General features: G+C 41.4%; 6 protein-coding genes across 10 annotated transcripts; 4 read left to right on the top strand and 2 right to left on the bottom strand.

The window, feature by feature from the left end:
* Positions 1 to 78,869: 78,869 nt before the first annotated feature.
* On the bottom strand, positions 78,870 to 96,559 carry LOC310947819 (uncharacterized protein). 4 transcript variants are annotated; one of them, XM_083914776.1, is made up of 8 exons: positions 96,231 to 96,559; positions 94,359 to 94,516; positions 92,362 to 92,618; positions 89,923 to 90,010; positions 86,871 to 86,983; positions 86,597 to 86,749; positions 86,299 to 86,392; positions 78,870 to 79,121 (listed from the first exon to the last, which is right to left on the bottom strand). In XM_083914776.1, the coding sequence occupies exons 1-8, from the start codon at positions 96,325 to 96,327 to the stop codon at positions 79,083 to 79,085; spliced, it is 999 nt and encodes a 332-aa protein (XP_083770902.1). In that variant the 5' UTR covers positions 96,328 to 96,559; the 3' UTR covers positions 78,870 to 79,082. The 4 variants fall into 4 exon arrangements, with proteins under 4 accessions (XP_083770902.1, XP_083770900.1, XP_083770903.1 ...); XM_083914774.1 differs by having other exon boundaries at positions 78,870 to 79,117; XM_083914777.1 differs by having other exon boundaries at positions 86,299 to 86,389.
* Positions 96,560 to 99,373: 2,814 nt separating this feature from the next.
* Positions 99,374 to 107,648, bottom strand: LOC310948527 (leptin receptor overlapping transcript-like 1). Of its 2 annotated transcripts, none has more exons than XM_083915687.1 (4): positions 107,593 to 107,648; positions 106,073 to 106,148; positions 103,819 to 104,005; positions 99,374 to 102,800 (listed from the first exon to the last, which is right to left on the bottom strand). In XM_083915687.1, the coding sequence occupies exons 1-4, from the start codon at positions 107,606 to 107,608 to the stop codon at positions 102,684 to 102,686; spliced, it is 396 nt and encodes a 131-aa protein (XP_083771813.1). In that variant the 5' UTR covers positions 107,609 to 107,648; the 3' UTR covers positions 99,374 to 102,683. The 2 variants fall into 2 exon arrangements, with proteins under 2 accessions (XP_083771813.1, XP_083771814.1); XM_083915688.1 differs by having other exon boundaries at positions 103,819 to 104,002; positions 107,593 to 107,619.
* Positions 107,649 to 109,498: 1,850 nt separating this feature from the next.
* srp72 (signal recognition particle 72) lies at positions 109,499 to 120,787 on the top strand. The gene is made up of 19 exons (XM_083915719.1): positions 109,499 to 109,608; positions 111,363 to 111,483; positions 112,137 to 112,257; positions 112,558 to 112,701; positions 114,085 to 114,196; positions 114,283 to 114,314; positions 115,259 to 115,383; positions 115,554 to 115,611; positions 115,711 to 115,842; positions 115,953 to 116,081; positions 116,612 to 116,684; positions 117,078 to 117,142; positions 117,255 to 117,350; positions 117,486 to 117,589; positions 117,928 to 118,005; positions 118,470 to 118,607; positions 118,730 to 118,767; positions 119,043 to 119,202; positions 119,658 to 120,787. The coding sequence occupies exons 1-19, from the start codon at positions 109,509 to 109,511 to the stop codon at positions 119,836 to 119,838; spliced, it is 2,007 nt and encodes a 668-aa protein (XP_083771845.1). The 5' UTR covers positions 109,499 to 109,508; the 3' UTR covers positions 119,839 to 120,787.
* A 1,455-nt stretch (positions 120,788 to 122,242) lies between these two features.
* Positions 122,243 to 123,325, top strand: LOC310947934 (snRNA-activating protein complex subunit 1-like; the record flags this gene model as incomplete). The annotated part of the gene is made up of 1 exon (XM_083914918.1): positions 122,243 to 123,325. One exon carries the CDS (start codon positions 122,243 to 122,245, stop codon positions 123,323 to 123,325), a length of 1,083 nt encoding a protein of 360 aa, XP_083771044.1.
* A 1,407-nt stretch (positions 123,326 to 124,732) lies between these two features.
* On the top strand, positions 124,733 to 129,964 carry arl9 (ADP-ribosylation factor-like 9). Its single transcript, XM_083915490.1, has 4 exons — positions 124,733 to 125,127; positions 126,939 to 127,116; positions 127,209 to 127,384; positions 128,458 to 129,964. Exons 1-4 carry the CDS (start codon positions 124,870 to 124,872, stop codon positions 128,632 to 128,634), a joined length of 789 nt encoding a protein of 262 aa, XP_083771616.1. The 5' UTR covers positions 124,733 to 124,869; the 3' UTR covers positions 128,635 to 129,964.
* Positions 129,965 to 134,181: 4,217 nt separating this feature from the next.
* Positions 134,182 to 143,828, top strand: spmap2l (sperm microtubule associated protein 2 like; the record flags this gene model as incomplete). Its single annotated transcript, XM_083914917.1, has 7 exons — positions 134,182 to 134,283; positions 134,374 to 134,483; positions 136,802 to 136,939; positions 140,251 to 140,386; positions 141,313 to 141,447; positions 142,844 to 142,998; positions 143,134 to 143,828. The coding sequence occupies 7 exons, from the start codon at positions 134,182 to 134,184 to the stop codon at positions 143,165 to 143,167; spliced, it is 810 nt and encodes a 269-aa protein (XP_083771043.1). The 3' UTR covers positions 143,168 to 143,828.
* Positions 143,829 to 144,179: the final 351 nt, after the last annotated feature.

Below are 144,179 nucleotides of genomic sequence, written 5' to 3'. Positions count from 1 at the left end.
GCCTACCTTGTTTTCATTAAATGGCCATTGGTGAAAGTGCGATAATGAGCTTTCCTCATGTGCGTTAATAACAGATAATAAGGGCTTTTTTTCCATGACTTGTACTCTGGCTTAGTTTCCAACACTTGGTGAAAGCTATGATTGAGGTCAGCAGGGGTAAACATGTACGCACTAGCGTCACAAGTAATGTTTTCCCAGATCAAGTGATCGCATGAATTACGTTAGAGGGGGGATCGATTCCTCGTGCTGTGAAATCTATTTTTAGATGTCCTAACAGCAGGAGAACCTCTGACTGCCGCGTTGCTTCAACGTTCTCTGAAACCATTGAATATGAACAGAATGTGTGACACAAGCTGTAAAATATGCTTCAGAATATTAATTTTCTCAGTACCGTCACTTCACGTACTGTCTCCCCAACGCGCCACTCTGCCACACATAAACACACGGGAATAAGTTGCCCTGCAGTGCGCCAGACACTTGTTTCCTCCGAGACTCTTGGTTTTACCTTTTAAAGCCTTGGTTAGCTTCAGCAACACATTTATTTTGTTGTTTTTTTGTAATGAAATAAGAAGATGTAGGTCCTCCGTTCAACTTCACAACACTTTCAATGCGAGCGGAGAGAAAAATATAGAAACGGGGCGTCCGACAAAAGTCATCTCAAAATGGCGCACTGCGTCATTCTGCATTGTAAAAATATTTTTATTAAGATTAGCCTCTAGAGTTCCCTCGTAATGGCAACCACTAATGCACTAGTCCAATTTGTGACCAAGAAAAAAACATTTTAAACATCATTTCAGCATTAATAGTCTCATGTGAAAATAACGACGCCTCCATCAGCCCTGAAACTGTCACTGTGCTCACCTCATTTATCTGGAGTGTATCCAGTTTAGAGACATGCTAATCTCAGCAATGAGGCAAGAATCCAACCAGACAACATAAATCAGAGGGTTCGGATTAATATATAGTCATGTAAGGTGAAAGTGACGGGGTGTTTTGGGAAGAACCCCTGTTAAAACAGAGAGGGGCACCACAACTCAACACCTCATTTATTTGGACGTGTCAGCAGGAAATGCCATCCTGAAAACTCTGCTCTAAACATGATCGCTACAGGGAGGCGCTGTGTCGGGAAATCTCCTCCACCCAATCTGGGAGACATAATGAGCCAAAATAATGCCGAGATTTATGACCAAGTGTGAATCTGACTACATTTCAAGTACTGTGTTTTATTCGTTTTCTTTGTCTTTAACATTAGGCATTAGTAATAGCTTGTTTGGAGCACACTGATGGACTGCAGAGAAGTCTATTATGATGCATAAAGGTTTGAGTTTCTATGGATACTCTTCTCCTCCTATAAAAACCCCCTATGTAATCCAAGAAATATCATGAAGATGTCATCTTTCTTATTATAGGGTGAGTGCTTCTTACTCAACGGTAGGACTTTCTGTGGAGTGCTGCCTTAACTACTTTGGTGTGGTTATCAAAGCTTTCCAGAAGTCATTACATCTCCCACTGTGACGAACCCTCATCCACCAGACATACGAGCAGACCCGAACAAACCGTAGGAAGGATTTACCTTCACAGATGACACAGATGAAGTCCATTATCAATAATATGTTTATTATCCTTCCATCACTAGTAATTTCACATGACTTATCATCCCAAACATCACATGTAGGTGTTGTTAAGTCCATCTGCCTCATCGTGACACGACGTGGTGAAAAACTATTTGTCAGTAACGCAGTGTGGTCAGAAAGAGCAGTTTTGTGCAGCGCCTCAGTTCAGCTGGTTCACTTAGGGCTCGCTCTTTCAGCTGTGTCATCACGAGGGACACAGTCAAAACGCTTCCAAGAGTTCGGAGCCACTCACACGACACTATTATTGTTTTTCTTTCATGCAACCAAGAGCATCATTTGTCATTTAAGGCCTATTGGAGCCGATCACGCACATCGCTTTTACAGATTACTCACATTTGCATATAATTCGAACAAGAAGTGTCTTCCTCCCACCCGTGGTGGTTCTTTCTGGATGTCTGGGAAATTTGTCAAGAATATTGATCATTATTTTCCTTTGCTTAGTCATTGTTTGCCTGATATCAGACAGAAGTGTCAACCTATTACAAACTGTTTCCATCTTCAGTCTGTCATTGCCTCCACTCTAATTGATTCCCGTGGGGGTTGGGGGATTTGATTTTCCCTGACCAGTCACTACAGTGAAACTTATCCGCCTGAATCCAACGGAATTTTAAGTCTGCACTAATGCATAGCCATGCCAATATTTTGAAGGTTATAAAGGGAAACTTTGATACATTTTCAACATGCTTTGTGTCATTGCAGTGTGTGCAGCTGAACAGTTGTGTCCCGCCATGTTGCCAGCACACCAGCAACAATGCTAACTTTCCACCGGGGTCCACCAGGTGACGTGACGGAGACTTTTCCACCTGCATGTACCACAAACTAATGACACAGAGCTGGCTGAGGAACAGCAAAGTTTCCCATTAGTGGAGCGGAGCAAATAAAAATAAATCATACAGTAGGGTGAAGACATGCCGCCTATGTAAACAAAGCTTGACAACGGTGGTAGTCCCGCCGATGGGGCTGAGTGGCTAATCTTTACTCCCCTTGTGGTGATCTTTGGATTGATGCTTTTTTCAATTGAGAAAGCACTGTGTTATGATATGAGTCAGTCAACTTAGGGGAATGGATCAAAGGTCACAACCATAGATTGGACATCTGGGAACTCTGGTTAGGAGATCTTTGGGGAAGGGGCGAAAAAACTGGTTGCTGATTGGGTAAACCATCTGTCTATCACCAACATTCGGGCCAAATCAACCAATCAGATCAAGGAAGTGTATGACGTACTAACAGAGTGTTGATGCAAAGCTCAGAAAGTAAACAACATGTTGGTAAAGGATATTTGCCGTTTGTGTAACGCAAATTTATGGATAAAAGGCACAATTTTAGGTGCCCGGTCCATATTCAACAGAAGGATCCCAGAGAAAAAACCATTAGCTAGATGATGCTTAGTAGCTGCGCTCATCTCATCCGCGGAAGCCGCCATGTTTTTTACACTGAACAGCAGCTTCCTGTTCCGTCACACTTAAATCCGCCTCAAAACCAACGCTGATTGGTTCGGTCGCTTGGAAAACTTCTCCAAATTTTCTCCGCTGCACGTCACCAGACTGATCTGCGAGTAAAATACAATGGAGAGATCAGAGATCAGGATTGTCTCATGAGGCTAGTGTGCCAATTCATACGGAGGACAATACAGAAGTTGGTCTGTTGCTCGGCAATGGTACACCTAAAAATGACCACCGCACTGACCATTTTGTAATGTTTGATTTGGTTTGGATGACCTTTATATTTATTTTATTTCTATGGTCTGAACCCAGACAATGTAACTATGAGATAAGAACAGATACATATTTTAAAAGGGGTTTTAAATATATATATATATATTTTATATATACATTTTTTTTTTCTTTTAAACATTAATTTTTTAAGGTTTTTTTTGGTGTATGGCAGATTTCTGGGACCCAGTGGTGATGTTCACTTAAATCATAAAAAGTACCAAAACTGCTGTTACTGTGGAAAAAGTTTGTAAAGAGAGCCCAGCATGAAGTCAAATCTATCATCTTGTCTACACTCGATGTGAGGTCCAGTTACCTTTTGTCCTCTACCTGCAGTGCTCTGTCAGCCCTGCACTGTGTAACTGTCTGTAAGGTGTCAGCAGTTGACTACCAAAGTCAGAATTCCTCACGCTCCGGGTTGCACTCGCCAATTAGAAGCGATTATGATTCCGATATTACAGCCAACAGTCTTCTTGGGAGCTGCAGGCTCTGGAATCAGTTTCTTAAAAAAAAGTGGAAATTCTAGAGACGGGCCATGGTGAGTCTCAGCTCGCACCGCTGTCAGCGAGCAGACGAAAGCATCTCAACTTTTTACTGCGAGTCAAATATTTAAGACGTAATGCTTCCCAGATTGTGCGTCTGCAAATAAGTTTCTCTCATTTTTTGAAATCCAGATAGCTGTGTTTGATCATTGGGACAATTTTAGATCATGCTGCAGACTGCGTGTTGTCGTGGAGTTGAGTAAACATGTCAGATGGTAAGCAAATACAGGTTGTGTGACATGACGGCATATTGTGAGATAACACAGGAGTCAGAAGCTTCTCCTTCAGCGTCTCTGGGGCTTTTGTGAGCAATGTTGAAGAGCGGCAACAATGAATCCATGAGTCAATCAAATGAAAATGTATCTGCAACTATTTTCATAGGGCAGCACGGTGGTGTGGTGGTTAGCACTGCCGCCTCTCAGCGAGAAGGTTCCGGGTTTGCATCCCGGCTGGGGCCTTTCTGTGTGGAGTTGCACTTTGGTGTGAATGGTTGTCTGTCTCTGTTCGTCTCTATGTGTCCTGTGATAGACTGGCGTCCTGTCCAGGGTGGACCCTGCCTCACGCCCGATGTCAGCTGGGCGTGAGGCAGCATAGCATTTAATGTTTTCTGACCAAACACATAATCACTCAATCAAGAGAATAACCAGCAAATGCATTAATAATACAAATGATTGTTGTTGTTCCAGAAAATCTGCTATAATATAACTATTGGGACATAATATTCTACATATCATGACCAAAGATTGAATCTATATTACTCAACCCTAATAAACACACATATTCTGTCAAATATATCTATATATTTATATTTTGGGGGGACAACAACCACCAATACAATGTAAACTTTGACACATTTTTTCTAAAAATACCTTTTTCCTCATGTTTCACCTTCATTATTATTATTTGTGTATTATGATAGATGATGCAAGATGATTTTGTTACACTTAAAAACACAAATTTTGATGTACCAGCTTATGCAAAGCCTTGCTTCCCATTTTACATAAATATGCTTCTTGTACCCATGTTAGTAATTTAGATCCATGTGTAAATCCTCACTACTAGGCTCCATACTTTGGCATACTTTGCTAAAAAATGTCTACATTCAATTATTGTATTATTGCTGTTTATCACATGCATACCTCTGTTATTGTCTGAAAGCGCTGAACAAACAAAATGCCTATAAACAAATTTGTTCAACACAAATCTGAGACACAAACTGCTCCAAAACTGAACTAATTTCCTTCCTTCTGCACAATGATAAATAATCTAATGATGGACGTTATTATTTTCATTTTTCCAAAACCGTGTAAGCAGACCCAGAGCAAATATGGGGATTCATATGATTACACAGAGCTTGATAAATATTTGGACTGTACTGTAGTGTGATGTTTTGGCTCAGTGGTCTTATTACTTTGGATGTGAAATGACAGTTTGATTAATGACAGGAATTCTCAGCTGTATGAAATGAAAGGTTAAGAGAATTAAACCTCCTGGATGCTGTCCCTTACTTTCTGGGAGTCCTGACTGGGATTCAGGATTCCTGCACTAACCCTTCACCTAAAATATTGCCGAGGAAATTGCAAAGCAGTGGACCCTGGATCTGCATCCAAAGGCAATTTGACCCTATTAGTTTGAGGGAGATGCAATAGGTTCTTTCAAGGGAATATTGTAGCCTAGGTTTCAGTCCTAAAATGGGACGCGTGGCTCAAACTCCCAAATCACACAACAGCTCCGAACTCAGATGTCGTCATTTCTCATAAAGAAGTCGTTTTTTACTCTATAAATACTATTTATGTCACAAATGTTATTGTTTTATATTCATCACTTCTGAATTATTGAACTCTTGAAAGTTGTTCCTTTTGAAAGTTTAATCATGAGTTACGTAAATTCAGTATATAAATAGGATTTTTATGGTTATGATATAAGATTGATAACGGGTAATGGAGGGTTTATATTCTGTGCATTTGCCTCCAAAACAACCCACAGAAAGAAGCACAAAACGAGAAGAACTTTGCAGTCACCCCTCATGGTTGTTTTGCATCTCTTTGTGTCTCTGTGGTTTCTTTGTAGTTGTTTTGTGGTTATTTTGTGTCTCTGTGCTTGTTTTGGGCTTTCTTTGTGGCTATTTTAAGTCTCTTTGCAGTTATTTTGGTCTCTGTGCTTGTTTTGCGTACACTTCTGGTCACTATACATTTCTTTGCAGTTGTTTTGTGTCTCTGCAGTTGTTTTTTGGTTTCTTTGTGGGTTTTTTTGCGTCTTTTTGCGGTTATTTTGTGTCTCTTATGGGCTGTTTTGTGTATTGTTGTGTCTCTTTGCATCTGTTTGTAGCACTTTTGCATCCCTTTCTGGTTGTTGTGTGTCATTTGTGCTCATTTGGCATCTCATTGTGGTTGTTTTGCGTCTCTTTGCGGTTCTTTTTTGTCTCTTATGGGCTGTTATGTGTATTTTTGTGTCTCTTTGCAGCTGTATGCATCTGTTTGTAGCACTTTTGCATCCCTTTATGGTTGTTGTGTGTCCTTTGTGCTGATTTTGCATCTCATTGTGGTTGTTTTGCATCTCTTTGCGGTTATTTTGTGTCTCTTATGGACTGTTTTGTGTATTTTTGTGTCTCTTTGCAGCTGTATACATCTGTTTGTAGCACTTTGCATCCCTTTCTGGTTGTTGTGTGCCCTTTGTGCTCATTTTGCATCTCATTGTGGTTGTTTTCTGTCTCTTTTTTTGCATCTCTTTGTGTTCATTGTGCATCTCTGGTGATTTTGTCATCTCTTTGTAAGGACTCTCCCTCATGGGCCTCTGACCACTTGGCTCCCTGGTGAATTCATTCAGGACTCCTCCATCATCATACAGAAAGTGCGTTTAGACATTAAACCTTTTTAAGAAAACATATAAATGAAAGAGCAGACACAAACACTTTTCAATGTCGACCGAGTGACAGGTTGCGGTTGCATCGAAGCTCAGATGAAACGTGTACATGAGCAGAGCCAGTGCAAACGGATCTAATGCCCCTCTCTATTGGCGTGTCAAAAAGAAATCACAGAAATAGCAAAGAGTCTGGAGGGAAAAGCCAAACACTCGGAGCGCTCTGCTCTGTGTCTGACGTATGGAATTTGAACCCACAGCTACGCCCGTCATTGCGAGAGGAAAGTGGTTTTGGACTGTGAAGGATTATGTGATGCATATGGATCCCATCTCATTGTTTTCTGGTGACTCCTCGTTGCAGGTCACGCCACTTCCAGAGCTCACCACTTCCTCAGAAATGGCCTGTCGTGACCCCTGTGACCCCGACAACCAGACTGCATCCACAAGACCTCAGAGGAGACGGTTTAATGTTTGAACCCAGTCTGAAGCATTCACACAAAACCTTAAAGACCTCCAGATTAAAGGCATCACAGGGACTTTTTCTGGGGTCGGAAGTTGTTCCAATAGAACTCTGTGGATTATTAAAAATAATGAGTACACTGTTTCTGGAAAAACACATTACTGTTAAACTTTTTAAATATGATTTTGATGTTTCGAGCACCACAAACACAATTCAACTTATTTGTTCTGGGTTTGACAGTAGAAAACATACTGAGGGAAATCTCAAAACGTCTGCAAATAAAACCCAAACTATCCGCGTGACTTTAAACGGCTTTACTCAGTGGAAGTTTGTCTCTGGTTCAAAACGGTTTAAACCCATCTAAAAACTACTTAAACATGTATTTTATATCTGGGAAAACTCTGTGTGCTTTGGAGCACCTCCAGTTAAAAGTGTTTTTTTCTGCTGTGTAGGGTCAAGAAGTGGGTTTAAACTATCAAACTCAGGTTTAACCCCATTTTAAACTGTTTAAACAAGTTTATTTCAAGTTCGAACCAGTTTTTTCTCTGGTTTAAAATAATCAAATCCACCCGTTTAAAAACAGCCTGAATTGGTTCTAGACATTTTAAAGCCAGTATTTAAAATTCAAACAGGTTTAAACCGTAAAAGATTTAGATACATTTTAACACTTTTAACCATCTTTTGAGCACAAACATTTTTTTTAAATCTTTGTATTGGGGCAATATAACATTACAGAAATACATGGGACAATTGGTGGGATACCGCATTACAAGCAGACATAGGACAGTTGGATGGTTTTAAAGCATACAGACATTTGGACATAAAGACAAGTATAGTAAAGTACAGTACAATGATTTGTTCCTGCAACAGTTTGCCATGTTGATTTTTGAGCAGATACACATAATATGTTCCACTCTCAACAGTTGTGATGATACAAATCCCCTCAGTGAAGTAAGTGAAGGTCTGAACACAACCTTCCGTCACACTCACACACTTCAACACATTCACACACACTTTCTTGACCCAGATTTTGACAGCTCGTCTGGAACTCAAACCCACATATTTCATCCTGTTCCTGAACGCAGCACTGACCGTATCCTTGGAGCGCCTGTCTCCCCGAGGCTCACTCCACGGTGGATTGGGTTTGGGTTGCACTCTCGAAAATCAGGTGCAGTGTTTTCATTGTGCAGCCCAGCTGTACGCTTCTAACATGTCATTTATGCTTTTTTTTTTTTTTTTTAAATAACCAATTAATGGGCTCAAACGGTGCTTGGGTTTTATGCTAACTCAGGAATCTTGAAAAATGTCACTCAATATTTCCTGTCCATGCATAATTTCCAGTTTTAAAGTTGTGGCGGTATTTGGTTTAGCTCAAATATCTGCTTGGAAAATGTTTTTGCAGAAGTTAACAGTGAAACACAGAGCATGCACACACTGTAGTGATATTTGTAATGTTTTTTCAGAACTAGACAGAGCCCACCTTCTGTACAGTCCTGCTTCTATGTGCTAATAAACTGCAGACCATCTGTAACGTAGAGCTGAATGAGCTCCCACCTACAGAGCAACCATCAACGTATTTCGACATATGTAAAGAAACTGTATATGTCACTTTGTGAAATGTAAATAGAAAGTGGATGAATTCATCCCAGCTGGAGAAATCCTAACTGTCCATTAGCAGTCGTGTAACCATCACTTATTGGAAATTATCTGTTTGGTTAGCTCTCAGTGTGATCACAACAAAACTGATGTTTTCTCTTCCCCTAACATGGAAATGTGGGTGTACTGCAGAGTTGTAGGGTGCACCACAGAGGAAGAAGGCTGACTTGGCTCAGGGAGACGCTCGTTGAGGAAAGAAAGAAACCTGAGAAAGTTCTTTCGGCATCTGTTTTGTTTATAGGAAAATATATTGTCCTCAAACATCTCATTTGTCATATTTGACTTTTTCTTCAACATGGCCAACCTCAGTGATCAGCCTGTGGGTCAGTCGTTACAAGCTCATGCTGTGCAGCCAAACAAGGTTCAGACCCACAAAACCCTGTTGGAAATTCTCGTTGACATCCCAAACTTGTCTACATTTTGGGGTAATGTGTTTAAAATGACCCTGACAACTTCAATATTTTCAGATACAAGCAGTTTCAACTACTTGCCAGACTTTAAATGTACTTATTGCATGTGTCCAGTGTTGGATTTTAACTAACCGTGTTTCGGATGTTGCTGTCCATTCACTTTAGCTTACTTTTATTGTGGAATAACATCTTGGTCATTCTGTTTATAGGCCAATGCACATTAACTGGCATGATTTTAATGTAATTGTTCCAAGCAAATACCTAGTTTTTATCAGTGGTAGAGAAAGTATTGAGGTCTTTCACTGGTGTAAATGGAGCAAAAGCATTTCTGTAAACCCCAGATACGTTGAATATCAGCGTTTCTGAACCGCTGCAACCCCTTCTTATTCTCCATCGTCACATACCGACACTCTTTGTCGCTCCGCCGTCACAATTTGAAACTCATGATTAATGTTTTGAATTTAAACAAAAACTAGGAACGTTACTGAGGTTTATACATCAACACTACTTGGTTAGGTTTAAAAAAATGTGGTTTGGGTTCAAATGAATGCATGGTGTGATTAAGTTTCTCTCCGACATGGGTTGGGACACAAATAGGACACGAAGCGAAGTCTCCCAGGTGAAAGTCAAGTGTGTGTTTGATCCAACCATCGACCCTGACCTCCTCCCTAAGTGGAGTGTGAGGCTTGTTAGACTACGTCACCTGCTCTTCCTGAGCATTTGCTCTTAACCTGTAATATTAAAATGTATAATTATACATCGGATTAAGATGAAAGCCTGGTACGTTGCATAAATATGTGACAGGGTAACAAAATCGTTGAATGTCAACGTTTCTGTGGTTTGTAGAAACGTAAAAATGCCGATATCTTTTCTAGAGACCAGGCTAAGCAAATGTCAGTGTCAGTGTCAAGTTTTGCCTTTATAATTCTAGAAATATGAATGACGAAATGTACTGAAATCAGGATTACATAGTAACAGTTGCCAGGTTGTGATTGAGAAATTAGCAACCAATTCTTGGTCTTTGGCCACTTTTTAACAGAACAAAACACATAACACAGGCACACAGAAAATGAACCATCCAAAAACATATATTTCTAATATTTTCTACATCAGTGATATTTAAATATGAGTCAGAACTGGAACCACAACTGCATGTGATGCTGCGCATGCTTTGATATGTTTACTCAAGTGCGTACGGGCGTCTGTTTCAAAGACGACGGTGAAACAAATCAAGTTGTTGGACTGTAGGGCGAAAAGCTTGGCAACCCCGTCAATATGACAAATGAATGTGCAAATTGATTTTGAAAACTAAAGGATATTTGTAATTGTTATCATCTTTTATGTCATTTTCATTGCTCAGTTACACTTGCGGTTAAATAAAATCACTGCCAAAAGCTGCAAAAGCATTTTAATATTGTAGCTTATCAAATAAATCTAATATTAAATGTGACCTGTGGAGTATTTGTAAACAAATATATATTTAAATGCAGTTTCTCCCCAAAATACATTGTGTTTAATGCATTTCTTCCCTAATCAAATATTTGAAAAGTTGAATTTTTGTAGAATTTGAGAAGTTCATTAGTAACATCCATGTTTTCCTTAGAACAGTCTTCTTCTTCATTGCCTTTTTTTATGGCACATTGCTACATTTCTCGGCACATTTACTGCCACAAACAACAGCAAACCTTGCTACATACAGTGCTACTAGTGGTAAACAAATTCACAGGGAACCTTTAACTAAATAACCCAAAAGTATCTAACGACAACTGGTAACAACTGGCTGAAAAAAAGTGCGCCCTGCAGGTCGAGGCCTTATTATCCCTTGTAAGAAACACGCAATCAGGGAGTCATCTGTACAAACAAGCTCTTTGCAAACTGCACAGGAGGGTGAAACACAGCAATGGCCTCTGGGAAACGTAACAGAGCAGGCAGTCGATGGTTTGTTGCAGGAGATGCGTGCTGACAGTTACGCTGTCAAGACTGATACCCCTGATGGTCACCAGATGTTCTTCTCTGCATCCTACACGTCGTGTGATGGTTCACGCATGATTATGGCCAAACGCAGGTTTCGGTAATAGAGGTGGAAATTAGGAAACTTCCTGTCTGTGTACAAGGCCTGAGATACCTTCTGTTCAATACTTCCCTGTGCTGAGAAAAAGAGAACCATTGGGGAAACACATGAAGGAAGTGAATGGAGTGTGATTTTACAAAAGTGACGTGTAGTTTTTGTGAGCTCTCTGGAGCTGACATATGATGTGGAAATGGGTTCCAAGCCTCAACAAACTCCCTTTCCTTAAGAAAAATACATTATGTGCCATTCAACCCCCATTCACCACCACTTCCCCTCCTGCGAACGTCCACAGATGCACTTACAGAGGGCTGCAGCTGAGGCTCTGGTTTAGTCATTCCCAAGGTCCCCGACGCACAGCCAATTTAATTTATATGTGATATTTCTGATTTTCATCATCATTAATCATCATATCAGTAATTCTTCATTCTTAAAACTAAATCTTATGTTTACATGACAACTAAACACATTTTTTATTTATTCATTTAACCTTGATTGATAGGAATTATGTTGCTAGGCAACAGTCTGCATCCTTGTAGACGTCCTGTCAGCGGATGTCAAACACTGCAACAGGAAAGAAACTAGGACACATTTATTCAATTCAATTGTATTCATAGTGCCAATTTACAGAGACACAACAATCACCCCCATGAGCAGCAATAAGTCGCACTATCTTTAACGATAATAATAAAAAGTATTATCCCTTCCCTTTAACAGGCAGGGACATCGAGCAGACCCAGCACCTATGGAGGACGGACATCTGTCGGTTGGGGAGTTATGTCTACAACTGTGTAATATTTCTATACAGGTAATCTGTTTGAGACACGGGAGACCTGTGGTCAAGACACCAGAGCAATAAGACACAAAGATACAGACAAACAGGACGTTCATACAAATACAAAATAGAACACAAAGTCATACAGTGATGAGTGCCAAAGTGGTAGTTTAAGAACTATCAGTAAGAGCAAGAGCAGACCTCCACAGACGCTCTCCAGATTTCTGAAAAATAAGTTTAAAATCCTCTCGGGGAATCATGCTGGACAGCCTCAGTTCCCGCTGTAGCTTGTTTCTGGTCTTTTTTACCAAATTCTGTGCGGACCGAGGGGATAGAGAGAGTAATGAAGCCCAGCCTCAGCCGCTGATGAGGGTCATGACATGTGCCCGAAAGCTCTGGGAAAACAAAACTGACCCTTTATAATAAGATTTTATATTTTTCGATTTAAGTGGTAAATTCTCTGCACATTGGAGACGCTCAAGAAGATCAACAGTATATAACTTGTAATCTTCTGTCTTCACTCTAAACTTGTATAGTTTAGCACAGGGTGGTGTGAAGTGTGGCTAATTAAATTCATCACAGTAATTAACTGTTACTTTTGCTGTAATGATGTTTTATCTTTCAATGTTTGGACAAAAGCTCTCTACATAGCAAACTAAATAATGACATTTATTGGAGCCTCAAGGTGGGGACAATTATCTTTCACCTCTGGAATGAGGCCTCGCTATAATCAACTGTAAGGCTATTACCAAAGTGACTCGGGTTTAAAAAATATTCCCTAAGAGTCCCAAAGAGACAGCTGGAAGCTATTGTAAGTGTTTGGGAGGTCACGGAGGAACGACAACCTGTGTGTGCGCTCTGTGTATAATTGTTTTATTCTGAAACAACCTTGGAGTGAGTGTGAGAGCACCTTTGAGATGAACGGAGGGGGGGGTCACAGAAAGCATTTAAAAGGCACTTGTTTTTACTGGCAAGTGCAGGAGACCTTGGAGGCAGCATATATGACTGTTGTAATACCGCCCCATGAAGGAAACCACGGACTTTACTGGCACCTTGAAAAAAAACACACAAAAAAACACAGGTGACCTCGGAGAACGCCTGGTTTTCACTTGAAACACGCCCTCAATTTCATTTCACACTACATTTGTAATCTAATTACATGGTGAAATGTTACACTGGCCTGGGTCCTCGGGTGTTGAGACAGAGCTGTAAAAAAAAGACCCGGTGAGCTCACAGCATGGTCACTCCGTGTCTCTGCTACCGTTGGAGGATTCGGTGAACCTTGACGCTCCACCCCGGCCGCCCTGCCAGCCTCCGCTCCGTAAGCCGAGACCTCCCTTCATAAACGCCAGCTGCTGAGCCGCAGCCATGAGCTGTCAGGCAGCATTAACACTGAGAGTTCTGCGCTCAACGCACATGCAGGTTCCCCTGGAGGCCGCCGGGGCCAACATCACGTCCCGTGAGTGGCCTAAAGATCAGGCCCACACACTCGCCCACATACCCAGCTCAGAAACAGGCCCCTCCATTCACTCAGCCAGCCCGAGGGAGAGAAATTAGAAAGACCCTTTAACCCTAATATGAACCATGGGAACGCTGTCTGCCCTCAACCCCAGCTGCCCTCCCCTTGAAATTAATTAAGTGTAATTTCACCTCAATAATGGGATGCTATACATTCAACAGGTTGACTGTAATAGTGAACCATTTTTGCTGCTTATTGCAAGTCATCAGATTGTGTTTTGCAAAGCAGAACTCTATTTGACCCACAGGACAGGGTTGTGACCTCATGAAACCAACCCCCGCCTCCCTCATAATGTTGTTTACTGCCACATGATTGGTGCTGTTTTCTCACATACTTCATAAAGTGATGACGTTCGGGGAGGAAAGCCGCCTTTGTGTCCGCAAACTGTGTGGAATTCAGAAAGTCAGGACATTACCTACCAAGGCGAGCTATTGTCTGGGAGCGATGTTTGTGTTGGACTCACTCCACATCACCTCATGTTTGAGATTACGGCACAAGCCACCCAGAAAGCACAATCCAAAAGGAATTTTTTAATAAATTTGTTCAGCATTATACAAAAGAAACGTCTTCTTTGTTTAACCTTCCTTGCCTGTTTGGTGGATATGAAGGGAAAAGGATGTTGCCCTCTTTACTGTTTCAAAGTCACTAATTTTTCTTTCTTTTTTTAAGTTTGTTGGCAAGTTTAAACTCCCACTGAAGGAGTTTTCAAATCGAATTTATTGATTTTATTTAAAACATTTCTGCTGGTGAAGATCATGTGTAAGCAGTGTGGCAACATATGCTCATCAACAGGTCTGTATGATAGCTTACAAAATATTTTGATTCAATTTTATTTATAAATGGACTTGGACAGCACCTTTCTAGTCTTCTGACTACTCAAGGCGCTTTCACAGTGTTTTGTCACATTCACCCGTTCACACAGACATTCACACTGATGGTAGTGGACATCTACCATCTAATCTAACCATTCACACCACATTTACACAGCAATTCGGGGTTCAGTGTCTTGCCCAAGGACACTTCGACATGTGGACCGGGGGAGGTGGGGATCGAACTGGAAATCTCTCAAATGGAGGTTGACCCACTCTCCCACTGAGCCACAGTCGCCAGTTTTAGTGTCAAATCATAACAAAGGTTATCTCAGGACACTTTTCTCTGTAGGTCTTGACCACATTCTTTGATTTACAGGGACCTAACTATTCCCCCACGAGCAAACAGCAAGATGTAACTGCAACATCAGAGACAGTGACTTCGAAACAGTGGCGACAAAAACCTGAAATACGACGTCCTATTTAAGGCCCTAAAAAAAGAGTATGGATGTTTGTAGTCTCATCTGACATTGAATTTATTCTAGCTGGACATCGCCAGACCAAAAAAAATTTAGTTTGTCTGGAATCCCTGGATTTCCAAGGGACGTTATCAAAAGCCGCTGCCCAAATAGTCTCTGGAGGCACTTGGATAAACCTACAACCAAATAGTGCTGAGTGACGAACGGATAAACTGCAGCCACAGAGATGAGTTGTGATGGTGTGGCATAAATCAACCTGTCTGTGAACCAGTGATTTTGCCAGATTTGGAAAAATGTACTTCAACAAGAAAGTTCCAGGTCTTTCCTGAGCTGGTTTTATGTTCGCGATGGTGTCCCCGACATAAGCCAAAACTGATGTAATCGCATATTTTACGTAAAGCGTGAAAGGCTCTGCAAATAGTTTGTCATCGTATCAAATACAACAACATTGGAGTTGGTGTTTTGTCCTGTTCTTGGTTCTGAGTGAGACCACACCACTGCTCCTCAATTCCAAGGCATCTACAAATTGTTTTTGCATGTTCTTATCAAGGATTCAATCAGAGTTGACCTTTTAAATGTGAGCTCCAGGCCGGCTAATCTGCCTCGGCTGAACGCATCAGTCTCTGTCAACCCAGGAAAACACAGTGGACCTGGTGTTTGTAGTGAGCTCACTGTGTGAGTGCTTTCACTCTCTAACCTGGCCAGTTTAAACTCTTGGACTACTTTTCTGTTCATGGTTGCCAATTGAACCGTGTGGAAAGTGAATATTGTAAAATAATCCAGTTTCCATAATAGCAAAAGAAACAGCAAACACCTGTTATCATTTAAAAAATAAACAGTGCCCTTTTTATTTCTGCTTTCCTCCCTTTTACTCCTCTCTGTCTCTCTCTCTGTCTCGCTCTCTCTGTCTCTCTCTCTGAGTGGATAAAAACATGATTAAGGATTTTGCCGTATGTGTGTGGCCTGCAGAGCTCAACTGCTGCATACCTGCAGGCTGCACGCAGGTACTCTTAAATCTTTCCTCTAACATCGACCTTCTGTCAAAACAACTCTGGATACGTGTGTCACGTGAATCACACTGACTCAGTTAAGAGGTTGTGTGAGTTTCTGGATGGGTTTACATGTCCTTTCTTAGCAGATCTGATCCCATCAAATTCTTTTCTTCAAGTTGGTTGGTGTGTAGGCGGACACAAGTTTTTGAAGATGTTTTCCGTGCGAGCAGCCGGGGGGGAAATTCAAAAGGCTTTCCCTCTTTATTGTCACCAAACGTGTTGCATTACTGCTCGCCGCAGAATGCTCTTCTGAAGGATCCACATGCACGCATGAGACAGTCAGCAGCCGGAAATGAACACTGTGTCACACCACAAAAAAAAAACATTCCTAGTGGGTATCCCTTCAGTGTCATAGCTACACGATATGAGTAGCGCCTGAAAGTGAAACCCACAACTTCTGATGATTCGTTTCACATAACTCTGCCAGTATGTCACCACGGAGAGTTGAGGACGTGGAGGTAAATCAGAAAAAGTCCTACAGGCGTACAGGGAATCAAGTGCTCACATGGTAATGCTCCCGGTGAGCTGTCAACAAGATATGAAACTGTACGCCTCGTGAACTCGCTGTTGCTCCAAAGAGGTCCATTTGGTGCCCCTGCTACCGTATCCCGTTGCAACCGCTGGGAATTCACCTCCACATAATTCAGTGAGCCCTTACCTTGACGCAGTAGGCGAGCTGGAGGTGCAGAACAGACAGTGAGAATAAGGTTTCCATCAGCTGCAAGCCACCTGTCTGGACTGTGAGATCACACAGGCAGGCTGTGCACCCATGCTGGAAAATACCTGTTTGTCAGAACTTTTAGGGATTAGTGACATATTGCTGTTGTCAAGGGGAGATAAAATAACATGCAATTAAAAAGTCGTGGTGCTTGGACTGACAATTGGTCCTTTATACTTAAATTTCACCAGTTTTATGACTGAAAGACCTCTGAAAAGCATTGCATAGTTTGTAAAAACCCCAGTTGTGCAGCTTGTACCAGTGCACAACGTAGACCATCTTGCATCTTTATAGCTCCATTAATTAATATGTTTTAATAACAGTTGCTGTGACTGTATGCAATAACATCTAGAGGCAGATGTTTTTCTCGATGGAGCCCTTAGTGGTATCTAATGTCACATTGCCAGACCAGAATCCAGCGCTGGAGTATACTGGCTTTTCACTCTAGGAAAAGAGGGGGGGGGGGGGGCTCTGGCCTGTTTGTATTTCTTTAAACCAATCACAATCAACTAGCAACTGTTACGTTACTATGCTTATAAAAAACAGCTTAATCTCAGCCAGGAGTAGTTCACAATCTGTTTCTGTCTACATCTGGGATCTTCTGGGGACAGGTTGTAGTTACCTGGATGTAACTCCAGTTCTATGAGTACGTGCAGAGCCCTTTATTTACGTATAAAGTGTCATGCCGCGGTGAGGTCTGTCCTGTCTTTGGGTTTTGGAAGAAGGGCAAGTGACCTGGAACGAGAGGAGAGTTACTTTTCAAAATAAAACAGGAAATTCACAAGACAAAAACCCAAAGACAGGACAGACCTCACTGCGGCGTGACATAAAGTAGGCTGACATGTTTTCTGTGCAGGACCAAAATAATGCTTATGTGCCTGTCTCCTTCCATAGTGTTGAATAATAAACTACCTGATTAATAATAATAAATAACGTGGTATTTCCTTTTTCAATAATTGTGATATCAAAATCTCATATCACGACATCCCCTTTTCAGCCTATAACCAACTCCACAGTCGTCCCCAAACATTAACCCAAGTGCTGTTAATAATAATGTTTACTAATCTTGATTAAAACTTTAAATCGGGGCAGTACAGTGATTGCACTTAAAGTGTGTGAGCTGTCTTTCAGCAAAATCCGTAACCCATAAACCCATTTAAATCCCATGATGACACACTGTATATTGTTGCTCATTCAACAAGACGTCTTATCTGAATTCCTCAAAAGCGAACTCTCTGAGGAAACGTCCAAAATCCACTGTAAACCCAACACACCAGTGTGTACAGCTGCTGTTGTTATTGTAACTGGTATCTGAAATGTATTTTAACACAACAATTGTAACAGTTTCTTAGCACCTCCACACTTTTAGAGTGAATGACAAGCCTTTAAGGTCAAAATATGACCTCACATTTTAAGGTGTCTGTTAATGCAATCAGTTGTAAGCAAATGCAGAGGAAGTTAGAGGTCTGACAGATGTAGAGAGAACCAATAGTTAAAACTCTGAGACGTATCACTCAAAGAGACCACTGGACTAAAAAGCCAACTGGAAAAGGCTTTGTTTTTATTTTTGCTGCTAATCAGTGCAGTGGGATAAGCCCTATCTTTGAATTCCAAGGGCAACAGGAAGACCTGATTAGGTTTCAAAGGAAGTTAGTGGAAATTTGTGGTCACCAAAACCAATCTGGAGCGGCCAGCTTCGACAATCAAGTGAACCTTTTGAGACCAGCTCGATAAACCACATCTCGTGCATTAAAATAGTGACATTTATTTTATCGCTCTTGCTGCGGTTGGGTTAAGTCAGTATTTTCTTGAAAGGCAAAACAATATGTTCCTGCCTTCGCCAGATACATTTCCGTTTTGACCAGAAAAAAAGAAAAAGGCAGAAAACACATCATAATTTCAGGTCGCACACGTAGTGCTGTTGCTCTGCGCAATTGCAGTTGGAAGGAGCTTGAACTGTGCACTACATGCGGGTCCATCCAATGCACACACTGTAACACCAACCACTTCACTTAGGAAGCAGCATGCCACAGGAAAAGTGTTTGGATGTATTTAAAGCAAAGTTCCCTCATCTTAGCTGAGAGTTCAGCACACTGCATCAGATTAATACAAAAAGTCATATTAGTGTACAAATGCAGAAGATAACAATTACACATTTGACTCACATTTGTATACAGAATGTCTTTCAACATTTACAGTTTTATCATTAATCAAAGTAGAAAAGCAAAAGAGAATTTCCTGGCTAAGAGTGTCACGTGTATTTAAAAAAAGGATTATTGTGGTGATATTTACGGGCAGCTTCATTAGATACATAAAATTGAATGTTCCAAGTTTCTTGATGTTGGTTGCGGTGAACTGTCTTTTACCCGAGTCTCACTGTTGGACTAGACTGTATGTCGCTGCCCTGATCAATAAGGGGCCGTTTCGGTTCTTGATCGAGTACACAACAGGAGGAGCCAGGGGTCAAACCACCAATTAATTTAATGCTTTGACCCAGTCATCCAGATTGCGTAGTGCTCCAATACAGCCTGGTATGCGTGCTCTGGTACATGCTGGTGTCATTTTATAAAACCAAATGTGCAGAGAGGTGATGAGGTGACTCTCTTACAGAAATACCCAAGGCTGTGAGGGTGGGTGGACACACCTTTTCCATCCCAACCTTTAACACTGGAGCATCATGAGGCTACATTTGGAGCCCCCTGCTGTACTCCATGTACACAAGTTTGCTGATGACAAAATCCTACTACTGAATGTTAGCAATACTGAAATGATGGTGGACTTTTGGAAGAAGCAGGGAAGGAACTACACCTGTCTTAATATAAATGGGTTCTCGGTGGAGAGGCTGGACAGCTTCAAGTACCCTGATGTCCACATTAGGAAGGGACTGACCTGGCCGCTGTGTGGTGAGAAAACCCAGGCAGAGACTGTTTCACCCCCTGAACTTGATACTGAAGAATGTTCTCTCCTGCACCATCAAGAGCGTCCTGACATCACTGCCTGGTACGTTAACAGCACCGAATAGGAACGCAAGGCCCTGCAAAGAGTGGTTTGTTCGGCTGAATTTACAATCTGCAGTGGCTTTAAGGATATTTACAACAGGCACTGCAAGAATAAGGCTCTGAGAATCATTAAAGATCCCAGCCTCCTGTATAACGGACTTTTCTCCCTGTTGAGTTTAAGAAGAAGGTACGGACAAACCAGGCCAGCACTGACAGGCTCAGGCCAGTTGGATCCTAAATGACGACGCCTTAAACATGTTTTTTTCTTTTATTTAAAATGTCCATTTCAGTACATGTTCTATAAAAAACATTTATCATGAACTCGTGTTGATTACAGCCCTCACTTTGGTCATGCCAATCAAAAATGTAATAATAATCTAAAAACCTACCTTATCTGATGGGCAAATACTGAAAATATACCCACATTAACACAAACACAATGGGGAAAAGGATTTACCTGCACTGAGAGGAAATTAAACTGAAGGGTTTAGTGGCCATGGTGGTTAAAGGAAATGAAGAAACAGACAAGCTGCTGACAGCTCTGACAACGGGACACATTCGAGCACAAACACTTTTACAAGACTTTTATTGCCTTCAGTCTTTCATGGCGTCTTCATTGAAGCTTAATTACAGAGTCCAGGGCTGAAGCTGCAGACAGCAGGGTGGACAACATCCCAACTCTGAGTCTTTGCGGCTTGGGATACGTTTCAAGAGAACGCACTTATCTGATTTACAGTCAGCGTGTCTGCGTCCGTAGTACCTGTGTGTGCGGTTGCCAGCCCGCTGAGATGAGAGGAAATCTCGTAGATGTGAGTGTGATGGTTCAACACCTTTCTTGCCAACTGAACAAAACACTTCTTTCTCATTTTACTCTCCGAAGACGTGACTCCTGAGCGGTTTGCAGAGGTAATTTCAGGCTGCTCTTTAAGCTTTGTCGGCAGGGTATAAAATGCTGATGCACAAAACGTCTTTCAAAGTCTTCATTGTCGAAACAGAGGAAGAGGACTCTATTTTCCAGCCAGTGCGGCTTGTGTGGAACCCAACATGTCTGAGTCTAATTGCTGAGATTGAAATACAGTAGATCTTTTGATTCTCTCTATGTGAAAGTGGTGTTTCCATGCCCGAATCCACACCCCATGACACGAGCACTCAGCACAAACATTTATTTCAGATGTTGGCGTTGTTTACAAACTACCAGTGACTGATGGGAAGTGAACAACCATTCTACCCAACGCCCCTCTCATTATGCTGGGTTTTGGCAACGCTTTCACATGCGGACATGTTTGGACTTGCCAAAAAGACTTTGGATTTGTCATCATGTCATATTGAAGCCTATCAACGTCTCACCAGAACCAATAGCTGACGTCAGCTGCTGACCAAAGTCGATACATTCCAAGTAATGTAATTACAGACAAAAAACAAATCATGCTCTGCCATAAGTCTGGAACAATCTGCTTTTATTTTTTTAGAGTGAAGACGTCAAGGCAACAAGCATTTATTTACAGCGAGGGATGAAGTGGAACCAAGACATGTGATGTGACACAATGAACCAAAGAAAGAAAGACTCATTGAACAGACGTTGAGTATTCTGGTCTGTATTGACCTTAATGAGCACTTTTCTTATTTGTTTTTTACATATTTGCACTTGAATACATTATTACATAGCGGTAGAGTCCTTTGCTAGGATTGAAAGGACATCAGTTACAGTTTACAATCGTAATCTGCTTTCAGTAAGCTTCACTTTGGAGACATCATAGTGAACAAAGCCGATAAATCAGCCTTATTTCATTCCATCATATTCTCTGGGGAATAGTCATGCACTGCAATTCATATGTAATCCACATATTGATTACTGCAGAAGTTACGACTAGAGCAAAGAAAGAAAATCAGGTGATGTAGTAGTTTGTATAAGATCACTAAACTCTGCGTAGTGAGGGGGGCCGTGGTGGTGGTGGAGGGGTCCCAAATCCCAGAACATTCATCACTTGACATTGACACACTCGGCAACAAACCTGGTAACCAGACTGCTAGAATAATTTTTTGTTGTTGCGACTATGATCTTCAGACACTAGAGGGCGCTGATCTGCTCATTCTCCATATCAACCTTTAAGTTAGAGCTAGCATCCTGCGGATTAAAAGTTTATGTGATAAAGGGTTAAAACAACCCAAGTAGCAAAGTGAACATAATTTCTAAAAATCTGTGCCATGATGATAGAAATTGTTTGCTTGATTGAGTAGGGATCTCTTTGGGATTCATATAACTTAATATTTAACAAATTATACAGCAATTCTTATATTTACTGTGTAACTGATGAAGAGCACAAGTCATAGGTTTCTTTCACATTTTGCACCACCATATGGTTTAAATTGAACACTTCAACTACCCATTGTTTGATAATCTACTGTAGCAGCAGATAAGGAGCCTCAGGTTGTACAGTCATATTTAGCCAGATGGTGACTTTTATACAAATGTCAAAAATTGTGATATATGTTGTGATACCTCATAGTTGTCTTTGCCTCAGTAGCAAGTCATTGTTGAAAAAAACTAACAAGGGATTCAGATAAGGTTGATAATCTAATAATTAATTTTATTGACTGTGAATCATTTTCATGATCACAGAAAAATGGGATTTGAGTAAGGGATTGCTGAGTAAGACCTGGAAAAAGTCTGAGTCTGACTCACCTGCTCCTTGAAACAGACCCCTGATCTGCTTGCATAACTGCCACTTACAGCGTACACTGCTTGTTGTGTGATCAGTTAAAGAATTCAGTTTTCCAGCCAAGACTGAAACAGGATCCTCACGACCCACTGACTACTGGATTCTCATATTACCACAATCTGGTGCGTGCCGACTGCGACTCTAGTCACGATGGGAAAACCAAATATTTCAAAGAGAGTTTCAGGAGTTTACAGCCCTGATGCCATGTTAGTTTAAGTTGCTGTCTTTGGCTCGGTTGAAGTAAATATTTCTATTCCTCAATTGTGTTAGAAAATGATGTGTATTCAAGCCCTGGAGATGGTTCTCAGACTAAATACACTCTTTTTGATAGTTTTTTTCCCCTTCTTTACAGCAAGTCATTTGTGTGGGCTTTGCTCGTTCTTTGTAAGTGTGGGTGAAATGCAACACTTACATCACTTTTTTTTGTTTTTTGGCTGCCATCATATATTTGCCACCACTAGGAAATTGCTTGGCTATAAACAGCATCACTCTGAATCTCTGTTACATATGAGACTTGTGGCCGTTCAGGGCGAAGGTCTGCTTCACAACGAACCAATGCACCTTTGAGATCAAACACCAGTGCAACGGTTTGATCTTTCTCGACTGTGTTTCTACACCATTTATCGGCTTCACACAGGCTTTCCTTGTTCAGTCACATTTGAGGCTTTCCAGTTGAGTTCAAGACATTAAAGGGTCCGTTTGCTCCACGTCATTAGTGGCTGATTTGGACCGAAGTGTTATCTATTGGGAGTCACTGGTGTGCATCTGATAAAGTTTGCCTCCTTTTAAGTGTGGTGCCGGGAGAAAACGGGTGGTCTGCAGTGGCAGCAGGGCCAAGTGATTTGTGGCCCAAGTGGAGACACAGAAATCAGAAGGGAATAGAAAACATTTTAAAGGTTGAGTCTGTTTTTCTCCTTCGCAAAATGCTTATCACACAGCGAGTTGTGCAAGTCAACCGAAAAATGGTTGAGGATTCCTTGCGCGAGCCAAGGGGGTCTGCTAGCCGCAGAAATGCTAACATGACAATTGTAGGATAACTCGATTAGCCATGAAGAGAATTAGGGTGAGTAGGTTGAGGATAATAGCAGAGCAGCAGGGAACATATCAATATATTCGTGCAAGGCTCATTAAACAGTCTCAAGGTCAGTGTAATACAATCTGCGTGTATACGAGTATATTCACAGCGCTCGGCCTCTACTTGATCTGTTTTTCATCAGTTTCAGAGGGATTGTTTGGTCAACAGGACGCCTCGAAAACACGAAGAATCAGGGCGAAACCGTCATTTCAGGCGACAGCATCTGGCCCGCGGGAAAGTTGTAACGCTGCCACGAGGAGACGTCCCTGCTCAGATCTTTACAGCCCACTCCGAGGACGTGCGATGCGCTGGAATCGTAAACACTTATATAGACCGTCAGGAACTGAAATCTGCAGTCAATCAGACTCCAGCTGCCAACGATGGAGTCAGATCCTCGACTTCTTCCAGAAAGGACAAACTTTAAGGGCTTTCCACTTCCTTTTAGGCTCTTTTTTTTCCTTCGCTTTCTGCCCTGGCAAGACGGTGTCAGATCCTGTCTGCAGCTGTGCGTCCTCAGCCTCTGCTCTAGCTCCTACCTCATATAATTTAGTAACCACTGAGGCTGCCTCTGGTTTTTGACATTTCAGGCTCGCAGGGCCACGACCACCAGACTAATCACTTACTCTGCTCCAAAGACTGCAGGCATTGTCTGAAAGAGTGATTGCAATACAAGTCTTTTGAGTAATACTGTCAAACATATCTCAACTTTTACGGAACTATGGCGCCATGATGTTTTAACATCATCTTTACCAAATTCTGTCTTTAAAGCAGTCCAACACCAAGCACAAACAAGAAACGACTTAAGCATCCAGAATTCATATTATGTTTTAAACAAAAGAGGGATTATTTCACATCAAATAAAAGGTTGTTCTCAAACATTAGATGGGTCAGTTGCCTGCTACCACTCAGCCCCTTGTCTCTCAGTGATTTGGCACCAGATGAGCCGTCTGTTTCTGCAACTCTAGGTTTCCCTTGGCTCGGCTGCATCGTGGCTCAAACTCCAAATCTGCTCTGGAGGTTGTGGCCTCGTTGGAATGCATCCACAAATTATCTCTCTCTCTCTCTCTCTCTCTCTCCCCCTCTCTCTCTCTCTCTCTCTCTCTCGCTCTCTCTCGCTCTCTCTCGCTCTCTCTCGCTCTCTCTCTCTCCCTCAGACATGAACACATCCTCCCTCCTTGTTTGGCTGGGACCTCACTTGCTGCAGGCTCTGTGCAAATTGCAGCTGAAAATTGAAAAATAGATCTGATGTGTCTGTCCAGTTTCACCAACAATAAGCTTGTTGTGTGTGAGGCCCATTATTTTTTTTTATTTTTACAGAACCACTATCGCCTTTATCTCAAGATCCGAAAAGAAATAATTTTGAGTACTTTCTAAAGGGAAGTTTGTGGTCCCCTGCTAAAGCTGCTGCCCCCGCGACCCGACCCCGGATAAGAGGCTGATGATGAGATGAGACTTCCTAATTTTCACGAGAAAACAAAATATTTTTTTCGTGTTATTACTTGTTTGCTTGGCTTGTCGGAAATAATAAATAATACCTGTCAGTGACTGATATATTTCAGTTGGGGACATCTCTTATGCATTTTGACCGCATTAATTTAAAGATATTCCAAAGTTAAAGTCTGATATTTGTAAGTCTGTCACTGTCAGCTCAATCTGGGCTGTCTGAATGCATTTGATATAATTGTCAGGTTTTTTTTTTGATAAGTCAATTAACAACAAGTTTGTTTTCTCCAAATAACCTACTGAATAATTAACTTGTGATCTTGAGACAGTTGTTTTTTTTTATATAATTGCAATGGAGCTGTTTCTAGCTCACCTGGTAGAGTGGACGCCCCACATAGTCTTTGGCAGCAGCCCGGGTTCAAAGCCTACCTGGGGCCCTTTGCTGCGTGTCATCCCCTCTCTCTTCTCCTTTTACCTTTCATTATTCAGCTGCTCTAAGAAAAAGAAAATAAAAGCCCTTAAAAATAATCTAAAAGAATAATTCACATTCAAAATGGGTGCCCACTGATTTTTATTTTTGATTGATTTTTTTGTATTAAGATAAAATAAAATATCACCCTGTTAATGTCATTTAAAAATTGAAAGGGCTTTTTCTGGGAACAACAGTCATCCTTCTGGATCAACCTTCCCCTCCAGTTAATGAGGGTTGCCAGGTAAGGTTTGTGAGCACAGATGTCTGGTGTCTGTACAGTTTCAGTGATTCCTCGCCATGACAGCAAGACTTGAAGAAGTCACTGCCTCTTGCTTGCCAAGAAATTGTTACAGCGTAGTCTCTCAACAGTGGAGAGAAATAAAAATACCTCAATTTCTCCGGTTCAGTCAAAACTAAAAGATCATTTTAAACTTAACCGCTTTGTCTTTGTTGAAATGATTGGATCCGAGTCGAACAGCTTTAAGGCTGTAAATACAAACAGGGACACATTAGGACGGTGATTTAAATCTCATGTGTGCAGCAGCCTCAGGGGAGCACTCTAAGAGGCACTGGGGCCACAAATTGGTCAAGTGTAAATCGATGCTTCTACATAAGCCACATATGTCATCGCTACGCTCTGACCGAAACATTACGTCTCCAACCACAACGGCAGCAATCCCCGAACAACGTAACCACACGTTTTTTCAAACGTCGAAAAACAAGCAAGAAAAACAAAAGGTCTGAAAACTTGACATCTTGTTACTGTTACGCGTTGTGTTCTCAGCAGCACTGTCTGTTAATGCTGGCGCACGATATGGGTAACATCCGAGAAGAGAAACAGAGAAATGAGCGTAATGTCCCAACAATGTGAGCGTAGCCTCAGTCTTCAGACCCTTGCGCAACGTCTCCACCTTTTGTCACTATAATTTATCTGCTGCTTAAATGGCTCACAGTGCAGCACCTCTGTGGCTTATGCATTCTGGTTCATATACCTTATGTTGGACCCTCCCCATCATTGCTCCCTCGTGCTCGTCTGGAGGACGTCTACGGCGAAAGGTCACTCGTGCACATGTTCATATTTCAGCGTCCTCATGAGGTGAAAACAGATGGTTACCCCTCACAGTGAAACCAGGCGTTGTTACATCATGACTAAACAGCCCGAAGCAAAGATTTTGATGAATGCAGAGAGGCGTTGGGGGGAGTTAGCCCCCCACAGAGGCTCTCCTCATTATGAAGTTAAATGTCAGACATTACCGAGGGAATTTTAATTAAAAATTTCCAAAATACTGTCCATCTATTTTGGAAACACTTGCAGTCACTTGTGATTGAATTTCCAAGATGAGAAATTCAGTGTTCTTGTTTTGTCAAGCGAGGGCTTAAGTTGCTGATTATCCTTAAAAAGTACCTAAATGTTTTGATATGTGCTCTTAATTATTAAGTAAGGTGTCATTTTTAAGGCTGGATATTAACTGCTGTTGGAAATAAAGTATTTAGATACTTCTACAGTAAAAGCACCAGTACAACCATTTTAAATGTTGGCAAAATGAAGTCAAAAGCATCAAAAACAAAACAACTTATTCTGCATTTGACGGATATATTATATATGAATTATTATTGACTGTTAATATTGCTGCCGGATTTTACTGTTTAAAATGATAAATGGACTGCATTTATATAGTGCTTCTCTAGTCTACAGACCACTCAAGGCACTTTACAACACATGCCAACATTCATTCATTCACACACACATTCTGCCACAGCCTGCTCATCAGGAGTGGTGGGGTCCAGCATCTTACTCAAGGACACTTCAACACTCTCCGGAGAAGCCGCAGAGTGGTATATACAAGCAATTTTGTCTTTTCTTGTGAAATATTGGATAATTTTACTGCTTTGGGCCTCAAGCAGTTGTTTAAATGAAACCATCTGAGGGGTTTTGTGGGGAAATGTCTCTATGGTGGAGCTGCTAACAACTCATAGAAACCTATTCTCATCAACAACTTCATATGGTATCTGACGAAAACTTCTGCACAGCAATTTGTTTATCTTAAGAAATATGAAGGAAACAGACTTTATACGAAATATGACATTCTATTTAACGCTGTAAAACTGCGACCAGTGGGTGACTCTGACAATTACGCTTAAGATTAAAGAAAGTATTTAAGAATATCTTACTAACGTCATACATTACAGCTTAGATCAGTTCTACAGAGTGTAGCGCCAATTTCTGGACTACATCGGATCGGACCTGTACTCCATTCTGTTGAAAGGACTGCTGTGCACTTGGGTATTCGGGTACTGTAAGACTGAACCATCACCTCTTGTATTATGCCATATGTTCATCACTCATGTAAGAGCTGCTGTGTATGTTCTTTTGTTGTGTGTCTAGTTTTTGTGGCCACTTTTTCGTTGAATGGAAACAAAAACTGCATTAAAAACGGGCTGTGGTTAGGCTTAGTACTTCTGGGATACAAACACCCGTCCCGCAGGCAAAAGTCCTGTGTTTTGGGACCCAACCACCGACCCGACCATCCTCCTTATGTGATATATAGATAGATAACTTTATTTATCCCCGAGGGGAAATTAGGTCATTGTAGCAGCGGTACAGAGCAATCAGAAGAACTAAAAATAAGATAAAATACAAAATATGAACTACAATAAAATAGAATAAAAGTACAGGATCGCAGATAAAAACACTATATTACAATGTGCTATGTGGATTTTAATGTGCAAGAGAGAGAAAGGTGCATTTCAGTGATGGGTCACTTTGAGTAGTGTGAGTTTTTTCCCTGAGCGTCGCTCAGCGGTGTAGTGCAGCGTTGTAGAGTCTGATGGCAGCAGGTAGGAATGATTTCCTGTGGCGTTCTTTAAGGCAGCGAGGTTGAATGAGTCTGCTGCTGAAGCTGCTCTGAAGCGGATTATTTATGTGGATAATTTTTGCTATTAAAGCAACAAATGGGGGTTTCCTATTGATTGATGATTTAGTACAATCAACTCATTCTGAGGATTTGATGTTCGCTGATCAGATGACTGGATTGGATTGAATGGACTGGGCGCCTTTATTGGCAATTTCTTCTTCTGCTTGTTAGATGAAATCATAAAACCACTTTAAAATGATTGCCTGTGAAACAGAAGAGTTTCCTCATGCTCAAAATCATATTCATAAAGAATCACTGTTGTGTTTCTTAATCAGGACATGCATTTGGCTAAATAAAAATGCGTTTAAATGAAAATGTCTAAAACCATCTCTTTGAAATATGGAAGTTTAGCTTTAACCATCTGAAATTTAACGACACTACATCAGTCAGCAGTATAAAAGTGTGTCAGAATTAGCATGTGGCATCATCCCTGTCGAAGCGGCTCAGTGTGTTCAGGAAAATGTCAGGACTTTAAAACCCTTGCGGTGAAGTCCTCGAGTCCAACATGTCTGCAGGCGATGCAACGCGATCCAAGAGCAGCGGTGCGCGACTCGGTGTGAGGATGATTAAACAAAGCGCAGCGGGCGAGGAGGAGTGACGGAGCACTCAGTGATGAAAGCCAGACAGTAAAACGGTTCCTGAACGGTTTTGTGAGGTGAAGCAGACCCACAGACTAAAACATATTACATGATTACACCGAAGGGAAGAAAGAAAAAAGGGGAAGTTTTACAGCTCAAACTGAAACTGACTTCACTTTTCAAATGCAACGATGCCTGAAACCAAAATGTTACAGCATCGCTCTCGTTTATACATCCTGTTTTTTTTTCTTGTAACTGTCGGATGCCTTTCTTTGTGTTCTTTGTGAACCTGCTGTTAATTTTAGTGTGAAAAGTTTTCGTCCATTAAAACAGTTTATAACAATGGTTTCATGGGGGGGGCAGAGTTTCCGCAGAGGACAAGCAATCACAGACTCAAAAAGTAGCACCACAGAGATTAGACCAGACAGTAAAGCTCCAACCTGACTGAAGTCCCAAATGCGGTGATGTCATTTCGCAGAGGAGCATGTAGTCATCACATGTAAATATTATCAGCCGTAAATAAAAAATATTCTGGACGGTTGTGATTGGTTCAGACAGATTTACAGCCAACCAGATCCTGTCTGAACCAATCACAACCGTCCAAAATATTTTTTATTTATGGCTGATAATATTTACATGTGATGACTACATGCTCCTCTGCGAAATGACATCACCGCATTTGGGACTTCAGTCAGGTTGGAGCTTTACTGTCTGGTCTAATCAGGAGGGGGACCAGACTAGGCTTGGACCATAACATGATGGGGGTCGGCACTTGTCCATGATAACAGAACAAACAATATTGAATTGTGCAACGCCTTTCATGAATTTTGTGTTATTCAGTCTCTGTCTCCAGTGTTTCCCTTCACATGACTGCAGGACAGTCGAGTGTCTGTTATCTAAACTAAAGGTCAGTTGAACAGGTCAAGTGAAGATAAGGTTGATAGCCAACCTCAGCTGAGCTAAACCAGAGAATATTTGGTTCAAACAGAACGGTGAGGCTGTTTTGCCCTCACTGTTCTTCGTGAAGTTTGCTGGAAGTGATGTACGGGTGTGAGGTTGAGCACTGCTCCGGACTACTTTAGCCAGCTGCTCCATGAGTTAAAGTTATCCTTCATCCACACTCTCCGGCCACTATTGTCGCTGTTCTAGGATAATTGACAACTGTGTTCACTGTGCTTTCATGCCACACTGGTTAAGTTGTAGTGGCAGCGGGTTGCGTTCGCCAGTTGTGGTCTGATAAACAGTAAAATTACCAACTCACCAAACTTCTTGATTGTGGACAAAATGCAGTTCTGTTGATTGATCTGATTGACTTGCCCTCTTAATGCCTATACATTGTGGACACTTATGGGTATTGCCACATGCATCTCAAGTCCATATATATATATTTATATCTATATCTATTTGCGACTCTCTTTTAAGCTTTCAATGTCTCTCAACCCTAGACCAAAGCAAATACAACAGGAGCTGGCAGATTCATCTGGTTCCCAGGCTAGGTCTAAAGAGTAACTTGGCTAAAAAGCATCGGTTCTCCACCCTTTATGGTTGAAAGTTGTTGATGACTTCAACGTTTTCACTTTGAACACACAGCAGCTTTCTGCAACTTGAGTTCATGCTCGTTGCTTTATAGTATTCCAGGGATTTTTCATCTTTGTATACTGCAAAAGGGAGATTTTCCACCTGTGTTTAATCCCAACACTGGAATTTCAGTCCAGCAAACACAGTCAATCTTTTGGTTCTCATGTGAGGATGTCCTTTGGTGGAGTTTCTAAAAGTTTGAAATACTGTTCGAGTCAGGACCAAAGAGGGTTCAAGGCCTTTTTCACTTGATGAGCTCCAAATATCCAGACTGAGACTAAATCAACTCAGTTTGGGTCCCTTGATGGAAACAAAAAAATAAAAGAAATCGCAATGTCCGCAAGCTACCACTTTACTGTCGTGAAAAAAAAGTGCCTTCTGAGCCTTTGGCATCATGACATTAAAGCAGTGTTCAGGGCAGCGACACAGATTGTTGTGATCAATACATCACCTCACAGCGTGTTGCCTTCTGGACAGAAATCAATGAAAGTAGAACTCAAACTGTTAGCAGTAAAGGTAAATCATCAGTAGAGTCATCCATGCGTGTGGTTCCATTTCAGATGTCCTAACAGCCTGTGTGACTCTATAGCAAAAGTCTAAATGTCCTTGCGGAGATTGGATCCAGAGAGTCTGTTGATGTCATTCAGCATCGACGCCAGCTTCATCCGACCCCATCGTGGTGGAGGATATAAGAGGAACAGTGGACTCAGAAGTGTGGAAGTGATGCTTTTCAGTTCTTGGAACGTTAAGAAGTGACTCATTTTTTCACACCGAAACACATCTTAAAAAGAAGAAACAACACTTGCTACTATTTTTGCATTTAATCAACATATTTCCATTTGGGCTTGGTGTCTTTTACCCGAGGGGAAAACACTGTGATGGAGAAAATGATTGGTTTTCCAGCACTTAGTCTTCGCTAATTAACACTGAATGGGCTTATTGGGATACTGAAAGCAGACTAAAGCTTTTAACTCTCTTAAAAATCACTCAAATATAATCAACATATTGCCTCCCACTGTAAATGAATGTGCACACTTAATCTTCCCTGATAAATAGCTTTTGTATTTGAAGAAGTTAATTACTTGTTGTTCAGTTGTTTAATCCACTCTAGAAATGTCATGTTCATAAAGCAAAAAAGTCTTATTGTGTTTTGTTTTTATTTCTATAAGGGTACAAATGTTGCTCTACATTCTGTAAAGTAAAGGTGAAAAGGCAATCAGAAATCATAACGTTTTTATTTTCATTTTAAGACAAACACCAGTATGCAGACTGCTGTGAAATCTGTAGGTGCCGTTAAACACAGTGCGTCAACGTCTTTCACAATGGCAGCTCTCACAACCACAGATACGCTCAATTCACCATTCACCGAAACCATGAGCATGTCTATGCACAACACTGATTCCCAGGTTTGTATATTGTTAAGGACCAAGCTTGTAAACTGTAATTTACAAAGCATGCTAGCCCGATCACAAGCGGCACAAGAAGTTTACTTACAGTTTATTAAAAAGAGATATTTGTATGTACTCCTGTCTCAAAACTGTCTGCAAACCATTGCTCTTTAATGGAGCAGTTTGTACTCAGCCTGAAAGATTTGCAGAGATTTACTTTGCCTCTGCAAGCATATCTGGGAAGTGTGAATTGTAATTCAATTGAATTGAAATGATTAAGTAACATTTACCGGTTTAAATGCTGGTGTGATCTGGCTGGACACCCATCTACTTTTTTTTTTTTTGAAACACGTTGAAGTTCTTACCCTGGCCGCCTGTTTTAAAGTCATAATCCAGGTAGGACGTTTCATTGCAACATACTGTAGCGTTAGTATTGTGATGGATTAAAGGAGGTCCTGCTGCAGTGCAGGGGGGGAACGGCTGGAGAACCTGCAGAACAGAACAGAACATGTGTTTGGCTCACACAGATGAGGTCAGTGTTGCTGCCGCAGACTCACTAGACCCCTCCAGCGTGGAGCTGAAACAGAGAGAGCTCTCTGGTCAGGAGCTAGCTGAAAGCAATAAATTGAACGAAAACGGAACCAACTCAAAGGGGAAACTATTCATCCCAGCCCTATAACTCTTCCTGCTCCTTTCCCCCTATTATATTTTATGTTGGAGCTTTTTCGCACTGATTGCATTAGCAGGCCCCAAAGAGGCCTTGGAAGAACAAAGCCGTCATAGCTGGAAGCAGACCCAGCTCAGAGGAGGAGGAGTCCCGGGGTCTGGACGGCGAAACACAGCTACACAATGAGAAAATGCTCAAGTGTCATCCTGTAAATGACTTCTCAACACACACTTCATGTGATGATGTTTTGTTTAGTGTTTCTGGCTTTCCATTGCAGTTGTCTGTGCCTGTTTGTTTGACCATGTTTTTAATTAAGGTCATTTTAATGTTTTTTTTTATGGCCCTTCTGTTTTATTGTCCATAAATCTCTTTGTAACTTTTTTAAGAGTTAAAAAAATAGTGTTATTCTTATTGTTCTGTTGTTTGAGTTTGTAGATTCAGTGGCAAAAGTAGTGTAAACAGAGAACTTACTTCTAGTATAATGGCTGCAGTGACAGTTGTTGTACCTGGAGCAGTGATGGTCAGCCCGGATCATTTTAAGGATTACGATTATTCTGAGTCACTCACTAATATGATCCGGGTTGTGCAAGTCACTTGAGTCAAATTCATCCGACCGCTAATGAAACTTGTTCCTATGATGTAATCTACAGTTAATGCATCCACTCACTCACCAACGTAAAATCATACCAGGGTCTTTTTCAGCAAATCTACTCATCAAATAATCCATCGAGACAATTTTTTTCCTGTAACAACTATTAACGGAGAAATCCCAGAGAGTCGCTAACCGTCGCTAACAGCCGAATGCAGCTAACACTGATTTGCTCGGCGCAGCACAGTGAACGCATTAAAACACCTAATCTAACCACTTCTACTGCTCAGAATAACACCACACCATGCTACTGCAGTTATGGATTGCACTTGGTAATCAACTCCAATGGACTTTACTAGGAGAGGAGCTGGTACAGGGGCCAGCAGTCTTTCTAAACACTCTTTTGTTTAACTCCGGGCTCACTAACTACGTTGTTGGTGCTTCGTTTCGTTTGAGGATTTAAGGAATGGATTTTAAACATTTGTAGTAGTCAGTCCCATAAAAGGTGGGCTAATAACCTTTCTCTGGTTGCAGCAGCGACTCAGGCTGTCTGTCACTCAGCTGATTCACCGCCTCGCGCATGATCCTCCATTTACCCGGATGTATCCTGATCTGCGATCTGACTGAGGCTTACTCAGTCCCCCAGTTCACATTTGATGGTACAAATAAACTCAAGTTATATAACATTTGGCAGCATATATAGATTTCTATGTTGTTTCATTTCAAGACGTTTGTGTTTGATTCAATTTCTCATTTTATAGCGGAAAATTTTGGAGGACTCAACTGACTCGAGTGAATGGTCACTGAAGATCCATGATTCTTGGGTTATTTTAGGGAACCAGGTGATAGAGCCGAGTGGCGAGTTAACCGATCATTACCAACCTGGAGTAGTAGAAGTAGTGACAGAAGTAGTGGCTGTAGCATAGATTGTAAAAAGTAATGGACGTAGACACCGTGACATCACGCATTGGTTTGTCGACTAACTTATTGAAACCAGGATATTTACATACACACTGTAGTAAGTAAGGCTGTTCATAGTAGAAGTACTAGTGTCCGTGAAGTATTTGTCAGTGTTTTGTCGTCTCGCAGGTCTCTGCTGATTGTGGTGGTGCCTGCTGCCGTGGTCCTGCATGACGCTTTCTGCTGCTGATCATATTTACCACCATAATTATTATCATTGTCATATTCTATAACGTTAGCTGTGCTTGTTTCTACTATTTTACTGTATTAACTGCCATAACATATAAGTCATATTCACATTACTATAGATATCATTATAGTTACTGATACTTTTGTGATTGCTTGCATCTCTGGAAGTGTCTCTGTCTGTCTTTGTCTCTCTCTGTCCATCTGTCCGTCTTTTCTCTCTTTTTCTGTCCTTTTCTTCCTCCCTAACCGGTCAAGACAGATCGCCATCCTCCATAGAGCTGGGTCTGTCATACATTCCTGTCTGTTATAGTGAAGGTTTTCATTGCTACTGTGTACTCATGGGGGAATTGTTGGGTCTATGTAAATCATAAATAAGTCATAGAGCGTGGTCTATACCTACTCTGTAAAGTGTCCTGAGATATCTGTTGTTATGATTTGGCACTGTAAATAAAATTGAATTGAATTAAAGGCTGTAGGATCCGCAGCAGTAGTAGCAGTAGCACCACACAAGTGAGGAATGGCAGATCTTATTAAAAGTTGACAGACTGCGGTCTGCTCTGAGGAGATCATCAGTGCGCTGAGACTCAGCTTCATTAAAAAGTTTGTAGCTCAGGCAGCATCACAGAAACTGTTTGTACTCACCTGAACTGCGGCAGTAGCTTGTGACCGAACGGGTCTCTGGAGATTAGATCTTCAAATATCTGTGGGGATGAAGAAGTGAGGTCATGGATCCTGCTTTAGAGGGCCACTGCTGGAACTTTACGGGTTCACTCTTGTTTACTTCTCACTGTAGTGACTGTACTGCATGTGTTTCATTAAACCTCAGCCTTTCCTTCACATCCCTCGGTGTCGTCATTATGTTGCAGAGTTCATGGACGTTATCGGCATGCTTTGCTATGAGTGAATCATGGAAATTGCTGTAATTATCGCTCAACCAGATCCTCTTCATGTTTACAACCTTTAAGCCCATGTTTTTCCTCATTGCATTCATCCAGAGGAGAGGAGAGGGAGAGGAAATATCAATATGGCTTGCATCAAGTCATAGTAATTGCTTACAGAGAGCAGTGACGCTTGGGGGGTATTGTGAGGAGTCAGCAGGGGCTGCTAACCGATGGTGACTCTTAACAGTCTATAGCAGGTCATGTATTATGTAAAGGTGGAAGGTAAAATTATTAAAATGACTATCTGAATAAGTATGGAAACTTTTTGAGTACCTTTCCCAATTTAATATATACAGTTTATATCTATGTTCTAATACTTTTCCTTGCCTTCAGTACTGTGACTAATATATTGTAACTGTGGACAATGTGGGATGCACCGATCCAATCTGATATCAGGCTGATTCTGAGTCAGTTTTAGAGCGAGACAGATATCTTGCAGATATTATATTATTTAGTCTTTATTTGTCTGTTTGTTTCTAGAGTTGGTTGAATATGTTAAAAAAAAGGTGTCCTTTCCTAACCTGACTCCGCCAGATGGATTGATTCGCATAATTCCCATTTGCTCAGCATATTTATCTGGGAGCTCTTGGTTGGATATCTTTTGGGAAGAGGCAGAAATACTGGTTGCTGATTGGATACATCATCTGTCTATCACCACCTATGTTGGTGATAGACAGGCCAAATCAACCAATCAGATCAACGAAGCGTATGACGTACTAACAGAGCATCCGTAAAGGATATTTGCCATTTGTGCAACATGAATTTTTTGGAATAAAAGGTACAATTTCAGGTGCCCGGCCCATATTCCAACAGAAGGATCCAAGAGAAAAAGGTGTTAGCAAGTGGTTTGCTCAATAGCTGCGCTCATCTCATTTGCGGAAGCCGCCATGTTGTTTACACTGAACAGTCGCTTCTCGTTGCATCACACTTCGACGCATTGGTTCAGTCGCTTGGTAACTAGACTGATCTGTGAGTAAAACACAATGGAGCTCGCGAGATCAGGATGGTCTCACGAGGCTAGGCTTTTCCTTCTAGCTTGAAAATTCACTTTAACACCCGCCATATTGGTCAAACTGTGAAATTTTCAAATGAATGAATGAAAACAATTCATTAATTGTATATTGATGTTCAGTATTTATTAGTTGCATTTTGTTTTACACAGTTAGGATAGCAGTATTCAATTCAAGCGTGATGTTGCCTGATGCATACAACTTCCCAATCTCTTCAACACAGTGAGGCATACAACTTATTAATCAAACACTGGGATGGGGTCGTACTTGTATCGGCCAAAACCAAGGTATCAGACCTGAAAAAGTTGTATCAGTGCAGCCCTAGTGAAACATAAAGTAACAACCACCCAATGTCAGTCAGAGTGTGGTGTTGTCCTTTGTGTGTTTTCATTCACATCAGAGAAAATCGAGTTTTAATCGGCTTTGGTGTTATTCATCTGAGCAGTTTCATGTGATTAATGAACGTCTCAAATGTTGGGGGACTCATGGATGCAGATGTATGCAAACTAAGGCTTCAGTCAAGTCAATGCAGCACACGATAAAACTAAAAGTAAATACCTTAGGATACAGGTATATTTATTTTACCTTAGAAATTAGTCATCTAATGCTGATGTCGCTTTACTTGAGCCAAAATGCATTTCATCACAGTTTTTCCATCTCTACAGGGCTTTCGTACAAAAATGGTGCAGATACTAAAGAAAATAAAAGATTAAATACTGTGTAGGTATAGATCTTAACATACACTTTAACTACCAGAAATAAATGTTTGGCTTGGAACAAAAGTGTCCAGTAAAAACACCATGTGTTCTCTGTCCAGACGGCTAAAGGAGGAAAATTTAGAGGCGTACTTAAATCTAACAATTGGATTGTAATTCTGCCGGAGGAGAGAATTTCACTCTGCTTCAACTGAGTGACGGATGCAGTGAATATTCAATTCACTGACTGAAAGGATGTATGATTTAAAAATATGTAATAGTCCCCAAATTATTATTCCTTTGAAACAAAGACATCCTTCAACAATAACAAATTCGTCAACTTTGACAAGCCAACAGTGGTTTTGTTTATTCATTATCATCTCTCGGTTACAAACCATACACATATTTCAAATGAGACCACATGAAACTGCATTCTAGTGAACCACAAGATGAAATCTATAATTTCAGTTATGTGTTCGCATAATTGGATATGGAATACCATGCTTTCCATCCAAATGGTAACTGGAGCCGAGTCTCTGAAAGAGAAGGTCCTCCCAATGCAGAGCTGGACTGTTTCACTCCACTGCTGTGCAGCAACATAGGTGTGGGACCTTAATTGAATTTTCATTGCCCACTTGTCTTATAATGGCAAAGTTTCCTTTTTGGAATCAAAACTTGCCAATGCTTCAAAAACATGGAGCTCTGAGTCCACAGAGCTTGGTGCTGCTCCAGGTCTTATGTTTATGTACTCTGAGGCCTTTGGCCCCTGAAAGCTGAACCCATTCTACCTGCAGCTGGGAAGCCATGTCAATGTGAATCTCACAATTTGTTTTTCCACTTCTCTGAGCATATACAGTTGTATTTTTGTATGCACTGTGACTGGCCTCAGCAGGTCCAGGACATAAATGAGAATATACAGTAGTAGCCCACAGAAGTCTGTATATATTTTAGCTTATTTTGACGCTGTGGTCTGAACTGCAAGCTCAGGAATGTTCTCTAGTGTTTGTTATTGTCTCTACTTACATCCAAACTCCAATTAAATAAGCTTTTCTTTGATTGACATCTCCGCTGGCGCTGTTTCAGTTGTCTTGATACAGTAACCTTCACACATCTGCTGCTTTAAGAAGAACGTTATTTAGAAATGTATAATTTGATCCAGATCAGATATGTACTGAAAGTTGGCGATTTGGGATTTTCAGCTTTATGTACAGTGAGACCAAATTATTTTCAAATTAAGAGGTTGAAACTGGTCATCGGGCGGAGAAAACAGCAAAGCCCCTCTGTGCCTGTAAAATTAGCGCCTGTATGCGACTTTTACAAGGAAATTTCACACTGGCACTCCCAGCCAGTCCAAGCATTCACAAGATACAGCAGGTGGCTTGATTCACAGTGATGTCATGTTTAAGCTGCATCCCAAGTAACAGGATAATTGTAGAAATTAATGTGGCAGTTGAGGGACTGTGCCTGTACTGTAGACCAGGCTCTTTGAATTACTGAATCGTGGATGATATGTCCTGGCTGTGGACTCCACGGTAAATAAATGCCAGAGCACACCCTGCTGAATCTGGCTGGATGTGTGATTAGCCCTGGCGGCTAAATAAAGGGCATATTGGCTCGTAGAAGTGCCGGAAAGCTGTTCTTTCCAAGGACAGCATATCCCCACGCATGCCTCACATGTGGATCCGAGACGTCTAATACTCATGAGCTGATTTGTACTACTGTTTCTTTTGCGCACAGCGTTTTGGATGAGTGATGATCCGTTTCTCCTGTCTGTGAGTTTGCAGATGAAAACTGCAAGTGCTGGAGAAATGTGGGGAAAAGTCTGCTGATGCGCAGTAATATGAAAATGCATGTGGACACTAAGGGTCTAGAATTTATCTGTGTAGGTTTTTAAATTCCTGAATTTCCTCATGATCTAATGATGGAAATGTTTGTCTTCAGGGTGTGAGCCATTGCAACAGTAACAGTCCATCACGATACTAACATTGCGCCCAACTGTCCCTATATCAAGGTCAGAATCACTGCTGGATGAAAGAAATAAACAGCTTGCACACTGCAGGGCTCCAATTATCTACTTGTGGATTTCACCGAGGTGGTGACGTTTTGAGCACAACTGCACAACGCCATTTCAGGTTCACTGCTCCACATTTTTAGATTTTCATCAGCTGCATCAGCTTAAATTCATGAGTTAGTCAAACTACAAAAAGCTGGTGTTTGTACGCTTGGCCAAGATGCTCTGTTAGGCCCCTTTCCCACTGGACAAAAAAACACTCACACCCACTAACATCTGGCTTTTGTCTTTAGTGGGAAAGCTTACAATTGGCATTTATTCTCCAGACAAATGACTCTGCAGTAGTCACGGGTATGTATCGGCTCCAGCTCCGATCGGCAATGATGGAGTTTTTGACCCCTTTTCCAACGAGACGCTATGTTCTGTCAGTAACTTATGTGACTCTTTATCATCTCAGCAACAAATTTCGTTCATCTCCATCCAAGCTGTGCACGGGCATCGTTCAAAATTATTTGGCACCGAGTTTGACGGAGAGATTAAATTACTAACAGATATAAAAAAGAAGTAACCAAAAAACATTTTAACCTTCATGCTTCCTTCCACTGTTTAAGCCAGAGGTGTTGTTTTTGTGGCGTTGAATGTGATGCACCAGAAAAAACGAAAGGCACACTCGTCATGGATTATTGACTAGGCCAGTGGGGCCAGTGCCCCGTGGCAGCAGTGTGCCAGGGGGACTCCAGGACTAAGGTCACACACGATGCATGATCCATGGCTTCCAAAGGAAATTGCCTGCCAGGGCCCTCAGTGTGCACAGCGCAAGTTGACCACTAGGCCCCTTGGTGTTTAAAGAATAAACTGACCATTCGGCCCCGAGTGTTAAGTGCAGCAAAAAGTGGACAGAGAGAGAGATTAGAGAGAAAAACACCTGTTCATACTGCTTAAAAAGTTATTGGATATTTTTGCGGTTGAAAAACAAAAATGACACATTAATTGCAGGTCTTTGCATGCAGCACCATATACATCAAAGAACTGTGACAAGCTAAAGCCAATGTTAAATCTTTTATTGTGTAAGTACTCAGGCAGGTAAACCAAAATCGTTTGGAGGCCATACTCGCTTCCAAAAACCGGATAAAATGCGGCCTGTCAATTTTGCAATTTACTAGAGTCCTCGGGGCTATTGACAAAAAAAGTTTCCGTTCCTGATCTCAAGGATTCTGGAGTTGTATCTGCTGGCTTGAATTGTTGCTCTGGGGCTGCTCGTGATTGCAGCCACAAAGGGCTTACAACAATCAGTGTGCAGGATTCAGTCTACTTTAAAGATATGTCTGCTCCCAGAAGTTTTTTTTATTTATGTTAACAGAAGGTCTACTCTCAATGTTGATACCATAAAACATCCTTTTGCTTGTGTGTGTTCGTGTTGGCTGTAAAGTCAGGTTCACCTGTAGGTAACACAGGGATGACTGAAAACAGACTTCTTCCTTTTTTTGTTTTGATGCGTGGCAGCAGCGACTTTCCTCTGCAGGCAAATTTACATTCCATCTCATATCAGTTTTCACATCGAAAATCAATTGTGTATCAAACCATGGTGCATTCAGATTGGACATTACATCTTAACCAGAGTTAAGACTTTTTCATTTTCAACCATGAGTCCTTACACTTTTCATACCCATTTTTATGGCTTTAGAAAAATAAAGCAAAATACTGTATATTCACTGAGTAAACTCCTTCCAGCTCTATTTGTCAGTGTCTAGCACTTAAACCCCACATGGTTTTATAGCCCCGACTATGACTGTGACCGGGGATTGAAATATCAAAGGCAGAGAGGGAACGTGAGCTGAACTAACATACAAAAAGCAAACGGGACGCAGTGGAAAGCTAAGGCTGGAGAGATGCTTAAGGCTGCTTAAGGCTGTCCAAATCAAACAGACACATTGCCAGTGCTCCAACCTCAGTTAGCCATCCATCATTGGACCGGCACATTATTGCAAACATGTTTTCAGTGTAATATGCCATAGGTGCAATGTAAAGGTTTATTATCAGGGTGTAATTGCCGAGTGAGGCCCACTTTCCTACAAAATAACATTTTCATACAAGTAAAATTGCATTCTGCGGATCTCCTGGAGTCCCGAAAAAGATAATATTTTTTTAGGTTGTGCGCGCAAGTTATTGTTGTGTGACCTTGCAAGATAGTAATTTGTAAAAAATGTTACCTTTAGGGACTTTCCATAGAATTCTCAATAACATTTTGCGGGGAATTCTTTTCCTCAAAGATTACAGTCACTACTTGGTTAGATTTAGGAAAAGAATGTGGTAAAAATAATATTGATAATGATTAGAAACTTCTTTGTAATACATCAAAAACAAGCGTAATCTGGGAGAGAAAACGTTGCGTTATAAAGTTATAGGAACGTATTTTTTGGGAGAGCAGGCTGGCCCAGTCTGTGCTGAGGTTTACCTATTCAAAAGAGATTTGTTGAATGCATTAGTCGAGGCTGAGTCGGATTGTGTTTGTCTTTAGGAAATCAGGGGTTTCTCCTTCTCTCTCAAAGACGCATTCGAGGTTCTTTGGGAATATGAAATATCTCACGATGGCTGCTAAGTGTTCCCTCTTCCATTTCGAGCTTGGTTTAATGTATCCTTTTACAAAAACAAATAGTCTTTTTCCATTAAAAGCAAATGGACAAACATAATCCATGTTTTAAAAGGTTAACCTGCCCATAGTCTTTACCCACTAAATCCAATCACACCGATATGTTTTACAATGAGGATTTGCTGACAGTTTTCTGAAATTGAATTAAAGTGTAATTCAGTTAAGATTGAGAGAATTTTGACACAGGAATTTGTATCTTCAGCCAGCTCAGTGTCTGGATATAGGCCTGTGAGATGGCAGTCCAACTGTAAGTTTTCCTTTTAGGTTTATTCCCAACCCCCTACTGGTCAGTCGGGATGCCATCCTATCATGAACCTGAATCTTGTGCCTTTGAGCTTATCGAACAATTCTATAAATGCTGGCATGTTTTTCTCACGTCAAACATTACCCTGTAAAACTACTTCATTTGCTTTGCCATTGTCTCTTAAACAAATACTTATGCAAAAGGGAGTAAACGCAACAATGCATGTGCAGCGTTGTAATGTGCAGTTGTCTAGTTCCTGTTTTGACTTTAAAGAATATTTATTTTGGTTTGCATGTTTTTAACCTGATGTAAGTGGTAGCAGAAAAGTTGAGGGATCCAATGTTCTGTCGTATCTGAACCAAATTTTGGGACAATCCATCTAGTTTCCACAATGTCCACCATAATAGTTAACCTCATGGTGGTGCTGAATGAAGCATCAAGATCTCCAGAGTCATTAAGGTTTCATGACAATCCATCTAGTAGTTGCTGAGATAATTCAGTCTGGCCCAAAGTGGTGGACCGATCAACGTACAGACTGACACTGAGCGCTAGCATGGTTAAAATAGCTGAATTTGTACACTTAAAAATGAGCAGTTACAGCTAATGTAGTCCAAGGATTTCTTTTATGGTCGTCACTTGACACAAGAGAGCCTTCTATTACTCTAAATATCTATTTTCTGTAGCATCACTTGCTGTCCATCCAGACACCCAACAACCAAACTCAAATGTGTCTCCGATAGGGATTTGACCCTCGTTAACTGATCATTAACCATTAATTGACAAGCGGCCGACTGAGTTCACAGGACCAGATGGCTCAGAAGTTCTTTCCGCAATCAGCGTCCGCAGACAGCTGCAGACACACCCAAGATGTTGCATGCACGTGTTGTCGTGGACATAGAGACACTTTCCCACTGAGGATGGAACCACTTGCGCATCCGTGCGGTGGACGATCATATAGCATAAATTCATTTTCTATTCTGGTCCCTTGATGTGATCTTAGACCAACTTGACTTGATGGTGTGCCAAATTTCTTTTTACTATTAAATATCTGGAGTGCTTTAAACACAGGCACAGATACAGAGGCAGACACACACACACACACACGGTATGTATTGTTGAGTATTCATTAGCAAGTGTTTGGGTTCAAAGGCACTGAGTCATATTTTCACTAAATGCATCGCAACCGCACACTCATACACATCCACAGACAGTCACTGTTTTTTTTCAAAACGTTATGGTGTCCATGTGTGAATGAGGTAATTACACAGTGTTATTCACAATGATAATGCTATATGGCTCATTTGACTCTCATTACAAACTGTTTCCAGTCAACTCAGCTGTTGGAGGAGACCCCTCCAACACCTTCAAACACGCATACCACCAAAGGATAGAAATTGATAGTTTTCCGTGCAGCAAAAGGATTATCCCAGCTGCAACATATCAACCTCTCTCCCTGCAGCAGTGGCTTATTCTTTTTATTTTAGGAGTTAGATGATATGGGTGTCTGCTGGGACTTGTATCAGGGCCTCAATCATAGAGCAAATACAGGCAGGAGAACATCCTGTAGGCTTCCTGTAGTCTGAAAGGCCAGTATCTTACCAGAAGGAAATGTCATCCTGTAAAGTTTACTGTACATTCATTTCTCAGCCTTCTTAGTTTACATTTCATAAATGCGTTTAAGGCATTTGGTACGTGTTCCTGTGAAGACGTCAGCAGGGAGGGCTTCATTGTCTCACTAAAAGCCTAGCACTTCAACATGCTATCTGATGGATTTGCTGTTGTGGAGATTGAAACTACAGGCTACTGCCTGGGCCAATAGTATTACAGCAGTATTCCCCAGTTTCCCACAAGGATTATTAAAGTACTCTGTCTGTCTTTCAATCTTATTTTCAGATATTTTCAGCATGTACCTTTTTGTCTTGACTTTCTGATTGTGGAAGCATATTCTCAGCTGTTTTTGTCATGAGAAGACCCAGTTTACTGCGCTCAACATTGTCCTCTGGCTACAGCGACCATACATTTGTGTGCATGGGGAAAATAAATCTAGTTAAAAATCTGTAGAAACCCATCGTGGACACAAACTCCATTCTCAAATTTAACATTTTAAAGTTCATGTAAATTACAGGTTACTTTTCCAATGGCCTCTCTTCACAACGGCATAAATTAGATCCACCGCACAGCACTTATTTAAAAAACAAAATCCATCAGTTACTCCCTTTATTCCCTTCTTTTAAAACAGTGGTGAAGAACACCAGGAGCAAATGCCAGGAGTTGAGTTTTCATTAAATCAAAATTATACACAGGTCAAATTGCAGCCCAGTCACAGGAAAAAAATGTTGGCATTGTATGTTTCTGGCATCTTTTTTCATCCATATGCATTGTACTATAACACGTAGTATAACAAGCCCCAAACTCCGCATAGGAAGGAGGTGGATGGTTGGGTCAAACAAACACAAAACCCCCAAACCCTCGTCAAACCCTCACACGGGGAAACCGCGGTTCATGCCCCCTCCTGCGTGAAAGTGAAACTTAATTACATTACAGATGTTCTTAAATAACCAAAACTACAATATTTTCCTAAAGGTAACCATGTTGTTTTGATGCCTAAACCTAAGTAACTTTAGTATTTCTTCTTTCAGATCTTGATCCGTCGTTAAGCTGCTTTCCGCCCCTGTGATTTACGTGTTGTTTGTAACACTGTTGTTTTAATAACTCATTTAACATCTGACCAAGGGACAACAGTTTGAAATTGCATAAATTATAATATATATATATATTTATATATATATATAAGAGTGAGTGACAGAATATGTCATCTCTTATAATAAATGCATTCAACCATGTAGGGACAACCAAGTCCCTAGAAAGATGGGCTTGGTCCAATAACATTTGGAAAGTCTAAAAGAGCAGCATAATTAAATAATGTTACCTCCGTTCAAGTTAGCGGAGTACTAGTCTCAGGTGCACTTGCTCTATGGGCCACACAGGAAAATCTTTGATACATTTTATACAAGGAAGTCAAACTTTTTTGGCCACATGTGCATCTGACCAACTTTAATAGAGATGAACATGACCTCACCTCAAACTCATTACAGATGTTTTTAAATAACTAAAACTACAATATTTTCCTAAAGGTAACCATGTTGTTTTGATGCCTAAACCTAAGTAACTCTAGTAAGTTTAATGGTATGTTTAAAACTCTGACGGTGGAGCGTCAAAAAGTGTCGTATGTAACAATTAGGGAATGAGAACGGGCGACAGCAGAAGGGTTTAGAATAGCAAAGTAACCGTATGGGCGGTTTGCTGATAAGCAATGTAAACGTCTGTTTTCTAAATGATGCCCTTTGCAGTGCTCACTCCAAATCCATCAGCACTTTTCCGAGCTTGTTTTTTAGGCAACCGACAGCCTTGCCTCACTTCAGATGATCAACTGACTTTTGCAGTTTAGATAACAGACACTCGACTGTCCTGCTGTTATTACGGACATGTGAACTCACCACAGACACTTGCCTCATTTATGGACTCACAGCGGTACGTCACTGCAGTTCACAGTGGTGCACCATTACAGAGTGAAACACTAGAATGGACATTTAGGGATATTTTTGGCCTGACGGGGGTTCCCGTACAATTATAGGGGGAACACTGAAGTTAAATTAAACCAGATAAACCTCATCTGAGCTTGGTCTATCACACTACAGTCCCCCTCACTGTAGCATGACTGAGCTGCCACAGTCCTGTCCCTGTCTGGGGAGACACATTCACACAAACAGATCCCTCACTCTGCTCATCCCTCGAGCTTCATCTCTTCCCCATATGGGACAGATTGAGTTGTGACCACAGCTCCTCTCTCTCATCCTGAATCAAGGCTGCAGAAATCAGCCCCCTTTCACGCTTTCCCGAGGCCACACAACAAGACGGGAGAACACAGATTCAGCAACAGAGTCTCTGTACGCACTACTGAGGTCGGATGTAAATCCCCCTGAGGTCGGAGGTCAAGTGTTTTCATCATCTGCAGGGCTATTATTTTACGATTCATTATCAGATGCATAATATCCCTGCTCAGACAGGAAACGGGCGTAGATGCGAGCAAGGAAGTAAAGAGACGCAGGTCTTGTATCGTGGCTTGTTGCCCCGCAGCTGTGGTTTGGGCCCCCCCCCCCCCCCCCCCAAGACCTCACACAAGCCAGTTCAAGTCCATTCAGTAAGTCTTCAAAACCATCGAAAACTGTAAAGGAAGCAGCTGCGTTTCATCCTCATAACCACCGTTGGCAAGATTGAGTGACCATCAATGGGCCCAAAGCGCAGCTTCCCTGTCCTCTGACCACAGCTGCTCTCATTTTTGATAAGCTTAGAAGTTTTGGGGCTATTTATTATATCCCAGCCTTCGCTTCCCACCAAAATCCCTCCCATTCTTGTATCATATCCTACAAGAAGAGCCAAAAGACATTAGCCTCATTGTAATCCAATCCAAGTGTTGCATGTTAAAGCAGATAGAGAGCAGTAAAGCAGGGACTCAACCAATATGTAATAGGGCGTCCTCGTTTATATTTATTAGCTGACACTTAAGTATCACTGCGGTTTGGAAATGTTTATTATGAATTGAATAGGCTAACGCGTTTCCATAAACTTGGCTACTGCTCTCACACACACATCAACAGTGTTCCTCCATAACACGGAGGAGGTGCGCAGATAACAGATAAAGTCTGATTAAATTGATATAATGTTAATGCTATATTCCCTCCCTGGATATAAACATGCAGCAAGAAATATTTTTCACTGTTGCCTAGCAGTTAATGACTTTGTAATACCTGCCAGGGCTATCAGTACTGGTGACTTGGCAAAGTGCTCATATTTGAAAACTCCCTTTATGGCCTGTGTGCAAGAAAATGAAATGACAAGCAGTATTTTACAGTCTTTAACATCAACTCTTCTTATAGTAAAAATGGGACTTTTATCATTCAAGTCAAATGCAAGATGTACCAAAGCTGCCCCGAGGTTCTGTCTTGTGTTTTTTGCATTGAACAAAACATTTCTTCTTTCAGATTTTGGTCCGTCGTTAAACTGCTTCCTGTGATTTACATGTTGTTTGTAACACTGTTGCTTTAATAGCTCATTTAACATCTGATCAAGGGACAACAGTTTGAAATTGCATAAATGATAAATATATATATATATATATATATATATATATATATATATATATATATATATATAATAAAAGAGTGACTCCCAGAATATCTCATCTCTTACAATAAATGCATTCAACCATGTAGGGACAACCAAGTCCCTAGGAAGAGTGCTGGGCTTTGACACCGTGGAATTACAACTTACGGGTCTGTAACGTGATACCATGTGGCCCAAAAAGACTTTCCCCCATAGACTTACATTGGGAAAGAGATCTCTGTAAATATAATAATGGATATTTCTTTTAGCGTCACATCCTCCACAAAATGACATGTTGCACGATCAGAATTTGATCCATTTGGTCCAATAACATTTGGAAAAGAGCAGCATAATTAAATAATGTTACCCCCATTCAAGTTAGCGGAGTACTAGTCTCAGGTTCACTTACTCTATGGGCCACACAGGAACGTCTTTGAAGATCTCGGTCATTTTATACAAGGAAGTCAAACTTTTTTGGTCACACGTGTGCATCTGACCAACTTTAATAGAGATGAACGGGACCTCGCCTCAAACTTTGTTTCCAGTTCTCTTTATACATCTATGGGTACATAAAAAAGTGCAAGAATCATGCAGGTACACAAACATCAGCATGTGTGTTGAACTGAGGCAAGAGGAGATAAAAGAGAGAGATTTTATGACACGACTGTGATAGCCTGATGATCACACTGGACTTCATCCATTCAGTCTGACACTGTGTTCATGATAGCTGATTTCTTGTTGGGAGGGATGTCGCTTTGTTTTGTTTTTCCCCCTAACTATTGAGTAATGTGAATCTCTCCCGTCAACGTCATTTTCAGTTGATAAGGAAGCTGCTGGCACCGTATATGGTGTGTAACCCTTTAGAGATTTTCCTTTGCACATGCCAAGTAGGAAGTGAGGTTCCCAGCTTGTGATTTGTTCCAGCCAGGCCCTGCCCTTCCAACTTCCTGCTTGGACTGACGATAATGACTAAAGCTGCACCCAGTCCAGTCATCTGATCTAGGAAGAGCAATCAAGCACACCTGCTTTAAATACTGGGTCTGCACCATTAATACGTTGGCGTACAGTGGTGGTGCACTGGGTAGGTGGAGTCTGCACACCATTTAAAAGGTGTCTCAGCCGGAGCATATGCTGGATGACCCACTCAATTCAAGCACAAATAGCGGCGTGTACACTTACCTTGACCATATAATACACAGCAGAGCAGCTATATGTGGCATATTTCGCTCTGAAATGCTGTGTTTAAGACGACGCCTCCTCCCACCTGCAAATGTTTTCCCCTTACTTTAGGAGCTATGCTCGGCCCTCGCCGCTTGGCATCGCTTCTCGCCGGATTGAGCTCTGACTGTAGAAAAAGCAGCACACCCACCATTTTCCTTAATCAGCTCGCTAATGTGCCTCTCATTGTTTGTTGTAGATAACTAGTGGAAAGTAAATTGTTGAAACAACTCTTTACACTTTGAACTTATTCAAGATACTTGTGAAAAAACTGAATATGCCTTAAACACACACCAATATTTCTGTAGGTGCAGGGGTGCTTTTTTTTTTGGTTTTGAGTCTAACTGAGGCTTGACTTCTCTTTTTTTAATAGGCCTCTTTTGGTTGGTTGATTTAAACAGCATCTACAGGCCCTGTTTTCCTTTGTAGAAGTCCTCATCAGTTTGTGACTTTGCTAAACAAAATAATTTTATTTACCTAAAGCATCTGGTTTTATGTTGCTTCCCTTTCCCTTTAATCATAACAGGCATATGTCAATTTAGGAAATAATCAGACAGCTGCATCTAGCACATCCACGCTTGTCGCCATATTTCTCTAATAACATTAACATTATAGAGACGTAGCAGTAAACTGTTTCCCCAAGCAGAAGAAAAAGACGTCAATGGGAACAACATCAGGCCTTTTTGAATTTCTAAACAAATTTATGATTCAGAGGTCTGTAACCAGCTCACAGCTGTAAAAGATGAGGAGCAACATTTGTACCAAAAAAAAAGAGCCGTCCCCTGTGTATCACATCATCTGACACGGTCATGGAAAGCTAGTCAACTGGAAATCCTGTAACAGCTGGGTCTGCCAGGTCAAAATTATGAATGTACTGATGATTGGTTTGAAACACCAAAGAGGACTACTAATATTTGGTTTAAACACATAAAACATCCACTGTTTCAAATAACGGACACCTTTTCCAGTGGAGTCATTTTTGGCGCAAAATTAAAACCAATTAGGATGTTTGTATCATGTCAAGAGACAGTCTGTAACTCAAGTTCTTGCTTCGAAAACGGCTAACTTTTCATTCGCAGGATATTTAATAACACACACGAGGAAATATTTTCCAAAGTGGATGAACTGAATTCTGGAACTAGTGCCTTCATTTGTAGACTCAAGTATTAAAGTAGCCAATAAAAATTATAAATGACATTGGGAAAGCGAGGCCGCGGAGCAGACGGTGCAGGTACGCTGTCTTCACAAGTCATCTGCACATTCATGGCTCTTGTGAGGATATCTCCTGCCAGGAACTCCAAATTACCTTTCAGCATATGCAACATATGGAGACTCTTTAGATTGGCAACACTGACAATAGTTCAAAATCATCATCATTTACCATAAAACAAAGTCCTGCGGATTGATGTTCATTGACGGTGACATGTCCAAGAGTTATGAGACGTATCACAGCTGCCCCATGACTCCCATTCACTCAACAGTTGTGATGGCTAGATTCAGATAGGTTTCAAAAAATCCAGACCATGACCTTTAGTTTGACTCAATTCTCACACCAGGTCTCCGGCCAAAGAGCTATTCGAGTATCCTTTTTATTAAGTGTGTGTAACCATTACGTTCTCAGCGAGGGAAATTACACTCTTGTTACAGCTGAAGGTTTCATGTGGTCGACTGAATTGACCCCGTGTGACCGCAGTGGCAGAGGGCTCGATAAAAATGACAAAGTATGAAACTATAGATCACTCTCCAAAGCAGGAGTGGTGTTAACCTTGGAAATCTGGGGAGCTGTGAGGTTCAAAGAATACAGGCTTTGAGTTATTTGTTTAGGGTTGAACTGCGCTGAAATGGACCTACTAAGTTACTCGAGCCATAGCTCAACTGTGCCCCTCTTCCTGGAGGGGTCAAAGGTCACTGGTGCTGTAGAGACCGCACAACAGTAGAGAGGGAAAGCAGTGGCTGGAAAAATCAGTTTCTTTTTGTCGGCATCAGGAGACCGGGAGAACAGAGAGGAATAGAAAGAGAGAGAAAATTAGAGTCTGTGGTACAAAACAGCACAAATTTCCTCATATTATGACCTCATTTTTGGGCTGGTTTGCGCAAATGTCATGGTAACATTTGGTGTAATGATCTACTGCTCTACTGTATGTCTTACAAAACCACAGAGCATGATTTCTTTACAACGCACAGAAGCCCTTGACTCGCTCATGTTTGCTGTTTATTACATAGGTTATCTTCGGTGGCCTCCTGCACCATAAAGATCCTGAGACCACATTCATGAAAAACTATTTACAGAGCTGAAAGGCACATCCGAAAAGGGTTTCCGAGTCTAAATCCTCTGGCCATCTTTTTTTACTCTGACAAAATTACACACTAAGGATGGATGAGCGCCTCTATTTTTACCATTGACTCACAAGTGCCATTTAAAGCAAGATATTTAAAGAAGGGATTGCGTTTGCACTGTTTCAATGACCTGATAATTGCACATAAAATCAATTTGATGAAAGTTAGAAAAGTGGCTCTCAACCTGTGGTTCAGGACTCCCCAAAGGGTCTCAAGATTAATCAAAGGGCTTGTGAAATGCTTAAATACTAAAGACCGTCTTGCAGTGTGGTCCAAAACCTCAACTATCAACCTCATGGATCACCAATGTCATTTAGATGCATCATCTAGGAACTTTGGATGCCTGTACCAAATTGTGTGCCAATCAAATTAGTAGATAATGTGATATTTTAATGGATAGAAGAAGAAATCCCAAGAGTGCCAGAGAGAGCCAGATTAATCTTCTTGGGACCATACATGTTTGTACAAAATTTCCAGACAATCCATCCAATAGTTGTTGATGTATTTCAGTCAGGACCCAAGTGGTGGACCAACATTTTCATCCCTACGGTCATGCTGCAAACATGGCTAAAAGCATTACTGCTATACAAAATAATATTTGTTTTTTTTCACTTTTTTTTATGCTGATCAGGACTTTAAAAAGCATTGAAATGATAACAGACATACAGCGTGTGACAAGGTGTTGCAAGTCATGTCTTGGCTATAAAGTGTCACAACGCAAACATATTGGGAACCAGGGGTCTAAGAGATTGGCTCCTTTGTAAGTCTCCTGTTCGCCAAAGACAAGAATCTTGTGTTGTTGTCTCTTGCCTGTGGGGCCAACATATGAAGTATCTCGTTTCATAGTAATAAGCAAAAACATACTGATCTAATTATTATAATGTCGGCTTATAGCCACTTCTTAGATAAACTATCACCCAAATGCGTCACCCACTGTGGACCTGTTTTTCTTAGCCAATCAATTTCCGAGGCGGCAGCCCGGGATTACCTCCAAGGCTGATCCAACCCTCCTGCAACAGGCTGCGAGTGCCGTCCGTGTCGTGCTTATTTTGCCTTCCTCCTGCATATTTAGGTCTGTTTGTTGATCTTGGTCGTGCGTCTCCTTTGGAGGCTGAACCAGTTTTGTCTGCTTTTGTCTGGCCAAGCCTTGACACCGGCTGGACTGGGTAGTGCGCTGCGGCCCAGAATACACAAACGTCACTGGTCAGAGGGCCAGAGAGAGGCGCGAGGAAACGCTCGGCTGTAGACCACACAGCCGTCAGACCTGTCTCGCTGTGCAATTTGAGAGAATTCTGTGAATGCATTCAGGTCAATGCTGCGGTGACTCCGGCTTCTTTGTGTTTAAGTGAAGAGGAAATACGGGAAGACCCTCCGTGCTGTGTATTTTTGCAGGAAGTTCAGATAGAAATAGAGGGATCACAGAACCTTGATTCACAACCGCAGGGGTCAGTTTAACCAAATAAATGCAAAAAAAGGGCCCAATTTTTAAGAGAGAGAAGAAAGACTGGTGGTGAATAATTTCCTCAACAGAAAAAAAATTGCTCAATTATGTTGGTCTGGAGGTCTCCACTCCCAGAGAGGGAGAGTAAAAATAGTCCACTAGACCTTGGACGTTTCACTATAAATTGGTATATATTGGCAAGCATGAATCAAACCTCAGAACACGAGAATCGTAGCATTCTTAAACTAATGGGCGGTATTACGGCTTTTATGAATGTTTTGCCTCATTTGAAGTGACTTTTTGGACACGGAAGTTAATTTTGGTGCTCAAAAGCCTCAGAGTAACAGCTCATATTTTCCTTTCTTTCTTCTTTCCATGATGCATTCACTGTCTTGTTATGAACTATTGACCATTGTGATTTGATGATGAATAGACAAAGGGTACAGGGAGTGAAGTTTGAAAGTCGATGGAAATGTTATCTAAGCTTTTGTCACAAAATAACTTTAATAAGGAAAAGAAAAACTGTATCTAATCGGGTGTCTACTAAAACTTCAGGGCTCCTTTCTTACAAAAACACTCACTGGCTCTGGCTTTCAGCACTGCAAGGACAAAACCCATTGTTTACACGTTATCAGGGGGTTTGAACAGTAAATAATTACAACACATGACATGTATTTAAGCTTCATGCTTGTTTTCTTCTATTCATTGCTTCCATACTCTTGGCTGTCCTGCTTAATAGTAACCTGCACAGTTTATTACATGCTTTGGAGGCAACAGAGGATAGAATTTATGATTTGGTAAGGGAAGTAGCAGCTGTTGGTCTGCATTCACAGTCTTTTTTTCCATTAGGGAAATACAGGTTGTAGCTTGGACAATATTTGCTCACTGTGCCACACTGTGTTGCTTTTTTGTCTTTTCATCACATTATGTTTGCATTAACCCCAACCAATCATGGTTGCTCAAACATATTGGTCCCCTAAAATTACATTAAATGTTTGTCTGGCGTTCCATGCATGTGCATTTCCCTATCCACACTCCATTCCAGTTGGTGACAGTTTTATTCCTTTAAAGACTAATTATATAAATGTAGATAACGGTGGGTTTACACACAATCTCCTTTCAAAGCATAGACTGTAAAAACAAAAAGCCTCAAAAGTAAGTAAGTAAGTCAATGTGTAAGTGGCTCTAACCTGCATTATTTCTAAAAGAAAATAAGGCTTCTTCTCACTTGATTTACTACGAAAGTAAACATTTTTTCTAATGCTCTTACGGTCTTAATTGCTAGTTTCAAGTCTTTTCAATAAAGCATGAAAAAACTGTGTGCGTTCACAAAACAGCTTTGTGTAAATCAGGGTCCAATTTTAGTAAAATAGATGATAATGCTTGCTTTAAGGTGGAGCTATACAGCGGCCTGTCAATCAGGATAGAGGCTTAGGATACACATCCGTGGAACTGTGTCCATTAAAATAGCTGTGAACTTGTTCTTGAGTGTCGTCAGTGTTATCGTTTTAGGACTTTGACCCTCTCACAGTGTGTTTTCACTTCATCACAGTTGATTGTAGAGTTTTGGTCGCCTAAAATGTCTTGATCTGCATTCGGTGTTTGCACCTTGCTAACCAAACCAGCTAGCATTAGCTTCTAACTTAATGGCAAACTGCCCATTTTCAACCAGCTTCCTGTAACTGAAGTACGTGCAGATTAACAGTGTCAGTCCACTGGATCATTTGTATCAGCTGGTTGAAAATTGGTAAAAGTTTTGCGTTTAGCTTAGTTCACCTAAAACTACATCCATTACACAGCTGTTAAACATGTTAGGGAATGGGGTCACCAATTTATTTATGACAGTTTTAGTTCAGCCGTCAAATTGCCTCTGTTTTACTTGTAGCCTACTGGTGTTTTAATCTTCTTTTATTTGGATTTCAGGACTTTATTTTGTTTTATGTTTGTCCTTAAACATCAATACAAATAAGTATTATCATGTTAACATTTTGGATTGTTTTATGTAATAAATTATATCATATAGACAAGCTAGAACATCATTGGTTTTGGTCTTGGAAAATAAAGTCATCACAGATAGATCATCAACTTTATTCTTTGATCTGTCCTCTTGGAGGAGCCAAAGGGAATCAGTAGCTCGGCAAATATACAGTTAAGTTAAATTTATACAGTGTCTACATGAGAATGTTAAGCTCAGCCAATAGTTTTTGTTCTCACTTCGAGGGTCACTCCACATTGCCCTTTCCGGGTGTTACAAAGACATCACACATGTTTCAGTGTGCAAGAAACCCCAAGAACCAAAATATGATTTGCAACATCCATCAAGTGCTTTCATGAAGTAAAGTTTTTTTTTGCATTCAAGGGGGGAAAGTTGGGAAATCCATAAGCTGTCATCTGATCCATTTAAAAGTTTCTGTTTCTATTTTTCATATCGAACCCGCTGAAAGATGGGGTATTGTTTGACTCCTTTTTTTTCGTTACGGAGCGCACCACATGAGATCTTTATATTTAGAACCTTCCAGACTGCAATTTATCCGATAATAACGGTGAAATTCATCTGTTCTCCAGCTCTGTTCCAAGAGTTACAGAAGATTTGGAAAGTTTTCTATTGGTTTCACACATTGTCTCTGATGGAAAAAGTTTAAGAGGGAAAGAAAAGGCCACCCTGGATGAATTCTCACTACCTCTTTCCCCCTTTTCTCCCATTCTCTCCCTCCTTCTCTTAAATGCACACCTCCACTCGCTTTATCCGGCACGTGTGTGAAGACTTTCTGCCCAGAAATCAGAGGAGGCATGTTCACCATCGCAGCAATTATACTCACTAGCAGGTTTACAACACAGCTGAATTAGTTTTTTGGATTAGGTAAAGCATTGCTTTTCTCATTATGGCCTGGTGGCTCTGTTCATTTCATTGTTTCCGGACTCCTGCTTTTGTCCAGAGAGACTTCTATATAACTGGTTTTGCAATTAAGTCACTGGAATGAATAACACAGTTAGTCAGAAATGTCTGGCGTATGAAATGTGTACATGAAAGAATTGTTGCCATTCTGTTGGTGACTTAAGCGTGTGTTATAGAGACTTGGAGCAACTCAAGGGGCTTCAGGGAGTTTACAGTGTCACCCTGGCAGGGCTCACAAAGTTACTGTTCACCTTTTGAAGAGTTGTGAGCTGACTTTCAAATCCCTGATTTGTTGTCCAGTTCAGACCAAAGGTTTGCAACAAGATGAGTAACAACTTGAAATATGTAGGTCTGCAAGGTGTCATCTCTGTTGCATTGACTCTTTACTTCCTGTCTAACTTTGGATTTTTCCAGCCTTTTTTGTAATTGGATATAATCTTAACCGTCTTAATATATGAATGAGGACAATGATGGTGAGAAACTAGATACAGTTGCATTTCAAGTCGTTATTAAACGGCAAAATAACTTTTCGATACACTGCTGTGTTCTTGATAATGGCGCTCTCTCTCCTTATTTACTCTGTAGCTCGCATGACCCTCTCTTCCTTTCCTGTTGCCCTGTTGAGCCTCTGTTCAAGACTGTGCCATTTCAATCAGCTGAAAGTTTGTAACTGACCTGACCAGCTGACTTTGGTAGGCTACATGTTAATTGGCTGCTGAAACAGGTGATGTGTCTTAAGGTGTAATCATCCCATGGTCTTTTTCGACACTTGCACAAATCAAATAAGCCATCAAGTTTTTGTATGAACTATTAACGGAGAAATCCTGTGGAGTCGCTAAAAGCCGGATGTGGCTAAGTCTGATTAGTTCGGGGCATTATGGTAAAGGCATTAAAACGGCTTTTTTAAACTCTAATACTGCTCAAAATAACACCAAACCTCTGCAGCAGCATGAGAAGAGTCCTAACACAGAAAACGAAGCACTAATGGGCTCCTTCCTTTTGGATTGACTTTGGTAATCCACTTGAATGAACTTTACTATGAGAGGAGCTGGTACAGGGGCCAGTAGGCAAGTCTTTCAAAACACTCTTTTAATAAACTCCAAGTTTGCTAACTACGATGTTGGTGCCATGCAGACGGGAACAGATGGAATCATTCAAATTTTGAGCACAGATGCTACTTATAATCTGAAAACTCAATTCTGTTTTCCATCTTGCTCGGCACTTATTGCTGTGAAGTTACTGCACTGCACTTCCCAGATATCGCCTGTCAATCAAGCTGTAGGGGTAGTACAAAGTCTTCTAATGCATTTTCTGTTGGTGGAGAGTTTCAATAGGCTGCGCTCTTTTCTTTTCCTCCTCAGCCACAGAGACTATCGCCGCTCATTTTTCACTCTTCAGTACGAACAAACTGGAACAGTTCTGTATATAACATCACTGTCTGTCAGCCAATACATATTTCCTGAGAGACACCAATCAAACATTGTGTGTTTGGAACAGTGACTGTAACAGCTTCCATGAACTGGCTGTGTTTTGAATCACAATTGTGTTACAGTAATCAGGGATGGAAAGTAGCAAAATGCAGATCTGTTTATTTGAAAATGTCACATTATATAACGTTCAGCTGCAATCATTCCCTCATTTCTCCTGTAACTTGACCTGGTGTTGCACCGGCATTCATATATTCTCACACACATACATCACTGTCTCTAAGAGTTTGTATTGTACTTCTTTTTTGTGAAAATTGCCTTTTTTCTTTTACCTCCGCCAAGGAGGTCATGTTTTAGGTCTGTCTGTCCGAGGATAACGGGGAAAATACTGGTCTGATTTTGATTAAACTTGGTGGAATGGTGTAGCATTGGCCAATGAAGAGTCCATTGAATTTTGGAGCTGATCCGAATCCCGGGGTGGACATGTATTATATTTCACTTCCATTAACATTGCGAAATAGGGCATAGGGGACTACATCGGGATCCTGTGGGACAACATTCCACACGAAAATACATAATGCATGCAATGCAATGATTTTTGTGAGTGAAGAGCAAAAGTAAGCCAGCCAATCTGTGTCCTGTGAGGGGCTACTGGCAGCTAAGGGGGGCAGCAGGGCGAGACGACGACACGAGAGGCAACTGTTGGTTCAAAACAACAATGGCGGCTGCTAAAGAGGTTAGCTTAGATGCTGCAATAGCATCGGTTTTATCAGAACTGATGAGTGTTCCTTCATTTAGAGAGGAGAACAGCATTAAAGGCTTCGATTAATGGTAAAGATTTTTTCTCTCTGCTCCTGATTGACTTTGGTTAGAGTTTGATAGATGGATGGTTCATTCAGTCAACTGCCAGGCAAAGCCAACTCGATAATGGAGTCAACAAATGAAGTTGAAAATAAGATTAAAGCTAGTCACAACTGAACTGTTCTCTGGCTCTCTGGCTGCACCCCCCTCCGAGGTGGTGTCTGTATCAGCAGAACTCTATTAAAAAAAGACAAGGAAATAACAGCACAGCTCAAATTACCAACCAAATGTACCAATAAAGTTACTCACCATCTTTTCTGAATCCTTCCAAGCATTTCCTGTAATTTTGCAAACACAACCAACCAGAGAGCATGTGTTAAAGTATTATTTAAATTCTACACCACCGTGTTTCTTATTAATGTGAAATGGACATAAAAAAAAGCGGTGAGTGACATTTTCTTCAAAAACACCCTTTGAACCAAACTCAGCAGTTTCTACAGTTACTGTGATATGTTCTTGATTTTAGCAGTTTTCCCCTCATCAACTTCTCACAGAACTTCATCTGAATTTATTATCTTTTTGTGTGTTTTGGAAGCTAAGTCCTGTCGTCTCCTGTGCTGCAGTACCACTCTCTGCCTGTATTGTTACTAATTTGCCAAACCACAAATATCACTGCAACCAATGAGGGAGAAAAATATAAGAATATTTCTTTTTACGGGTGTTGGCAGTAGCTGCAGAGCTGTAGTCGTTTGCAGCCAATGGAACAATATAACCAATATATCATTTTACCTTACCCATATATTCCATTATAACCTAACCTGTTTCTGATGGAACAAGCAAGCCAGACTTTTTAATTAAAAATATATGTTGATCTTGCCCTGTTAGCTACAAACGGTCCTCATTCCCACTTGTCAAATACTGCTGTTGTCAAGATACTTTGGCGTCACTTGTCAATGCTGTGGGTAGCCCTGCGTGCCAAACAAACCATGCTCCTCTCTGGTTTACATGGCGAACACATGGTAAATGTTGTGAATTCAAAGAAAACGATGTGATTAAGTTTAGGCAACAAAACCCCTTGGTTGGAGTCAGATAAATATTCTGTTTCTGGTTAAAACTGCGTTGATGCACGGCACATGAATGGGACCGTGGCCTCCTGGGTGAAAATCTGGTGTTTGTTTGACTCATCTACCAAACTTCTTATGCATAGTTTGGCGCTCTTTGTCCTTGAGCTCTTGCTGTGAGTGTTTAATATCACCACCTACGGGTTTGCAGTTAGCCTACTGTGTTTGGCTCTACGCACAAGGCACCCTTGTGAGACGTGATAAATGTCGATGGCTGTGAAAAAACGACACCCTGGGAATGAGAATGGGCTGAAAACAATAATCAGCTGGAAACTGGAATGACTGCTGGCCTGTTTCCAGAACTCTGAATTGCAGCCCAAATCTCAGATCCGTGCAGATTCTAATTGGTCTGGTGGTGTGCCCATTGGAGCCTGTTTCTGCTGGTTGGTGAAGCAGTCAGTCAAATAAATCAAACTTTATTTGTATAGCACCTATCATACAGATTAGTGCAGTCCAAGGTGCTTCACAGATGACTAAAAATGATAAACTTTACTTGTTACTGCAGAGCAGGAAGAAGATTCTTACTCTCTGCCATGTCTACGAGAGACTTGGTGTTGGTCATGAGTTACTCCGAAGGGGCCACAGGTTGAGAGTAGGTGACTGAGTTCTCCAGCTGGCCTTTAGATTTGACCCTGTGACCTTCCAGCTACATGCCGACATATGTAACCATCATTAGCTCCATGTCTTAACTGAAGGACAGTGTCTTTGGACTTTGAAGCCCCACCTCCGCTCTACAGAAAAACCTGTTAGAAATTCTGGATCTAAGATTGTTTTTTGGTTTCTGTAGCCAAAATCAGCATCGTGTTGGTTTGTGACCCTTGGGCTGGTCCCAGAGCAGATTGAAGACAGTTCTCAACATGCTCTTTACATAGGTCACATTGTATTTTGGGAACGCAGCCACCGTTCAGTCCTCTCCAATCCATGTTACATCAAAGCGGCATGCCCTCTGCCCCTCACCACTGTACAATATGCTACAGTATACACTGGCCTTTATTCAAACCCACACTAATTAGCGCCAAAGCGTAGTGGAAATGGTCTGTTGTTTGAAAACACTTGTTTCTTTGGTAACTGTGCAAACCATGTATGGTGTGCTACAATAAACAATGCAGAACTTCCCAAAAGATGCTCGACTGTAGATTACAGATTGTAGATAAGATTGTGGAAATTGCATACTATGCTCATGGATTTGTAATCAGATTTTAGTGTTTTCTCTGCAAAAATGTTGCTTCAAGAGTTTTGGAAAGAGTCCAAGTACAGTACAATTGAAGTTCATTACTGAAAGAGAAAACATTAACAGTATAAGTGAGTGTGTACAGTTCTCTCAGGAAGAATGCAGCTTATGCAGACTTTGAATCCAGAGACAATCAAAGTGGAACCCATCGTGGCGGAAACAATCTAACTACAATTTTAAAGTTTTTTTTAGCCAGTATAAACGTTAACATTTATTTCTTTTAGGCCTCCAAGAAAAACATGAGAACCAAAGCAGTCTTTTTATATTTTTGCTTTACAGATGCTGTGAAAACCAGCACTATGGATAGTTCACATATATGAATACCCCCAGACTCCAAAACCCACGACTGCCAGCTCCACACCCAGACGCCTCTTCCTCTCTTTTACAGCCAGACATTCTCCAACCTGTCTGGGGTCCAGGAGTCAACCACCACCCCTTGACACCAATCCATACGGGTTAATTGACAATGAAAATACCTGGAGGGAAAACAGACGTTTATAAAAATCAAGATTTAAACCTGGCCATATAGGATTATTAAAAAAAAAGTCACGAGCACACCGCAAAGAAAATACCTTGGCCTTCAGATGAATAGGTATTCTTTCTTCTTCTCGAATGCGTTGTTTTTCTTTGGGGAGCTTGCGGTCTTGAAGTGCTTTGGACCTCAGCTCTGAGGCAGTTTAATGGATGTACAGAAGCCACACTGTGCAGAGAATAGTATTAAAATGTGGTCCTTATGTTTTGATACCAAATTCGGGCATCGGGGGCGTACAGTAAAATGTGCCCGCTGCAGTGACACACGGACTGGCCTTCTTGGCAACAGCAATTAGAAACAGCGTCCAAACACTTGCCTCAGCAGCGCTCTTACAATCACTGAGGAACAGTTTGTAGCCAGGGAACATTGGAGCTGATTTATGACCCTGTAGCTCAGCTTGTTGCCTGACGCTGAAAAAGTTGTTTCTCTGTTTTGACTGAGATGTCGTCTTGTGCGTTACCACCCTCGAGATTTGGCTTATGGATTGAATTAACTATCCAAATACACATTTGAGACACAGAGATAGGAATGTCATGTACACGGAGAAAGACAGAAAAAGCTCATTCAACAGTTGTAGATCCTCATCCAAACCACTTATTTTTTGGAGGGTGGGTAAACAAATGTAATCACTATTAAACACCACCAAAGGGGTTAAACACGATAAAAGAACGGCAGGCGGCAGCGTTCATGTATCCATAACAATACAGCAGATACACATCTCTCTCTGTAATCAACGGTTTACTCACAGCTGCTTGTTTTGACAGTGCTGTGTCAACAGTTTTGACAGTGGCTCGGCTGAACTAAACTTGTCCACCATTCGGCTCTTTTTCCATATTCGAATGTCTGCGAGAGAATCATCTGCTCATCAATCCGCAATGGAGCCAATTTATTTATTATTATTTTATTCTGAGCACTACATTGATCAGCTTTGCACATGTTGGGCAGCTCCAGTAATAAAAGCATGTTAATATTTTCCAGTTTGGTCTGTGATGGTTTATCCTAAACTCAAGGCAGTCTGAGGATGGCGAATTCAGCCGTCTGAGGACACAGTGGTTTGTCACTTAAAGGCGCCATGTGGAGAAAACAAAAGTTTTGTTGACATGCATTGTTTCTCACCAAAATATGTTGAAGTAATAATGCAGTTCCTTCCTTGAGGCTTGTGCCCACAAAGGGTTTTTTTTATGAGCACCGTGATCTTTCAGTTTTCCCAGTCTTGCCAACTTGTTTACTTTCTCCCTCAATTTTGTAACTTTATTTATAAAATAAAGAGACAAGTGATACATTTAGAGACTTATTGAGACCATCAGGGAAAAGGGAGAAACATATTAAAATATATTACTTTGTATTGAGTCTCTCTCCTCAGTAGGGCGTGGGGCGGGAGACAGACAAGTCTGATAGATGCCACTGAGCATCCTTTATGACTGAACCAAGTCAGCCTTTTAGAGAATGGTACGTTTTCCATGTTCTTTGAATTAAGCATACTGTTTCTGTCAGAGGAGTCATGTGACTTTGACTATACAGTGTGATTATTTGGCAAAAGATTTCTTTATCTACCTGTTTATATGACTTTGATCTCTTTATCTCTCCCTCGCTGCATCCGACATAACCACTAAGCTTGATGAGAATCATAGGTGTCAAACTGATCCAGTAAAAGGCTGCAGGTTTTCATTCAAACCAAGCAAGAACACACCTGACTCGACTTATTCAATCACCTGAATTGTCTTCACACAGTTGTTTTCTGGATCAGGTGTGTTCTTGCTTGGTTGGAATGAAAACCTGCAGACACAGCGGCCCTTTACTGGATCAGTCTGACACCTAATGCATATGACATCTTCTGGCGTCTTTAAGCAACGTCTAGAGCGGGTGCTAGCTACTTTCATTAGAAAAGAGTTGGCAACACTGATTGTTCCCAATGAGAAGAGAGTGCATGCAGCCACATGCAGCCGCCAGGAGAAAAGGCGCTGCACCCAGTGCTTTTACAGAGTGCACCACCTTCTTTGTTTAGCCTCTTAGAGCACTTCTTATTGAGAATCTCAGAACTTTGCAGAAAAGCGCTGGTGTCATCACTATCACTCCTGTTCTGGAAACAAAGATGGACAAAAACATTTATGGGACACTGATGTTTCCTGTTGAGTGAGTGTTGTGCTTTTATCACTGTACGCATTGTTAGCTTGAGGTTAGCTTGTTGTCAGCTGTGTAGTCAACCCTCTGTTAGCATAGCATCAAGCTTAAAGCCTAACTAATGTTAATGTTGTCATAAAAACAAAACCCATGGACAGCGCTTCAAAGATTTTTTTATATTTTACATCCTACATTGTTTGCTTATATGCTTGCTAGCTTTTTGTATTCATTTTCTATGACTGTGTCGCTGCAACATTTCTTCACACGTTAGAGTGGCAAACTAACTTTCATGTATGCCACAACAAAGTGGGTACCCCACTCGTTAAAGCATTGTTCTGTGGGGTGGCCTTAGCTCACCAGGTCGTCGGCGCGCCCCATCAGTCCTTGGCAGCAACCTGGGTTTGAATCCGACCTGTGATCCTTTGCTGCGTATCATTCCCCCTCTCTCCCCTATTTCCTAAAACAATGTTTTTAAATTTCCTAATCATTGTTGAGTGCAAAGTTAGGAAGCTAAGCATTAAAGTGGTATGAAATACAGCTGCTCTGATACTGACACATGTATCTTCAATTTTACGGCCTTTAGCTCATCCTACTCTTCAGGTTTCCCAGCTATTGTGAGCCTGCTGTGTTTCTGACAGTCCTGACATGAGTCATCATAAGAACACGGGTCAAACCTGCCGTTCTGTCTTGTCTGTGTTTTGAAGAGGCCTCTGGAGGTTTTCTTCGGTCAGCACAGTCACTGAAAAGAAGTTAAGACGGGGAGCTTAAAGAAAGTACCATCTTACATCTGCCTCGTCTCACGTCGCTCTCGTTTTTTCTTCCATCCTTCATTCTTCTGCATTGCGGTTGCCATTCGTTTGGAACGTCTCAGGATCGTCTTTTCCATTCATTCCCAGACAGCTGGAGTGAGTTACTGGCTGTTTGGCGATCAGGGCAGCGGGGGGAGACGCAGATGGTTCAATTCTCATGTCACCCTGTCTGCTTGGCAGAGACGTCAGGGAGCAAGTGGAGAGGGATTTACTCACAGTCACTGAACATACCGTGTATATACATACACATACAGATGCACACACAAATAGGATCCAGTGCATACACAGTCACGCATGTATGTGTGGGGAGCTCTCACACACATTTTTCTCATTTACATTTTAGGCTTTTACTCGACACTTTCGTTCAGAGACACTTGGAGTGCAGCGGTTGTTACGCTTCAGTTCAAGCCATTAAAAAGCAACAACATATACAAGGGATCTTACAGGGCTCCTTTAGGGTATCCCACACATACAAAGGTATAGATGCAAATAAGTGCGTACACGTGTTTCCACACACAAATATATTGGAAAAGCCACAGAAACGACATAAATACCATCATGAGGTACCAAACCCTCCAGGATCCCTGGAACCCTCCAGGGAGTCCAGTCGCCGTTTCATGGCATTAAAATATTTTGTCATATTTCGTAAGATATTAAACGTGTTGTGGTGCATTGGTTTTCGTAAGATATCATAAGAATGCACTGATCAGAGTAAGTTGCTATCATTAAAGATTTCCATCTTTTTTATAATAGAGCAGCTTGAGGTGTTACGTGAATACTGTGAAAGTATCAAAACGCTCAATTCACAGAAACTGTGCCTTTAAACGAGGCGTCAGGACTTCCTGTACAGATGTGATGTCACAACTATACTATATATATGTAGAAAGTGTTGCCAATCGTGTTATAGTCATTCTCCAAATCCTGTGATGGTGCAGAGATGCCAAGAGCGCAGATGCGTTAGACCCGGAAACGCTGACCAATCAGAGCAGGCTGGGATTTTTTGAGAGGTGGGCTTAAAGGGACAGGCTAGTGTTTCAGACAGACGGTGAATACAGGTATATTCAGACGGAAAGTATGAGAAAAATAATGTTTTTTTTCGAACATTAAAGTATGTTAACATGTTCTAAGAGAAACCCAAAATGCAAGTATGAACTGGAAAATAATATAATAATATGGGACCTTTAAAAAATAGTTCAACCCTAATTGACAGCCTGTCTAACAAAATGCTTTTATATGGGTTGACAGTAGAAAAAAACAAATGTACCCATTTCATTTTCCCATGAATACATCTTGAAATTGGTTGTTTTGTCCAACATTTTTCAATTCATCATTATTTAAAACCGAGAAAAGCTACATATCCACATACCAGTTATCCAATTAACTTTCATTCAATCCATCAGATATTTGCCTTTTTATCGTTCAAAGATCCTTACGGTGATATCATCCACATGCCCACAAAACTCGCCAGTGGGTCTAGAGTGTTTGTGAGAAAAGCACAGGAAAACAGGCTCTAGCATATGAACCCATTAAAGCAATTTTTACCTTTCTGGCATGTCGCACAGCACTTTTGAACATGAACAACTCCGCCTCCCTCCAAAGTCACACCCTCTTCCCCCACTTGACCTGTGACACTCCCTCCCGCCCCGACGCATGCAGTGAGCAAGTGATCAGCGCAAGTGAAACCAGGCGACAGATGACAGGCAGGAAGCTCGGCAAATTAGACATTAATCAGAAATATATGAGAATTGACGAGTTTCAACACCTGGTGGATTTTTACATTTATGTGTGCCATACGCTTACTAGGAGATTTTTAAGATAACAAAAGAAAAGTGTAAAAATGCCAGAGGTAAAAATTGCTTTAATATTTACTTAATTACAAGCACATTTTCCACATTATATTAACAGTGGCCGTGCCTCGCACCATGTTTGCGCTTTATTCAAAACACACTCTTGGAAGTGGTGCGACTGCGAGAATTTGGAAAAACCCTCAAATTACTTTGGAGAGAAGAGAGATTTGGCTCTCCTGGTGTTTGTTTTGACAAAATGGGCCATGTTACAATCGAGGGTTGCTCAGCTTCAATAATTGTTTGCTGAATTTTTAAAGGTTTGTTGTCATACCTAATTTCCGCAGAAGGGCAGGCTGCATTCCTGCGGTGGACGAGTCGGTCATCGCGCTCGTCAAGGCCCCTCTCCTGCTGGGGAGGAGAGTGTGTGTGTTTGTGTGTGTGTGTGTGCGTGTGTTTGTGTGTGCGTGAGTGTGAGTGTGAACATTGCAGACACAGTAGGTGGGAAGTATCCATAGCAAGAAGACCCCGCTGACAGCTGCAGACAGGTGGGAAACCTTACAATAATATTGCACAGGAGTTAAGGGAGTGTGTGTGACTGAGTGAGTGCAGACATGTACATGCTCTGTATGCATGCGCATGTATGTCAGACTGAATGCAGGTATTCATGTCAGCTGATGTGTACTGAAATGATACCAGTACCAACCAACATACCACCATAGCCACATACACACTAGGGATTAATTGATTTCTTCCCACTTTTTAACCATGTTGTGAATTTTGTACTTATTCAAATGTCTAATAACTAAAAGTTAAGTTTTTTTACTTATTTTTTTGGCTGTTGAATTAAAAAAATGTCCAAGTCCCAATCCTCTCCACAATAAAAAAATAATTTTTGATGACTCATTTTGACCTCATGGGGCGTGTACATGAATGTACCCGATCTACTGGGATTAGGGGTGACTAGCTAATCCAACCAGTCATATAATCAAAGTAGACAGTAAGTGATGATGTCACTCAAAAAATATGTCTCATCACAGAAACAAAAGATGCTCTTACTGCCATTTCAGTGTGACCTTAAAGGGATACTATGCCGATTTAAACCCAGCTCTGTGTCTTGACAGTGTGGGCAGTGTGTGCAGAGGTTTGTGATTTCCCTCCGAAGCGGAAATCCCAGTGGATCAAAACAGGTGAGGTCCAGCCACAGAGGGAAGCCAAACACCGCCCATCTGCACATACTGCCCACACTGTATGTCCAGCATTGTCTGCAACTACAGACAATTTAGCTCCTATAGTTATTATCATTGTTATAATGAGAATTGACTCTTTTAGCTCAGTTTTAGAGGAACTGAGAGTTATGCAGCAGCCATGTTGTCAGTGGTCAGAAATTAGAATTAGAAATTGGTGGCTATTCGTAATGACAATACAATACAAGTGCAGTGCTATTGGTCTCCTCTGGGATTTGAGCACTCCCTATGTTACACCTTGACTCCTTGCCATGGTTAAAATCTTAGGATAATGTGCACACTGTTGAAGCCACAGCGCTTACTAACTTTGACAGTCTGGTCACCAAAAACCTCTTAACTATGCTTCTGAGCTAGCCTCTCGCTGCGACTCCCACATGTAGGCTAACAGCCAATATACATGGGGAACAGACGTGCAGCGAATGCAGGTGGGTGCAGTGTTGTTTTTTTTACCTACTAGAATCTGTGGCTGCTGCCAGCTTCACTGCCTAACATTGAGTTTTAATACAGTTGGTTCTGCAGGTTAGCGAGCTGTGGCTGACATTGTCCTCTGGTACAATGAGGTATGTGTCTTAATCATTTCAAAACAGATTTGACAGATTTTTTACTCAGTTCTATGTAGTTTTTACTTGTTGGAGGGCCGAAAATAGACAAGCTGCATAAAACTAGAGCTGAGCTGAGATGCATGGCTTCCATGGCCCATGTAGCAGCTTCTATTGGATATAACGTTGGAAACCCTGAATTCTTGTCATTTTTGTGCATTAAATTTGTGAAATTTATGGATATCGAATATCAGGATATTATATCCGTAACAACTTTCAAAGCTGCTGCTGGTCGAACCGTAACACATGCATGTGTTTCATCCATGCACCCATGCTGCTGAAGAATCTTCACCTGTGCACCGGGCGAGTTCATCTTCTCATCTTACCCCTTCATTTCAAGGCTGCCAGACTGGTACACACTGAAAATAAAACTTCAAATGCAGGAGAAGCCCATAACTCAATCATACCCCACCATCACATCAAAATTGAAGTGAAAACCAAAAAAGTATCCTTCAGAAGTGACTTTCTTTCTTTAGTTATCTGCAACTCTGAATCTGCTTTACAAATGTGTTCAGGACTTCCATTACCAAGCTGTCCCTCGCTGAGGTTTTTATGGTGAGATAAAAGAAAACCCAAGAAGGTTATCTCCAGCTCAGCTGACATTCCAGCTCAGACGATGGTGTTGACTGCAGCCCGCTAATTGAAGACACATTTGAGAGATGCCTCGCTGTGTGCCAAAAATGGGCTTTCACTGATCTGGCAATCCTGGTGCAAGAGGGACCTCCAGTGGCCGAGTTAGTCATGAAGAAGTACACTATACTGTCTGAAATACATGTCAGATGATGTAGAGCACATTATGACTGAGTGGAGTTCTCTAGAAGTCAGACACAGTCATGTAACTACCTCAGCTGCTTTGACTTTCATTGCAATAATGTAAATTTAGAGTCTGTCAGAATGGTTTAAGTTCATTGACAGTTCATGAGAATTTGACATCTGGACTATGAAGTGCACTATGGGTAGTCTTTTAATGAAGGGATTTATAGCTACAGCATTGCATTAATACTGGGGCTTCAACTTTCATGAAGTTGCACAAACTCAGTTTACTGCCAGGAGTTTACAATAAAAGCATCAAATTAGATTTGATTACACTCGTTCCCAGATTGTCAAATACCGATGCTTTGTCATGACACTTGCTGTCCAATATCGATCCACAAGGCCTTTCGCTCTAGTTTTTGCAGTGTGCCCCATACTAGTCAGTCCTTGGCTGTTTTTTTTTTGCCAATTCAGCATGTTGAATCAGCCGCAGAGCCGTCAGAGTCTGTCGATTATAGAAATCACTCTGATTGGCGGTTCAGTCAGTCATAATTTGTGTTATTCTTTGGTATACGTGCTAACTGGCTCATTAGCATCTTGAGCAGTCCTGTCGGTCTTCCGTTTCCTTTTTTCAATAACGAACACAGTCTGCTGCTGCCTGCTGGTATGGAGAGTCATTTCCTCTCACGCAGGCGCAGAAAATATCCATTCTAGTTGGCTGTCAGCTGGATTCAAGTGCCACTTTTTGAGCGAGAGACAGGCGACGTGAGGTGGCGCAATAGTCGGCCTTCGTCATCACTCGTTCTTTGAAGTCAGCTTGGTGCGTCCAGAAATAAGAGGGACAAAGTCCGCGAAGGGAGGAGATTGGGATGGTGGATGGGTCAAACATAGGACTTTCACCCGGTAGACTGCAGTTCATGCCAAGTGGGCTTAATATAGCAAGTAGTTTTGTTTAAATTCACAACGCCTGCCCAACTCCTAACAGGCACACTGTAAATGAACTTAAAGAATTGCTCTGGCTACAAACAAGCCAGTGTTACATCAGTACTCAAAGGAATATCCAATCTTGTCAACATGCAGTAGTCTTGTCCTTAAATATTATACAGTGTTATATTCTGGCCAATGTGGCCATCTTGGCTGTGGGGTATCAAGTTTATTTCATACGTATGCATGCTCACAGTTGACTGTTGCTACTCAGATTCTTCCTTCTGGTTCATGACATTAAGAATTGTGAGGCTGGGAGTGAGCTGACTGAGCTTTTTAATGCCTGGCTTTAGCAGAGCTTTCATCGTGGCTTCACATGCTGAGGAAGAGCATCATGATTTAAAGAGAGTTGACAATAATACTTCTCCACACAACATGCTATAGCCCCTCCAGGAGCCAGGCAGCTGTAGCTCAACTGATGTTTTAATGGCCAAAAAGAGAAAAGGCAAAGTAAGACTTAACTACTGATATCTGACATTCTTCCCAGGATCCCTTCTTGTTTTTTTAACGTGCCAAAAGAATAGCTGCATGTCTAAAAGAGAAACAATGAAGAAAGGGAGAAGAAACAGGGACGGAGCAGAGGAATAAAAACCTCCAAAACAATCCTGCCCTGGCACACAAAAGGCATTTCAGGTCTGAGAGCAAATAGATTGCAGATGTCGCCTCCGAGTCCTGAGGAGGAAATGTTTACAACCTGGTCCACCTTGTACACCAAATTGGTGCCAGCAGCATGGCCTGATGTCTTGCTGGTATTGCATCGAAGGACAAAATCACTTGTGACTTTAGTTGACAAGGTCTCTATAGATAGGCATTGAATAGTCAGCCCGTCAAAGTCTCCATGCAAATTCTGACATCACGATGTGGGTTTTTTCACCTCTTAAAGGAAGAGTTTGGAAAATATGCTTCTTCACCTCCTTGCCAAGTGAAGGAGAAGATTGATACCGGCTCTCGTGTCCGTACAAGCTGAAGCCAGCTGCTGGTTAGCATAGCTTAGCATAAAGACCTAGCCAGGCTCTATTTAAAGGTAATGAAATACACCCACCAGCTCCCTAAGCTGACAAATTAACACTTTGTGTCGTTGTGTAAAAAAAATGTAAAGAGGACAAGTTGGGTTTTTGTGTTGGCGATTAACTTTAGAGTTGCTAGTTTTACCATAGACTGTACGAAAAATGGACGTAGCCTCTTTGTCGAGTTCCGTTCTCTCAACTTGATCCAACCATCCTCGCCTATGGGACTCGCCATCTTGTCAGACTTTGACTCCGCTTCATTTCCTCTTACCAAAAAAGGTAAGAGGAATAGTGTCAGGTTGGGGGGAGGGAGATACGTCCATCTAGCTGATGTATACTGAATTAGCCACATTAGGACCAACCGGGCAGGAGCTAGGCTAACAGCACACACTACTAGATAAACGGGAGTGGGAGTTAATGTTGAGATTTTTTTCAGGGAACCGGCGTCTTTCTTTTTTTTTTTTTTTTTTTAACAGGGCGAAGGTAGAGACTGACACGGCAGTTCTAGTCAAGTGTCAGTCAAGTGGAAAACACACTCGACCCAGGCAGCCATCATTTAGGATCTATAATTTAAACTGATATTCAACACGGTACCATACCCATAGAGTGTAAAACACCGACCCTCACGGCCCAAATCCTCCCAGATCTCCAGATTAGCATCTAGTGTATGTGCCATCGATAGTAGGCTAACTTATATTGCAAGTCATGGGGCAAGGGCTGCTATCGAAGTAGCATAACAGAGCTAACGTTAACATGTTGTGTTCCTAAACCATCTATTAGTACAAAGAAAATTCACCCCCCTCAGTGTTGTCATGGAGATATGACCTAAACATACAGAGTAGAATGTTTTTTGTACCAGGCTTTAAATATTGGCAAAGACTTTTAAACACAATGCTTCTTATTTCTAGATAAAGTTCTTTAGTGTTTTGAAAGGCAATTAAAAATGGTTGTCTATTTAATATTCATGTTTTTAACAGACACTATTTTCCATAAGTCAGAAACCTTTGTAGGCTGAACATCACGGCTCGAGGTTTAGTTCAAGGTATGCTGGTCAGCTTTTTGACTCTGACCAGCCGCGTTCAACCGGCGTTGAACTGTTGGTCCTCTAATATTGTTTTTTTCCTCAAGTCCATGTACTCCAGTATATGTTGGACTCAATCTCTGAAGTCTCTCCCGATACCAGATTGCCCTTCTCTGAGAGCATCAGACAGACATGCAGTTCCTTGTGAGGCGATTGAAGCGTGTTAAACCTTTTTCTTTCATCACAGCTCAATCGTGATAACAGCAGGACAGATAGGAGCGAACGCTGTAAATGTTTTTAGACAGCAGAGATTACAGCTCAAAAGATGAAAACTATACTTTGAAAGAGGAGCGCTGGTGAGTTTAATGAATATCAATGAAACCAAGTTACGATGACGCTGCCGCATCAGCAGGTTTTCATAGAAGCCGTCGGTTTTTCTGTGTTCACGAAATACTCAATTTCTTGTTTCTGTAGTGGAGCCGATTGGTCTTATACTGTGGAAAGTAAACCCAGAAACATGCTTCATTTGCTGATTGCATTGAGTTACAGAAGCTAGTGGAACAGAGACCAACACGATGTCAGGATGTGGCTCTCTAAAACAGAGAAGTCAATCTTCACATCAATAAAGCTAATTAGTGTATTTCCTAAAATGTCAAAGTATTCCCTTAGATAGTATTGTAATTTGTCTGTGTTTGTATGTCGATGTGTAGATATATCTTAGAATAATACGATCCATGAAGCGTTCTGAACAGCTGAACTTTAACACTCTTTTTCACAATTTATGCGTCTCTGAGTTTAAAGAAAAACGTTGTCTTTGTGCCTTCATCTACATCACTGCTTCATGAATGACATCATAAAAAAACCTGATTTAATGGCAGAAAATCAAATTAAGGGTATAGCTTTCTCATCCACCCATCTGGTTCACAGGTCATCCTGGAAATCTCCTCTACAGCAATCTATCAAATTTTAAAAAAGAACAACAAAGAGCAATATTGACAATGTAATAACAATGAGAAACGGCCACCATAATATCAGCCAAAATGCCTTGCCAGTGTAAACACTCCATAGAGTGGAAAGAATATTTCTCAACATAAAACACATCTGTCTTCCAGACCGTTGACATTAGGCTTCGTACGACAGTAAAGGGAGCCTTTTTCTCCCAGCCGGCTGATGCTGGAACGACCTTGTCGCTGTGCTTCACCTGTGCACTCGATGGTCCGGACGGCTGAGGGCTGCCGTCTGGGGCTCATCGCTGCCGCCACACACACACACACACACACACACACACACACACACACACACAGTCACCCTTCAGTCACCCCATGGGCTGTAAAATAAGCTGCCGCCACATGCCAACCACGGGTCAATGATGTGTCAACATCTTGCCACTGTCAAGCCAGGAAAACACACATGCACAGACGTACACACACAGCTACACACTCGTTTGTGTTACAGTTGGGAGAAGCCTTTATTGTCTACATTTATCGCCTAACCTCAAACCGTTTTCCTTCCAGCTGTGCATGCTTAACCACAACTTTTACCTTAGACTAAACCCAAGTCCAAACCCATAAACGCTCCTTAAAGAAGTAAAGACCGGCCAAATTGACCTCACTGAAGAAAGAACTCACACTGGCTCTCCTTTGGATATAAAATCAAGGACACACACTCAGATGGTGCTACAACTCCCATCAATCATCTTCTGTCTGCAAAGAGCCTATTGAATCCATACAAGCTGAAGGCTACGAGCCAGGCAGCAATGAATTGGTTCACATATTCATAGTGACACAGTGAACGTAGCCAGGTGGAAGAGGGCCTTAAAGAAGCTCAAGGTTGTCAAACCCTCCTTACTTTCTCAAAAGACACTTAAAGGGAAAGTTTGGCTATTCAATAGTATGGTTTTATGAAGCACTTATTCATAGTCAGTGTGTTACCTACAGTAGATGACGGTTAGCACGCCACCAGTTGGAGAAGCAGACAGTCGTCCAACCATTTGTCATTGCCTTTCATTTATTTGATTATCCTATAAACCTCGGAAAAGTCTGATCCAAACAACTGATCTGTGGCGGACTGACTTGTACCTCACACAACCCCAGAGAGAGTCTTGATGAGTCCTCTGCTCTCTTGTTAAGAGTAGCTTACCTATTCTATGCACCCTCCTATCAACGAATCTCATGTGAAATCCCCAAAACTGCAGGTTTCTCACACAAGCCTGCACAGCCTTGCAAAAACCTTGTAGTCCTGCAGTACGCCTCAGCCGTTTTCTCATGGGAAATCTCATGTGAAGTTTCCTTTTCCCACATGTAGCGCACAACATGCCAATAGCCCACCCATGCCTGGGTAGAGCGTGCAAGAGGCAGGGCATGATGTAGGTTACACCGCGGTGTGGAAGCCGGTTTCGTAATTCGGTCATAAACAACCAACTCACTCGCTGTTCCTTGAATTTCTAACGATTTCTGCCTCTGCCCTTACTATATGAACCAAAGTTCCTGAATTTCATCATCATTTCATCTCTCCATCACCCATCTTCTTCTTCCCCTCGGATGTTTGTTTTCTTCTGGTTTCGTGCGAGGCTGCCCACTCGCTCTCTGTGAATACTCCACAGATGCTCTATTCCCACATGGATGGACTCAGAAGACTGATTTGCGTTCTCACGTACAGCTCTGCAGTACTTGTGTGAAAGGCTGAAATGTGCTATTCGTCCTCAGCTCCCTGCCAACGATTGCCCCGTTGGTCTTTGGTAAGCCCAGGTCAATCACTTCTTCATCCGCCTCCTTCATAAACACACAACAATCAGACAGCCAAGATGAAAGTAGAACAACAATACGCATGATGTGCAACGGCAGCATGCAGTCATTGTTAAAGTTTGAACAAAACAGACATTGCGTGCAGCTTTTTCTGCTTTTGTGTCACATTTATAAAAAAGATGCCCACCACAAACACAACAAACATGGCGACTACCATCCAGCGCTTGCATGTCAGTAAATAACTTGTCAATAGTCTTTAATCATAATCCAAAAAACATTGCAGAGGGACAAAGAAAACAAGGTCCTCTACCACTGCTCAAGTTGTGCAATGAATTAATGATTCCTCTTATTCATTATTTAGCTTTTTGTATTTTTTACTTGGATCCATTAAACGTCTCTGTTGTGATCATAGTGTTTGGTGCGTGGCTCCTGCAAACTACCACCTCTAAAATGTGCAAGTTAAAAGCTTTGCAAACGCTTAATATGTGCTGTGTTTGCTTTATTGTTTTAGAACCTGACCTCCCTCTTTAGCCCATTGCCAGGTTTGTATTTTCACTTGCAATTCATTGTGTTTATGAGGAGGATTCCTCTGCATGTGATGTCAATGTTTCTGCTGGGAAAGAATAGCTTCGTGTTTACATGCAGCTTTGTTCCGTCAGGTTGCTCGCAGCACGCAGCATGGGCGTTATCGGCTAAGATCCTCCGCCACCAAACAAGACCCTCTCTTAAAATCCCAACACCTAACCCTTGTATGTGTTTACTCTCGCCGCTGTTAAACATTTACATACCCATCCAAACAGTGTCAGAGCGAAAACCACATCGCCCCGCTCTGTTTTACATTAGCATGCGGCCGAGCAGTTTGTCTCTTCCTCTGAGTGGGAGAAACAGTCCCAAAGCATCCATAGTAATCAATCTGATCTGAACCAAACAGCTGTATACACTGAGGACATAGGAGTAAACAACTTTTAACTCAGCTGGACTCAAGTCTCATCTCCGCAAGCAGCAAATAAGACATGACTCTATGTTTTACCAACATTTTGTCTTTTAGTTTAAGCTCGGAACCGCAAACAACTATGTGCCGAACATCCCAGAGTTTGTTTTGAGAGCAGAGACGGACGAATATTTCTCTAAATGGACTCCAGCTCTCATTAATGTTTAAGGAACGCTTTCTATTCACAATAATTGAACCTTTTCCAAACCCATGTGGTGTTATTTATTATCCATATAAGCTACATACAGTACACACTTGTACCACATAATCTGTGTTTGTGCAAGCAAGTGCACAGACAAAAGTCACACGTGGAAATAAGTCTCCCGTTCTCCATTTTAACAAGTCTCACTTTTTTAATGGGTATAACCTGGTGTTAAATGTGTTTTGCCTGGCTGTGACGATGGTTGGACATAAACATGCTATTCTTGCTGTACCTATAATTGTTCTATTAATAACGGCCATAATGTCTGAGTCTTGTTCTGCATGGACGGGTGCAGCAGTATTTATTGTGTGCAAACGCAACCTGTTTCCAGCTGCCACACGTTGTTAATCTCCGGCTACACCTCTGCCACTCACAGCCCATTTAGGTCAGACTCTTTTAACGCTTGGCAGTCAGAAGGGGGAAGGCCTGCTGCCGCTGCCACCGGTGTCCCTCGTGGTCATCGGCGCCGCCGCAAATCTGCTGCCACACCTTTGCGACAAGACGTAACACCAGGTTCCGCAGCCTGACACGTCTGAAAGAGAGCAGCATCGCCTCGCCTCTGTTCCCGCTGCCCCTTCAACCGCCGTCCCAGACATGAAAGTATTGCATAACCCTCAAATACATGCGCACATTCCTTCATAGTGGTGCTCCTTCAGGGACGAGCGCACATGGACCACCTGGGCTGACACTTGATAGAGTTTAGTCTAGAACTCAGACCTGAAGCTGGCCTGTACCCGATGATCCCGACTGGTAATGCAAAAGTGAGACTCAGACTCGGTTCACTACAGGATGAAATAAAGCATAAACAATGCATTGCCTACAGACAAGGCATTTCTCAATTTGCAGTCTTGTTTATATTTGTGTTCTTATGGATGTAATAATGTGCGCTGCAAGTACTGTTGCGGTTTAAATAGCAATGTAATAACTGGGCGATTTGAGGGTGGATGACATCTCCCTTGTTAGCATGCCCCTTGTTAACCTGTCATCCCCCGCTCTACCCATGTAGTAGCAGAGAGAGTGCAGAGGCAGTGGGGTTGTTTAGTTGAATAAATCAATCTAGTCTGCCTGACGCAATAATCTTTGATCTGACTGAGGTTTGTGAAACTTAGGGCGCACTCACACTGTCCTTCCGTACCGTGCCCGGTGCTTTAGGGTACTTGCCCCCCCCTCCCTCTCCCCCCGCGGCCCAGGCCTGTTTGTACTCACACAACCTGAGCCTCGCGCGAATGCTTCTTGCTGCCTATACGTCATCGCGCCGTAACACGTTACACGCATAGATTGATGTCTGAACAGGCGCACATAAAATGACGTCAGAACCGCCGTAGGCCTCGTGATCGGGCGCGTACACGTGCGCACGTTCGTGCTCATACATGTGCAAACGTGCTTTACAAAAGCCAACCTCTCCCAAACGGTCCGTGGCCACAAACGTGCCGCAACTATGCGCGGTACGGTTGCACTCACACTGGTCAAAAAAAACTAGGCTTTAGCCGTGGAACCTGTTTGGGCACGGTACGGATGGACAGTGTGAGTGCGCCCTTAGAATCTACGGCCCTGACCATGGCTCTGAAATATCTGCAGCCTAACTGTGTATTGATAAAGCCATGGTGTCAGAGTGGTGCCGAAGTAGCAGACTGTTTTTTTACTGTGACTTTTTCCCCACCATAGATGTTTAAGAAGCAAGATAGTGTAACTCATAAAAGTGGTTTCCTGTATCTGTGTCACGTGTGTTTCGTCCCGGCCCCACCTCTTGAGTCGACTAACGACAGGTCCTGAGTGTATTGATTCCAATGGGAGAAGTGAACGTGAACACAGATTATGACCGATCTCTTCGCCTCATAGTCAGCGAAGTAAATATTGGACCCATTTTTAATGAGCCACGTGCTGCTAAGAACATTCTGACACTAAAATGGCATTTTCACAGACAAATCAGGAGAAAATTAACAATATTTGAAATGTATTTCTGTCTCTTTCGCTAACGTTGGAGAACACAGATGACTCAGTTTTGAAATGCTGAATATGGCTGGTTAGTTGTTTAAATATCTAATGTAAGCAAAAGAAAACATAGATGCACTAAGGTTCAAACCCTGGGACACTCCACCCCTGAACTACGTAAGAATGTAACCCCCACCCTAGCTTGATGCATCCTATTTTCCTTTTCCTCCTCATTGTCTTTGCTTATGTTGATATATTTTGTGGACCACAGGATCTTGTTGGAAGACATTTGCACCTTATGACTCATCATACTAGTTCTGAAGTCTCATATTCCCCCCTCATCTTTTTGATTAGTAGGTATGTAACCCAACTGGCATGGAGTGCAAATGAACAAACAATGAGTGTGTTTCTGTTTCTTGCAAAGTCAGCTTTATTATAAGTATGCTCCGACCTTAATGTCTAGGATTAATTTAGGTGTTCACCCTAATTATCACACAGGGAGCAGGAATGAAATTCAGTATTTTGGTAGATGACTAAGATGCTGAACTAATCCCAGGAGTGGAAACTGTTTATGAGAGTGAGTGGAAACTATTTGCTTTAAAGCTTTTTAAGTATGTAGTTGTACAAATAATCTTCATTTATGTCATGTTTCTATTCGCATTGATTGTCACTTTAAAGTTGTGTATATCCATTGATCGTATTTTACAATAGACATAGGATTTGGATGCCTGAGAGAGGAATTTGCATCCTGTGTCCCGTGTGCTCTTGGGCTATTCAAACTTTTAATTGAGGTTAGGAAAATTGTTGTGGTTGAATATTAAAAAAGTAAATGCCTCCTGTTTAGGGCTTCAAGTCTATTGTTGACCTTTTTAGTAGTTAATGAAACAAGTGTGTTGAAGTGCCATTAAAAGAGTATCACTCGTGCTGTGGCTACCAGGAATTAGAGGAGACATATAACGCTCATTTTCAGGGTCATGCTTGTATTTTGGTTTCAACTAGAACATGTTTACATGCTTTAACCAGGAACAGAGAACATATAAGTCATATTCACATTACTATAGATATTATTATAGTCACTGGAAGTGTGTCTGTCTCTGTCTTTGTGTCTGTCTTTGTCTCTCTCTGTCCGTCTTTTCTTCCTCTCTCTCTCCTGCTCTTCCTCTCTCCGGTGCAGACAGATGTCCGTCCTCCACAGAGCTGGGTCTGTCTGACGTTCCTGTCTGTTATAGTGAAGGTTTTCGTTGCCACCGTACTCTACGGGGGAATTGTTGGGTCTCTGTTTATCATAAATAAGTCATAGAGTGTGGTCTTTACCTGCTCTGTAAAGTGTCCTGAGATAACTTTGATTATGAATTGGCACTATAGATAAAATTGAATTGAATTGAATTGAATTGAATTGAATATTACAACCGGACTGACGTCATTATACTGGTGTCCTGTGATGTTGAGGATTGATTTCTAAGTTATTTCACTTTCTTGTTGGCTTTTTAATGGTTTATCTCCTTCATACCTCAAAGGTTTCCTATCTGAGTATGTTCCTAACCGTCCTCTGGTGCTGGTGCTGCCAAATTACTTTTGGTGGCTGTTGTTGTGCACCGATGGTTTTGAAAGCGCTCTCACCACAAATACAACAAGCAACTTCTCTTGATTTTTTAAAACACAATTTTTTATCATATTGCTTTTAATTCATTTCCCCTTTTTATTGTGGAATACACAATTAAAAGGATGGACATTTTTTAATATATATTTTCAATTAACTGTTTTTTAAATGTACATTTTTACATAAATACTTATATTATTATTGTTGATGTTTTTCTCTCCCTCCTCTGTTTTATACCTGTGTTGTTGATTTGTTTTTGAGCCTTTTGTGTCATGAAAGGTAGTATAAAAATAACGCTTTTTGATATTATTATAATATTAGATATAGTGATTATTATTATCACAATGTAGCTAGGAATACAACTGGAAAGTCTAGTGTGTGTTAGTGCTAATGAAGAGGAGGTTTCTGGAGAATCCTTTTTATAATGATACTCAAATCACTTGGGGTGAACTGTTCCCCTGTTGATTAATTACCTTAAGATCATTAGTTTTAGTATTTTAAGTTTGCTGAAATGCTATGTTTAAATATGCAAACGCGGCATTATCTAATGCGAACTTTGGGTGAATTGAGGATAAATCTACAGATGCAAATAGACAAAGTGCATGAAAGTGTTAGTGTCTTGTGACATCATTTAAGCTTAACAATTGCTTTACAATTGCTTTGTCTGTAAATTGTTTAAACCATGTGTGCATCATATGGTTCACATATGATGAGGCCTCTGCGTCATCAGTTACCTCAGCCGGTATCACCTCACTTGCACTTTAGCTGACAGGCACTAAGTGAGGAGATCTGACCATCAGTCGAGATGTCCCAGGTTCTCAGTGGGGGAACAATCAGTGGAGCTTTGTTTGGGTCTAAACACGTTGGTTGGTTCCTCTGCACACCAGCTGTTGCTGCTTCTTCTCTGAGGATCCATTGGCAAAACAACAAAAGAGAACATTCTCAGGTGCCTTTTGCTCATTGATTACAAGGTCTGAATAATGGACAATTACGGGAAAATGTGACTATAAGAGCGTTAGCCACATGTGATGTGCATGTGTGACAGCAAAAGAAGGACAGGAGTGCATCGTGCAGTGTTTTATGAAGCCAATTCTTTTCATAGACAGGTGAACAATAGTGGAAGGAAAACAGGGAATGTATGGTTTCACAGGTATGTTTTTCTAAGATTGTTTTGGTTTTTAAGACAATAAGTGGGAAGTATTCCACAAAGCTAACCGCACACACAAACATCCAGTGGTTATCTTCTGGTTTGCAGAAGGTGGGAAGAGAAAAAGAACCAGTGTCCAGGCTCCAGGCTTCTGTCCTCAAGGAGGTTTTTGGTATCCGTTGATATGGCTCCCTGCCTGAGGACAAAAAAATAAACTGTAAGTGAAGATGACCAAAGACAACAAACATAAAGTACGTGCAAGAAAGGGAAATCAGAGGGAGGGATGCCTTTAGGAGGAACGTCCCAGTAAGTACTGGCAGATCACAAGAAATCTAGATATCAATGTTAAAACTGGGCTTAATACGGTTGAAAGTGTTTGTCTTTTAGATTTGAGATTGCCTACTGTATGTGTAGTTAGTGGATGAGTCACTGAAAAAGGCTGTTGTTGGACTCCTGATCTGTCTTAGCAGTGAGGTGACCACAAACTGCCAGTAGAGTTCGCTTGTTAAGCATGTTTGCTCTCCTGTCAACATTCACACCCGCAAATAAACAGTTATGCAGTCTAGGGCTATGCTTGTGGAAGTTAAGAACAGAAAAAGTGGCTCTGGTATGCGCTGCCTTTGTCAAGGCTGAAGGAGTAATATCAGTACCTCAATGGGAAAAACTATTACATTTGTTTGCAGTGTAATATTCGTGTTGTGTGTGAAAGTAGGCAAAGTCATGACAACAACAAGAACTGCTCTAAAAAATATATTGGCGTGCAAATGAATCGCATGAAAAACGCCCCTGGTGTGTCAAGGCCATGCCCTAGACCAGGGGTCTGCAACCTTTTCTATCAAAAGAGACATTTTTCCCCCTCTTCACCAAGTAAAATTTGTCTGGAGCCAAAAAAAATGTTTTATCTCCCAGCTTATAAAGCTGTATATATATAGTTATATAATATATACCAAAATGAACAACAATGAAACAATGAAATTAAAATTATAGAACAAAAATAAAGAAAACTGTTGACATTTCATTCCTGTTATGATTATCACTACTCTCCAAGATAACAGGTGCTCCCTTTGAAAGATTGTCCACTGTGCGAAAAACACATAATTTATTTCCATGTTATTTTTTAGCAAAGCTTCAGGAGCCAGTGAAAAGGGAGTGAAGAGCCGCATGAGAACCAAGAGCCGCGGGTTGCAGACCCCTGCCCTAGACTGTATATGGACAAACTGTAGCTACCATGAGATCACCCACTAGTGTCTGGACAATCGTTGTGAAGCCAGGAGATCAGCATTTTGGCCGTCACCATGTTGTTTTTTTCTATACGGGTCGTGCATCTCTCATCCATATTTGGACGAGACGGCGGAGGTAGCCAGGCCTTAAAGCACCCTCGGCTTTATCGTCTTTTTTACTCTAAATGGGACCATAGTTTACAAAATGAACATCGTGCTGTATTGAAGAAGACTTGAAACTAGCGATTGAGACCATAAACTCATTAGGAAACGTATTGATGAAGTAATATATCAAGTGAGGAGTGGGCTCATTTTCTCATTGACTTCTATACAAACGGACATTTTGCTGGAATTGAGAATGCAGGTTTAAGACACTTCACTGACTTCACTTTTAAGACCCGGAAGCTGCGTCCAGCTTTATTATACAGTCAGTGATGCTAGCTCGTAGGTGAAACCCTAACTCTCTGATAAAAGAAGTCCAATAGTCCAATATGCCCACAGAGTGTGAATCTACAGTTTATATAAATCCCGTCAAAGCTGGCAATGTGTTTTTATCAAGCTTGATTCTTCTATGTCTCCGGCAGTCCCTGCTCCTCCAGCTACATTTCCTCCCTCTCTCTGCTCTGCGGGGGAAAAAAAGCACCCTGCATCATCTGTAATCTATCAGAATAATTATCCAAAGAAATGCGATGCAGTGCCTGAGAGAGGTGAGGGGAATGAAGCACAGAGGCTATTGGCAATCACCTCCCTCCAGTCATTATTAGTCATCTCTCTGCTGCTTTGGAAGAGGACCCGGACGGCTTGGGAGGGAAGCCATGTGCAGCCGACAGACAGACAAACAGACAGACAGACAGACAGACAGAGAAAAGGTCTGATGCGACTTCGCTGCCCAGAAAGTATCAGCGATCTCTCAAAGCTTTGGCAGCGCCGCAGCTCCTCTGGGGACTGGCACACGGGGATCAGTCTTATGTTCTGTCTGTCAGCCTTCCTCTTATCCGCAGATTTTAAAAACACTGAGCGTGTCACTCTGAAGATGTGGGAGCTTTTTAAAAATCTCAAAGCGGCCAGCGAACACCTTTTGGGGTTTTTCACTATAAAACCCCCTCCTGGAAGATGAAGTGTTTGGGGTCCTGTCAGGATTTGTGAACGCTTCCTGGAGGAGCTCTTTGTGGGACGTTGCGGGGTTCCTGTTTGATTGCAAAATAGCTTTGCAATCAAAAGTTCCTCAAAGCCCTCTAACTTTGTAAAGCAGACAGACAGAAAAAAAACGAACTCTGATTAGACCCCAGTGCCCTTCAAGTATCAGTTTTACGAATGTTCTGGCAACTCTTCAAGTCCACAGGGGGACTGGCAGCCGTCCTCAGATGACTGTCTGTGTTTTGAATTTCTAATTTCTCCCCTGAGATCTGAACTTGTATCTGATCCAAAGATTTTAAAAGACTGAACTGGTCACTTGTTAAGAAGGTGGATGATCTTTTCTTCAGAATGCACCTTAGTCCTAAAAGATTAATTAATAAACACTCATGTCAGCGCCACTATTATTATAGATACATAGACATTTAGGGTTTTATTCTTGTAGTTTTGTAGATGCCACGTACTATGCAACATGGGGTGCATTCAGCCCCGACATAACTTAACAAAACGTTTATTTTAACAGAAAAGGTAGTGTGTTGAACACCATGTGCTACACAAGGGTTGCAACTACGGCAGCTGAGAAGGCCATTCTTATTACTAAAGTGTATATATATATATATATATATATATATATATATATATAGAGAGAGAGAGAGAGAGAGAGAGAGAGAGAGAGAGAGAGAGAGGAAAGTAAATGAGAGACTGCCAACGAATCCACGACCAAAGCCTGAAATGCAAATTCAACTGGCTGATAAGAATGTGTTTAGTTTTTCATTGATCTCTCTCCTAATATATGACTTTAGTTGGATCCATTGTGTGCAACCAATAAATGAGTACAAGTTCAACATTCAAAATTAGATCCAATAGACAATCCACATTAAAATCTCACCTCAAGGCGGTCTTTTCATATTGTCAACTAAAAGTTGCTATATCATTTAAGATGTTTTTCTTTTATTGCTCAAACAGAAAGTTATTTTCTCTAGGAGTGTACAGCTGTTGATTTCAGCCACATCCCAGTTGGGATTGGGGGGCACCTGATTTCCATTTTAACACGATATACTTGTTAGCAATGTCCAGCAGGATCTCTGTGAACCTTATAGTATGGCTGCTTTTAAGCTTGGAGTAAGTAAAGTTGCCCAATAAACAAATACCCCGGTCCAATGAAACATGACACATCATGAATACTGGATATGTGGTCACCTGCCAAAATCCCTTAAAGTGAAATTCCAGCGTAAAATTATCCCAGGGTCTTTTTTCGGCAAATACATTCATCAAATAAGCCATCGGGACATTTTTTTTTCATGTAACAACTATTAACGCAGATATCCCGGAGAGTCGCTAACAGACAAATGTGGCTGACATTGTCTAAAACAAAGGTGGGATATATTGGAGTGGATGTGAGTGATACAGAGCATTTTAATACGGCGGAGTTCATGTACACTACACGTCGCTGCTGATTGGGCAGCACCTTTGACACACCTACAAAAACGAGAGAAAACGTACCTCGAAGCCCGTTTCACACTGTTCCGAGTAAACATGTTGTTCAACCCGGAAACCGGTGCACACTGTTTTCCCACTGAACGTGCCCATGGTGTTGCAAAAGACTCCTCTCACCCAGCAAACAACCTTTTTAATTTCCTTTTCCTTCCTTCTCACAAAATACTAAGAAGCATTAAGCCTGTGATTGTTCTCATTCGTCCAGGTCATCGTTATCCTCAAAGCAATTTTAGTCAAAAGCAACTGGACTTGGTTATTTGTCTAGGAAGACGTTTCACCTCTCATCCAAGAGGCTTCATCAGTTCATGTACTAACTTGTGTGAGATCCTCTCACTCTCACTCTAACGGCCTTGTGAGAGGTTAAATACCTGGATCTCACACCAGTTAGTTGGACCAGTCCCAGCCTGGTTCTGGTCCTGGTCCTGGTCCTGGTCCAGTCCCAGCCTGGTCAGATGCGTACATGAACTGATGAAGCCTCTTGGATGAGAGGTGAAACGTCTTGCTTTGAGGACTAAGAAGCATTAAGACCAGAACATCCCGGTTCCAGAACAGCACGGATCCTGAAGCCGAGCGCCTCCTTAACACTACAAACGGCACCGCAGGACACTTGGCTGCTTCAGCCAAGGACAGATGTTTTTAATGCACCTGAAGCACTTTGTCCAGTGGGCTGTTTGCTGTTGCTGCTCATTTCCCTACAGGATGCAGTGTTTTATATTTGGTGTTCTTATGTGTTGGATTTTATTTTACCCATTTGTTTCATATTTTCTTTTAAATTTTATTGGTATGGGTATTCTGTTTCATACTTTGTTTAATGTCTTACGTGTCTGTCTTTGTTTAAGTGAGCTCACTGTGACAGATTTCAATCAATCATGTTGATATGGCAATAAAGTGTTGAATCTCGAATCAGGATTTTCAGTTACAATAACATTTAACGCACCAAAACAAAAGCTGAGATCTGGGCACATGGTGACATCACTACAGTAAAGTCCAATGGGGCATACATTTGCCAGAGTGTCTTTTTTCATTTTCTTTTTTTGCGAAACCAAAGTGAACACGTCAAATGAATTATGCTGGAAATCTTGTCTGAATGTCTGTTTTATCTTGTTTCTTATACAGATGTCGCTGCACTCCTGAGCACCGCAAGTACAACATGATTATTACCAATTATAATTGCCAATTACTACAAAGGTAAGACCCAAGTTGTTTCTATTGTTTTCTATTCTTAAGCCTCATCATTTTCAAAAAGGGGCGGATCAGTTTAAACGTTTTCTTTTTCCATTTTTATGCTGAAAAAGATTCAAGATTCAAGATTCAAGATGTTTATCGTCATAAGTTCAGTTAAGACAGACGTCACACTGCACAATGAAATTCTTACTTTGCACATCTCCCTGGTCACAAAGAAAGTAAAAACGAGATAAAAATATATATTTAACTTAACAGTGTCAGAAAAGGACACTGATAACCCCAGTTTGCACTAAATTAAATCAAATAAGACCTATTGCAACAAGAGACCTTTTTAAAGTACTTCAGTTATTCAAACTAAAAACAAAAATGGGGTAAAAATGCAAACAAACTGCTGGTTTTACACCCTGCCTCCAAATATGTTACAAGCAATAAATGGTTAAACGTGTTTGAGAATTCATTTTTCTAAAATGTAATGTGTACACATTTTAATGCACTCTCATTCTCATTCGTTAACAGTGTTTATTTTTTATACATGAGCCGTCGTATTCATAGTTGACCCGTGTGCCCCCCAGTGGCTGTTAGGTGATACAGCAGTGTCTTCACGCACCACGATCGTTCTCACTTCATCGTCTCTAGACTGCAACGTTGCTGAAAACTGTACGAGTCTGACTTTGTTCAAATAAGCAGCAGACGGACAAAATTAAAGAAAACTGATGAGACTTCTGCGCCTTTGAAGGTTCAGAGTTTTAAAATCCTGGCGCCACAACAAACCCACTGCGGACGGGCAGCTGTGCCCAGATGGATATTAGGCCTGCCTTTATGGATTTCTAACATTTCACCCTCGAGCTCTGAACTCGTCTCTGATCCAGAGATTTTAAAACACTGAACTGATCTCTCTAAAGACATCGGTCCCTTCTAAGATGTGAGCACAACACTGACATATTTTAAGGAGATGTGATGAACTTGTTTGCAAATGTTTGCTTATTCACCAAGTCCAATATTCACTGTCTTGTAGCTGCTTTTGGTGCAAACTCCTGGGGGGAATACCTGGCTCTTTAGCTGCTAAATGCTTCACTACGTTCCCCAGCTAACTGTGTCTGTCTGCTGTTTGGAGCAGGTAGTGTTCGCTGCATTTTTACAGCTTTTTCACTGAAAACAGCTGCCGGCTGCTGCTAAAAATTAAAAGCAGTGAGAGTGAGAACAGTAAAGTTATGGGCCGGACAGCTAAAGAATGAGCTGAGGAGAGCTGCACATCCAAGTGAAAATTGTCTTACGAAGGAGCTCGGGGTGGATGGATAGACGGGTGTACAAGACTAAAGGATACTCTCGTCTTTAAGGGTCTGCGGTCACCCAATGATTGCATGAAGACCTTCAAAAAAACAAAAGCAATGATGAGACTGCAGTACCCATAAAGTTTCCAAGCGCTGGCGGTTTGACAATGCCTGTAGGGACTGGCAGTCGCACCCACGCGAATATTAGCCATGTTTTTATGTCTTATATTTCAATCCTCAGATCAGTGTTTGTCTTTGATCCAGAAGAGTTTTAATACAGAGAAAGGTTGCTCTTAAAATAAAGGTTCATGTGAGGGTTCTGGTTAAACACAAAGAGCCAACGAGCAATTAGATTATTTTTTAACAAGTTTCTTTTAAGAACAACCATTATTTTTACTGGTTGATCCGCAACTATTTTGTCAAACGATTATTAGTTTTAGCCAGGAAAAAATGTCGAGCGCTTTCTGCTTCTAACTTCTCAGATGTGAAGGTTTGATGCTTTTCTTTGTCTTGTGTGATGAACTGAGTGTCTTTGGGGTTTGGACTGCAATTACTTCTGCTCCGTCTGCGGGGAACAAAGCATTTCTCTGTCGCTTCTTTGACATTTTACAGACGAAACGATCAATCTAATAATTGAGAAAATAACAGATTCCTCGAGAATGAAAATAGTCATTAGCGGCAACCCTACTTTATGAGCGCTGCTGAACCGGTGTGCCTCCATATTCGGTCGCCTTCAGTAACTCCTTACATGTACATCAAAGCCTCTGTAACTTAAACAGTCTATAGAAAAACACACTTAACACTCAGCCGAGCAGCTCCTTTGGGAATTGGCAACCATGCTCACATGAATATTAGCCCTCCCTAATAAATCTGTAATACTTCACCTGTGAGGTTTGCACGCGTCTCCCACACAGATTTCAAAACACTGAACCCGTGAACTCTGACAGTATTTCTTGCAAAGGGTCTGTGCACATGATGGGACCTTTGCCATGTTTAGCCATGCGGCATACGTCTATTAAGTATGTATTAAGTATTAAGAAGTAAGAAAAAAAAATGAAACTGGCACCTGGTTAAAGAGCTCTGCGTACAGCATGTTTGACTTCTCCACCTGAGCCTCCAGGTCAGCCACCGCATCTGCATCCCACGGCGTTATACTGCTTCTAGAGAGGAGTTGTAAATACGGTAATGGACTGGAAAGCATGTAGGAGTGGGCCACAGTGGAAAATGTATAAAAAGTGATGGAGGAATTTTGTTTTCTTTATTCAATGCATGTGGGAGTTTTATGTCTAAAACACTCCAGAGCTGATTTCTGGCACAGTGAAATGAGTTCACTGTACGTTGCGTCTGTGTGTCTGCTTCCTTACCCGTCACAGCATGCGGTGTCCTGTAGGGGACAGAGGACGCTCTGTGCAGGACTGTCGTCATGTAAACTCTTCTGTAGTTTCTCTGCCTTCTTTTTCAACATGATGACCTGTCGCAGCAAAGAGTCTCTCTCCTCCATCAGGCAGTCTTTGAATCTGCGATTAGAAGAGGTTTGGACAATGAGATGGATATTCAGGGGGACTTGAATGTCCTGGAGAATCTTGTTTGGCGGCTACTGGGTGTGACTGTAGAAGTTCAGGCAGAGAAAACACCCACCTCTTGACACAACGCATCCAGTAGCGCTGTTGCTGACAGAGCCACTCAAACTGCTCTGCTGTCCCCTGTAGTTTCCTCAGACTCCCCTCATTCTCCTGCTGCAGCTCCCGTACCTCAAAGACAAGACGTCACAGCGTTACTTTTCCTTTTTTATCCAGGATGGGAAAGAGACAATAAAGAATGAGGAGAAGGAAATAATGATTGTGGCGTGTTTGTGTCTGCGTCTGGGCTTTAAGGAAACTTAATATATAATAATATAATGCTCATTTTCAGGGTTATACATGTATTTTGGGTTCCTACCAGAACCAGTATTCACCCTCTGTTTGCTGTGCAATTCAGCAACTTTTCAAACTGACTTTATTTCTAAAAAAGCAACCAGCAACTAAACTGAACAACTTAACAAGAAATATATTATTTTATTTAATTCAGTCGCCAACAACAGCACAGGATGCCTCCCTCTCCTCTCTTGTGCCATGCCATGAATGTATTCAGAGAACTGGACACAGCGCTCGAGAAGAAGCCCCTTTCATTCCTGGGAAAGCTTCTCCGTGGCCCATGAGGCCAAAAAAAGCTCAACTTCTGCGGCTTAAAATACCTTGGTTGGTTATTGCTACTTTCACACAATCGTACCCATGAAGCAGCTGCACTAGAGGCTTCTGCTGACCGGGTTGGCCACTTACAGTGTAGCGCTCCAGCTAACTTAGCTGTGCAGCTCTTCTAGACTTGTTTTCAGACCAAATCAATCAAAATCTGATTTATTTTTGATTAAGGGCGCACTCACACTGTTCATCCGTACCGTGCCCCGTGCTTTAGGGTACTTGCCCCACTCCCCTCTCCCCACAACCCAGGCCCGTCAGAACTGCTGTAGGCCTCGTGCTCGTGCTTGTACACGTGCGCATGCTCGTGCTCGTACATGTGCAAACGTGCTTTACAAAAGCCCACCTCTCCCAAACGGGCCGTGGCCGGCAAGAGTACTGCCCTAGGTGTGGACGCTCACAAAAGTATATACATGGAATAACAGACATCTTTTTGCCATGTAAGTCAATGGGAAAAAAGTATTTGGGCCCAATGGCATCACATGACGGATACAGAAGCTGTAATTCCACAGTTTTGGCCACTATGTTAAATTGGCTTCAAAGTCTGCCGGACCTCCTCAAGAACTCCAAGACTTCCTGGGGGCCTGTGCCATGTGTCAGTCAGGTGACACAACCACTAAGCTAATGTGTACCTCTGGTGACCTTTGGAGTTAGTGCTAAGCTACTTTAATTGGAAAAGAGTTGGCAACACCGTTCTCTGCACCGTCATTGCACCCAGGGTATAACTGTAACAGAGTGTAGCTGTACTTTCTACCATTGAAAACCACCTTATTGGTCTAAACCATGAACTCGGAACGTGATCTGAAAATTGGGGATAGATTAACGTCAGCATCCAAGATAACAGGTTTCCCTCGTGTTAGCATGTAGCTACACGTAGCAGTGGTTTAAAAATGTCAACAGTGTCTGAAGCAGATGACCAGATAAAGAAACGGGATTGGATTGACGTACACTTGAGCCAAGAGTAGGAAAAAATCTGTTGGGAGCCTGAGGTTTTTGCTCAGTGATTACTTTAACATGTGTTTACCTCATTATTTGAAACGTTTGGCCACATTTCATATGAATATCCAAGATTTTTACTTTATGGTAGTAAATAGGGGAAAGCCTAATTGGTTCACTTTTATATGTAGATCAGAAAAAAAGACTCTTGAACTCAGAAGCGTCATCTGGAAAGATGAGCGAAGGCAACAAGGTCGGACTTAATCTCCGACTCCCAGTACTTTCATAATATTTCACTGACTTTATCCACAGCAAATAAATGTTCTCATTAAGCGTTTCACTGACAAGGCGGTCTGTTGTTTTGTGCAGCCGTCTCGTAGGGGAGATAATTGTAGATCTGGATTGTTTGCTGTCTGATGGAGTGGTTGAAACTGGGGCCAGGAAGGGAGTGAGTCTTTGAAGCCAAGTGTAAATAAAAAAATCCTGACAGTGTGTAGGAATGTTTCTCTAATGCCCAGACTCAACACACATTAATACATAACTAATGGAAGAAGAAGAAAAATCTGAATTAGTGCGTTCTCAGGGGCGGTTGTAGTTTTTTCAAATTTGGCCACAGTAGATGAATTTGAACCTTGAAGTTTCATGTTTCGTGAAATTAATTATTCGAAATCCAACAGCAGACTTGTTATTCTCTGTTTTTAACTGGAGCGCTGACACATTGACCTGAACTGAGAACTGTCTGAATGGGGGAGCTGGCAGCAGCATGATGTTGTGCTGCGTTATATGTGTAGGAGTCGGCTGCAAGTTCGACAACTGAGAGATACACCACATTCATTATAAAACCATTAAAAGTCCATTACTTCTCTATTTGTGCTGAAGCAGAAAACACCAAAGCAGTGTTGAACAAAGTGTCCAGTCCTGACATCTGCTGGACAAAACGTCACATTACAACCAGTGACTTTTATAACGTGCTGTTTGATGCTGGTGGGTTTTTAAATGTTTGTTGATTAATGTGTGAATAATCTACTAGGGGACGACTCATGCAAATAACACTATTCACACCTTATTAGTATATCAGGTCCCACAAACTCAGCCCACATTCAAGCATCAATTTCAGATTATCATAATTATATTTCGCACTACAACTTTGGCATCCTTGTTCCCTTTTGGTTTCATTTGTCATTGAATTTGCACGTGACATAATGAATGTCCTGTTGAGTATTTTTGTCATTGTGATGGACAATAACCCATCAAATAAGCCATCGAGACATTTTTTTCCCTGTAAAAACTATTATTGGAGAAATCCCAGAAAGTCGCTAACAGTAATTAATGTAATGTAATGCAGCTAACACTGATTTGCTTGGGGCAGCACGGTGAAGGCATTAAAACGTCTTTTTAACCACTAATACTGCTCATGAAAACACCAATGCTCTGCAGTAGCATGATAAGAGTCTTTACACATTATTAAAAGAGTGTTTTGAAAGCTTTACCTACTGGCGGCTACTTTTCTGTTTCCTTACCTCCTTCTGATGAGCGGCGCGTAACTCCCTCAGCTCCTCTGTCAAAGTTTGGTTAGTGCTCTGTAGCTCCTCTAGCTCCACTGTCTTCCTGTTGAGGGTAAATACAAAAAGATTTGATCTCATCTGTGTGTACTCTCAACACCAGAGTAGAGTCATGTGAATGTCAAGTCAAATATCTTTATGTCACATCTGAAACAACCGCAAAGTGCTTAAAGTGTAATTCCAGTCTTTTTCAGCAAATGCACTCAAATAAGACATCGAGACAGTTTTTTTTGTGTATTAACTGTCAATGGAGAAATCCAGTAGAGTTGCAACAGTCACTAATGTGGCTAACACTAATATTGCTGAAAATAACACCAAACCTCTGCAATAGCATGATAAGAGTCCATACACACAGAAAACGAAGCACCAATGGGCTCCTTCCTTTTGGATTGACTTTGGTCTTTTTTGGACTTGAATGGACTTTACTATGATAGGAGCTGGTACAGGGGCCAGTAGGCAAGTCTTTAAAACACTCTTTTAATAAACTCCGGCTTCTCTAAATACGTTGTTGTTGTGCTTTGTTTTCTGTGTAGGGACTCTTCTCATGCTGCTGCAGAGGTTTGGTGTTATTTTGAGCAGTATTAGTGGTTAAAAAAGACCTTTGAATGCCTTCACCGTACTGCCCCGAGCTAATCAGTGTTAGCAATGTCCGGCTGTTAGCGACTCTACCTGATTTCTCCGTTGACAGTTAATACATGAAAAAAACTGTCTTGATGGCTTATTTGATGAGTGTAGGTGCAAAAAAGGACCATGGGGTTATTTTGCACTGGAGTTACACAATAGGCACAAAATACCAACACAAATAAGTAAAAAAACAAACGTCAGTAGAAACAACAAAACATAAATCTATAACTAATAAAATCATTGCAGTGCAACAGAAGATGAAGTCAAACGCTGTTGTCAGCATCATGCTTGAAAAGCTGCAAGACAGAATACGAAATTAACATTTAACTAACTTTTTAATAATGATTTTGACATTTTATTCGGTGCAGTTGTCGTACAAGTTAAATCTTCAACCCATGTAAAAGACAAGGTACATTATTTCTATTACTTAACTTTTTATTGGTAAAAATGTGTGAAAGGAGAAAGAAGCATGAAAATGTTTCATTTAAAGGGCTTTAAGTCTAATTTAATATAATATATGACTGTTTGATGCTCGGAGTGCTCTTAACTAACAAAGTGTTTCTTATTTCTTAGTGTTTTTCCAGGTGTTTCTTTCCACACATCTGTCCGTTCATCAGGTTTCCTATTCCCAACTCTCCGTGCCGCTCCGTCACACTCACAGACAAGCAAAATGAGATTAATATCAAGAGTTAATGAGGATTTTAAAGGCAAATGTAAAAAAATCAAAAGTAAATATCCGCCTCTCTGCTTATGTTATGATCTCTTTCATCTTCTGACGTGCGGGCTGCGATGTGATAACGTATTCTGACACTAAGCCGACTCTCCACGTGGATTTAAAGTCAGCAGATTGAGGCACGCCGTTGCATTTCTGCTGACTTTAAAATCGCATGTCCGAACTCAGTGTTTTCCTTCAGTCTAGGGACAGCAGCTTGAGAGGGAGCTCTCTGTGGGTTTAAAGAGCAGCTGGTGACAGCTTCACTTGGCTGCAGTTTTGCTGGAGATGGTAATCAAAAGTAGTTTTCTTTTCAATTCATTTGAATGTTTCTTTTCCTAGTCTGCGGCCTTATCTGGGTTAATGTTTGTTTTTGTATGTTGTTCAGGTTTTAACAGCTGCGTGGAACATGGAGGAATGTGTTTGAATCAATAATTCAACATGCTTAATGAAAACAAGGGGGCTACCGCAACCTTTTTTTCAGGTATTTCCTCCTGAACTCAGAGCTGTGACAGGTCCCCGTCTGAAGCACAGTGAAGGTTTGTGCTACACTTTTAACTGAAAGATTGAACTGCACTGGTACGTTTAGACCACCCACTCAAAGTGATTAAGTTGAGATCAAATGTACAGTAGTAGCAAATTAAATATACAAAAGATTAAGATGACATAACAGCAAGTACAAAATGTAAAACACTAGATAACAGTAAGATGCAAATAAGGTATGATCCAAATATATAGAACATAAACATAGATTACAGCTGATATAATTAAAGATTATGAAGTACAATTTTTCTAGAAAGATCTAATTTGCCTTTATGTCTCTACACAATCAGATGAATTTAGATCATAAATATTTAGCTGTGCTGCAACTAAAGATTCAATTTTAACATTTATTCATTGGTTGAAGATTTTTTCAGAAAACTGTATGTTGGGTCTATGTTAATCCTAAATAAGTCATAGAGTGTGGTCTTTACCTACTCTGTAAAGTGTCCTGAGATAACTTTTGTTATGATTCCGCACTATAAATAAAATTGAATTGAAAACCTGAAAAACGGGCCTACCTGCGCAGCTCTGCCTCCAGGCTCTCCGTCAGCGCAGCTCTGCTCTGGGCTTCATCGTGCAGCTCTGTCTGGAGACTCTCTGCCATCGCAGCTCTGTGTTGAGCCTCAGCGTGCAGCTCCTCCACCAGGCCCTCCAGCTTCACCTCGGAGCTCTGCAGGCACAGCAGCTCTGAGCCGACCTGTCGCAGCATCTCCGCGTCCCGGGAGCTCGCCTCTGCGAGCAGGACCACGCGCCGCTGCAGCAAACCCACCAGGTCCTGCAGGGAGACGCATGGAGACGCACACAGGAGTCAGGCACAGCCATGTAAGTAATCCATACGAACTTGTGTGCCTTATGCAGAATGTCTTCACACAAATGTGATGGGTTTCATTGTTCTATTTTGCTGCTTTGAGTATTTTCTTTTTTCTCTGCACACATTAAGTATACTATATTTATATTACTCAGTACTTCCTGACCTTTTAAGATCTCCCTGGAGACGTCCTGAATGTGGCATTATTATCTTGTACAGACTGCACAAGTGATATCAAACACACCTATAGGTCAGAGAGTGAGCAACAAGCCCAAACCTGACGCTATATCAAATATTCGTCAGCAAAGAGAGTGAGTCACACCCTCCTGATCTGTAACAAAACACCATCAGGGTATCTAGAAGAGCTGCTCGTGTGTTACTGTGAAGCAGGGAGAAATCTCAGCGACCAAAAGGGAATAACTGGGTTATTAAAGGATAAGAGAAAAACTGCAACAGCCTATTTTGCAATTAATCAACTATTAACACCAACATAATCAAGAAAGGCAAAGGCTTTGTTTTCCCGGCCAAAGAATTGAAATGAAGCAGTCATGGAAAAGAATAAAATCTCTTTTTACTCAAAGTGCTCACAGCTCAAAGCTCTATTACACCTGCGTCCAGGAGCCAAAAACCCCCAAAAGGTCGGTGACCGCTGCCAAAGTCTGTGCATTTACCGTATGTTAACACTGGCACTTACTGGCAGCCTAATGCCAGTGTAATTTCAGTAATTACATCATAGGTGGCCCGTTGGTACGGTCACGGCTGTGTGCATCTAAATGATGGGATTGTAATGAGGTTAAACACTTCATGTTTAAATAAAAAATAAAGAAATGCTGAAGTGGACAGACGGCAGCCTTCAGGTAAGTATTTCCTAACAAGACTCTAAGTGCCACACCAACATTTGAGGTTAAACAAGAGCTGAATGTTGTTTTGGGAGTCGTGTTTTGGTGAAAGGAGTTGCTCATGGTGAGAAATGATCTAGTTTGAACTAATGGTGCTAGTTTTACGGCACATTTGCTGTCTGTCATTCCCAGTGACATGGCAGCTTTCTCAGCAAACAAAGAAAAATGTGCTGAACGCCCCGTGAAGTGAAATTAAGTAAAGGAAAATGTGTTCGTCCCAACACTTTAGTCCAGGTTACCCATATAAGACAGTCAAACTCTGCTTTGCACCTTTTGATGGTAACTCTTTGTAGTGATTTTGAGTTTCTTTATGGTTGTTTCCATCCATTTTAGTCCGCATCTTTGTGATTGTTTTGCATCATTGTGATTGTTTTGCATCTATTTTTTAAGTCATTTTGCATCTTTGTGATTGTTTTGCATGTATTTTTTAGTCATTTTGCATCCTTGTGATTTTTTTGCATCTACTTTTTTAGTCATTTTGCATCTTTGTGATTGTTTTGCATCATTGTGATTGTTTTGCATCTACTTTTATAGTCATTTTGCATCTTTGTGATTGTTTTGCATCTACGTTTTTAGTCATTTTGCATCTTTGTGATTGTTTTGCATCTTTTTGTGGAAGTTTTGAACCTTTTTCTGGTGGTTTTGCATCTACTTTTACATCTTTTACATGTCTTTGTAGTAATTTGGGGTCTCTTTGTGGTGATTTAACATCTCTTTACGATTGTTTTGTGTTTTATCAGCAACATTTTGAGAGAGTCAGAATCAGGGCCCAGACCCTATTTCTTTCTTTAATCCCTAATGTGCTCACCTGCTGCTGGTGGAGCCTGCTGATGAGTTGGTCCTCTCTCATCCTGAGCTCCATGTTCAGCTGCTCCTGGTGGAGGAGTCGAGCGGCCGCAGCTTCCAGATCATTCTGCAGCTTCCTCTCCCTGTCTCTGGACACCAGAAACTCCCTTTCGAGCACTGCTGCAGCCACAAGCAACACACCCCAAGTAAGGTTTTGCACCACTAAACCATAGCTGTGGACGAGTTTCAAACAGAACCTCTGCTGAATATCTGCCACTCGGATGCGGTTTAATGTAAAGTCATGAAAAGGTCTGTTTTCTTACTGCCCACAGCATGAAATAACCACCATGTTTAAAACACTTTAAATGTATGGTTGTGTGTCAGCTCTTGACGTCTCTGGCATTGAATCACTGGTCTCATTCCCTCTCCTCTCACCTCATCACTGCACTTGTGTCCCTAATAGTTTTTACACACATTTCTCTTGGATCTCAGCACCGTGGCCGTCCTCATCTCTCACTTTATTGTCTCATCAGGTACACACTGAAGGGTGTATTATTATTACTATTGCTGCAACTTGCTCCAATGTTTTCCTCTTCTCTTATTATATTATCACATATTGTGTGTTACTGGTACAGTTCTAAGTAAATGTACTGTTGTTATACTTAAAACTTGCCCTGAGTATGCATTCTGTGTGGCATTTGTGCAGATTTGACTGGCGTTTGTTGTGTAATAGCCCTCCGGAAATGATGAGACGTGGTGGTTGTTTTAGTGGCACAGATAGAGATACAGACCACGAATGGCAGTGGAGTTACAGTATGTCATGGATGACGTGTTTACATATTTTATTAGCTCATCCCAATTTAAGATCTGCTGGGTTTTTATAAATCGGGCAATAATAGAATTAGTTTTCTCTCAAGTGTTACTTTGAATAATGATTTGAGTGTTCTCGGTGCACTATGGCTGGCCTGGGACCAGCTTCTTAAATAGTGATTCAGATGAGTGAAAAACATCTTGGCAGCCTCTGTAGACAACATTTCCAATGGATCGGAAATGTGCGAGATTGAACTACAACTTGTTGCTGTATCTGTCGTAAAGTAGGATTAAAATACTTACAGTTAACTGCAGCGACAACAGTGTATTTTTCAGTGTGCACCACTACCTCTAACACACTAACGCTGCCCTTCCTGAATCATACTTTCCTTATATGTCGACTAACAGGAGATTACTTGGGAAGGAATTAAACTAATTTCTGCTTCGCTGATTGTTTATTTTTTCTCACTTTTGTCAAAAAATGTCTCTTACTTGGGACACGTCTCACTTACGGTGCTCAAACCTAATCTGATGACTTGTTCGGTGGAGTTATAATGGCTTATTGTCACTGTGGTGTGCTGTAAATGTCGTCACACGATGATTCAGTTATCTTTTCCCTATTTACCCTGAAAATATCAAAGCAGTAAATCCAACCAGTGACTCACTTTTACAGTCAGTGAGGCAGAGTTTCACGACCTTTGAAGCAGGTTAAGTTATATTATCAACTATAATCTACTAATCTACTACATGTGACAACTGTGTGTTTACTGGAAGTTGTTCATTTTATGGCATGAAACCACATAAACCTCAACTTCATACATGCAAAAATCCAATAAATAGGAGGAAGTAGGTACATTTAGAAACCACATTGTGTGAAATTACACTTTACATTTACATTACTCTGGTTCTCTGTATATTAAAGAATCTGGGACTTTGCTCTGTCTCAAGGGTAATTACCAAAACTACGATTTAGAGGAGACGTAAATAACATAACAGGCAAAGAAGAACATAAAAGGACTAGAGTGAACCGGTATACTCCAGTAACTGAAATGTAAATGTGTAACTTTATCCTCAGAGGTATTACCTTTATCATGAGTCAGGCGATTGCACTTGGCAGTCAGATACTGGATCTGACTGTAGTCCTCGTCCCTGTGTGCTCGGAAAAACCTCCTCATGCTCATCTGTGCTTGAAACGCTCTCTCCGGTCCCAATCTAAAGCTTCTTCCACCTTCCCGTGATCCTCGAGGCACGGCAGTGTGTCCTACATACGGTCAGGTCGGACACAGCGTGCACATTTCCTGTAATATCTCACTCTCCCCTGCCCACAGAGTCTGCCTGAAAGGAGAGCGTGCACCTACAGAGGGCAAGTTTAAGCATTAAACCAAGCTGCTGTTTCCACAACATGAAAACGAGGCGTGCTGCCGGTGTGTGTTCAGACCTGATGTGTTTTGTTGCCACCTGGCTCACTGCTTGAATAAACAGGTTAACTACGACTCGTTCCGTGCACAAATTGAAGGTTTGATCCGATGTTCAATGCAAATTTTGATTTTATATTCTCCCCCAAGGCTGCACGAGTGCTGCAGGAGAGCTGAATCCAGTCGGGCATGTTGCGTCTAGCAGGCAGGCGTCGTTATAGCAGCAGCCTCAGGTGAGGTCTTTTATTATATAGGAGTGTGTGAGGCAGTTTATAGAGGAAAATACCTTTGGCCCTTAATACTATCTTGTTTCTTATGTTACAGAATAGTTAGTATTGTGTGTTCAAATTAATCTAAAAGTAGATGGGGGTTGGTTAGATTTTATTGATACCAATGCAAGTATCCATTCTGCTTAGTGGTCCGATCCTTTATCAGTTCCCTTGTTGATTCCTGATCAGTTTACTGAGTGGAAAAGGCGTCAGCGTGCACAGGTTTCTTTAGAATACATAACTGATGGGCAAATGAAGCTTAGTTAACCTACTTCATGAAGCATTGTCTTTATTTCCCAGTCCACGAGATGGCGCTCTCTGTTATACACAGGGTTGGAAACACACTAAACTACCATTCATGGAGCCTTTTGAAATATAAAGCATGACTTCACAGGGAGCATCTGATGTCTCTTTTATTGCAATAGATAGATTTCACATTTGCGATATACGGATGGACCCCCCAGCTTGTCAGGCGGGAAATAAGACGACTGTATAAGTATTCAATGGTTATTTTTATAAGAAGTTACATGCGTCATTCTCACCTCTCTCACTGAGCAAGCGTCCTTTCATAAACACCCAGCGTTTCGTCTCCAGAGACCCTCTGCATCTGTCTGCGGACAAGAGTCTGCACACTTTGACTGTTTTCATTTAATAACTAAGTGCTGATTTTAAAGATGAATTATTACTTTTAGGATCGATTAAGGAGTTTTCCGAATTACTATTACATGTAGAGTTCCAAACATTAAATGAAGTCCACCAGTCTGAGTTTCAAGGGGCTCCTTTGTTAAAGGGAAATGAAATATGGTGTGAACAAGCAGCTACAAATGTTCCGGTTTTACGCCAAAGCCACATCTTCTGTTTCTGGGAAATCTGCTCACGCTTCATTTTGATCCCTTTCAACTGGGGATTGTAATATCCAATGATCTACACATGGTTTTAAGTTATTTGCCACACTAAGGAGAATATATGTCAGCCCTGTCTTTTATCCTGCACTACTCCGTCTTTGATTCAAATTCTGCTTTCACTGATTTGTCATTTGTGAGTGTGTTGTCTGTGAATCGGCTTTTTAATGAGCATTATCTTAACCCGAGGCCTCAGATTATCATTGCCAACAACTGCTCGTCTGTAATTGTTGCTCACATGAAAAGAATAAAGGATCTAACTTGATTTCTGGGGCAAAATAAAGTTAATTTAAAGAGATTATTAGGTGGGGAAATAGAAACAGTCAATTTAAAGGAGCAGTGTGAATTCAGGGGAATCTATTAGCAGAAATGGTATGTAATAATAATAGATGTTTTCATTTGTGTATGTCATGCTTTCGTTCTCTGAAAATGAGCCTTTCATATCTACATGGGGGAGTAGGGCCTCCAACACGGAGCCTGCCATGCTGGACCACCAGTTTTCTACAGTAGCCCAGAGAGGACAAACCAAACACTGACTCTAGTGAGAGCCTTTCACATTTTCACTTTACCTGGAGGCCACTGTAGGTTCTCCTATACGCATGGTGGGGAGGGATGAGTGGAGCCGTATTCAATTGATTGCAGTCTGTAACCTCGCCACTAGATGTCACTAGATCCAACACATTGCTCCTTTAAAAGTGCTGAATATGTTCTGACCATCAATATGAGTTATTTAAAACTCCAAAAAGCTGTCCATCTAAATAATTACATTTTGGTCACTCACAGTGGCTTTACTTCATTATGTTACACATTTAATTTTGTTTATGTTTAAAACGTCCTCCTTCCACTTGACATGATGAGATGTTTGGACTCTGTTTTCTGTTTAGTAAAGGGCTGATTCTCCTGAGGGCACCGAGCTCTGCTCACTAAGGGCGCACTCACACTGTCCATCCGTACCGTGTCCATGCGTTTCACAGTAAAGTCTAGTTTGTTTGACCAGTGTGAATGCAACCGTACCACGCGTAGGTGCGGCACGCTTGCCGTCCGCGGCCCGTTTGGGAGAGGTGGTCTTTTGTAAAGCACGTTTGCACATGTATGAGCAAGAGCGTGCGCACGTGTACGAGCACTAGGCCTACGGCCGTTCTGACGTCATTTTATGTGCGCCTGTTGGGACATAGAAAAAAGAAGGACGGACCATGCGCGGACATTTAAAACAATGGCGGCGAAAGGTTCACGTTGGTGTGATGCGGAGGTGGAGTGTTTACTGTAGATTTGGTCGATGAAAATATTCAAAAACAGTCGACAAGACGCACAAAAACTCAGAGGTCTACGGAAAGATTTGGAAACAAAGCCACGCATCGCCATGACGTCATCAACACGTGTGACGTGTTGTGGCGTGATGACGTATAGGCAGCAAGAAGCATTCGCCGAGGCCCAGGTAGTGTGAGTACAAACGGGCCTGGGGGGGGGGACAAGTACCCTAAAGCACGGGGCACGGTACGGACGGACAGTGTGAGCGCGCCCTAACAGGACACAGGACACAGTTACAGTTGTGCAAAATGTGTGAGCCTATCTAAACCAGTCTTGTCAGCAAAGCAAATGCATTTGTAGTCAGTCAAAGGAGAGGATGTTCAAAAATGGCGTTTATTTAAAAAAAAAAGAAGAAGAAGAAAACCACCATGCTGACTTCTGCCTCTTTAACAGAAACGTTGTAGATAAAAAATGGCGTCGGACGTCGACACGAAGCGTCCGGTAAAATAAATAAATACAATGTCCTCCCAAATCTGTGAGAAACAAAAGCGTAACATTTCTCTTAAAACAGAAACACAAGAGAAACCCATCCCACAGCTACACAGCGGGTTCTGTCTTAACGTCTACGAAACATTACAATTCAAATCGATACAGACGCCTCGGGAACACAATATGGAGTTACCCTGCTCGTCCAACCATCGACTGACTTACAGATGACCACCAGGGGGGTAAATCTACTGTTCAGAGCATGTTCAATTAGAGTCAGAGGGGTATTACATAACAATACGCACAAATCATGTCAGTAGTTTTCAATATGCAGTAACTCAGTTCGATACATGTGTAACTGGAACGAAAAAGCTTCCATCATTATGGTGCTTTCTCCTTTCATTTATACAATCAGTGCCTTCACGGAGGTTGTGATCTCTGGGAGAGTCACGCAACAGACAAAAAAAAATAAAAGGGTGAGGTGTTAATGCCAATTTGTAGTGCTAAAACCCAGGTGTCGGTTAGTATTTTTAGCCGCGGCTTCCCAGATTTCCAATGCTTTGCTTCTCTTACGAGTTTCGCTTTTTGTTTTTCTCTATAATTAATACTTTGATAAGAAGACAAGACACTCTTGTGTGGAACTGGACAGCGTTCAGCTTATCACAAAGAGCGGAAGCAGGAGTAAACACAACACAAGTACACAAACAGATATATAAAAATGACAGATGATGTTTACGGAGGGAGCACATAAGTCCCTCCAAATGCCACAGTTTTGTCAAGTTTATATATTTGTTTATGGCAGGATTACAAAAACAAGCTATAAGTTAAATAATGAGGTTTAGAGGTGTTTTGTTGACATTCTTTAACTTTATTAAATATTAATCTCCCCTGCTTCCAGTGATTATGCAAACCTAGGCCAATTACGTCTTAACTATACCTCCACAGATATAAGAGCGGTGTCAATCATCCAGCTCTTAAAGCGTATTTTCCCAAAATGATTTATTTCAAATGCGTTTTTTTTACTATATGTGTGGTTTTAAAAATCTGAAAAAGGTGATTTTGAAGGTGGAGGGAGAAAACTTTGAGCGTTGACTCACTGAAGAGCTCGTCTTAAGCTTTCATTGGAAATCTGTTGTGCATGGAAACCAATGATAAAACATGTTCTGGGCTAGCCTACGACACACAACACGTAAAGAAAAAGGTTTTAAATTATGGGACACGATTAAAACAAATAACACATCAGCATCAGTCATCAATAAAATTCACATTTTAAACCTTCAAACTGAACCATCCACAAAATCAACATCTAAAAGGAAATGTTTGACCTTTCATTCAACGCACAGGCGCTTCAGTGAGGCAGCAGATGCTAAGTACCTTGTTTAGTTACAACTAAAGCAGCTGAACGACAAACAGGAGAGCTGCACCTGACTCACTGCCGGCTGTCAGCTGCCAACAGATTACACAACCCCGTGTACAGATTTCCTTCCCACAGGCCGGAGAACGTAGACGCAAAACATACAGCGCAACAGTGTTTCAGTGGTGAGAATGCTGGTGTGAGTAAATGTGACGGCATGGGCGCCAAATCTGGACCTAATGAGAGAAATCTAACTCCGAGCGTACGCTCTTTTATTTTGAAGGAGTCACATTTAAAAGCTTAAGGGCCGTCAGTGACGGAGCAGGCCTTGATTTTAAGTCGCCTGGTTCTTAGCTTGGCTCCGTTTCCAACCAGGGCTGCAGTCCTCGTGCTAATCCTACACTCGCTGGCTGCTACTAAAGGCTTTTCATGCTTTCTTGACCTGACACGGCTAGGCTTACCCTTAGAGTGAGGTAACAGCTATCGTATGGAAAGTAACCTGGTGAATAAGCAGCCTGCATCCAGTTGGCGCCCGGGAAATCACTGAGTCTGTTTAATTTGATCTCTGCGGTGATGGTGAGGGTGCTGAATGGATGAACACTGTGCTGCCACTAAACGTCGTCTCCTTATTTTGTGTGATGACTTGCATGGATTGCAGACAAAACACAATTAAAGGGATGACATGTTAAAATGAAAACGCTCATTTCCAGCAGGGTCCAGAGACGTACTGCTGGAGAGCTTTCCATTTACACACGTGACGAGGTAAAGATGAGAAGGGTCTGTGGCAGCGACAGCCCCGTTCTTTCACAAACACACTGATTTTCTACACTTTCACAGCGTTAGCGAGACTAGCATTACATTAACAGGGAGCTAATTAAAAATCTGCATGCTATCACCTGAATTTTCACCTTTTACTGTGAGAAAATATAGAAACAATTTTAATCTAATACACCATGGAAATGTGAGCTTTTGCTCATCATGAGTGGTGAAATCTGAGCTCATAATGTGCAGATCGGTTTTCTGCTGATTTACACTCATCTCAGCACTTTGAAAATCGACAGATTGGGTGTGCATTTTCCAGTCAGAGTGCTTACTAAATAGAGAAAGGGACCATGACGGGTATACGAAGCCTGTCCTTTTGGATTCCAGATCAGGCCTTAAGCCCTTTTCATATTTGCCAGCCCAGACAATGTCAGGGGAATCAGTTCAGGAGATTTTTTTTCACACACGCAGCGCACAACCAGAGATTCTCCGTCCGAGACGTGATGTCACTTACTGAAAATACTCCATTTGGTTAAGGAGAGGGAGCGCTTTGGTAGAGCCCGCAGGAGGCAGGACATGACACCAATTGCACCCCCGTTTTGCCGATCTCTGAAATGCCTGATGATCTTGGTGTCAGAAGTTCCCCAATCTCGTCTTTCGACTGAATCAGATACTTGCGTTCACACGTTCAGCCCCGCCGGTTAATGTCTGGAGGTTTGCGGTGCATGTGTGAAATGAGCTCTACTCGACATTCAATTGGATTCTTTTTAACATGTTTTTCACAGAGGAAACAAGCAGTTGTTCACCGGCGTTCATCCCCTTACAAAACAAAACGCACAAATGGAGAAAGTTCAAAACTAAAATGAGTCAAAATCCAACTGAAAGTCAGCACGTTTCCATCCCACTTGTTCAACGCAGGCGGTCAATAACAAACAAACAAAAAAATAAAGTATTGCACTGATTTGGTGTGAGTCTATGAATGGGCGGTCATCATATAAATAACAACAACGAGAACCAAACAGTAATACCATAATAATAATAATAATAATTGGAACGCTAATAAAAACAGTTCAGACTAAGGTCCCCCGTCCCTCTGCTGTTTTACCACTGCTGCCAACTGAAGTCGTCGTTGGATCCGAAGACCATGAAGAAGCCCAGGATGGTCCCGAAGATGACTACGTTACCCGTTACCACGAGCGCACACGCCCCCCAGGCGATCTGCGAACCAACACATCAATAATTCAGGTTAACAAATGCTGCCGCACACGCTGCCAGGCTGCAGCGCTTATTTAGGCCAGAATCTGGTGGGTGTCAACAACAACAGTTCACAGAATCATCTCCGCACGTCGACAGTGTGTGTGGGATCGGATCAAAATAAACTACAGTGTGTTACAGTGTGTTACAGTGTTCCTGCGGTCGTGCGTGCGTGTGTGTGTGTTTTCATGGCAATGAAGGAATATGTCCCTGAGTGTAACAGTGTTGCTCATTAATGTGTTTTTAAAACAGTGGAGCTCTGTGACACAGGGGAATAATATATAAAGCTTTGATATACAAGTAATAATTGTTAGGATCAACAAATTGTTGGTTTTCGTCTTTTTATGGGATGTGCTGATACTAACAAAAGTACAGAATATTCTATACATAAGCTACTCTTTATGTTTCTGAACTTAGTATACTTTTACTTTCTAAAATATCATTTTTTATCTATCCGTCTTGTCTCTGTCTGTCTATCTGTCCGTCTTTTCTCTTTCTCTCCTTTTCTTCCTCCCCAACCGGTGCAGACAGATGTCCGTCCTCCACAGAGCTGGGTCTGTCTGACGTTCCTGTCTGTTATAGGGAAGGTTTTCGTTGCCACCGTACTCTACGGGGGAATTGAATTGAATTGCATTGACTTGAATTTTAAAATTACACGTAGCATCAGATGCTGTCTTGGTGCTGTGATTAAATGAATCTCTGGGTGAGGGACAGTTAAAAAGTGGGTGTGTTCTACTCTATGTATGTTTTCTGTAACCATTTTCCAGGAGTAATATGGTTTTGATGGAACATTTTGCATTTTTTGTTATTATATATAACTGATGTTATGTGATGTAGCACAAAGTTTTAAAAATGACTCGCTTTGTTTCCTTTTCACTTCAGGTTTCCTGCTGTGGTGGAGTGATCTCACAACACAACTGTGTGCACACACTGGAGGCTTTCTTCTTCTTCTTACTGTAAACAGGAAGCTTCTGTCACTTACTACGTCGGCTCTTGCGAAGACGATGGGCAGGCCGAAGGCTGAGATGACGATGCCCGTCGTGAGGAAGATGGCCAGCTCTTTGCAGGCGTTACTGGCCGAGTCTGTGTCGTCGACCACCCGCCGCGAGATGCAGTAGGGGATGGGGGCGAGGATGTAGAAGAAGAGGAGGAACAAAGGCCAGTATCTGCTGCAGAGAGAGAGAGACAAGCAGAGAGATAAATACACACATGCTGTGATGACAGAGGAGGCAGTCAAGGGAAATAAAGGACGACACTGTTCAGCACATTATCTAACTTCACAGGAGTATTTGACGAGGAGCTGCATTACTTCAACTTAATCACTGGTTCGTTTGTATACACAAACACAAAGTTGTGCCTAGCATGACATTTTATATGCGTATAATTAACTTAAGTTAGTTACAGTAACAACTAAGTAAAACAAAATATAACCAAATATGTGTATATGTTAAATCTGAATCAGACTTAGGGCGCACTCACACTGTCCATCTGTACCGTTCCCCGTGCTTTAGGGTACTTGTCCCCCCTCCAGGCCCGTTTGTACTCACACTGCCTGGGCCTCGGCGAATGCTTCTTGCTGCCTATACGTCATCACGCCGTAACACGTCACACGCATTGATGACGTCATCGCGATGCGTCGCTTTGTTTACAAATCTTTCCATAGACCTCAGAGTTTTTGTGCGTCTTGTCGACTGTTTTTGAATATTTTCATCGACCAAATCTGCAGTAAACACTCCACCTCCGCATCACACCAACGTGAACCTTTCACCGCCATTGTTTTGAATGTCCGCGCATGGTCCCTCCTTCTTTTTTCTATGTCCCAACAGGCGCACAGGAAATGACCTCAGAACCGCCGTAGGCCTCGTGTTGTGCTCGTACATGTGCAAACGTGCTTTACAAAAGCCCACTTCTCCCAAACGGTCCGTGGCCAGCAAGCTAGGCGCGGTACAGTTGCACTCACACTGGTCAAACGAACTAGACTTTAGCAGTGAAACAGGCTTGGGCACGGTACAGATAGACAGTGTGAGTGTTTGCAGTATTTGTGAGCAGCTATTTTCTGCTGTTCATTGGCCGATGATTATACAAATACAGATATATCTTTGACAAGCTAAAATGTGCTGACAGCGCTCCTACACTGCATTCTGCTGGACTGAGGCTGTCATTTTGTGCAATGATTATTTCAGATGTAAAATCAGATAAGGTTACAGGATTCAGAGCTTAGGCTGCAGCTTGAGGCCTCATATGTAGAAACCTGTCAGAGTTGTTTCCACTGTTTCCAAGCACACTGGAGAAGGTTTGGTGTGTTACAAATGCACTGGCAAGGTGACCACGCTATCTTTTCGCACAATCCTAGGGAGATGCACGCTTTGATTACACCTCTGAATTGAATGTTGGTGCATCCTTGATGTGTTTCATTTGTACTTTCATGCGAGGCGGGATTAGCAACTCTGCAATGCAAAGAAACTGACCACGAGGTTTACTGTTTTTGGGGTCATTTTAAAAATGGTAACTTTATGGTGGCTTTAAGGCACTGCATTACCTCAAATTGTGATCGTTAGTGTGTCAAAATCTAGTTTTATGACCTTTATTATTTCACATGATATTGTGACGTTTCAGCCAGTGTGAGAAACAGTCGACCAATCAGAGCTTTGTTTACAGGATTAAGAATGGGGACACTTACTTCTTACACAGCTACCTACTATGGACGAAACGGTTACCGGTTCAGTTCACATAAAGTTCACATAAACCAGATATAGAACAAAAAGAAACAGCAGGATACTTAGATATAATCTGGATTATTTTAGAATAAATCCTGTTTATCATTTATCTTTTAGTGTGATTTTTTATAGGCCTAGCATGAATCATTTCCTCAACAGTTTAATGATGTTTTATTTTCCCGGGGTATTAGCTTTGTTATTCTTTTAATGGAAAAAGTGTATTTTAATATTGAAGTATGTGTTTTTCAATAAACATTTGGCTGAAAAGACTTCAGTGTGTAAAGATGTCAGCATAAAACCTCACTTTATTTTTCATAAAGGTGGGAAATTGTCTCGTCTCGTGTGGCAGGTTAGTCTTAGGGAGCCCCCGAGCAGGTTAATCCAGCCCTGCATCCACACACACAACAAAGCTGTAAACCTATGATGGGATCACCCAACGTGCATCTGAGTGCCCAGTTTGGACAGTGTCCCTCACACACACATAAACAGGCTTGCATAGTGTGTGATGGTGATACTTACTCGTACACAGGGAGGGCACATCCCAGCATGAGGAACATGAGGCCGATGGCCCCGCCAAAGGACAGGCTGATGAGAGCTGCGAGAGAGCCAGAGGGGGAGATATCAGCATGGGCTCAGTGTCACATTAGAGTGACTCTCTGAATCTGTGCGCCGAGTAAATCCTCCACAATCACAACGCAGCAGCAGCAGGGCCCCTGGCTACTTCAGCTGCCATGTGATGAATCAGCTGATTTCACGTGTTAACGTCTACATTTGCAATCTAAGCCGTGTTGTCAGGGGCTCATGTTAAACTCTGAGGGCGATACAGGCAGTGTAGTTCAGGGGTCAACGTTTCTTAGACCGAGGCCCCTTATAGCTGAGCCAATACAATACAAAGATATTACAGCGATTGTTAACATATTCATATATTTATACATCATATGTTAATGATAAACAGGCATTTGGAAGGCACATTAAATCCTTCAGCTCAATTGCATAGTGCATGGCTACCTCAGTGGCTACCTCAGTGGCTACATTAGTGGCTAACTCATTGGCCACCTCAGTGGCTACCTCAGTGGCTAACTCAGTGGCTACCTTAGTGTATATATCAGTGGCTACCTTATTGTATATCTCAATGGCTACCTCAGTGGCTACCTCTGTGGCCAACTCAGTGGCTAATTTAATGGCTACCTCAGTGGCTACCTTAGTGTATAACTCAGTGGCTACCTCAGTGGCTACCTTAGTGGCTACCTAAGTGTATAACTCAGTGGCTACCTCAGTGGCTACCTTAGTGGCTACCTAAGTGTATAACTCAGTGGCTAACTCAGTGGCTACCTTAGTGTATAACTCAGTGGCTACCTCAGTGGCTACCTCAGTGGCTAACCCAGTGGCTACCCCAGTGGCTACCCCAGTGGCTACCCCAGTGGCTACCCCAGTGGCTACCCCAGTGGCTACCTTGCCTATAAGCCTTTCATCAAGATTGTGTAAATGTGTTCAATCATTGTTTCACAAATGTATCTTTGCCAATACTAACAATGCGTTGCATTCATGTTAATATATATTTTCCGACATTTTTTGAGGGGGAAAAGAAATAGCAACGATGATCAAACAACCTGGCTCTGATGAACCCTGCAGTAACTCTGAGGACCCCCCTGGGGGTCCCGGACCCCCTGTTGGAGATCTCTGGTGTAGTTGCTTGTTAACAAAAATGAATCAAGGCAGCACACTGGGGGGGAAGGCATTACAGCGGTAACCACTACGTTATTACACCGCTAAAAGGGAACTACATTGAATGCGGCATCATAACGCACCGTTACATGGTTGCAGTTAATAACCATGTAATTGTGTAGCGGCTGCTTGTAGCCACGGAAGCTACCAAGCTAATGCTAACGACTGTGCTGGCCCTGCGGAGAACTACTTCTTGGCGTCACCGTGACAAACGCATCCTTCTGTCGTCAGGGTAATTTAACATGTTATAATAAACTGAACCAGGATTTAGAGACTTTACAGACTGAAGGAAGCGACAAGGGTGAACGTCTTACCTTTAATCCCAGCCATTTCTCCTGGACAAAAGCTCGACACAGCCCTGACGGATGACAACAGTGCCCCCTCCCTCCTCGGCTGTCGGGTCCAACCGACATCCAACCGGCCAGCCGTGCTGCCTTCACGTGCTACTAGGAATATCGGAATTATGAGCTCTTTACACAGAAACAACCGAGTAAAAATGTGAATGTGGTGTGATGATAGATTTCATTTACATTTATTTCAGGCAGCATTCATTCCAATAGTCTTTGCACAGACAACAGCAACATTTGAATGCAAGTTGTGCCTGAAAAAGAGTGGAGAGAAGAAAAAATCTTATGTATACCCCACCCCCTTTTCTCATCAAGTGGCTTAAGCAGAACGTGTATTGTCACTTCCCGAATTTATGCAAGTAAATGTAAATAACAAAAACACAAACAAGATGACAAGGTCAGTTGGAAATCTCACATAAAATATGTACAATCTAAACTGCCAAGAAGCATTTCAATACTGAGCAAAGCTGAGCATATTCTGGATCATATGTTTCTACATATCCTATATTGTTCCCTGGTTTTGCCATATTTCATTTACTGCAGAAGTCTGGGGAAACATATCAATCTACATTGCAATCACCAACTATACTTCAAAAAAGAGCTGTAAGAATAGTTCACAATGCTGAATATCAAGTCCACACAATTTATTTTATTTATATTAAAAGTATCGATATTGTAGAATTGGGTTTCTCTGATTTGATTTGTATTAAACTATTTATTCATGCCATTATCTGTATCTGTACCATTATATGTACAATATTGCATCGGTGCAATATCGCCTGTTTACAGTGTGAAATTATCATACATGTGCAATATCATTACAAGTGCAAAAGTATTTAAATTTATCGTAACTATTAATATCCAACTGTAACCCCTCATGTTATTCTCCTCTTCTCCCATGTATGAAGCCATTATTCTTATATTCTAAGATGTTTATATGTTAAAGGCTAGTAAAAGTGAAAGTACGGTGGCTCTGAGGATTTCCTATTTGTTGTTGTGTTTTTATGCTTTGTTGTGTTTTGTGATTTGTTAGAATAGAATAGAATAGAATAACAACAGCATTACACACAGACACATCGAAACAGTAATATAAAAATACAATATAAAAGATAACAAAAAATAAAATGTCTAAATAAGCAGACTAATTGTTGTGAAAATGTAAACATATAATATAAGGTGCATTGGACAGATTATGAGAAAAACACAAGGTGCTTGCGATTGTATTGTTGTTGTGTTTTGTGATTTGTGGTTGTGTTTCCTATTTGTTGTTGTGTTTTTATGATTTGTTGTTGTGTTTTCCTATTTGTTCTTTTGTTTTTATAATTTGTTGTTGTGTTTTTTGATTTGCTGTTTTGATTTTGCGTTTCAGGGCATGTAGTTATGTAGGCCTGTGTATATAGCTTTTATTTTATTTTCTATTTGTATTTTGTCTTGTTTTTTTTTATTTCGTCTCGTTTTTATGTATCACTCAATCACTTTTTGATTTTGCTTATAGGTTTTTGAGCTGCTGTAACACGTGTGTGCGATAAATAAAGTTGATCTCATATTATTTGTCAAATACAGCCGAAATGTGCTCAAATATAACCAACTACCCTAACAGATTACTGCTGCAGCACAGACTTACTACCTTCTATGGCAGCTCTGCGAAAGCCGAACTTTATTAATTGGCAGTGAAGGCGTCATTTGTCTGCGTCACTACTAAGTGAGAAAAATACTGTATAAATATTTTCTTTACATCAACTCTGAAAATAACGTCGTCGTTTATCAACAATCTCCAGTTTGTGTTTTTATTCTTTTTGTAAAATGTATAAATAAAATTCCTGTTAACCCGGAAGTGTTTAACATTCTTCTTCCGGTGACTCCGTAAAGCCCATTCGGCGAAGATGGCGAGCGGAGGAGTTTCGGTCGCTTCGCTGTGGACCGAAGTAAACCGTTGCGGTCAAAATGGAGACTTTACAAGAGCCCTGAAAGCTCTGACTAAAAGTAGGTACCCCCGTGTGCTCCCGTGGTTACAAACGGAACCGGAGGTACCGTCGGACAGCAGACACACGGTCCAATATGCGGGGAGTTCACTGGCTCAGCCCGGGGCCAGCTGCATGGGCAGCTGTTAGCATGTGGCTATGCTAACGGCAGTTAGACATCTACTTGTCAGGTCTCTCAAACACCGAGTTAGCTTCATATACCAAACCTCGGCTCATAATCGTGTACCTAAGTGTTGTAGCTACAAATCCATCTGTATTATGTGAAGTTATGTGAAGTAATTGAATCATATTTAGCTCCAGAAATGCGCCGTCCTTCCCTGATGAGTGACGTGTCCCTAGCCTAACCGCTTACTTATTATGGTCGGCAGCTAACCAGCTCTCTGTCAGCTGTCACCAAACCGTTAAGTGCCTGTTGGGTTTTTTCTTTGTTCACAATCAAAATCAGAGTGTCGTCACAAACTCTAGATATAGAAACAACATATATTAGAAAAACAGAACATTAATATATGGTAGAGATGGAGATACCTTGAATAACTATCGCCCTACATCCAATTTACCCTGTCTGGCTAAATAGTCCTGGGTCAGCTCTCAACTTAAGCTTTTTTATCTCAGACTGCTCCCTTTTAAATCATCTCAGTCTGGTTTCAGGGCCAACCATAGCACGATCTCAGCAATCACCCTGGTGACTAACGACATCATATCGACATTAGACAGGAGGTCTCATTGTGCTGCTCTGATTATAGATCTATCCAAAGCATGTGATACAGTAAATCATTATTTGCTCTTGAGAAAATAAGATGCAATGGGGTTGGATGTTGATGCATGTGCATGGTTTTGTCAATGTGTAAAGCCTGGCCATACGAAATCAGATTGTTTGTCTGTTAGTGGAGGTGTACCGCAAGGGTCTGTCTTAGGTCCATTGCTGTTTACGGTTTCTATTAATGATATTATTCCTTCTGAAAATGGCAGTAATTTCCATTTATATCTGAACGACACAAATTATGATTGCATCAGTCAGCATCTTAACACCACAACTGGCTCAGAAATTGAAAGAATTGCGGAGTACAAATATCTTGACATCTGGCTCGATGAGGATTTCTCAAATTAGTGAACTCATCTTAAAGTCGAGACAGAAATTTGCTTTCTGGACAGAAACAAATCTTGCTTAAAAATTAATAATGTAATCAATATTTCCCCTGCCATTATATTATATGGTAGGGGAAAACGGCAATCCCCTGCCCGCCTTGAACATCAAGTTAAATTATTGAATTGTATTTTCTAAATAGTGTCAGATCCCAACAGGAGTCATTTAAGGATCCATTTCCTATAGAACAGTTCTGTCCTTTTAGTAAACGAACTAAACAGCCTTATGTTATGTATCTTATTTACACAACGGCATGTACATTTTGTCTCTACGTGGTTACGTGTTTCCAATTTCTCAGAAAACTCTGACAGCGTTGGAGATTCACTTGTTAAAAGATCGTTTTTAATTGTTATAGACCTCTTCTGCGTTTCTAGCACACCCCATAGGTACTTGTACTCCTCTACAGTGTTCACAGGGACCCCCTGGGGGGAGGCAGGGGTCACGTGTTCTCACCCTCCTCAGATCCACTACCAGCTCCCTCGTTCTTGTCACGTTGAGCTGCAGATGATTCAGATGTTCTTCGAATAGCCATGTTTTCACTCAACAGTATCTCAGTGCGTAGTTGGCACCGTTTCTTTAAACATCTGTGTGTTTGTGTCCTCTTGTCGCAGTTCTGCAGGAAAACAGGGATGATGTGACGGCTCTTCACTGTAAAATAGTTTGCCTTGTTCAGAATGGCAGCTTCAAAGAGGCGCTGAATGTCATGAACACCCATTCAAAGCTGCTTGGCAGGTAATTATTAACTCTGTTTATAAATCTTAATATGTATTGATTAGTAAATGCATTGTTAATATTTACACTGGAATTGTCCGAGTAACCAGACAGAACATGAATAGTTTAATAATCCATTATTTTCTTTTTAAATCAAGCAAAAACACTAAACTTTGATTCTAGCTTCTCAAATACTCACTGTTTCAAGTGATTGTAAAATGAATATCTGTGTGTTTTTGGACTGTTGAACTGACAAAAACATGTGACATTTATACCATTAATTTACCATTCAAGTGTAATTGTAGAGCAGCAGATAAACGGGCCTTATAGGGTGTAGAAAATAAGTATTAACGTACATACTACACATTCAAACACAAACTAAAATAAACAGAAAAGACTTGAAATCTTCTCTTGAAACAATATATTCTGTCTTGCAAACTTCAAACCAGCAGAAAGGCTCTTCCATACTAATCATCAGCAGTTCCAGTCCTATTTTATTATAAAAAATATGTCATTTGTTTGATGCTGTTATGAAAACAGTTAAAGAATATTATAATTGAATGCAGTTTTTACTTATTTTATGCTTTACACATAACACTCGACACATGACTTCCATGTGTCGGGGTTGGCACTATCTCTCCGATAGACTAATGTTTATCTCTCTTCTCTCTCAGTGATGTTGTGTTTGAGAAGGCGTACTGTGAGTACCGGCTGAACCGAGTGGAAAGTGCCCTGAAGACCATCGAGACCGCTCCGGAACAAACAGACAAGCTGAAGGAGCTTTACGGTCAAGTGGTAAGGCTGTTTGGATTCTGAAACTATTTATTATTGTTGTGTGCTTTTGATTTGTAGACTGTGTACTTATGAGACCTTTCAAGGGAAAGAAAACTGCGTCCTTGCCCACCTCCTTGTTGATGTGGAGCATCTCTCGAAAGCACACAGTCCATAAGACGTGGGATATGACTCCTATTTGAATCTATGCATCATGTTTACTTTGTTACTGTCACCTCTCATTAAAACTACTTTTAATAACTGAATCAGTGTTTGATTTAAAGACTCCTGCTGATCGGAGATGTCTCTCTTTTTATTGTCCAGTTGTACAGACTGGAGCGCTACGATGACTGCAAGTCCGTCTACACAGATCTGATCAGGAACTCCCAGGATGAGTACGAGGAGGAGAGGAAGACCAACCTCGCTGCTGTGGTGGCTTCTATGAGTCAGTGGGAAGAAGCTCCATTGGTAAGCACTCAATTTTTGGGGCTTTTTGATGCCAGTGTTTTTTTGTGTCGTTGATCCGGACAGTGTTTTATGTTTCAGTCACGCGTAGGTAAATCTCCGTCCAAATGAAAACCCCAAAACACATTAAAGCGCTGTCAAGAGCATTCCGAACCGTCAGTGGGCAATATAACCCTAACCCTAAAGCCATGTCAGTCAGTTACACACACAAAAAGAAGAAGACAAGGATGGCTGCAAGGGCGCATTGATCATTCTGTAGCCATTCAGACGCCTCTGTTCCTCAGTATAGTGACAAAGTGTGTAGGTTCGTAAACATGTCACCGTGGTATGGTGGATAGCACTGTCGCCTCACAGCAAGACGGTTCCTGGTTTGAATCCTTGCTGGAGCCCTACTGTGTATTTTGCATGTTCTCCCCGTGTCTGCATGGGTTTTCTCCGGGTTTTCCAGTTTCCTCCCACAGTCCAAAACATGCTTGTTTTAGGTTAATTTATGACTCTAAATCACCCGTAGGTGTGAATGGTTGTCTGTCTCTTTTCATCTCTATGTGCCCTGCGATAGACTGGCGTCCTGTCCAGGGTGTACGGCTCCGGCCCCCCTCCTCCACGGTCCCGACAGGGACAAGCGGTTGAAGATGAATGAATGAATGTCAAACTCCTGTTAGCGGTTAGAACCGGTGCTGTGTTGGTCACGTCCGCGATGAACAAAACGCCGCCTCATTCGTGACGCAGAATAAAGGAGAAAACTTTGCACTCTCTGATGTCACAAGCCAAAACCTCCAGTCGACACGACAATGCTGAAACACTGAGGTTTCTGAAAATCATCAGTTTTCTGAGAGATCTGACCTAAAACACAGTCTGTGTAGACAAAAGGCAAAAGCACATAGAAAAGGCTGTTTTAAAACATACATGCGTACTGTGATAGACTGGCGTCCTGTCCAGGGTGTACCCTCCTCACGCCCGTGGCAGCTGGGATCGGCTCCAGCCCCCCCACGACCCCGATAGGGACAAGCGGTTGAAGATGAATGAATGAATGAATGACAATGAATGTTTTCGGTGACCTAAAACACAGTGTGGACAAAAGGCAAACGCACATAGAAATGGCTGTTTTAAAACATACATGCGTACGTGTGGACTAGGTCTGATGCTCTTCAAGAGCAACTTAAACTGACAAAAGTGTTAATGTACCTTTTCATCTGGGGACTAATGAAGTTGTCTGAACTGAACTGAACTTTAACACAGCGTGTTTGAAGTGGCAGGTTAAATTTCTGGAACAGCTCCTCTCACATAGACAAATACATGTAAAAGAAAGAGATTCATGGTTTCAGCTAATTACTGTGAATGTAATATATATTTGTTCATGATGATTTGTTATATTTTCTTCTACAGGAAGATCTGGGTCTTCCCGAGTCCACGTACGAGCTTTGCTACAATGCTGCCTGCGCTCTGATTGGCCAAGGACAGCTCACAGAGGCCCTCAATAAACTACAACAAGCGGAGGGTCAGCCACACTCTTTCGCTTTCTCTGTCAACTTTCTATTTTTCCCATTCTCGATTTGACATTAACTGGTTGTTTTTCTTCCACAGAGCTTTGTAGAGTCTCATTGGCGGACGATTCGGTGAGTGTGGCCTTGTTTTTCTAAAACATTGAAGTATCATTCATCATGTTTTCATTTTAACATCTTTATCAGTAAAATAGTAGAAGATGCTTCAGAGATGATGTGATTCACTTTGTGGAACATATTATATTTGATCTTGAAAGATATTTAGGGAGTTTATAAACTTGCCTGTGAATATTCTCATTTGTTCAGGTCATCGTTATCTCCAAAGCAATTTCAGTCAAAAGCAACTGGACTTGGTTATTTGTCTAGGAAGACGTTTCACCTCTCATCCAAGAGGCTTCATCAGTTCATGTACACATCTGACCAGGCTGGGACTGGACCAACTAAATGCATGGAGATCCAGGTCTTCAACCTCTCACAAGACTGATGATGTCACTGGAACCCTTTGTGCTCCAAGCAAAGGTCGTTGGCACTTGGAGATAGTTGGACCAGTCTCGGCCTGGTCCTCGGCCAAGTCCCAGCCTGGTTCTGGTCCTGGTCCAGTCCCAGCCTGGTCAGATGCGTACATGAACTGATGAAGCCTCTTGGATGAGAGGTGAAACAGCTTCCTAGACAAATAACCAAGTCCAGTTGCTTTTGACTGATATTGCTTTGGAGATAAACTTGGAAAAGGCACAAACAATTATGGAACGCATTATTGTTGTTATCAGTAAAAAAGTGTTGAAAGTACTGTGGATAGACCTTGCTGAATGGCGGCAGAATGTTCAGTTCCCAGAAAAGTCAGGACAAAGATTGTGATTTTGAAATTGATAATTGGTTGAGTTGAAATGTTATTGCCATTACAATCAACTAGAAATTGATCACATGTGAATTATTATTATTATTATGGTGTTTTTTTATTTTCAGTAATGGTGTACAACAATGCCCATGCTTGTCTTAATACTGTTGGCTCTCTACTTATGCCGGACAAATCCCTGTCACTGCTGCTTTGTCTCTTTCAGGATGTGACTGAGGAGGACATCGAGTCTGAGCTGGCCGTCATCCATTCTCAGATGGCGTACGTGATGCAGTTACAAGGTCGGACCGACGAGGCTCTGCAGCTCTACAACCAGGTCATCAAGCTCAAGTGAGTTCAGCGCTCATCACATTTAATGGGCTCCCTAACACACGTCAAAATAAGGATTTCATATTCTAGTTTGAACTTGTGTTGTGATGGTACTCGCGCACATTTAAGTCCATACGTAAGTCGTTAGCAGATATCAAATCGATATTCCATAATATGTTCTTCATTTACAGGCCATCCGATGTGGGGCTTCTTGCTGTGACTGCCAACAATATCATTACAATAAACAAGGTGAGTGCATGATAACCGCACGACTGACATCAACATGCCAACTGGTTCAGATGTGTTTATTAAAGCTCTGTGTGTGTCTGTGTGTGTTTGTTTTTCTAGGACCAAAACGTGTTTGACTCAAAGAAAAAGGTGAAACTGACGAACGCTGAAGGTGTTGAGTACAAACTGGCGAGGAAGCAGCTGCAGGCCATAGATTTCAACAAAGCCCTCCTGTCCATGTACACTAACCAGGTAGATAGAAAGCTGTTAGGATTCTGATGTAGAGAGTAACGGTAATGCCTCATTATCCTTTTATGTGAGATGTTTTCACTGATCACGATTTGCTGATTTGCTGTCAACAGGCTGACCAGTGCAGGAAACTGTCCTCCAGTCTTCAGTCTCAGAATCCTGGTCACCCGCGGCCGGTCCTCATCCAGGTCGCTCAGCTGTGCCGGGAGAAGCAGCACAGCAAGGCCATCGAGCTGCTCCAGGTAGAAACTACAGACACTGCTGGGTTTCTTCAGACTGACTCATCTCATCTTCAACCTCTTATCCGGGGTCGCAGGGGCAGCAGCTTTAGCAGGGGACCCCAAACTTCCCTTTCCCGGGCCACATTAACCAGCTCTAACTGGGGGATCCTGAGGCGTTCCCAGGCCAGTGTGGAGATATAATCCCTCCACCTAGTCCTGGGTCTTCCCCGAGGCCTCCTCCCAGCTGGACGTTCCTGGAACACCTCCGTAGGAAGGCGCCCAGGGGGCATCCTTAGTAGATGCCCGAACCACCTCATTCAGTCTGACTCGCCTACTAAAACAAGCTTTTCTCACAAACGCACAGGGCAACAGTGCAGAGTTATTGTAGCTTCTACACTTCTGACGGTTATGAAACCGTAACATTATGTAATTAGGTTGATCCTAACATCCCTAGACTTGACTGGAGTAACTAAGTTCATATGATTTTGTATTAATTCAGTAAGTTGTATTTTCCTAAGATAATCAGAACTGATTATTCTTTTGTTTTCCAGCAATTCTCAGACCAACATCCAGAAAGTGCATCTGGCATCAAACTGACAATGGCACAACTGTATTTAATACAAGGTACTGGTTTTTATATTTGATGTGTTCAGACAGGCCGACCTCTTTGACTCTCTTAGATCAGGATATCAGTTGAAAATGTTTCCTTAAATGAATACATGACCAACATGTAATAAACATGTGTAGTGGAATGAAAGCATGTTTAATTGTTTAACTGATTAGTTAAACCAGTTTTTTAATCATCCGAGTGCTTAAACGTTCATAATTAAGAAGGTACAACTTCTAATTGAAGATTTCAAAGTGTTTTGTTGCCCTTTAAAATTTAGTTTTCCAGTAATAAGCTTTATTTTCTACTGACTTTAAGTGTAATATGTTACATTTTGGGCTTTTCCATCGTCACAATGGCTGCATTTGTGTGCTAATGTTTTGTTTTGGGTCTTTTTTTTTGGTCCTCAGGTCACGTAACAAAAGCTTGTGATGTCTTAAGGTCCATTGAAGAGTTCAAGCACAAATCAGGGATGGTAAGGCTGTTTGGATTGATTACTGTTTCTATCAATGATAGACGGTTAAACTGCCCTGGTCACTCGATCAACTCTCACACTGTTCCTCTGAACTGCGTCATTAACTCCTCAGATTTCCGCTCTGGTCACAATGTACTCCCACGAAGAAGATATCGACAGCGCTATTGAGATCTTCAAACAAGCTATCGAGCACTTCCAGTCTGAACAGGTTCGTGTCCCAAGTTTGGTTTCGATCCCACAAAAATCAAAAGGCCACTCTGGCGAGACTTCCTTTGAACCGGACACTTTCTGAATGTTTCCGCTGTGCAGTCATCAGCCTGTTCTTCTTCCTCCTCCTCCACAGCCCGGATCTGCTGCACACTTGGCACTCGTCCGAGAAGCTGCCAATTTCAAACTGAAGTACGGGCGGAAAAAAGAAGCCATTAGTGATTTGGAGCAGCTGTGGAAGTGAGTTACGGCCATGCAAAACACTCTTCAGGTTCAACATGTGTGGAGTATTTGTGGGGGAATCCCATAATGTGCTCAATCAATCTTGTCGGCATGAGGTCAAGTAACTCACGTTCATCAGTTTGTTAAACGGCGTGATTAACATCATTACAAGGTGCTCAGAATATAAACTCAGTGTGAAGGCAAAGCATTTATTCATTTACACATTTCTGCAGCTCATCTGTGAGTGTTTTAACTTATCCATTTTTATGTTTGCATTGTGATGGTCATAAAGTGTTTGGAAGTCTTTCTTTCACAACAATGAAGCTTAATTATATTTTGTTTTTTTCTTGAAACAGGCAAAACACCAACGACATCCACACACTGGCACAACTCATCTCGGCGTATTCTCTGGTGGACACCAATAAAGCCAAATCGTATCCTTTGACCTACTGAAATGATCGAAATGGACACTAGAGCTGAAACTCATTAGTCGTTCTTCATTTTTCAAGCAAAGCTTCCAAACATGCGCTGGTTTTAGTTTCTCAAGTGTGAGGATTTTCCCCGACCCCGGGATAAGCGGTTGAAGATGAAAATGAATGAATATCTTTGTCTTTTTAGACTGATGATCGGATTAAGAGGAAGGCGTATAAAGATGCCACCACAGGCCTCAGGAAAATAAAAGGGGATTTTCCACTACTTGACATTTCATAGACAAAACGACGAATTGCTTTTTTGTGAAAGTAGTTGGCTGTTCATTGCAGAGAGCATGCTGTTAGCCTTGGCGCTCCATCCGGTATCATCCAACCTGAGATCAGGAAGAGCCGACTGACCAAAACAAATGGTGAACATTTCAAATGTCAAGTAGAGAAGTAGTTATGTCCTCAGCATTCCTCTCCAGCCTCAGCAAGCACCTACCATCCGCAGACACAATGGCGCTCAACGTGGACGTGGACGAGCTGGAGAACTCCCACGGAGCCACCTACGTCAGGAAAAAGGCTGCAAAGGTCCCAGGAGAAAACCTTCCCAAAGAACAAAGGTAAACCCTCGATACGCTCATTCACATCAACTCCACCGATTTCACAACATTTTCTGGATTTAAATATAGAGTGGGATGGATGAGGCTCCTGTTATGCTAACACATCTGCATTTTCTTCACAGCCAAGGCGAGATCAAAAAGAAGAAGAAGAAGAAGCGAGGTATGCCATCAATTACATTGTGATATTCTCCAAAATAACAGAAAATGGCAAATAATCTCAGGAAATGTGTTGCAGCAATGACGTCTTCCTTATTAGCACATTTAAAATAATTTACTGTTGCAGCATTTAAATGGGTATTGACCTCTATGGGCCACCAGCAGGAATTACAACAATATTATAAAAGATTTTTCCTATTATACAAGAAGCTTTCAAAATCTATTGACCTCAGATACTGTGTGTCACATGTGCTGAATCCTCCCGATCTTCTTCTTCAGGCAAACTGCCCAAGAACTACGACCCCAAAGGGACCCCTGACCAGGAGCGTTGGCTGCCCATGAAGGAGCGCTCGTACTACAGAGGCAAGAAGAAGGGAAAGAAGAAGGATCAGATCGGGAAAGGCACGCAGGGAGCAACAGCAGGAGCTTCGGCTGAGCTGTGAGTAAAGAATCACGACGCGCACGTGTATGCACATCACCTGCGCGTGGAGTTGTCTGGGTGCAATTTCCTGTAATTGAGACCCAGCAATCAACTAATGGAGGAAAAAGACGCGAGGTTGGCCTTTTTGTTTCGCTGCCAGTGAACGCTGAGTGGAGACGTCCAGCTGCAGTGCAGAAGCCAAAACTAAAAATGATTGTCAGTCTCAGCCAAAGTGGAAATCCATGTGGTGAGACTGTCTGAGATGCCTCTGAAAGAGAGGCAGTGTCATTTAAAAAAAATAAAAAATTCAAATTATTCATTGGCACAAATGGCATGAGGTTTACCACACATCACATTTCAACGTATTTAAAGGGTATAAAGGTGAATTTTAGGTGCACAATGTTCGTAGAAAGAACAAATACTCCCTTGAAAGCGACCTCTCTGACACGGTTTTGGCTCTTCCTCTGTTCCAGGGATGCCAGTAAGACGGCCAGCAGCCCCCCTACCTCCCCCAGACCAGGGTCCGCGTCCGGCTCCTCTGCGGCCCCCGCCAGCAACGTGGTCCCCCCACGACAGCAGAAACCCGCGGCCTCAGGGGCCACGCGCAAGAAGGCCCCACAGAAGAAGAAGAAGGGAGGCAAAGGCGGCTGGTAGTCGGGAGGAAAGCGACACATGAGGCGGAGGCGCCACGGTACTCCGATGTCTCACCAAGAAATCATTTCTCTCTTTTTTTTTTTATGTTTCACGTTTTAATTGTACTTTTTGTTCAGTGAAATATGTGAAACCAAAAGCTCCCCTCTTCGCTCATCAATTTGTAGCGTGAAAAGTAAAGAAGAGGGGGAGGTTATGGGACAGTTCCACTGAAAGTAACTTTATTGTTGCTCTGCAAAAGTAGATTTCTTAGTGTTTTTACTTTTTAACTGGTGACCTTCTGAGGTCAGAGTACATCTACACATATTTCACACCTATTGTTTTGTTTTAAAGGTCAGATGAATGGAAACAAACGTCTTGCTTTGCTGTTACCTGTTGCTTTTTTTGTTTCTTTTTTATCAAAATGACACATTTATCTTCTTGTATGTGTCAGATTTTTAGACCATGCTTTCAGGAACATCTGTAAATAAACACCTGGTGATAATAGACTGTTTGGTTGATGGAGCCAACTTCTATTCTATGAAGTTTCAATGAAATCATTAAAATCATGTCCCTCCTGACATCTAGGCCTTATTTTCATTTAATTCAGTGTCATTTTTTGTTACACTGTTAATGAAAGACTCCACAGATCAGCTCCACAGTGGTTAGAATAAAAGAAAAACCTGCTTTTGCAAAGTAACTTGAAGTTAAATTTTGTGAGAATTGTCCTTAACGCTTCATGGGTCTGAGTATTAGGACATCGTACTCTGGCTGTTTGTTTTCCTTAAACTGTCTCTTTACTTTCAGTCGGCTGCAAAGATGCGGTGTCAAAGAATATTTATTTTTCAACCCCTGTGTTGGTCCAAATTCAAGCGAAAGAATTTAAATTCTTGAATTTAATTCTGTCCGATGCATGTTTTAGGACCAAACAGGTGTCCCCTTTGTTAAGTCTTAATAAAACCCTTAACAATCACACACGACGTCTGTGTTTCATGCATTTAACTAGATGACTGAACTGCGTGTGCATTAGTTATTTATTTATTTATTAAATGTAATTTTATTCTATCCCCTTATTTAGATAGAGGGTTCCGTAGGTGAAGCCCTCTGGTGGTCATACAGTAGACTGATATGATTCATCATTATTGAATGAAATTCGTGAACATAATTATCAAATCAGTTAGAATAAAATGTGTGGAATAGGACTCTGCCTTTCAGAATGAACGCAGTTAAATCTAATTTTCTTTCAAATAATCCCAGACTAGGTCCCCCCTTCTTCAGCAAATCTAGATGTGTAAAGTAACACTGAAATGAATGTACGTCTCATCTCATCTTCAGCCTCTTATCCGGGGTCGGGTCGCGGGGGCAGCAGCTTTAGCAGGCGACCCCAAACTTCCCTTTCCCGGGCCACATTAACCAGCTCTAACTGGGGGATCCTGAGGCGTTCCCAGGCCAGTGTGGAGATCTAATCTCTCCACCTGGTCCTGGGTCTTCCCTGAGGCCTCCTCCCAGCTGGACGTGCCTGGAACACCTCCCTAGGGAGGCGCCCAGGGTTCATCCTTACTAGATGATCCTGAACCACCTCAACTGGCTCCTTTCAACGCAAAGGAGCAGCCGCTCTACTCCGAGTTCCTCACGGATGCTGAACTTCTCCCCCTCTCTCTAAGGGAGACTCCAGCCACCCTCCTGAGGAAACACACTTCGGCCGCTTTTACCCTCAACCTGGTTCTTTCGATCATGACCCAGCTTTCATGACCACAGGTGAGGGTAGGAAGAAAGATTGACTGGTAGATCGAGGGCTTTGCCTTCTGGCTCAGCTCTCTTTTTTCGTCACAACGGTGCATTTTTAATTTTATTCGTTTTTTTAACCAAGCAACATTGTTTTAGTCTAGTGTTAGTTTTCATTTTAGTTTTTAATTTAATTTCAGCTTAATTGATCAGTACTTATTTTCCTTGTAGTTTCAGTTTTAGTTTATTATAATAACCTTGCCCAATAAACATATGGACTATATAAGGGACTCTGCTCCTCATACCTGAATCATTTCCCTAATGTTGAACAGTCGTATTATTAATAACGATACAAAGAAAATGTGTTGTGGCCTATTTTCCCTAATTCCCTATAAAACCACTAAAATATTGCTTTACCTCGCTTGTCATCAGGTTCATGTTAATGAATCATTTTTCTAACAGTTACAACCTAATACCATATTACAAGTTACATTTGAACAAAGGTTGAAAACTAATTTGTCTGATTATTCCATTGCCCCCTGAATGCAACACCCTTGTAAACCACACCTGATGGTTAATTAACTGACTCCTCCTCCTTATGGGCGTGGCTCTCAGGTATTTTGCCAATTAGGAGCTCTTTCAGACTTCTGACAAACAGTTTGAGCGTGTCCTTGTGGTCTCAGGCTGTTGTTTTGTGGACAGGATGCCTCGTGAGCCGCCCATTTACTCTGGTTTCTTTTACCAACCTCTGACTGAAGACGTGGAGGAGCTACTTGCTCGTTTCCAGCAGAAAGACTCTGTCAGGTATGAGGAGTTCTCAGCTGTCTGGAGGGAGATGTGCTTCTCGGATGTTTTTCTAGGTTTCAACAGTGTGTCTGAAATGAAGAGGTTCTGCAGAGTAGCTCTGGCTACAGCTGTGAAGTACTTCCTGCCTCCGCACAGCTACCAGATCCGAGTGGGAGGCTTGTATTTGATGTTCGCTTTGTACCACGCGCAACTCACCGTCCCTCCCGTGAAGATAAGACTCGCTCTGGGGGACTGGGCTCTAGTTCAGAAGTTTGTCAAGGACTCTGTGGATTCTGGGCATCAAGATGTCGTCTACATATATCAGAAGCTTGTGTCAACCAAAGCCATACACTTCACCGCCATGCAACAGTTTCTCACCTTCCAAAAGCAGAGGAAACCAAAGAAGGAGCCTGTGTGCGCAGAGTTTCTCGGGAGGTCCACGGCCGTCCAGGAGCTCCTCTGTGCAGACATCCTGGAGGAGGTGACCGGCCTCCAGAGCCACTATGAGAAGCTGAAGGAGGCCACAGTGGAGGTCCGCTGCCAGGCCACCATGACCCATCGTGACTTCTCCACCCGCCTGAAAGACTGCATGTCAGAGTTCATCACTTGGCAGCAGAAGACTTTCTCACAGGATAACAAAGGCAAGAAATCCATTGACGAAGACGAGGAGGAGACAGCCGAGGCCGAGTCCAGCAGCAGGGCCAGACTCCTCTCCTCCATCAAGCAGAAGAGCTACGGCAACTTCCAGGAGGCGTGCAAGTCCAGGAGGCACCGACAGGCCGAGACAGCGGAGTCCTCCAACTCGGGGACAGAGCAGTTCCAGGAGACTGTGACTCTGCGTCGAAAGAGGCCGCCTCCCTCGCTGCGGGCTCGGACCTGGAAGAGTCTCGGGGTGACGCGGGAGGAGTGCAGGCTCCAGGCCTGGCTCCTGAGTGCTCCCGAGCAGCAGGAGAGGGTGCCGGTGAAGAGGATCAACCAGGCAGCATCTTTCAAACCATGATAGGGAAGACTTTCAGATACACAGAGAGGTTCTGTCCTTTGTTTCTGTTCTGCAGGTTAAATAAAGTGCATCTTTTAGTTCGATCAACTGTTGGGTTTGATTTGATTTTCACTGATTTTGCATCTGTTGTTGGACAGGAATCCTTTAATTTGTTAATAAATCTATTTCACAATTGTCCCACCTTCTTGGTTTCAATCCTTCAGAATTGCCTGTGAGAAGTTCAGCATCCGTGAGGAACTCTGAGTAGAGCCGCTGCTCCTTTGCGTTGAAAGGAGCCAGTTGAGGTGGTTCAGGATCATCTAGTAAGGATGAACCCTGGGCGCCTCCCTAGGGAGGTGTTCCAGGCACGTCCAGCTGGGAGGAGGCCTCGGGGAAGACCCAGGACTAGGTGGAGAGATTAGATATCCACACTGGCCTGGGAATGCCTCGTGATCCCCCAGTTAGAGCTGGTTAATGTGGCCCGGGGAAGGGAAGTTTGGGGTCCCCTGCTAGAGCTGCTGCCCCCGCGACCTGACCCCAGATAAGAGACTGAAGATGAGATGAGATGAGATGAGAATTGCCTGTTTGAGTAAGAAAAACGTTTGGCTTCACAATCTGGTGTGTTGTCTTTTCTCAGGTGACTCCACTGGTTATTTCAGACATTTAAAAGGATCTGTCATAACAATAACAATAACAAATATATTTCATTCCAGTAAAAAACTCAAGTAGGCTGCGATTAACTAAATAAATGAGGCAAGGCACGTTTCAACAACAAGGACATTCAAAGTGCTTTACACAAAACAATAAAAGCATCTGAAAGAAACATATATAAAATGTCTTTCAGTTACAATAATTGCAAAAAATAAATAAAAACAAGCAAATAAAGTCATTTTTCATGAAATAAAACCAAGAATATCAAATTAATGGAAGTTATAGTGCAGTTTAAGCAGTTTTTAAATTGTTTTCTTTACTGAAAGGCAGTGGCCAACAAAAAACAATTTAATCTCTTAAATCAGGATTTGAAAGAGTGTGTTCCAGATATTCAAGATTTAAGAAAACTTTATTTATCCCCAAGGGAAAATTAAATGCAAGGCACAAAACACAGAGCAGACATTGCACAACGACAAGAAAGAGAGAAAAGAGTGACTAAGAATAAATAGATAAATAATGATGATAATAATAAACAGAATAAAAAAACAAAGAAAACAAATGTGTACATGTTAAACAGGTGAAAAACTGGATCTGATTCTTTTATTTATTCATCTTTATTGTAAAGAAGCCATGAGTTTGATGGTTTTTGATGAAACTATTCCGGGGGTAATGGCGCCTCCCAGCGGTGAGATTGAGACACTACATCAACAAACAGCGGCCCGCTTCATCCCGGAAATGCCGTCTGGAGGAGTTCCTCCGCAGCTTCCGGTCTGGTAATCCACTTGTTGAGTCGCGGAGGAGGACGAAGAAGTGGATCCAAAGTGAAAACTCAACTTAAAAAGTCCAACAATGGCGGGAAGGGACGGTTAGTTAGACGGAGAAATAGGAAAACAGAACCCGGCGGTTGTTGCACCATGTTCGGTTTGAGGGAAGCCGGTGTCCTCGGCGCCTCCGCCGTCCTCGCGGGGGGAGTCGCTTATCTTATCTGGAACTACGCGTCCTCCTCCGGGGAGAAGAAGCCGGAAACACGGCCCGGAGGGGACGGTAAAAGTGTCCGTGAGGAAGGAGAGCGGGACACGGGGGAGAAGAGAGAGGAAGCGGCGGCTGGAGAAAGTGTTTGTTTCGCTGCTGCTGCGCCTGTTGTTGCTGCTGGAGCTCCGAGAGCGGCACAGGTAAAACCGTTGCCGGGGAAATAAACGCTTCTATAGGGACACACCTTCATGGAAGCACCGCCGGTGGACGGTGTCGGGTTTTTAATTTTTTTTTTTTTTACGTTATTTATTTTTTATTTTATTTTATTTTTTTATTAATGAATTAATTAGTAATTTTTATGTTATGTTTTATTTATTTTTAGTTTCTCTTTAAAGGTTTTGGAGTGTTTTTTTGCTTAATTTTAATTTATGTTTTTTGTTTGTTTTTATATTTTTATTTTTTGAATGTTATTTATTAGGGATGCACCGATATGAAAATTTTAGTCGATATCCGATATTAATATAGCTGTTATTGCCGATAACCGATATTTACCGATATTGATAAATGTAAAAAAAAAAAGGTTTCTGAGATGATAATGTTTTTTTACTGACTGAAAATCTTGCAAGCTTAAATTTTTGAATATTTTCCTTTATTTTCAAAACATCTTTTACCTCAAAATAACAAGGCTACCGTAAAACACAAGTAACCAACCCATAGACTATAAAAAGGTTTTTAGCGACCTTGTAGCAAGTGTGTAACTGAACTAAAGTACGGTTTAACTCCCTAAACTCACAAAAGTCCTGTGAGAAAGTTTGGATCATGAATAACAATCATGAACGTACAGTAAATCAAAACAATATCCTGACCAAGTTACTCACGGCAGCCAGATATTTATTAGATTGCGAAACCTGTTTTAAGCTCAAGTCGCTCCATTTAAACTCAAATCTGTGAAAAAGGCTGAATCCAAAACATCAAAAACATGAATATCACATTTTACAGCTTTCACTGCAACAATGCAAACATAAAAAACACAGTCATGCGGACGGATATAAACATCTGTTGTTAATATCAGCCCATTTTAACTCATCAGACCGACGCCGCTATGTTTAAAAATGACAAACATCGGCCGATACCGATATTAATGCCGATATATCGTACATCCCTATAATTTATTACATTTTAATGGTATTTCCATTTTATTTTTTAAATGTTTCTTCCATGTCATTGCTTATTTATTGATTTATTTGTATTTTTATTGACGTTTTTTCAAATGTACATTCACTTCTCAAATACATTCAAATTGTCAAAATGTTTTTGAAAACAAACGACAGGATTCACAAACAAAGAACAGTGCAGGATATTTGTGACAATAATACAAAATCATAAGATAAGATGAAATAAAAACAAATTTGAACACAATCATGAACACACAAGGGTTTAGCTCATTTGTATATACAATTATAAGATTTTTTTTATTTTTATTATGAGTTTTAAATTGGATTTAATCATCTACTCTCAAAATATACATATTTATAAAAGAAAATAGAAGGCATGTTGGAAGTCCATAGGTGACTCGGCTGTTGAGCAAGGCACCGAACCCCCAACTGCTCGGGGCTCCGATCCATTGGCAGCCCCCTCCCTCTCACATCTCTCCATTAGTTGCATGTACATAGGTCCTGTTTGTGCATGTGTGTGTATTTCGGGCCTGTGTGTGTGTAACATGAAAAATAACAGTGAAAAAATGTAATTCCCCTTTGCAGGATTAATAAAGTAATAATTCTTCTTCTTCTAAAACCTAAATATATTTAATCTAAACTATTTTTGGTTGATAATTTAATCAAACAGTTGATCATAAAATCGATTATAGTAATTGTTTCAGCTCATAATATCAAGGTTCTCAGGTGTTGATGCATCCTTAGATTCATTTAGTAGAAAAAGTATCTTTATGGTGTCAGTGCAGAAACTGAACTGCAGGTAGCAGCTTGAATGTGTTCTGGTCTGTGTGCTGCAGTCCAAGCCTGTGGAGTCAGCGGGGACACAGGTGCTGGTCCTGGGTCTGGACGGCGCCGGTAAAACCAGCCTGCTGCACTGTCTGTCCACGGGGAGCCTGGAGCAGGACATGCAGCCGACGCAGGGCTTCAACGCCGTCTCCATCAGCAGAGAGGACCTGCACATCGAGTTCCTAGAAAGTGAGTGTGAACTCTGAGCCCAGAAGAGATGATGGCCGCTCACTTCTGCTCTGAGTCAGTCACAAGTTTAATGTCCTCTGTCCGTCTCTCAGTTGGAGGCACAGAGGAGCTTCGGCCGTACTGGCAGAAGTACATGTCCAGGGCCCTGCTGCTGGTGTTCGTGGTCGAGTCCTCCAACCCGCAGAGTTTCCCCGTCGCTAAGAAGCATTTACACGAGCTGCTGGCGTTCGACCCCCGCCTGCCTTTAATGGTGCTGGCCAACAAACAGGTGAGCATGACAGACAAATACTCCAGACTCTTTTCAGCAGAAGCCTTTTGTCCTTTAAGAACATTGGACAATTTCAGGGCTCAACAGTAACAGTTGCCATTGGTAACCACTTTGAGGAACTGACAACCTATTCTTGGCCTTCGGTTGCCATCAGTGGCAACTAGGCTCGGGCAGTACCTAGTTTTTCCTACCCCTCACCCTAAGTTCAAGTTTGTTACGTTCCACACGCTCATCTTTAACTCTGAAACTCATAAAATGTCAAAGGACAAAAGGACATTTTCTTACAACTGCAGAAATATAACGTGCACCTGTTGGAGAGACGAGCTTAAGTGCTTTGTTAACTCATTGTATAAAACACACAAACTTGACAGAAACAAAATAAAACTCACCAAAACAGCTCGGTTCGTCTCAGGGTTCCTACGGGTGCTTGCAATCCTTGAAAATCCTTGAAAATGCTTAAATTTTAATGTTTTTAAGGTTTGAAAGTGCTTGAAATTGTATCTGCGTTTCTTTCGCAAAAAATATCTATAGAATAGGAATTTAACTGAATTTCGTATCCATCTGTTATCGCAAAACAACAATTTTAGTTGTTTATAGCATAATTTCATCTCTTTTTAACGTGATAAAATGTGAAATAATACTTTTTAAAATTATGTGTGTATTTGTAGAAATGTGTAATTTACCACAGCTCTAATGTGCTGGAAAAGCTTGAAAATGGAGCATGAAAGTGCTTGAATTTGACCTTGGAAAGGGTGCACGAACCCTGTAGTCTGTTCAGACATTCACCAATTTAACCACATATTGTCAAAATTAACCTTTTAAATCACAGAGAAACACCTCCAGCCAAAAACTGATGTATGCAACCAATTAGTTACCGTTGAGCCCTGAGTTTTTCACGCAAAAATGCTAAATTTACACCAGTTCCATGCCCTGAAATGTGAATATTTGCTGATATTTGTAGTTTTCAGTGATATTTAAATGTATAGCGGGCAAAAACAACTTTTAGTAAAAGGCTAACGTTTCAACGCCAAGTGCATTTCATCCGTCTGACGTGTTTTGACTCGTGTTTCCAGGACCTTCCAGGAGCCAGCGGCATCACCGACCTCCACGACGCTCTGTCTCTGTCCGAGGTCGGAGACCGCCAGTTGTTCCTCATCGGTACCCACGTGAAGAAGGGCGAGGCCCAGCTCAGCTCGGGCGTTCAGGACGCTCGGGACCTGATCTTTCAGATGGTCTGTGACGGCAGATAAGAGGCTCTGTCGGCGGTTGTCACTTAATCCTGTGTTTTTATCAACGACACACCGGGTCGGCCGAAACTTTTATTTATTTATGAGAAAATGAAAAGGTATTTGTTGTTTCGGCGCGGTGTAGTCTGGATGTGACTCTGAGAACTATTTTCTTGTTACCAAACGACCAAATCTTAATAAATGAGTTGGTTTTTAAAAAATCTTTATCTTACACCACTTCTTACAACCTGTGTTCAAATGTACTTTTCACCAAATATTTGTTTTCACCCAGGTCAGGTGTCACCACGCGCTTCTTCCTCCGCGTGTCACTCAGACACGCTGTGGATGACGCTGCTCAGCCGTAAGGTTTTAATGCAGACTGTCAGATTGTGCCGAACCACGGTGGATTTATCTCAGGAGCCGCTATGTGCAGCTTTGTCACCAGCTGATGAACAGTCCGTCAGCATCAGAGACAGGGTTTGTTACGGACGCAAGCAAACATTTAAAACGCACTGTCGGCTGTAACCAACAGTTATTTCTCTAATTTGGACTCGTAATGTCTGTCATAGTCTACGGAGTTTTCAATACCTCGACATAAAGACTGAAAGCTTTTAAGATTTTCATATCAACTGATAACGATCTGTTCCATTCACTCACTATTTTGTACGTAAATTCAAAGCTAAACACCAAACTGAAGGCTGCTGTATTCAGGTCAGTGTTGCTACGCGACATCATTTCAGGGTATTTAAATTTTCACCCTTCAAACAGTGACTTCTTTTTGCCTGTTGGGGCGGCCGGCATGCAAACGTTACTGTTACTGTTACTGTTAGAGCTTTAAGGAAAAAAAGACGGTGAAAGTTTTTCTGATGTGCCGTTAATATTTAGAAAATAAAGCATAATTCAACAGGACACTCAACTGCAAAATAAAAGCTGAATGAAACAGGTCGATCTTTAAAACCATTGCTTTTATGACAATGTTACATACTGTGGTAAGTGTTAAGTCTTTACTATTTTAAAAGGGAATTTACTTTATCTTAAAATACTCTTAAAATGATTATTTCTGTCATGGCGCTCAGCTGCTCGTTCCTCGTTGTTTCGTCTTAATACTGTTTTATTTTGTGAAGTCTGTTTGAGTCACTGTCTGTTAACTCTGGGACAACACTGCTATGTGCAAAGCCTTCATTTGTACCATTTTTGAAGAATGTAAGAGCACATTTTTAAGAAAAAAGAAAGTCATACACATTTTCAGAGCTTTTTTCCTAACGCGAAACACGTCCAACTATTGTATTGTGTGAACAGTTTGTCTTGTACACCGTTTTTTCACACTTAAATAAATTGTTTCCACTACACTGATCGCTGTGACTCGATGTGCTTTCATTGTAGCTGTGAGAACTGAACTCATGACCTTCCACACGGTTGGAGTCTCTCTCTACCATCAGGTCACCTGGCGGCACCACATTTACGAGTAAAACTAATTATAAGGGCTTATCTGGAGAGGGAGACTGACCTCTCGTGTGTCTTAACAGCTCCTGACGTTTCCTCTGTTGCCACGCCATCAGAGCGCTTTTCTATATCTGGAATCTGATCCAGAAATACCGCAGCAGCACAGCCGCCCTCACCGCTGACCTCACCGCTGACCTCACCGCTGACCTCCATGTATCACTTTTCTTTCCAACACCCTGCCTCAGAGGTCTTTAAGACGGCAGGCAGACGGGTTGAGTGTGCAGACTCTAGTTTCAAGGAGTCGTCAGGTGGTGAAGTTGGTTGCCAAGGACTCCTGGCTCCGTAGCAACAGAAGGAGATTAGTGCGACACCGTCAACAGGCAGCAAACCGACACATCCAGTCGCCGGCTGCTGCTGTGAGGTCAGATGGTGCCTGGGAAAAGGTACATTTACAAATGATGTGTGACACAGTCTGCAAATAACTGTAGTCTCATATTTTCTGTTTATTCTTATTTTATTTTGCTGATTCTTGCAGGGATGCAGTGCAGATTTGGTCCATCACACAGGTGAAGTAACTTCTAATATATATATATATATATATATATTTATATAAACTTATATCGCAGATGTAACTACTGTGCTTACAGGAGAAAATGTACCAATTTGGATGAGATCAATTTAACATAATGTCGATTTTTTTTAGTCCCAGCGTGTGATTGTTTACTAATTTGTTTATGTTCTTATAATTTCTATATATTTATATAACAGCAAACTAAATAATAAAAGTCTCATCCCACCCCGGATACTATCTGTTTGACCCTTTATATAGATATTTATATTTCATATACATTGTCTTTTATGTTCCTATTTTAAATATTTTTATAATTTATTTCTAATTTCCCTTCAATATGTGTGACTCTTTGTGTGTTCATGCACCGTCAGGATTGCTTTTTAATTTCTTTGTACTCTGCAAAAACAAAGGAATGCTATTTTATATTTCATATTTCATAGAAGTGCATATGTGTAACGATATACAGTACACATCCTTACAGTTAGCCAAAAGAAAGTAACAAATAAACAGTTGAAACAGCAAAAGTAAAGGATTAGGAGTTGGGAACCCCCACGTGTCTGAATGTGTTGCATTGTCTTTATAGCACACAGCTTTTTAATTTCATCTCTAATTTACTTTTTTAATTTGTTTTCATCTGTTTCATGTCTTTTTTTCTGCCTTTCTGACCTTAGGCCCTATTCTTCTGTAGGTTAATGTGATTTCCCCTTCAAGTTTTGCCTTATTTTCATCTTTATTGTTTTTATACAGGCAGTTAAAAGTTAGAAGAATATAATCTGGTGATGCGTATTCAAAGTCGGATCTAAATTGTTTTCTCTCCCGTGTTTGTGTCTTAAAAACAAGTGGAAGAAAAGGTTTTTCCAGAATAATCTGCCTAAATTCCCTTTAAAAAATAAAAACAAAGTCAGGTTTACAGGGGCTGGAAATCCTTGGAAATATGTGAAATTGAATGTTTTCAAGGTTTGCAAAGTGCCTGGAATTTCAATTAGATCGGATGCAACATATACTTACAAACCATTTTTAAACCATGATGATGTGTTTGAATCTGGCTATAGATTAAATCACATTTAAATCCTTGCAAAGTGCTTAAAAATGCTTGAATTGGACTTTGGAAAAGGTGCAGGAACCCTGAAAAATTAATCCGTGGGGAGAAAAGTGCTTTTGATGTGTTTGTTGTTGTAGTACTCATCTTCAGCCACAAGAGGCTGAGGTGCACCTCTTCCCCATGTGCTCTTCTAACATCTTTGTTTTAAATGTTGTAAAAGGACTAAAAGCATTGGTGTTTTCTTCCTCCATGAACTCTAAACACAAAGTTCATATATTGTGTGTTAGTGAGTTATTTTACATGACTGTCGTGTCTCTGTGCTGGAACCAGGAATCACCAGATTCTCTTTTTACTCTCAGGGCTTTCAAATAACTGTGTCTGTGGCTAAAGCTGTGGGTAACAGTAAAATGTAATTTATTATAAAATAATACTATTTCAATTATAAAATTATAGATAATTATCTGCTAACTTACCTTAGAGTCTCCCTCATGTTTTGTCTTGTTTTCTTCTTTACAGGCTTTATTTCTGTCTTACCTCTTTTTTAAACACTTAATTTTAATTTAGCATATATATAAGCAGCATGTTAGCTTTCAATAAAGGGTTTTGGTTATGGTGTCTCTCCACCCCCACCGACTGAACTCATATAGAAAAGGACTCTGGAGGGTCTGAGCACCAGGGCTTGTGTTAGAAGAGACTGTGAGATCCCCCACAGGCGCACTGCATTTGGGAAGAATGTGTCGTCTGTTTTAGGGGGGGGGGGGGGGACCTGGAATAGTCTTCCCTCCACACTAAGGGAACGCCGCACATATTCCTCTTTTAAAGCTCAACTCAAAAAGTGGCTCAAATCAAATCAAAAGTGCGACCACTGACTCGTCTGTGTCATATTGCACATGACGTTTTATTTCATTGCTTTATCCTGTGTGGGTCTGGTGTCCTCCTGAGTATGTAATGTATTGTGCGGTGTGTCTTGTCTCTTCTATTTGTATTTCATTTATATTTTTTAGTAGTATTTTAATTTTTTCTATTTTTTTAGCAGGGACTACGGATGCAAATGAGCATCTTTGCTATAATCCGGCACTTTTACAGTGATACGTTGTTATCGTTGTCCATTAATGTGCACTGTCCCTAACAAACACAGTATTCATGATGTGATGTTTTTAACACATTCAAATGCACCGCACACCACAGATCATAGCCTTATATTGTACCACAGCTGTAATTAGATAAAATAAGAAATAAATCCTTATTGTTGAAAATACCCTACACCAGTGTACACTTGAAATGGGCTAATATCTATTGATACTTACATTGTAATGTGTTATAGACACTTTATTTAGTATATGCTTATAAAAGGTAAATCTGAGATGTTAAAGGGAAGTGTCATTTATATTTTTTTATGTGTTAATATGTCCATAAAACCCACTCATTGATGTCATTAGCTTGTTGTTTAATGTGTTGACTTATTTTGTGTGCTTTTGTTGTTATTTATGGGCTTTTATGTCACTTTTGTTTGCCATTATTTATATTTTGTGATTTTTTTTTTGGTTGTTTTGATATGTTTTGGAAAAGAGAGCTTGCTCTTAGTGGCCTTCCCTGTTTTAAATCAAAATCAGTTACGAGGGTGGATCCATTAAAGAAAAATCCTAAAAACTTAGCCCCAAAAATGTAAACTTTTCTCTTTCGATCCGTCCCGCTGAATGAAAAACCTCCTGGACTCTTGGATAAACTCTGACGCTTTGATTTGTGGCCACGATGAGGTTCAGAGTTGGAAGCCAACTTTTGAACTGAAGAGCGAGACCAAGTTTTTGGAGGTCCCAGCTCTGCCAGAGAGGAGAAGAAAAGCAGCAGCAGCACAGACGGGAAACCCACTGGGTGATTGGATGCCCCCCCCCCTGAGCCCAGAGTCCCTGAATTAAACTCGTATTTGAAGCTGATTTGTGTTTTTCTTTTTTGGCAGGATCTTGGAGCTGGCGCAGCACAAAACCTCAAAAACGGTTTGGGCCACGACTCCTTGGTGAGTAGCTGAGTCATACCAAGTTCTCATCTTGATGAAAATTGGATTCTCTCTTACATATGTGAAAACAAACGTCTTCTTCCGACACCGCAAGAGGTATCGCAGCGGCCTCCTCGTTCGTCATATTCTCGGTCGTCTGCGTTGCGCGATGAGTTCTGTTCCAGCTGTTACGACATAATAAATTGCATGTTTGTTCATTGATCTGGTGTGAAATTGACTCCAAGAATTTAGGAGCCTTTGTGGTCAGTGTTTTCTTCCTTGAGTGCATAATTAAAGACAGATGTCTGGCGCGCTTTGGACGCGTGATTAAACGGGCGAAATAATGAGAAAATGAACAGAGGTCACCCTTGACTGAAAGTATCATTCTTTCATTTGGAAAATATTTATTCTGCTCCTACACGCAAACATTGTCATCATCCTCTCAGCGTCTCCTTGTTGGAAACTTTTCATTTCTTTGTCATTGATCAGTGAGAAGCTGAGCTGGGGCGACCAGGAGCCAATATGGCCCCTGTCCGCTTCGGCGCTCGGAGCCGTTCCAAGTGCGAGAATCCAATACCTAGCCGGGCACAAAAGAGACGTCTCAGCGAGGGAGGACCACCGGAGGTAACTGTAACCCGTCTGCACCCTGAACATTATTGATGGCTCTTATCAAAAAGGCATGAGACGGAGTGTCTGTTTGTGTTCGGGCTCCAGAGGACTGCACGCAAGCCTTTTAATGCCGTGCTGCATCTACATGTGTTTCAGAAAATGTTTGCAAAAGCTGAACGCGTAATTGCTTTTGGCACAGAGTTGATCCAGGAAATGTAAACTGCAAAGTGATGTTCAGGACTGATGCCAGGGGCTTCCTGATCAGAGGCGTTCACCCCCGAGAGCCGTCGGGGTCAATTAGTGGACGAGAAGCTGTGTGTGAGGCTTTTATTTTGATATTGTTTGTTGTTTTCCCGGCCCTCAGCTGTCAGATTAAAAGCACGGGAACATTGCAGTGTTATTCAATCAGGAGCCCACGCAGGAAGTGCAGCTCCCAGAACAAATAACGGTCATTTTCTGTAATTGAAGATGACGGCAATCACCTTCTGGTTCGGTTGGAAGTGGGATGTTGATTCACAGTGTTGATTGAAGTGTCTGAATATAGAGTTTTTATATATTGGCGTGTTGTGTGTTGATTAGATGAAAACCAAATCTAAATTGTGATTGTGAATGTATTCTGTTACTTCTAATAACAACGCCGCCGTTCCACATCTGATCACATCACAGACAATAAGTCGAGTCCATTTTCTTAATTTCTAATCTCATTATCTGGCAGACTGCCTGGTCCTGCTTCACAAAATCAAATATCACATTATTACTGGTGCAAGGCCTCAGTATCTGGTAACTGATGCTTTCGTTTTATATCGGGCTGCCACCACTGATCTTTATTACGGGTTCATCTGCAGGTCAATTCATCTTTATTTATAAAATAGTGAGCTGAAGCTGACGTCTTCAGATGGTTTGTTGGGTCCGACCAACACCGTAAGACCCAAAGATACTTCATATGCAATGATTATAACATAGTGAAAAGTGAAACATCTTCATAATAAGAATCTCCCATTTCCATAAACTAATCAACAAACATAAAAACAACCAAAAATTCCTCTTATCCACAATTGACCTTTTGACAAACCTTCACAAATCCTCCAAAACACCAACTGGCGCCCTTTGTGAGGACTTTGCAGACCACTTCAGAAATAAAATCAATGACATCAGATCAAGTCTTTTACCCCAACAGATTTCCAATGTTGACACACCTGGATCATTGGTTTTACGCGAGGAAACACTGGAGAGCTCTGCCCTGGTTGATGCGGGGACACTTGGTCGAGTCCTCTCCCAAGTAAAGTCCACAACCTGCCTATTAGATCCAGTTCCCACACCGTTTTTTAAAACACACGTTTTTTTAAAAAAACTGTAAAACCCAAAGATACTTTATGTGCAATGATTATAAAGTAGTGAAAAGTGGAACATCTTCTTAACTAAGAGGCTGGAACCAGTGAATGTTCGGCATTTTTTGCTTGAAAAGTGACTTTTATTGATTAAGAAGTTTGCAGAGGAATGATTGAATTTGCAGTGTTTTTGATCATTTTGGTCAGTGATTGACCTTTAAAGCTTCTGAACACCCACACAGGTGTTTTCTCTTATTCTGGCTGATTCGCCCTCTGCTTGGGTTGAAGGTGGACGGGGCTTTGGTGAGAATTTGATGGGAATCTATGAGGTCATAAATGTCCATCTACCACTAATGATAAAGGTGAACTTTGTCCCGCCTTAACAGGTGAAACAAAGCTAACAGGAGACTCTGGAAGATGTCAATCAATCACAGTAGACGCACCCACACAGTCCTGAGAAGAGCACCTGTGTTGGTGTTCAGGGCTTTAAAGGCATTCATTAAGCAACAATGGCAAAATATACTGGTTTTAACTTCTCAAATGTGATCTTTTGCTTCACTTTAATGTTTGTAGGGATGAAATGGTTACCAGCTTAATGATAAACCGGTAAATTCCCCGACGGTTACAGCTTCAGCTTCGATTGCCAGTAAAACTGTGTTTGATTACCGCACTCACGTTCAAAACTGTCCAGCATCAAAGTTGGCAACACGGGTTTGTTTTGCATCTGTTATTTTTCAGCCTTCTCAGAGAGTCTGAAGTCTGAAGTGTGGTTGCGATTTGTTTTTTCTAAGAGTGCTGAGGGAAGCTCGCATGAAGATCATCCCCCTGTCTGCAAAGGTGCTGCATAAGGCTTTTATTTTATTGCTCATGCAGACAAAAATGCATAATGTTGCGGTTAATTTTGTGGTTTTCAATGTAAAACTTAGTGTGTATCAGCAGTTTTTGAACATCAACACATTTGAACAGTGCTGCTATATTCTGACGATCATTTTTGTCACTCAAATCTTGATATGAAACGTTCACACTGTTTCAAATTTATGATTTTCCACTTGTACCTCCGTCATCGGCCGTGCACTGAAACTCATCCATTGTTCTGTATCTCCCCTCCTCCTCCTCCTCCTTCCTTCTGGCTCAAGACATTCTTTTGTCCCAGACTCACAACACAACATATAATGGATGTGGTAATGGCCTCTTCTTTCCTGCAGGATGGAGGAGGAGGAGGAGGAGGAGGAGGCAAGCTTCTCCAGGAAAACCCGACGTCCTTCCTCCAAGGCATCCCAGTACGAGCGCATTGTCCGCTTGTCAACACCCAAAACCAGGAGCTGCAGCTCCCAGGAAGCAGGGTAAAAAGCCTCATTAGACATCAAACACCAGAGAAGTGAGGACAAGTGGAGCTGAGCAAAACAAACCCAGGTCAAATCAGCGCCCAGGGCCCGTATTCTGAAAACACCTCCAGGCTAAAAGTAGCTCCTAACTTTCTGATCAAGATGAGCGCTTTGAAAAAAAAGCTGGTGAAAGAATGTCTCACAAAGTGTTGCAGCGTTTAAAGCGGCTCCAAAATCTGTGAGCAGTTAGAAAGTAGTCAAGAGGACTCGGAGTAAATCCTTTACCTCTAAAGTTAAAGGGAAGGTTTTCGTTGCCACCGTACTCTACGGGAGAATTGTTGGGTCTGTGTAAATCATAAATAAGTCATAAAGTGTGGTCTTTACCTCGTCTGTAAAGTGTCCTGAGATAACTTTTGTCAGGATTTGGCACTGTAAATAAAATTCAATTGAATTACCTGCTACCACAAGACAGTGGTTCCCAATCCTGGGCTAAAAACATCGATATGAGACAAGATGATTAAAGGAGACAACAATATTTGTGTTACACTAAATCATTTCCATCATTTTCTATTTTTTCTTTTCTTGGGAAATATTGCAGTACTCTAGAAATAGTTTTAGGGGAACAATCTGACAAGGGAAAACATTCCTTGGTTGAACTGTGCACTAAAGCTACAACCACAAAGAGACATTGCTTATTTTTAAAGAGTGATGAGCCAAAAAAGGTTGGAGAAGACAAGAGGTTTAAGGTATCCGTCACACAAGAATGCTTCTCGTTACGACTATCGGTTCCGTCTGCTCACATTTAGGATTTTCTCTTTTCCTCTGGTCTATTTCCTTATGAATAGAATATATTGAAAACGTTTGGGGGTCATAATCTGAACCTGGTATATCTCTCTCTTCAAAGCCGCCAGACCCTCTTTTGTTTTGACTAAAACTTTAATAATAACGCACAGAACCTACAAGTTTAATAATGTTTAACGTGGTGTTTTACAGCTTTAAAAAGTGGTTTTGAAAAGTGCTTGAAATGGAGGTTATATAGGAGACCGTATGTTACACATTTTGAAACACGAAACTTTAATTCGTCCGATGATTTTGGTTGTTTATATCATCTTAACATTAATTTAATGTGATGAAGAAGTGTAATATTCTGTGTACTGTATAGGAAGACTATCCTGTGCAGGAAATGCTAGAAAAAGCTTGAAAAGCGCTCAAAAAGTGCTTGAATTTGACTTTGAAAAGGTGTAGGAACGCTTGAGTTACTGTTCTAACGTGACCGCTGCCTAATCCACAGCGTTCACATTATCAAATCAAATCATTAGCCATAACTTTATCCATTAGCTTACTGCTATGTCACTACTTTTTGCTAAAGCTGAGTGGGTTCAATTTGAAACTCAGAAGAACAAAGATGGAGTCAGCCTTTGACAAAGTGCCAGCCAGCCGTAGTTGAGTGTGTTTTATTACTGTATTGATTATTATCTTTTCTCCACTGACACCAAATCAAATTCAAACTCAAGAAATGTGTGCCACATGTGCACTAGCATCATGACAAACTCGCTGAGGTTCCTCTTTTAGAGATTATTTCTACATCCAGTCCCAGCAGACCTCCGTGTCCCCGCTTTCTGGCAGATTTGTGACTCGAAACCTCTTCTCCCTCAGGGGGGGTCCGCGCACGACCCGAAGTCTAGTATTTAAATGCTGCAGAATATAATACATCATATAGTTAAATGATGAAAACAGAGGCTTCGCTCCAACACTAACGTCTCCACGCTGGTTGAGGAAGCCAACGTTTGGACATCTGTTATTTCAGTGTCAGACTGTGGGAGAGCGAGGAGCGGAGACAATAGAGCTCATTGTCCAAAGTTCAGGACCCCCGGGATGCTCTCCGACAACCGCGGAAGTCTTTTTATAAGTCAACACAGCAGCAGAACATGTCGTTAGGCGTCAAGAGAGAATACGGGGTTTACATTCTCATTACACAAAATGGATATTTCTGTAATTTAAAGAGTAGATGTGACGTTGATTGTTGTTTTTAATTCCTCGCACACATAAAATAATCGTCACCAGCTGTCGAAACGTAATCCTCTCATCGTGTTGCTCCAAAAAAACAACGCACACAAAAATCTAATAAATAAATAAATAATCTAGACCAAACACAAAGGCGCACGTGGCAGATCAAAATCAAATACTGGCGGGGAATAAAAATTGCTTACCACCATGACAAAATGTTCACCTTAATAAAAGTAGGTCACTTACTTTATAAGTAATAATACTCAAATCATGCACTGAAATACTGACGTACCAGCCCAGACTCTTGATGTCTTTTAGTTAAAAACCTGTTAAAGATGTTCAGCGTTGAGAGTAAGATATTTTCTTCTTCCACTTATCGTCTACTGTATATTCTCTCAGCGTTCAAATGACAGTTGAAAGTTCTACCATTAAGTAAATAAGTGGTCCTTTGCATCACTGTAAATTACTAACTAGCTGTCTAACTATCTCAAGGACTAACGAACTAACTTAGTAACCAATGTACTATCTCAAGGACTAACTAACTAACTCATTAACTAACTATTTATCTAAAGGACTAACCAACTAGCTAACTATCTCAAGGACTAAGTAACTAACTAACTATATCAATGACTAACTAATAATCTAACTAACTGCTAACTATATCACAGACTAACTAACTAACTATTTCAAGGACTAACTAACTATTTCAAAGACTGACTGAACTAACTAACCATCGCAAAGACTAATTTACTAACTATCTCAAGGACTAACTACTTTCTAACTATCTCAAGTAGTAACTAACCAACCAACCAACCAACCAACCCAGGGACTAACTAACTATTACAATGAGTAACTAACCAACTAACTAACTAACTAACTAACTAACTAACTAACCATTCCAAAGAATAACTTACTCACTATCTCAAGGTGTAACTAACCAACCAACCCAGGAACTAACTAACTATTACAATTACTAACTAATTAACTAGCTAACAAACTAACCAACCAACTAATTTACTAACTATGTCAAAGACCAACCAACTAACCCTACAGAACGAACTAGCTATCCCAAGGAGTAACTAACTATCTCAAGCAGTAACTAACCAACTAACTAACCAACCAACCAACTAACTTGGGGACTAACTTCCTAACTATCCCAAGGACGGACTAACCAACTAACTAACCAACTAACTAACTAACTAACTAACTAACTAGCTAACTAACTAACTAACTACCTTCTAAAGAAAAGACAAGTCCCTCTCAATAAGAAACCACTTGAATTCCCCATGTTGGTATTAAATGTGTGTGTGCTGGTCCCACAGGCCTCCTCACACACCTCAGTGTGAGAAGAACTGTCCTGTTGTTGATCGAGGCGTGAAAACTGCTGTGATCACACCGCGCCTGCTGCAGCTCTCCTGCCCCAAGAGGAAGCATCCAGACTTCCAGAGCAACAGAGAGGTAAGATCCTGAAGCACTTACACGCGGAGAAAAGCCTGCAGACAATACTAGATAGTGACGACTGACAACATGATTACATTGATTAAAGAGTAGAGTAGAGAGAAAGAGTAGATTTCTGACCCTGTCGATTTGTGTTATTGTTAAAAAAAGGACTGTTTTTCTGCTATATTGGATGTATATGTTTTTTTTGCAATAGGCAATAAAGTGCCTCTATTTTCAGTTATTTAGCTTAAATCACAAGGGAAGTTTGGGGTCCCCTGCTAAAGCTGCCGCCCCCGAGACCCGACCCCGGATAAGAGGTTGAAGATGAGATGAGACATTCTCCTCATTTCCAGAAATTGTACTTATCTTTTATCTTTATTTTTAAACTGAAGGTTCAACATTTCAACTTTATTCTCAAAATGGAGAAAAAAAGACGAAGAAAAGAATAAAAGCTTCCCTGTCATCTTCTTAACCTTATGCCTGGCCCTCATACTCTTCCATCGTTTTCAGCCTCTCAGATATGGATACGACCTGTTTTTCTCTGCTTTATATCAAATAAATCTGAATATCTTTGTGTCTTGGACTGAGAAAACAAGAAAAATATATCACCTTGGGCTTTGAGAAACTGGAATGGACATTTTTTTGCCATTGTCTGACATTTTTTGTACTTAACGATCAATCCATTAGTCTAGAAAATACTCATATTCATCTATAATAGAAATAATAGTTAGTTGAAGGCCTTATCTGCATAACTGAATGCCTTTAGTCACGTAAATGCTAGGAATGATGACAGTTTGAAATGGGGTTTTTATTGAATGATAACACATTTTGACTTTCCCTCAGCCAGTTTTTTCTCGAGCTGATGGTCGAGGACCAAGATATCTTGACTGGATAATAACCATAAAGGCGTATGATTGATGATTATGCCTGGTCGTGTTCCACAGAGTGTGGCGTCCGTCGTTTCCTTTGCTTCCAAGACGGCTCCGATTTCCCAGCGACTGGTCCAGCTGTCACTGCCCAGACTGAAGCAGAGCAACATCTGCCAGGAGCTCGGACGCCCGGCAGAACCGATCTGGACTGTAAGAGCGCCCACTGACAAATCGTCTCAATATTTAATGGTGCGGTTTGATTTTAACGCTCCTGAACAGCAGAGGACTCAAAATTCACTCGTTCTTGAGGATGAAATTCTTTCGTGAAGCGAACCTCTCACACAGTTTCCTCTGTAAGTGCACGCTCAACATTGAATTTGACTAAATGAAAAAAATGCTCCATCTAATTGAAGCAGCTCTCTTTCATGAACTGGAGAGTTGTTTTCACATGATGCAAAGTTCTTTCAATTAATTGTGGAATTTTCCAATCGAACATTTGCCAAAAAGACTATTCGATGCATCGTCTGCTCACACGCCACTGCCAGATTTGTATTGGCGATGTGGTTCTGCAGTCTGGCTCTTATTTTGATGGATGAAACACTTAAACGTTGTACAGAAAAATAAATCCTTCGCTTTAACAGCAGCATAGTTAACATCTCTGAGTTCGGGGCCAGAAGTTTTCTTGATCGTCATGTTTTTTTTAATTTAATTTAATACTGGCAGATAATACACACAACACACATAAGAATATGATGGAAATTAAATCTCACACAACAACAACAACAACAACAATAACAACAACAAAGATTGCTAAAAGAAAATACAATTGTTAAATACAAAAAACTGTATATAATCCTAGTCTTAACTGGAGCGATGTTGTTTCCCATTTTATGTTGTGTTGTGGTATGTGATCCTGGTTTGTAGGGATTTCTTTCTTTGAACGAAATTTATATTCAAATTAGTTCTTGATTGGTCCCCAATAGAATTATATTTTTTAATTGAAGGCAATATCTCGTCTCATCTCATCTTCAACCACTTATTTGGGGTCAGGTCTCGGGGGCAGCAGATTTAGCAGGGGACCCCAAACTTCCCTTTCCCGGGCCACATTAACCAGCTCTAACTGGGGGATCCTGAGGTGTTCCCAGGCCAGTGTGGAGATATAATCTCTCCACCTGGTCCTGGGTCTTCCCCGAGGCCTCCTCCCAGCTGGACGTGCCTGGAACAACTCCCAGGGGGCATCCTCACTATGTGCCCGAACCACCTCAACTGGCTCCTTTCAACACGAAGGAGCAGCGGCTCTTCTCTGAGTTTCTCACGGATGCTGAACTTCTCACCCTGACTCTAAGAGAGACTCCAGCCACCCTGCTGAGAAAACACATTTCGGCCGCTCCTCCAATAAGATAAATATTGAATGACTTTAGCCAATTTTGGTTTAACCACAACCTTGGAATATGGTGAACACATGGACAATAGAAAAACAAATGCATCTGGTCTTTCTGTTCCTCGCTGTTCAGTGTTAAAGATATTATGTTGTTTTTTTAGTAACAATAATCTTCAAATATCTTCAACTGATGTCTGTACAAACACTGTGAATCTCTAAAACCAGGTTTCAAAGGCAGCAAGGAGAGCCACGGCGAGTGCTCGTGTTGAAGTGCTGGCGACACCGAAGCAGCTTTCCAAGGACTACGTCCCTCCACGAGAACCCGAGTGGACCCGAAACGACGTCCCGTCCTCCTGCACTTCCTTCAACATCCCAACAAAGTCAGTGCTTTTCTAGTTTGTACTCTTTGTGAAGCTCAGGCAACATCTTAAAGCCTGAACCAGCAAAACTCTGGTGTCAGATATATCCTTATTTGGATCCTTCATTCATTCGTCTTCAACCGCTTGTCCCTATAGGGGCCGTGGGGGGGCTGGAGCCGATCCGAGCTGACATTGGGCGTGGGGCCGGGTACACCCTGGACAGGACGCCAGTTTGTCACAGGACACAAACAAAGACAGACAACCATTCACACTCACATTCACACCTACGGGCAATTTTAGAGTCATCAATGAACCTAACACGTGCATGTGTTTGGATTGTGGGAGGAAACCGGAGAACCCGGACAGAACCCACGCAGACACGGGGAGAACATGCAAACACCACAGAGAAGGGCCCCACCTGGGATTCAAACCAGGAACCCTCTTGCTGTGAGGCGACAGTGCTAACCACCACACCACCTAATTTGGATACTGATTTTTAAAAATGATAAGGACAGTAATGACGATTGTTGTGGATCTTTAACTTATTTTGTTGCTTTTATTTATTCATTGTTTCATGATAAGGAAGTAAGAACCTGATGAAGCTTTATGACACACTGAGAAGTCAAGTCAAGATGAGCAAACGTGAAAATGAACTTAAAACCAGGGTTCTTATAAAGTCTTTAAAGTTTAGAAAATGCTTAATTTCAACTCTTGTTTTCAAGGTTAGGAATATGCTTGAATTTGAATACACTGGGCGTGATATTCAACATAATCTGGTGTTTCATTGACACATTACTCATGTAAACCACAAATCTTTAAAAGTTTGAAATTGAAAAATTAAAGCTCTGGGAGTCTAACTTTTCTTTTGGGTTCATGTACCTTGAAAGTGCTTGAATTATATTCTTAAAAAAAGCTAATATAAGTTGTAAAAACACACAAAATACTACATTTTTTGAAAACCAACATGAAAGATTATAAAAAAATTACATGTTTAAATTCCAAAATCGATTTGAGACGTCTAGAGGGGAAATGAGAGTGAGAACTACCCACGTTTGGTTCGTCTGTTTCTTTGCGGTTCCCTTGATATCGTTACCATGTGTATGAAAAACCTTGAATAAAATATTTGGAGTACTAAAATTTAGGAAAGATTAAATCTCAGACGTTTTGAATAAATCAAAGCAGAGAACATGAATAACGTTAGA

The sequence above is a fragment of the Echiichthys vipera genome (genome assembly GCF_963691815.1).
Source record: "Echiichthys vipera genome assembly, chromosome: 6".
Classification (NCBI taxonomy): Eukaryota; Metazoa; Chordata; class Actinopteri; order Perciformes; family Trachinidae; genus Echiichthys; species Echiichthys vipera.
The sequence above is the reverse complement of the archived record's forward strand: the minus strand, read 5'-3'. Positions and strand labels throughout refer to the sequence as shown.

What these genes read in the sequence shown, in the direction of transcription:
- LOC310947819 (XM_083914774.1), bottom strand. Translation starts at nt 96,327, where the DNA reads ATGAGCATGAGGAGGTTTTTCCGAGCACACAGGGACGAGGACTACAGT. An exon ending in TCGCCTGACTCATGATAAAG is followed by an intron (nt 94,517 to 96,230) that starts GTAATACCTCTG and finishes TTGTGGCTGCAG; the next exon opens with CAGTGCTCGAAAGGGAGTTT. An exon ending in GCGCCGCTCATCAGAAGGAG is followed by an intron (nt 86,984 to 89,922) that starts GTAAGGAAACAG and finishes CTTGTCTTTGAG; the next exon opens with GTACGGGAGCTGCAGCAGGA.
- srp72 (XM_083915719.1), top strand. Translation starts at nt 109,509, where the DNA reads ATGGCGAGCGGAGGAGTTTCGGTCGCTTCGCTGTGGACCGAAGTAAAC. An exon ending in CATTCAAAGCTGCTTGGCAG is followed by an intron (nt 111,484 to 112,136) that starts GTAATTATTAAC and finishes CTTCTCTCTCAG; the next exon opens with TGATGTTGTGTTTGAGAAGG. An exon ending in ACAACTGTATTTAATACAAG is followed by an intron (nt 116,685 to 117,077) that starts GTACTGGTTTTT and finishes TTTGGTCCTCAG; the next exon opens with GTCACGTAACAAAAGCTTGT.
- LOC310948527 (XM_083915687.1), bottom strand. An exon ending in TGTGCCCTCCCTGTGTACGA is followed by an intron (nt 104,006 to 106,072) that starts GTAAGTATCACC and finishes CTCTCTCTGCAG; the next exon opens with CAGATACTGGCCTTTGTTCC. An exon ending in TCTTCGCAAGAGCCGACGTA is followed by an intron (nt 102,801 to 103,818) that starts GTAAGTGACAGA and finishes GTTGGTTCGCAG; the next exon opens with ATCGCCTGGGGGGCGTGTGC.
- arl9 (XM_083915490.1), top strand. Translation starts at nt 124,870, where the DNA reads ATGTTCGGTTTGAGGGAAGCCGGTGTCCTCGGCGCCTCCGCCGTCCTC. An exon ending in GCACATCGAGTTCCTAGAAA is followed by an intron (nt 127,117 to 127,208) that starts GTGAGTGTGAAC and finishes TCCGTCTCTCAG; the next exon opens with TTGGAGGCACAGAGGAGCTT. An exon ending in TGGTGCTGGCCAACAAACAG is followed by an intron (nt 127,385 to 128,457) that starts GTGAGCATGACA and finishes TCGTGTTTCCAG; the next exon opens with GACCTTCCAGGAGCCAGCGG.